At 47.4% G+C, this 144179-nt stretch overlaps 1 protein-coding gene across 2 annotated transcripts; it reads right to left on the bottom strand.

Moving 5' to 3' along the window:
- Nucleotides 1-29949: 29949 nt before the first annotated feature.
- BSG (basigin (Ok blood group)) lies at nt 29950-112257 on the bottom strand. 2 transcript variants are annotated; one of them, XM_063914477.1, is made up of 8 exons: nt 112080-112257; nt 72912-73065; nt 53781-53869; nt 35654-35790; nt 32971-33247; nt 32558-32582; nt 32158-32219; nt 29950-30502 (listed from the first exon to the last, which is right to left on the bottom strand). In XM_063914477.1, the coding sequence occupies exons 1-7, from the start codon at nt 112150-112152 to the stop codon at nt 32165-32167; spliced, it is 810 nt and encodes a 269-aa protein (XP_063770547.1). In that variant the 5' UTR covers nt 112153-112257; the 3' UTR covers nt 29950-30502; nt 32158-32164. The 2 variants fall into 2 exon arrangements, with proteins under 2 accessions (XP_063770547.1, XP_063770546.1); XM_063914476.1 differs by lacking the exon at nt 112080-112257 and adding an exon at nt 80124-80403.
- Between the last annotated feature and the right edge of the window lie 31922 nt (nt 112258-144179).

Raw genomic sequence — 144179 nt, 5'->3', positions numbered from 1 at the left:
GCCCAGAGTCCTGGAGCGGTGCCCGATGCCCAGAGTCCTGGAGCGGTGCCCGATGCCCAGAGTCCTGGAGCGGTGCCCGATGCCCAGAGTCCTGGAGCGGTACCCGATGCTCTAGGTTATATAGGGACATCGAATATTATAGCTCAGGTGTCAATACCAGAAGGGGTCTCAGAAGCTGTTACCCCAGGTAGGGACTTGAAAAGCGCAACCCCAGAAAGGGTATCTAAAACCATAGTTCTAGAAGAGAACTCGAGAAGCAAAACCCCAGAAGGGATCTTTGAAGTAATATCCCCAAGTGGGGTCTCGAGAGACGCAGCCCCAAAGAAGGGTCTAGAGGTCGCTTCCCCAGGAAAGAACTTAAGAGGCATAGCGTTAGTGGAGGTTCTGAAGGTTATAGCTTCAGCAAAAGTCCCGGAAGTCATAGTCCCAGGAGAAGTTTCGATAATTATCGACTCGGAGAGGGAGGCTGACGGCCCGGTCCCAGAGAGGGAGGCTGACGGCCCGGTCCCAGTAAAAGAATCCGAGGTGCTGACCCCAGCGGGGTTCCCGAAGGCCACTGCCCCAGCAGGGTTACCAAAGGCCACTGCCCCAGCAGGGTTACCAAAGGCCACTGCCCCAGCGGGGTTCCCGAAGGGCACTGCCCCAGCGGGGTTCCCGAAGGCCACTGCCCCAGCGGGGTTCCCGAAGGCCACTGCCCCAGCGGGGTTCCCGAAGGCCACTGCCCCAGCGGGGTTCCCGAAGGCCACTGCCCCAGCGGGGTTCCCGAAGGCCACTGCCCCAGCAGGGTTACCAAAGGCCACTGCCCCAGCAGGGTTACCAAAGGCCACTGCCCCAGCGGGGTTCCCGAAGGGCACTGCCCCAGCGGGGTTCCCGAAGGCCACTGCCCCAGCGGGGTTCCCGAAGGCCACTGCCCCAGCGGGGTTCCCGAAGGCCACTGCCCCAGCGGGGTTCCCGAAGGCCACTGCCCCAGCGGGGTTCCCGAAGGCCACTGCCCCAGCGGGGTTCCCGAAGGCCACTGCCCCAGGTGGGGTTCAGAAAGTCACTGCCCCGGGTGGGGTTCAGAAAGTCACTGCCCCAGGTGGGGTTCCGAGGGCCACTGCCCCAGGTGGGGTTCCGAGGGCCACTGCCCCAGGTGGGGTTCCGAGGGCCACTGCCCCAGGTGGGGTTCCGAGGGCCACTGCCCCAGGTGGGGTTCCGAGGGCCACTGCCCCAGGTGGGGTTCCGAGGGCCACTGCCCCAGGTGGGGTTCAGAAAGTCACTGCCCCAGGTGGGGTTCAGAAAGTCTCAGCCTCGAGTAAGGTCAATAGTGACCAGGTCCTAGCAAAGCACTCTAGTCAGTCAGATGGGAAGGAAGCAGATCCTGACTCTGTTGATATCTCAACATCTATAATCTTTGATGGGGACTTAGTCCAATATCTGTCGCTTAACAAACACTATTACACCATTTTGTTGTCTAGACCATTTCTGGGCATCACTTCAGAGAACCTTGTGCTCTATCTGATATTTTCCTTTAGAGGAGAGCCTTTTGAGTGGGCGACCAGCCTAATGAAAGCTGAAGATCCCATTCTTCAGGATCCCCCAGCATTCAGTGATGCAGTTATTAAAAGATATGGTTCCAAATAAATTGGTTCAGGTTCCTCTAGGTCACCCGTCTTATCTGCTGAGAGTTCACCGTATACTGTAAACTCGGCACAAGAGTCTCAGCCCATTGTTTATCCGGTGATGTTTAGATGTCACGCCCTTCCTTCCTAGCCTGCATTAGCGTAGGAATGACCTCATCCGGAATACCTTTTTCCGCTAGGATCCGGCGTTCAACCGCCATGCCGTCAAACGCAGTCGCGGTAAGTCTTGGAACAGACAGGGACCCTGTTGCAACAGGTCCTGTCTTAGAGGAAGAGGCCACGGATCTTCTGTGAGCATTTCCTCCAGATCCGGATACCAGGTCCTTCGTGGCCAATCCGGAACAATGAGTATTGTTCTCACTCCTCTTTTTCTTATTATTCTCAACACCTTGGGTATGAGAGGAAGAGGAGGAAATACATAGACCGACTGGAACACCTACGGTGTCACTAGGGCGTCCACAGCTACCGCCTGAGGATCTCTTGACCTGGCGCAATACCTTTGTAGCTTTTTGTTGAGACGGGACGCCATCATGTCTATTTGGGGCAATCCCCACCGACTTGCAATCTGTGCGAAGACTTCCTGATGAAGTCTCCTGGATGCAGGTCGTGTCGGCTGAGGAAGTCTGCTTCCCAGTTGTCCACTCCCGGAATGAACACTGCTGACAGTGCACTTACATGATTCTCCGCCCAGCGAAGAATTCTGGTGGCTTCCGCCATCGCCACTCTGCTCCTTGTGCCGCCTTGGCGGTTTACATGAGCTACTGCGGTGACGTTGTCCGACTGAATCAGCACCGGTCGGTCGCGAAGTAAGGTCTCTGCTTGACGTAGGGCGTTGAATATGGCCCTCAGTTCCAGGATGTTGATGTGAAGATAAGTCTCTTGACTTGACCAAAGGCCTTGGAAATTTCTTTCCTGTGTGACTGCTCCCCAACCGCGGAGGCTCGCGTCCGTGGTCACCAGGATCCAATCCTGAATGCCGAACCTGTGGCCCTTTAGAAGGTGAGCACTCTGCAGCCACCACAGGAGAGAAACCCTGGCCCTGGGGGACAGGGTGATCCGCTGATGCATGTGCAGATGTGACCTGGACCATTTGTCCAATAGGTCCCACTGGAAAGTCCTTGCATGGAACCTGCCGAAGGGAATGGCTTTGTATGTCGCCACCATTTTTCCCAGGACATGAGTGCAATGATGCACTGACACTTGTTTCGGCTTCAACAGGTTCTTGACTAGAGTCATGAGTTCCTGCGCTTTTTCTTCCGGAAGAAAAACCCTTTTCTGGTCTGTGTCCAGAATCATGCCCAAGAAGGACAGGCGCGTCGTAGGATCCAGCTGCGACTTTGGAATATTGAGAATCCTAACGTGTCGCTGTAACACCTTCAGTGAAAGGGACGCTGTTCTGCAACTTCTCCCGTGATCTCGCTTTTATGAGGAGATCGTCCAAGTACGGGATAATTGTGACACCCTGCTTTCGCAGGAGTACCATCATTTCCGCCATTACCTTGGTGAAAATTCTCGGGGCCGTGGAAAGCCCAAACGGCAACGTCTGAAATTGGTAATGACAATCCTGTATCGCAAATCTCAGGTACGCCTGATGAGGAGGATATATGGGAACATGCAGGTATGCATCCTTTATGTCCAGCGATACCATAAAATCCTCCCCTTCCAGGCTGGCGATGACCGCTTTGAGCGATTCCATCTTGAACTTGAACCGTTTTACGTAAAGGTTCAGGGATTTTAAATTAAAAATGGGTCTGACCGAACCGTCCAGTTTCGGGACCACAAACAGGGTTGAGTAGTACCCCTTCCCCCTCTGAAGCAGGGGAACCTCGGCCACCACTTGTTGAAGACACAATTTTTGAATCGCCTGTAACACTATCTCCCTTTCCAGGGGAGAAGTTGGTAGCGCCGATTTGAAAAACCGGCAAGGAGGCACCTCTTCGAATTCCAGCCTGTATCCCTGGGAAACAATTTCCATTGCCCAGGGATCCACCTGTGATTGAACCCAGATGTGGCTGAAAAGTCAAAGATGTGCCCCCTGAGGGAGCGGACTCCCTCAGGGGAGCCCCAGCGTCATGCGGTGGATTTTGCAGAGGCCGGGGAGGACTTCTGTTCCTGGGAACTAGCTGTGTTGTGCAGCTTTTTTCCTCTGCCCTTACCCCTGGCAAGAAAGAACGATCCACGTACTCTTTTGCTTTTATTTGAACGAAAGGACTGCATTTGATAATGAGGCGCTTTCTTAGATTGTGAGGGAACATAATGCAAAAAATTTGATTTACCTGCCGTAGCTGTGGAGACTAGGTCCGAGAGGCCCTCTCCAAACAATTCCTCCCCCTTGTACGGCAAAAACTCCATATGCCTCTTTGAGTCGGCATCCCCCGTCCACTGTCGGGTCCATAAGACTCGCCTAGCAGAAATGGACATAGCGTTTATTCTGGAACCCAGTAAACTAATGTCTCTTTGAGCATCCCTCATATAGAAGACAGCATCTTTTATTTGCCCTAGGGTCATTAAAATGGTATCCTTATCAAGGGTCTCAATATCCGCTGATAAAGAATCTGTCCATGCTGCTACAGCACTACAAACCCAGGCCGACGCAATTGCCGGCCTGAGCAACGTACCAGAATGAGTGTAAATGGACTTCAAGGTAACCTCCTGCTTGCGGTCAGCAGAATCTTTGAGGGTAGCCGTATCTTGGGACGGGAGCGCTATCTTTTTTGATAAGCGTGTCAAAGCTTTGTCTACCCTAGGGGAGGATTCCCACCGTATTCTGTCCTGTGACGGGAAAGGATACGCTGTTAGAATCCTTTTGGGAATCTGCAGTTTTTTGTCTGGAGTTTCCCACGCTTTTTCGCATAATTCGTTCAGCTCATGTGAGGGAAAGGTGACCTCAGGTTTCTTTCCCTTATACATGTGTACCCTCGTGTCAGGGACAGGGGATTCCTCAGTAATATGCAAAACATCTTTAATTGCGATAATCATATATCGAATACATTTAGCCACCCTTGGCTGCAATTTTGCATCATCGTAGTCGACACTGGAGTCTGAATCCGTGTCGGTATCTGTCTCAACTATTTGGGATAGTGGGCGCTTCTGATACCCCGTAGGTCCCGGCGATATAGGGACAGACATGGGTTGGCTCCCTGACTGTACCCTAGCTTCAGCTTTGTCTAATCTTTTGTGCAATAAATTAACATGAGCACTTAAAACATTCCACATATCCATCCAGACAGGTGTCGGCGCTGCTGACGGAGACCTAATATTCATACACTCCCCCTCCTCCTTAGGTGAGCCTTCAACCTCAGACATGTCGACACACGCGTACCGACACACCCCACACACACAGGGAAGCTCTTTTCTGAAGACAGGTTCCCCACCAGGCCCTTTGGAGAGACAGAGAGAGAGTATGCCAGCACACACCCCAGCGCTATATGACCTAGGAAAAAACACAGAATGTATATGCGCCAATTATGTGCCCCCCCCCCCCCCCCTCTCTCCTTTAAAACCCTCTTTCATCGTGTGTCAAGCAGGGGAGAGTCCGGGGAGTTTCCGCTCAGCGGTGCTGTGGAGAAAAAATGGCGCTGGTGAGTGCTGAGGGAGAAGCCCCGCCCCCTCAGCAGCCGGCTTCTGTCCCGCTCAAATTTACTAATAACATGGCGGGGGCTCTTTTTATACATGTACAGTGCCCAGCTGTACATGTATATATGTGTATTTGCCACCTGAGGTGTTTAATGCTGCCCAGTGCGCCCCCCCTGCGCCCTGCACCCTTACAGTGACCGAAGTGTGTGAGGTGAATGGGAGCAATGGCGCACCGCTTCACTGCTGTGCGTTACCTCTTATGAAGATCATGTCTTCTGCCGCATCTGAAGTCTTTTTCTCACATACTCACCCGGCTTCTTTCTTCAGTCTCTGCGAGGACGGCGGCGCGGCTCTGGGACGGACGGCGAGGGTGAGACCTGCGTACCGATCCCTCTGGAGCTAATGGTGTACAGCAGCCAAAGAAACAGAGCCCTGAAACTCAGAGAAGTGGGTCTGTTTCTCTCTCCTCAGTCCCTCGATGCAGGGAGTCTGTTGCCAGCAGGGTCCCTGAAAATAAAAAACCTAACTAAAATACTTTCTTTTACAGGAAACTCGGGAGAGCTCCCTGAAAGCACCCAGTCTCCACTGGGCACAGTATCGAACTGAGGTCTGGAGGAGGGGCATAGAGGGAGGAGCCAGTGCACACCCAGATCCAAAGTCTTTCTTAAAGTGCCCATGTCTCCTGCGGAGCCCGTCTATCCCCATGGTCCTTACGGAGTCCCAGCATCCTCTAGGACGTTAGAGAAAATGGCGCTGAACGCTGCTGGGTCCGCTCTGAGGAGAAGCTCCGCCCCCTTAATGGCACTGTCTTCCCGCTCTGTGAGATTATACTGGCCTGCGGATTTCTTTGCTGGCTGAGATCCGCAGACCCCGACAGGCTGGATTTGGTCAGTGTAGGGTTAGGCGCTGGCTCAGGGCGCTTCTCACATCACCGCACCTCAGTACCGCTGAGCCATCCGCACCACGATCCTACCCTTAAAGCTGCCCTCTTCACACTGACCCCCCGCTTGTAAGGGGGGACAGTGACTCACTCGCCACTCCTCAGCTCTGCAAGCGGGTGGCGGCTAGCTGCCGGGGTGAGCGTTCCCCTGGGGCGGGGCGCAATCTGTCCCCTCTGGAGCTCAATGTCCAGTCAGCGGATACAGTGGCTCAGACCCCGCAGGGCGGACACTGCTCCCTCCCTCAGTCCCTGTTGTCAGCAGCCTCCTATAAAAAAAAATAAACTCTAAGATAAACTTGTACCAGGAAAGCTCTGTAGAGTTCCCCTAGCTGTGACCGGCTCCTCTGGGCACATTTCTAAACTGAGTCTGGTAGGAGGGGCCAGCCCACACTCACCAACTCTTAAAGTACCAATGGCTACTGGTGGACCAGTCTATAGCCCATGGTACTAATGTGGACCCCAGCATCCTCTAAGATGTAAGAGAAATATGGCTACCTACCCTACACATTCGGGCTGTTCAAATCCGAATGACTATCCACGTGGTAAACGTACGGCAATGCTGATGTAGAGAAGGGTGTGATAAGGTTCCATTATTTGCTTACTGAGGTTTCTAATAAAACAATGCATATGTTTTGCTTCTCTGACCATAGAAGAATAATCTATTTGTTATCGTCTAAGCAACCTATGTTTTTGTCTCTTACCTCTCGCTTTCTCTTGTTTCATGTCTATTTCATAAAACTTGGAACTTTGTTCATATTGAGTTATTGGTGCAATCAGCCCATTTTATTTTTTTGGTTATATAGCTCGAGCAATTGGGGGACAAAAAAATCTAAGTGACGCTTATATAGCTCAGACGGTATGCCATCGAGCCCTGAAGCCTTCCCATTGGGGGCAGCATTGATCGCATCCACAATCTCCTCTGGTAAGATAGGTGCCTCGAGGAAGTCATGCGCCTCATCAGTCAGCAAGGGAAGTTGTATAGTCTGCAAATATTCGTCTAATTGCATCGGGGTACAGTCTAGTTTAGAGCTATATAAACGCCTATAGTACGATACGAATTCCGACGCAATCTGTGGGGTCTGCACTACAGTGGTACCGTCTGAGGCCTCTATCTCAACCACGGTATTAGCCTCCTTGGCACGAGGTGAGAGATCCGCTAAGTATGATCCTGGCCTATCCCCGGAGGCGTAAAAGGTGTGAGAGGAGAAGAGGAGTCTATGCTGAGTCTTTTCCATTAGACATTCCCTCCACTCCCCCTGAGCTGTCAACCATGCAGATTTGGAACTATCCGAGCAATCCTGTAAATATTGTGCCTCTGCAGCAGCACTTAGGGTCTCTAACTCAGACTCCCGGTGCCTGAAAAAGGTTTTTAAATTAGCCACTCGTTTAATTAGGGTTCCCCGCAAAAACGCCTTGAATGCATCCCATAAATTAGAGATAGGTTGCCCATCCTTATTTATCTCGAAGAATTCCCGCCACGCAGTCACCAAATCTGAGCCATCTCCCATATGTACTAGCCAAAACGGGTTAAACTTCCACACTGCCTGGCCTCTAGAGCAACCAAAGTCCAGGGTCAATGTTAAAGGGGAGTGATCCGATATACCCCTAGTCTCATATTTGCTATCCTGGACCCTAGGAATCAGATCGCTCGAGAGAAGGGCCAGGTCAATCCTAGAGAACGAGGAGTGAGAGTGTGAGAAGCATGAATATTGTTTAACAGTTGGGTGTCTCAGTCTCCAGGGATCAACCAGGCCCAGTCCCGACACAACCTAAGCAAAATCGTTTCTACCAGAATGTGGACCAGAGGGATTGGTGGAGTATCTATCTATCGCCTTATCCAATACATTGTTGAAATCCCCCACACAAACCACGGGTATACCCGGTGACAAGGCCAGAAACCCTGCAACCCTTTTCAGGACATCGGAGGAGTACGGGGGAGGCACATATACGGACAGCAAAAGCAGAGGGGTACAGTGGATTTTACACTTTAAAAACACATATCTTCCCCATGGGTCCGTCTGTACTGACTCCAGCACAAAGGGAACTGTCTTCTTTACAAGGATAGAGACCCCCCGAGAGGCAGAAGTGTGTGTGGAATGGAATGCCCACCCTACCCAAGGTCTCTTAAGGGCTAGGGTCTTGCTGCCCACCAGGTGGGTCTCCATAAGACATATCACATCAGCGGCATACTGCTTAATTTGTCTAAGCACAAGGGATCTCTTGATCTTGTCATTGAGCCCCCGCACATTCCATGACACCAACCTAAGTCCAATCATGAGAGGTCGTTTTGATAATGAGAGAGGCTACAGCCCGCAGCCAGCCAGATCCAACTTCTCTGCAAACAAGAACAAGGCACCACTGCTCACTGAATAGATTCGTACGCCACATACACTCAAATTTCGACCGTACATACCAAAAACAACCGTAGCCTGCAACTTCCCCCCTCCCCCCACCCTGTACACTACTCCCAACCTGCAGCATACTTGGATCCCTGAACCTAACACCGGCTCAAGCCCAGAGCACACAACTTGTTATACCCTGGGTGGAGCCAAAAAAATATAATGGCCCTAAGAAAGAGAAAACAAAAACACAAACAAAATACAACTTTTCCAGCCTGTAGGCTAAATCGCCCCCATAGGATAGAAAAAGGGGCGAGATATACAAAGTCACCCCCCGGGACTTAGAAACAAAATATAATCGGGTATGTTCGGACCACAGATATATCCCTCCTCTCCCTCAGCCCCCCACCTGACATACCCCAGCATTATTAATAAAGTATTTGCCTGTATGAGAAGGATAACATGACAAAAAAATCAGGTAAGTAATTAACCCCCCCCACCACCCTCACATCCTCAGGGGGCAGTATAGATAATTAAGCATTTTCCACATCCTGCATCTCTCCCGTAAATATGCAGATAACCTTATCCTGTACATAGAGTCTTTTGCCACCGCAGTCACAGGAATTAATCACGAATCAGCAAGGGCCCGTCTCGCCGGGAAGCGTCTATCCAGCCATATCATCGCTTCTCGCGGAGCTTCAAAGAACTTAGTCTCACCATCAGCTACCACTCGTAATCGTGAAGGAAAGAGCATGGCGTATGGCAATTCAAGTTCCCGGAGTCTCCTCTTAACAGGCAGAAATTGGGCTCTATCTTTCTGCACCTCCACCGCAAAGTCTGGGAAGACCGATATTGGCGACCCGTTCCATTTTAGGGGGCCTTTCGTGCGAGCAAGTTTCAGAACAATGTCCCGGTCGCGGAAGTGAAGGAACTTGGCGATGATAGTACGAGGCGGGGCCCCCGGAGGCAACGGGCGCATCGGAACTCTATGAGCCCGTTCTATAGTGAAATGAGGCGAAAATTCATCGGGTCCAAATGCCTTCCGAAGCCACGCCTCCAGAAATTCCTCAGGAGATGAGCCCTCCTCCTTCTCGGGCAGACCGATGAAACGGACATTGTTGCGACGTAGGCGTCCCTCCATATCTGTTAGTTTTCTGCGCACATCAGTCATTTGAGACTCCAAAGTGTCAGTACGCCGTCCCAGCGGGGTGACAGTATCCTCGACATTGGAGATACGGGTTTCGGCCTCACCCACCCTCTCTCTCACCCGTTGTAGGTCCTGATGTATAATCGAGAGATCAGACTGCACCTGCCCAATTTTATCAGCCAAGCGGGCCTCACTTGCTGTCACGGCATCCAACACTCTTTGTAGTGCAGCATCAGGTGGTTCTGCGGAGACAGAGCTGTATGCAGGAGAAGGGGGCGAGGACTCATCCTGTGCAGTTTCCCTCCGCTGTTGTTGGGGACCGGGGTTGCGGACAAACTTTTCCATTGCGCCTGCCGCCGCGTTTTGTTGACGGCCCTTCACCATTTTAGATAACAGGATGCCACCGTATTCGACTAATTATGTATCAAAGCAGTGCAGGCAAAGAGAGGGGGCGCAGGCACAACTCACTATGCGAGGGCCAAGAGACGCAGGCCGAATATATATATATATAAAAGGACCAGTGTTCCTGACAATGTGGCTGCGTGTCGGCTCTATAAATTGGAAGCTGTGGTCAGGTCTCAGGATCAGAGGATCAAGCACCCCCCACTTGCACACACAGCACCCTCCCGAGGCAGAGCAATGCAGGTCTTCTTCAGATTCATTCACCAGCCTCCAGTCAGATCTATCTGCCCAGACTGCAAATATTAGACGCTTCCAGCAGGAGAGGTGTGGACTGGAGCAGAGCTGAGCCTGTTGCCAATCACAAGATGGCGCCCAGAAAGCCCCACAGTTAGCCCAGCTTATGTTGTTGTAGCCCTCAGGGGACCAATGCTTCTGAAGCAGGCAGCGGGGGTATCCTCCGCCCGGCTCATATGCTTCTCCTGATTTAGTAGAGGGCTGACAGGGGCGGGTGGCGGAGCTCCGTATACGCGGCCCGCCAACAGCAAGATGGCGCCCGGCGGTCCCCCGCACTCCGCCCGGCCGCGACAAGCGCCCTGGTCGTCCGGCGGAGAAGTGGAGCAGATCGACGTGCTGTGCAGGTGGCGGGGCCCCCGCGGTATCCACCCGCCGGCCGTAGGGCTCGTTAGGAAAGCCGGGCAGGAGACGAGTGGCACGGCTCCCCCTCAACCCGATCCAAGATGGCGCCGGCCTCGTGCTAGTCAGGAGCAGCTCAGCCCTTCTAATGCTCCCGGTATGTACACTGGACACAGGGTTTTCTTGAAATGATGCCCAAATCGGGCAGCAGCTATTCAGAAGCCACACAGGGCCACTTGTGCAGTCACACAGGGGGTGTCAGGATATCTTTAGGATATTGTCGGCTGGGGAGCTAGGATAACACGTCCTACTCCATTACTCGTCAGGCCACGCCCCAGCCCATTTTATTTTTTATTTATATACTTTAGTAGTTTATTAGATTCCTTCTAACATTGAATCGCTATTACATGGCTGTATTTATGGTAAAACAATCTGTTTTCAGCAAGATGCCTTTGACAAAGCTGCAATATAGGGACAAGCAGCGAAACATGGAAGGAGGACCCCACCAGCACCTTACAAAGACTCCAAGGATTTTTACAAGAATCGTCCAAACCCGCACTGCATTTTATTCCAAATAGCTCCACTGTTTTCACAAACGGAAGGAGGATTGTGAAGCAATTTCCAGCAGGTTTGTATCCATCACCACGCCAAATTACAAGTGGACACCTATGCTAATGGTGGACTGGTAAATATCATTGCTCATTTTACAACAGCCTGCCTGAGAATAGAGCTAAAAATTTAAGGGCAAAGCCCTTTTATATTTGATCCTAGGAGCAGAGGTGCATAATACATGAATTTGTGTGTTTCAATTTTTATTAATTTTTTATATATTTCTATAATCATGGTATATCCAATAAAACCTATTTTTACAACTAAAGCAATCCATCCATATATACTTTTTAAATACTGCATAGCACTGCTAGATTGTATTTATATACGTTTATGTTCTAGGAGTGACTCTGCTTGTAGCAGCTGCTATTAGTGGATTACTCATCTCCAGCGCCAACAACTTGTTTCTTTTTTTTTTTTACCAGATTTCCTGGCCAAAGTAGTTACTACCGATAGAACAGGAATAAGATTGGTTAGTAAAAAAAAAAGAGAGAAAGACAAAAAAATATAAGAATTTACTTACCGATAATTCTATTTCTCGTAGTCCGTAGTGGATGCTGGGAACTCCGTAAGGACCATGGGGAATAGCGGCTCCGCGGGAGACTGGGCACATCTAAAGAAAGCTTTAGGACTATCTGGTGTGCACTGGCTCCTCCCCCTATGACCCTCCTCCAAGCCTCAGTTAGGATACTGTGCCCGGACGAGCGTACACAATAAGGAAGGATTTTGAATCCCGGGTAAGACTCATACCAGCCACACCAATCACACCGTACAACTTGTGATATGAAACCCAGTTAACAGCATGATAACAGAGGAGCCTCTGAATAGATGGCTCACAACAAGAACCCGATTAGTTAACAATAACTATGTACAAGTATTGCAGACAATCCGCACTTGGGATGGGCGCCCAGCATCCACTACAGACTACGAGAAATAGAATTATCTGTAAGTAAATTCTTATTTTCTCTGACGTCCTAGTGGATGCTGGGAACTCCGTAAGGACCATGGGGATTAGACCAAAGCTCCCAAACGGGCGGGAGAGTGCGGATGACTCTGCAGCACCGAATGAGAGAACTCCAGGTCCTCCTCAGCCAGGGTATCAATTCGTAGAATTTTGCAAACGTGTTTGCCCCTGACCAAGTAGCTGCTCGGCAAAGTTGTAAAGCCGAGACCCCTCGGGCAGCCGCCCAAGATGAGCCCACCGTCCTTGTGGAATGGGCTTTTATTGATTTAGGCTGCGGTAATCCTACCGCAGAATGCGCCAGCTGAATAGTGCTACAAAAACGAGCGCGCAATAGACTGCCTAGAAGCAGGAGCACCCAGCTTGTTGGGTGCCATCAGGATAAACAGCGAGTCAGTTTTCCTGACTCCAGCCGTCCTGGAAAAATAAAATTTACAGGGCTCTGACTACGTCCAGCAACTTGGAATCCTCCAAGTCCCCAGTAGCCGCAGGCACCACAATAGGTTGGTTCAAATGAAAACCTGAGACCACCTTCGGGAGAAACGGAGGACGAGTCCTCAACTCTGCCCTATCCATACAGAAAATCAGATAAGGCCTTTTACATGACAAAGCTGCCAATTCTGACACACGCCTGGCCAAGGCCAACAGCATGACCACTTTCCACGCGAGATACTTTAGCTCCATGGTTTTAAGTGGCTCAACCAATGCGACATTAGGAAATCCAACACCACGTTGAGATCCAAAAAGTGCCACAGGAGGCACAAAAGGAGGCTGAATATGTAGTACTCCTTTAACCAAAGTCTGAACTTCAGGCAGTGAAGCCAGTTTTTTCTGGAAGAAAATCGACAGAGCCGAAATCTGGACCTTGATGGACCCCAATTTGAGGCCCAAACGTCACCCCTGCTTGCAGGAAGTGCAGGAATCGACATAGTTGAAATTCCTCCGTCGCGGCCTTCATGGCCTCCCACCAAGCAATAAATTTTCGCCAAACGCGGCGATAATGTCTTGCGGTGACATCCTTCCTGGCTATGATCAGGGTAGGGATGACTTCCTTCGGAATACCCTTTTCCTTTAGGATCCGGTGTTCTACCGCCATGCCGTCAAACGCAGCCGCAGTAAGTCTTGGAACAGACAGGGTCCCTGCCGCAGCAGGTCTTGTCTGAGCGGCAGAGGCCAAGGGTCCTCTGCCAGCATCTCTTGAAGTTCCGGGTACCAAGCTCTTCATGGCCAATCCGGAACCCCGAGTATGGTTTTCACTCCTCGCCTTCTTATTATTCTCAGTACCTTGGGTATGAGAGGTAGAGGAGGAGACACATAAACCGACTGGTACACCCACGGTGTCACTAGAGCGTCCCCAGCGATCGCCTGAGGGTCCCTTGACCTGCCGCAATATCTTTTCAACTTCTTGTTGAGGCGGGACGCCATCATGTCCACCCGTGGTCATTCCCAACGGTTTACCCGCATTTGGAAAACTTCTGGATGAAGTCCCCATTCTCCTGGGTGTAGGTCGCCCATCGGAGAATCCTTGTGGCTTCTGCCATCGCCATCCTGCTTCTTGTGCCGCCCTGTCTGTGTACATGGGCGACCGCCGTGATGTCGTCTGATTGGATCAGTACCGGCTGGTTCTGAAGCAGGGGCCTTGCTTGTCTTAGGGCATTGTAAATGGCCCTTAGCTGCAGAATATTTATGTGAAGCGAAATCTCCTTGGAAATTTCTTCCCTGTGTGACTGCACCCCAGCCCCGAAGGCTGGCATCCGTGGTCACCAGGACCCAGTCCTGTATTCCGAATCTGCAGCCCACTAGTAGATGAGCCCTCTGCAGCCACCACAGCAGCGACACCCTGTTTCTTGCTGACAGGGTTATCCGCTGTTGTATCTGTACATGGGACCCGGACCATTAGTCCCACAGGTCCCACTGGAACGTCCTTGCGTGGAGTCTTCCGAATGGAATTATGCTTCGTACGAAGCTACCATTTTTCCCAGGACTCGTGTGCATTGATGTACCGACACCTGTCCTGGTTTTAGGATGTCTCTGACTAGAGATGACAACTCCTCGGCTTTTTCCACTGGAAGAAACACTCTTTTCTGGTCTGCGTTCAGAAACATTCCCAGGAACAGAAGACGTGTCGTCGGGACCAGCTGTGACTTTGGAATATTGAGAATCCAGTCGTGCTGTTGTAGCACTTCCCGAGAGAGTGCTACCCCCACTACCAACTGTTCTTTGGACCTCGCCTTTATCAGGAGATCGTCCAAGTACGGGATAATAAAAACTTCCTTCTTGTGAAGGAGTATCATCACTTCGGCCATTACCTAGGTAAAGACCTTCGGTGCCGTGGACAACTCCAACGGCCGCGTTTGGAACTGATAGTGACAGCCCTGTACCACATATCTGAGGTACTCCTGGTGAGGGGGGGGGGGGGAATGGGGACATGCAGGTACGCATCCTTGATGTCCAGGGAGACCCTGTAATCCCCCTCGTCCAGGCTCGTAATAAGCGCCCTGAGCGATTCCATCTTGAAATTGAATCTTCTGATATAAAAGTTCAAGTATTTTAATTTCAAGATGGGTCTCACCAAACCGTTGCGGTACCACAACCACTGTGGAATAGTAACCCCTTCCTTGCTGAAGGAGGGGCACCTTGACAATCACTTGTTGTGATTATAGTGTTGAATATCCACCAACACAGTCTCCCTGGCAGAGGGAGGTGCCGGTAAGGCAGATTTTAGGAAACGGCGGGGGGAAGAACGTCTCGAACTCCAGCCTGTACCCCTGAGATACTACTTGAAGGACCCAGGGATCTATGTGAGAGAGCCCACTGTCCGCTGAAATATCTGAGACGGGCCCCCACCGTACCCGGGTCCGCCTGAGCAGCCCCAGCACCATGCTGTGGACCTACCAGACGCAGGGAGGACTTCTGCTCTTGGGAACTAGCTGTGTGTTGCAGCTTTTTTCCTCTACCTTCGCCTCTCGGCAGAAAGGATGAGCCTCTAGCCCACTTGTTTTTCTGGGGCCGAAAGGACTGTACTTGATGATACGGTGCTTTCTTTTGTTGTGGGGTAGCCTGTGGCAAAAAAATTAATTTCCCAGCAGTAGCTGTGGAAACGAGGTCTGAAAAACTATCCCCAAACAGTTTTACCCCCTTATAGGGCAACTTCCATGTGCCGATTCGAGTCGGCATCGCCTGACCATTGCCAAGTCCATAACCCCCGTCTGGCGGCAATGGACCTAGCGCTTATTTTTGATGCCAGACGGCAAATATCCCTCTGTGCATCACGCATGTATAAGACCACGTCTTTTATATGCTCTTTTTTCAGCAAAATATTGTCCCTATCCATAGTTATTTTCCGACAGGGAATCTGACCACGCAGCGGGAGCACTGCCCATCCATGCCGAAGCAATGGCTGGTCGCAATATAATGCCCTAGTGTGTGACCATATCTTATAGGGTAACCTCCTGCTTTCTATCAGCAGGTTCCTTCAGGGCGGCCGTACCCGAAGACGGTAGTGCCACCTTTTCTGATAAGCGTGTAAGCGCTGTATCTACCCTATGGGGTGTTTCCCCGCGTGACCTATCCTCTGGCGGGAAAGGGTACGCTGCCAATAACCGTTGTAGAAATTATCAATTTCTTACCGGGGGAAGACCACTCTTCCTCACACACCTCATTTAATTTCTCAGATGCAGGAAAAACTACTAATAGTTTTCTCTCACCAAACACAATACCCTTTTATGTGGTACCTGGGGTATAATCATAAATGTGTAATACATTTTTCATTGTCTCAATCCTGTAACGGGTGGACCTATTTGGAGGGTACACCAGTCTCATCGATGTCGACACTGGAGTCAGTATCAGTGTCGACATCTGTGTCTGTTATCTGAGGTAGCGGGCGATTTTAGAGCCCCCCATGACATTTGAGACGCTGGAACAGGCACAAGCTGAGTAGCCGGCTGTTCCGTGTCGTCGGCCTTTTATGTAAGGAGTTGACACTTTCGCGTAATCCTTCCATAAGTTCAACCACACCGGTGTCGACCCCGCAGGGGGTGACATATTTACAGGCATTCGCTCCGCCTCCACCTCATTATCCTCCACATACCTGTCGACACAGCCGTACCGACACACAGCACACACACAGGGAATGCTCTGATAGAGGACAGGACCCCACAAAGCCCTTTGGGGAGACAGAGGGAGAGTATGCCAGCACACACCAGGGCGCTATATATCACAGGGATAGCACCTATAAAAAAAGTGTTTTCCCTTATAGCTGCCTATATGTTGTATACTGCGCCTAAATTGTGCCCCCCCCCTCTCTTTTTAACCCTTTCTGTAGTGTATTAACTGCAGGGGAGAGCCAGGGAGCTTCCCTCCAACGGAGCTGTGAGGGAAAAATGGCGCCAGTGTGCTGAGGAGATAGGCTCCGCCCCTTTTTCACAGACTTTTCTCCCGCATTTTTATGGAATCTGGCAGGGGTTAATATACATCCATATAGCCCTGGGGGTTATATGTGATGTATTTTTGCCAGCCAAGGTGTTTATATTGCTGCTCAGGAGGGCGCCCCCCGCCCCCCCCAGCGCCCTGCACCCTCAGTGACCGGAGTGTGTGGTGTGCATGAGGAGCAATGGCGCACAGCTGCAGTGCTGTGCGCTACCTTGGTGAAGACTGATGTCTTCTGCCGCCGATTTTCCGGACCTCTTCTTGCTTCTGGCTCTGTAAGGGGGCCGGCGGCGCGGCTCTGGGACCGGACTCCGAGGCTGGGCCTGTGTTCGGTCCCTCTGGAGCTAATGGTGTCCAGTAGCCTAAGAAGCCCAAGCTGGCTGCAAGCAGGCAGGTTCGCTTCTTCTCCCCTTAGTCCCTCGATGCAGTGAGCCTGTTGCCAGCAGGTCTCACTGAAAATAAAAAACCTAAAACTAACTTTTTCTAAGAAGCTCAGGAGAGCTCCTAGATTGCACCCTGCTCGGTCGGGCACAAAAATCTAACTGAGGCTTGGAGGAGGGTCATAGGGGGAGGAGCCAGTGCACACCAGATAGTCCTAAAGCTTTCTTTAGATGTGCCCAGTCTCCTGCGGAGCCGCTATTCCCCATGGTCCTTACGGAGTTCCCAGCATCCACTAGGACGTCAGAGAAAAAAAATAAAAATAATAGGTCAGAAGAAAATCTCCAGAACAAAACCAGTTATATTAAAAACATTTTATACAATAATTTTTATATTCTCAAACAGTGCAGATGTTGTGTATAAAGGTAAGGTTATCCCATTCCAGAAAAAGTACAATTCTGGGAATAAAAGTATGGTGGATATTATCTCCATGCAGTCATGTTGTGGAGATCCTGAATCCTAGAATTACAAAGCTAGAACAGTCTCTTTGTAGTAAATGAGAGTAGCCGCTCTGTTTTCGCCATGGAATATCTACTCCTACGTATTTCCTATTATGTATTTTTCAGTCCCTAATCCGCTTCACCCTATCTGGTTCTGAATTCTTGAAACCGTTACCTAGTAGAGGGGGAGTGGGAACAGCGATGTGACCTGGGTCATGTTAAGCAATGTAATCTTTTTATTATGTTGGGACTCGTATGAAATGATGTTCCCTCTAATAACCAATTTAGCCATCTGCCAATATAATAAAGTGTTTCCATACTGTTGGGAATTAGAATGCATAAAGATTCCAATATCTTGAAATTGGGGAGTGTAATTCTAGCCAAATGAATGGTAGATTTAGACGGCAAGGTACTAAGGAATTATACTAGAATATAACTATAGCCTGCTGTCTGTGTCCCATATTGTGCAGAATACAATTTCAATTATTTTACATTCTTGGCCTATGTGAGCCATCTGTAGACAGTTGCCTAACCATAAAGTGTGAAGCAATAACATTAAAGTCACCCCCAACACCAATGTATTGGCAAAAGGAGAGAGCAAAACTACTAGGGAGATAGATATCTAAAGATTTGCCATACACAACAAGTGCATAAATGTTGCAAAGAATATAGAAGTTCCAACGTTAAGTAATATATATCTGCCCCCCTGTGTCAGATATACGCTTCACAATATTAAAAACCAAACCTTTATGTAGAAGGATAGCAACACCTCTGGATTTGGAATTGTATGATGACAAAGAAACTTGTTGCTTTAACATAGCAAGATGAAGATATTAAGGGGTATACGCAATTGCGGTCGAATTCCCAAAATTGGCGAAAAACTGGACTTTTTTGCCCAAAAAAAAAAACGTCAATGCAATTCAGTACTTCCCGTCAAAAAAAAGGACTTTCAAAATTCGACTTTTGTCAAATTCGACTTTTCTGCAATGATACAAGTGCTGCATTTCGACCAAAGTATATTCAATTGAAGTTTGCAAATTCGACAACAGTGCTTTTAGACAGTAAATTCGTCATTTTCAATCCGCCACACTTGTGGGTGAAACTAATAAAAAAAAATTAAAAACATGTTTTTTTTTTATTGGTAATAGCATATCTATCTATATTAGAAGGGATTAGGTACTTGGTTTGTCTTTTTTGGAGGCACAAGTATTTTTTATATATTTTTAAAAATAATATTTTTATTTTTTTATTTTTTTTAGATGGAATGGTAAAATCCCGGGAAAAAATGGCGTGGGGTCCCCCCTCCAAAGCATAACCAGCCTCGGGCTCTTCGAGCCAGTCCTGGTTCTAAAAATCCGGGGGGAAAAATGACAGGGGATCCCCCGTATTTTTAAAACCAGCACCGGGCTCTGCGCCTGGTGCAAAAAATACAGGGGACAAAGAGTAGGGGTCCCCCGTATTTTATACACCAGCATCGGGCTCCACTAGCTGGACAGATAATGCCACAGCCGGGGGTCACTTTTATACAGTGCCCTGCGGCCGTGGTATTAAATATCCAACTAGTCACCCCTGGCCGGGGTACCCTGGGGGAGTGGGGACCCCTTCAATCAAGGGGTCCCCCCCCCCCCCAGCCACCCAAGGGCCAGGGGTGAAGCCCGAGGCTGTCCCCCCCCATCCAAGGGCTGCGGATGGGAGGCTGATAGCCTTGAGAAATGTGAAAGAATATTGTTTTTTCCAGTAGTACTATAAGTCCCAGCAAGCCTCCCCCGCAAGCTGGTACTTGGAGAACCACAAGTACCAGCATGAGGGAGATAAACGGGCCCGCTGGTACCTGTAGTTCTACTGAAAAAAAAATATCCAAATAGAAACAGGAGACACACGCCTTGATAGTAAAACTTTATTACACAACTGCCGACACACACATACTTACCTATGTTGACCCGCCGACTGCCACAGTCTCCGTTGATCCGGGGTACCTGTGAAAAAAATTAGACTCACCTGATCCAGGGTCCAGAGTATAATCCACGTACTTGGCAAAAAAATAAAACGACAAACCCGTGCCAGCGGACTGAAACGGGTCCCATGTTGACACATGGGACCCTTTTCCCCGAATGCAGAGAGACCCCTTCGTGACTGCTGTCACTGAAAGGTCTTAAGCCAATCAGCGAGCGCAACGTCCTTGCACTCTGCTGATTGGCTGCGCTTCTGAGCTGTCAGACAGCGCATCGCAAAGCCTCTCTATTATATTCAATGGTGGGAACTTTGCGGTTAGTGGTAAGGTCACCCGCGGTCAGCGGCTGACCGCAGGTAACCCCACCGCTGACGGCAAAGTTCCCACCATTGAAAGTAATGGAGGGAGCTGTGCGATGCGCTGTCTGACCTCAGACGCGCACAGCCAATCAGGTGAGCGCCACGGAAGTAGCGCTTCCTGATTGGCTGAAGGGACCTCAGTGACAGGAGTCACGTGGGGTCCCGGCACATTCGGGGAAAGGGGTCCCATGTGTCAACATGGGACCCCTTTCAGTCCGGCATGGTCGGGTATGCGTTTTCTTTTTTTACCAAGTACGTGGATTATCTCCCGGACACTGGATCAGGTGAGTCTAATTTTTTTCACAGGTACCCCGGATCGTCGGAGACTGTGGCAGTCGGCGGGTCAACATAGGTAAGTATGTGTGTGTCGGCAGTTGTGTAATAAAGTTTTACTATCAAGGTGTGTGTCTCCTGTTTTTATTTGGATATTTTTTTCCCAGTAGAACTACAGGTACCAGCGGGCCCGTTTTTCTCCCGCATGCTGGTACTTGTGGTTCTCCAAGTACCAGCTTGCGGGGGAGGCTTGCTGGGACTTATAGTACTACTGGAAAAAACAATATTCTTTCACATTTCTCAAGGCTATCAGCCTCCCATCCGCAGTCCTTGGGGGGGGGGGGGGGGGGGGGGGGGACAGCCTCGGGCTTCACCCCTGGCCCTTGGGTGGCTGGGGGGGACCCCTTGATTGAAGGGGTCCCCACTCCCCCAGGGTACCCCGGCCAGGGGTGACTAGTTGGATATTTAATGCCACGGCCGCAGGGCACTGTATAAAAGTGACCCCCGGCTGTGGCATTATCTGCCCAGCTAGTGGAGCCCGATGCTGGTGTATAAAATACGGGGGACCCCCTACTCTTTGTCCCCCGTATTTTTTGCACCAGGCGCAGAGCCCGGTGCTGGTTTTAAAAATACGGGGGATCCCCTGTCCGTTTTTCCCCCGGATTTTTAGAACCAGGACCAGCTCGAAGAGCCCGAGGCTGGTTATGCTTTGGAGGGGGGACCCCACGCCATTTTTCCCCCGGGTTTTTCCCGTTTTTAAAAAAACGGATCAAAATCCGTCAAATCGTCCGTTTTTCGGCCGCGGGACTGTCGAATCCGTTTTTGATTGAATATGGTCAATTTCGGCACCCACTTGCCGAAATTGGACGGTCGAATTGTGTCGAATTAAAAAACGGCCGATAATTTGCCGCTAATTGCATATACCCCTGTGTGTGTTTAATGCATTTCGTGCTGAAAGGCAATTTCAAAGGAGAAAAAAGATTGAGATAACAGAGAAAGAGCAGTTGCATTCTGGATCCACAAACTGTGGAATGAAAAGCAAAAAGCACAAAAAAAAATAAAAAAAATAATTCCTAACCATAAAATGTACAAGGGTGGTAAAAAAATAAAATAAAAAAAATAAAAAAAAGTGTAACAAAGTCTCACTTGTGTAATGTTCCTAATTTCACACCAGGCCAGAGCAGGTAGACCACTGCTTCCCCTCACAGCCATTAGACTTAACAGCTGAAATTCATAGCCAACTTGTCTAGGTGTACAGTAATAACGTCATCTAACTGAAACAGGTTTGCATTTGGTGCACTGCCTTTGATAACTGCAAAACAGATGTTCAAGATGAGCGGCGAATCGGACGGCCAAGCACGTCTATCACAGGCAATGCCCCAAACCTGTTTCAGTGACATCACCATACATCAACAAGTTGGCAATAATGTCCAGATGCTGATGTGCTCTTTTGATACAAATCTGACCACACTTCAATATTTTACCATGTTTACCATTTACATTTAACATTTACCAGCAATGTTGTTGGGACAGTATGAATGATACGAGGCTATCCTATTAGCCCCGATAAGCCGACACAAGTTGCAGCTTATCAGGGTTTTCGTGTTACTGCACCGGGTGCCGGTTCCTGCTGCAGACAGGGTAGCACTGCACCTCTATCTCCCCAGTCACATGACCGCACCTCTGTCATGTGACAGTCACCAGGGGAAGTGGTGTGGGATGCGGGTCACATCACTGAGTGCCGGCTCCAGGGTGACCTTACTGTAGCCACAGCAGGCTGGGACAGGTATGGGACACTGACGGGTCACCGTGGCTCAATGGGGATTTTTGTTTGAAACCAAAACCCCAGAAACAGCCTCGTGTTCCAGTGAAAACGGGGCTGTTTCTCACATGTTCGCAAGGAAAAAAAATTTTAATTTTTAAAATGGGCAATCCTAATTTGATAGCATTAATAAAAAAAAAAAAAAAAAAGAAACAGTGCAAAAAGCCCCCCAAAAAACTGTTTTCTCTCCTTTACTAGGATACTGCCCAAAGTATCGAAGTCAGAAAAAAAAAAAAAAAAAGTGTGAAAAAGTGCAAAATAGAAGGCAGCATATACACACAGAAGTTAAACCTGAATATGTGGCCAAAATATACAACAATGTCCAGAGGCCTCTTCCTACAGAAAAGCTTTAGTATCCTCAGCAGAGGTGAAGTTCTTGAAATGCTTCTCCTGAAATATGTGCAAGCTTGGCTACAAAAGAGCAAATATTTTCTGGGTCAGTACCAACTTAGCACATATCCGTGTCATTTGTTTTTCAGCATAAGTGACTAAGGAATAGTTTAGAAATAAAAGTGAACAGTGATTCAGCCATGTAATCCTACTTATTTTACAGGCTGCAGTCCAGAGTATCATTTTGTGGGCAGAATAGAGGAACCCCCCAAACAAAAAACAACAAACCAAAACAAATCACAACCATGGGAAGGCTAGCAGAATCTCCTATTAGGCTCTTTTCAAAGTTAGGGGATAGAATCTGTTATGGCCAAGATTTGCAGAACGTATACAAGGAGAGTATTCCATACCAGTGCCCTGTAACCTTTCAGCCAAGCCAACTATACACAATTCTGCAGGAGTGGTTCTCGAAATCATCCACTTCAAGTAGTTGATAATGAACCTTCTGCAGGGCTGCCACTTGCGGTTGTAGACCAAATATGGCTTATTTTGTGTTCTGTTGTCTCCTTCACCACAGCCTGCACATCTCTGGATGCTCTATGTGCCTTAACATCTTTTATGGTCAGTGAATTCAGCAGCCTGTTTCATAATGGGAGCCATTGTGTCCTTAATAGCATTGACAATATATGACATTAGAAGCAGGCAGCTCTAAAGTAGCCTGAGGTGTAGGCAAGGATGGTACCCCAGTCATGGCTGATAGGAAGGATGACTCTGTTGGCAAAGATGAAGCAGTGAGAGTGAGTTTGTCACCTCATTTGTTTTGTTTTAGGCTGTTGAGCAATTGCAGGAGAGTCATAACAAAATGCATCCATTCACTGACATATGCTGTAATGCCACTGGTAGCCTCCAAATCCCCAAGAATGTAGCTGGTAGTGTCATCAAGCGAGGTCCGGCCATCACTGGCACAAAGCCTGAAGCGTGAAGCGTACCTGGTCTGCTTCAAGGGGATCTTTGGACAGCAGGTCAGATGATTAACAGGAAGTAGCCACAGGACAGTAGTGCAGTAAGCAACACAGGTGCCGTTTGCGGGCTGTAGGCAGGCAATTGGAGATCAGCAGCTCTGGACACTCCTAAGCAACTCCAGAGTTGTTCTCCTGGGAGTCCCAATGGCTGGGTAAAGTAAAATGGTATTGTGTGCAGGCAGGAGTGGCGAGAAAAATGGTATGTGAAAAAATGCTTCTCAGACAAAGCTTAATTGCACCGCTTCTTCTCTGCTTGGGAGTCCAAGCTACAGCCCCTGCTTATTATTTATTTCCAACCAGTGAACATTTTATAAAGCAGCGCTCTGGTCTATTTTAGCCAGGCTACTCCCAGCACTAAAGTAAGCATGGTGATAAGAAAAAAAAAAAAAAAAAGTACCTTTAAGTTGTGTTATAGGCACCCTCATTCTAAAAATAAGAATTTACTCACCGGTAATTCTATTTCTCGTAGTCCGTAGTGGATGCTGGGAACTCCGTAAGGACCATGGGGATAGACGGGCTCCGCAGGAGACTGGGCACTCTAAAAGAAAGATTAGGTACTATCTGGTGTGCACTGGCTCCTCCCTCTATGCCCCTCCTCCAGACCTCAGTTAGGGAAACTGTGCCCGGAAGAGCTGACACAACAAGGAAAGGATTTGGAATCCAGGGTAAGACTCATACCAGCCACACCAATCACACTGTACAACTTGTGATAACCATACCCAGTTAACAGTATGAACAACAACTGAGCATCATTTAACGGATGGCTCATAACAATAACCCTTTAGTTAAGCAATAACTATATACATGTATTGCAGAGTGCGCACTTGGGACGGGCGCCCAGCATCCACTACGGACTACGAGAAATAGAATTACCGGTGAGTAAATTCTTATTTTCTCTGACGTCCTAGTGGATGCTGGGAACTTCGTAAGGACCATGGGGATTATACCAAAGCTCCCAAACGGGCGGGAGAGTGCGGATGACTCTGCAGCACCGCATGAGCAAACTCAAGGTCCTCCTCAGCCAGGGTATCAAACTTGTAGAACTTAGCAAACTTGTTTGACCCCGACCAAGTAGCAGCTCGGCAAAGCTGTAAAGCCGAGACCCCTCGGGCAGCCGCCCAAGAAGAGCCCACCTTCCTTGTGGAATGGGCTTTCACCATTTTGGATGCAGCAATCCAGCCGCAGAGTGAACCAGCTGAATCGTGCTATAGATCCAGCGAGCAATAGTCTGCTTCGAAGCAGGAGCGCCAACCTTGTTGGCTGCATACAGAATAAACAGCGAGTCAGACTTTCTGACTCCCGCCGTTCCGGAAACATAAATTTTCAAAGCCCGGACTACGTCCAGCAACTTAGAATCCTCCAAGTCCCTAGTAGCCGCAGGCACCACAATAGGCTGGTTCAAATGAAACGATGATACCACCCTAGGGAGAAATTGGGGACGAGTCCTCAATTCTGCCCTGTCCATATGGAAGATCAGATAAGGGCTTTTACATGACAAAACCGCCAATTCTGACACACGCCTAGCCGAAGCTAAGGCCAATAGCATGACCACTTTCCACGTGAGATATTTTAGCTCCACGGTCTTAAGTGGCTCAAACCAGTGGGATTTCAGGAAATCCAACACAACGTTAAAGATCCCAAGGTGCCACCGGTGGCCCAAAAGGAGGCTGAATATGCAGCACCCCCGGAACAACGTCTGAACTTCAGGCAGTGAAGCCAGTTCTTTTTGAGAGAAAATGGATAGGGCCGAATTCTTGACCTTTATGGATTTTAATTTTAGGCCCATAGTCACTCCTGACTGTAGGAAGTGCAGGAATCGACCCCGCTGGAATTCCTCTGTAGGGCCTTCCCTGCCTCACACCAAGCAACCTATTTTCGCTATATACAGTGAAAAAGTCTTGCTGTCACGTCTTTCCTAGCCTTTATCAGCGTAGGAATAACTGCATCCGGAATTCCCTTTTCCGCTATGATCCGGCATTCAACCGGCATGCCGTCAAATGCAGCCGCGGTTAGTCTTGGAACAGACAGGGCCCCTGTTGGAACATGTCCTGTCTGAGAGGCAGAAGCCCTGAGTCCTCTGAGAGCATTTCTTGCAGCTCCGGGTACAGAGTCCTTCTTGGCCAATTCGGAGCAAAGAATATTGTTCTCACTCCTCCTTTTATTACAATTCTCAGCCCTTGGGTATGAGAGGAAGAGGAGGGAATACATAGACCGACTGGAACACCCATGGTGTTACTAGTGCGACCACAGCTATCACCTGAGGGTCCCTTGACCCGGCGTAAAACCTTTTTTAGCTTTTTATTGAGGTGGGACGCCATCTAGTCCACCTGAGGCAGTTCCCATCAATTTGCAAACTGCGTGAAGACCTCCTGATGAAGTCCCCACTTTCCCGGGTGGAGGTCGTGCCTGCTGAGGAAGTCTGCTTCCCAGTTGTCCACTCCCGGAATGAACACTGCTGACAGTGCGCTTACTTGATTCTCCACCCAGCGAAGAATTCTGGTGGCTTTTACCCTCGCCACCCTGCTCCTTGTGCCGCCTTGGCGGTTTACATGAACCCCTGCGGTCTTACTGGATCAGAACCGGTTGGTCGCGAAGCAGGATCTCCGCTTGATTTAGGGCGTTGTATATGGCCCTTAGTTCCAGGATATTGATGTGGAGGCAAGTCTGTTGACTTGACCACAGACCTTGGAAATTTCTTCCCTGTGTAACTGCCCCCCCACCCTCGGAGGCTTGCATCCGTGGTCACCAGGATCCAGTCCTGAATGCCGAATCTGCGGCCCTCGAGAAGGTGAGCACTCTGCAGCCACCACAGGAGAGACACCCTGGCCCTGGGGGATAGGGTGATTAACCGATGCATCTGAAGAGGTGATCCGGACCACTTGTCCAGTAAGTCCCATTGGAAGGTCCTCGCATGTAACCTGCCTAAGGGGATGGCCTCGTATGATGCCACCATCCTTCCCAGGACTCGAGTGCAGTGATGCACTGACACCTGTTTTGGTTTTAATAGATTCCTGACCAGTGTCATGAGCTCCTGAGCTCTCTCTATCGGGAGATAAACCCTTTTCTGGTCTGTGTCTAGGATCGTGCCTAGGAGAGGCAGATGAGCTGTAGGAACCAACTGCGACTTTGGAATATATAGAATCCAGCCGTGTTGCCGTTACACTTCCAGAGAAAGTGATACACTGTTCAGCAACTGCTCTCTTGATCTCGCTTGTATGAGGAGATCGTCCAAGTACGTGATAATAGTGACACCTTGCTTCCGCAGGAGCACAATCATATCCGCCATACCTTGGAAATGACAATCCCGTACCGCAATTCTGAGGTACGCCTAATGAGGTGGATAAATGGGGACATGAAGGTATGCATCCCTTATGACCCGATTCACGATAAAGACTCCCTCTTTTTAGGCTTGCCCTGACCGCTCTTAGCGATTCCATCTTGAACTTGAACCTTCTCAGGTATATGTTCAGGGATTTTTAATTCAATATGGGTCTGACCGAACAGTCTGGTTTCGGGATTACAACATGGTCGAATAATAACACCCTCTTGTTGAAGGAGGGGAACCCTTGACCACCACCTGTTAAAGATACAATTTGTGAATTGCAGTTAACACTGGCTCCCTCTTTTGGGGGGAAGCCCGCAGGGCTGTCGGTGAGGGGGCATCTTCTCACAGTCCAGCTTGTATCCCTGAGACACAATATCTATTGCCCAGGGACCTAACAGGGAGTGAACCCACTTGTGGCTGAACTTATGAAGGCGTGTCCCCACCGGGCCTAGCTCTGCCTGTGGAGCCCCAAGCGGCATAGGTGGATTTTTGTAGGGGCCGGGGAGGACTTCTGTTCCTGGGAACTAGCTGTGTTGATCCCAGCTCTGACAAGGAAGGACGCACCTCAGACTTTGTTTCTTTATTCGAAAGGCTGCATTTAATAATGTTGTGCTTTCTTAGGCTGTGCAGGAATATAAGGCAAACTAGCAGAATTACCAGCTATAGCTGTGGAGACCAGGCCCGAGAACCCTTCTCCACACAATCCTCAGCCTTCCATATGCCTCTTAAGTCGGCATCATCTGTCCAATGCATATTCTACAGGACACGTCAAGCAGAGATCGACATAGCTTTGACTCTAGGACCCAGTATACTCATGTCTCTTTGGGCATGCTTTATAACTATATATCTATCACTTAAGACAGCATCTTTAATATATTTACTAGGGTCTCATCTCTGCTGATAAGGTACCTGTCCACGCTGCCACAGCGCTATAAACCCATGCCGACACAATCGCCGGTCTGGGTAGTATACTAGAATGTGTACACTATCTGCAGGATCCCTGAGAATAGCAAGTGCTACCGTCTGTGCAAACAGGACACCCTAGGGGAAGATTCTCAACACATCCTGGCCCTAGTGGGGAAAGGATACAGCCTGAGAATTCTCTTGTGGGAAGCTGCAGTCTCTTGTCTGGAGATTCCCGCTCTTTTTCCTCATGAGAGGAGGGAAAATTTACCTCAGCATTCTTCCCCTTAAACATGTGTACTCTCGTGTCAGGGACAGATGAGTCATCAGTGATATGCAAATCATCTTTTATTTCAATAATCATATATTGAATACCTTCTAGCCATCTTGGCTGTAACTTTGCATTATCGTAGTCGACAGTGGAGTTAAACTCCATGTCGATACCAGTGTTTGTTATTTTGGATAGTGAGCATTGTGAGACTCTGAAGGTCTCTGTGACATAGGGACAGACATGGGTAGATTTCCTGTCTGTTCCCTAACCATTTGTGCAATAAATTCACCTTAGCACTTACACATATCCAAACAGGTGTCGACGTAGACACCCTCTCACACACATATCCGCTCTATCACTTCCTTAGAGGAGCCTTTTACCTCAGACATGTCGACACACGCGTACCGACACCACACACACAGGGGATGCTCTATTTGAGGACAGTTCCCCCACAAAGCCCTTTGGGGAGAGAGAGAGAGAGAGAGAGAATGCCAGCACACACCCCAGCGCTATATAACCCAGGGATTACACTACAACTCAGTGTTTACCCAGTAGCTGCTGTATATACAATTTTTGCGCCTAAATTTATGTGCCCCCCCCCCCCTCTCTTTTCACCCTTTGTGTACCAGGATACTGCAGGGGAGAGCCTGGGGAGCTTCCTTCCAGCGCAGCTGTGAAGAGAAAATGGTGCTGGTGTGCTGAGGAAGAAGGCCCCGCCCCCTCAGCGGCGGGCTTCTGTCCTGTTTCTGACTAAAAATGGCAGGGGTTTTACACATATACAGTCACAGACTGTATTATGTGTATTTTTATGCCAAAGGTATTTTTATTGCTGCCCAGGGCGCCCCTCCCCAGCGCCCTGCACCCTACAGTGACCGGAGTGTGTGGTGTGCTGTGGGAGCAATGGCGCACAGCTGCGGTGCTGTGCGCTACCTTAATGAAGACAGGAGTCTTCTGCCGCCGATTTCATCGCTTCTCTTCTGTCTTCTGGCTCTGCAAGGGGGGCGACGGCGCGGCTCCGGGAACGGACGATCGAGGTCAGGCCCTGTGTTCGAGCCCTCTGGAGCTAATGGTGTCCAGTAGCCTAAGAAGCACAAGCTAGCTGCAAGCAGGTAGGTTTGCTTCTCTCCCCTCAGTCCCACGTAGCAGTGAGTCTGTTGCCAGCAGATCTCACTGAAAATAAAAAACCTAACAAATACTTTCTTTTCTAGCAAGCTCAGGAGAGCCCACTAGGAGCACCCAGCTCTGGCCGGGCACAGATTCTAACTGAGGTCTGGAGGAGGGGCATAGAGGGAGGAGCCAGTGCACACCAGATAGTACCTAATCTTTCTTTTAGAGTGCCCAGTCTCCTGCGGAGCCCGTCTATCCCCATGGTCCTTACGGAGTTCCCAGCATCCACTAGGACGTCAGAGAAAATAAAATAAAAATTTAGTATAGACTTAGCTGGAGTGTCACGTTAACTACCCCTGTAGTAGGATATAGCACTTTATGGGGTATCTTCCTCAATACAGTTCCACCATTTTCCCCATAACACTCCTATGGACAACAGCACAACACACTGACAATCATTCCCAAGTAATGTATGTGGTACCTACAATGCTGTTATCTGCCATAGGTAAAAGGATAATTAAACATTGCTGCAAAACAGAGGTGCCACAAAACATAGGGCGACAGGAGGGATTTACATTATCAGCATTCTATAACCTGTAGCTAAAAGGTCATGACAAAATGCTCATAAAGTTCATTCAACCGCCTCAAAAAAAAAAATAAAAAAAAAATTAAGCCATTTAGGAGGCCCTTGTTTCGAGCTTCTAAACTTCTCTAGTACAGCGGTTCCCAAACACTGTCCTCAGGGTATTCCAACAAACCAGGTTTTAGGGATATACGTGCTTATACACAGAAAGCACATTTTGATTATACCAATTAAAATCACTGGTGTCTAAGCATGGATAACCTTAAAATGGAATGTTGGGGCACTTTGAGGTCCGCGTTTAGGAGCCACTGCTCAGTGTTTGGTCCTAGGATTCTGCTTCTGGCCTCTATAAATCAAATATGATTACCTACAACTGATAAATATTCATAAATTGTCCCACACGATTTGTTTTTAGCACAATACCCCACAACATGGACTTTGAGTGCAGCTACCACTGAGATAATCAAATAAAAGTTGGAAAATCTTTATTGTGGTTTCTCTTCAGACGCAAATTAACAATCCAGTGTCAAACTTCCAAGGACAGACATTAGACAGTGTGAACCACAGGATAAGGAGTTCTGCAATCACTCAAGTTGAAAATATACACGACAGTTTTGTCCTGCATGCAGATTGCATTCTCTCTGCAATAGTCTAGAACACACATTTTTACACACAATGAAGTCACAGATCAAAGGGCAAAAAGGATCAAAGAATAATAAAATAGGAATTTATAAAGGCTGAACCTTCATGTGCCAGTAATTAAGATGTCTGACAACTGTTACACATACATCTAGTAACAAGTAGCCCCTCAGCAGAAGTGGAATCACATATACATCATCCAGCAGTTGATATCGTTTATGTAGCAAGCCGAAGACTAAGTTTCACACAACAGAGAAAAACAAAAAAAAAATATATAAGAGGAAATGTCAGATAATATTAAAAAAAAAATCACAGGACAGGGAACTTGTGTACTCTGAGTGTAAAACATCAGTGCTTGCTTAATGTGTAGCCTTCCATTCACCTGGAAAAGAAATACGTAAAGGTCAAACTTCAGTTCAGAACTGTAAATCATGATTACACCAGCAAGAACACCATCTCAGTTATTTGCACATAGAAAACAACTTTTAGAAACTGATACAGCAGTTTAATAACTTGGCATTTGTACATTACTCAGTACTTAAGTTTAGTTATTAATACGCTGGGTCCATAAGTCTGTGGTTTTCAGCACAGATATTTAAGTGCTTACAAAGAAAAACTATATGAACATACTTAAATGGGAATAAAAGAAAAAAGAAAAAAAAACACTAAATAGAAAGTAAAAATTGTCAATTCTTGTGCGATATTAACATAAATAATGCACATATAGATGTGCCCTCATACACCTTTACTCTAGGTGTCCAGGGTCATTGTAACTTAACCGCAAAAGTGGCCTTTTTTCACTCTCAAAATGAGTCTTATTTGCACGGCTAAATCAAGTGACAAAGCTACATTTCTAGCGTTCACTGACCACTGCGGCTTGCGCAAATATATGCAAAACAAAAAAGGTCCATATACGAGTAGTTATTAATCCCACCACATTGTTATACTGAATCTGCAACTATATACATAGGTTGTACCAATTCCTTTGCCATAAGTCAAAACCTAACATCTCTGGTACACTGAGTGGCTTTGTAGTGGTTAAAGCCGGCTACACATCTGCACAATTTTGGGACAATTTTCTATTTTAGGACGACAAGTTGTCTACATTGTGCAGGGTGTACATGATTGCGCGGTCCTGTGGGTCATTAGTGACTGCTGCAGGGCCAACAGAAGATGTTGCTAGCACAGCAGGGCAGTGTAAATAATACCCCTTTTACACTCGCAGAAAAATCCCGGGATATTGCACGTGAACGCGCATCATCCCGGGATTCTTCTCAGTGTAAATGGGTACAGGGACAATTTCCCGGGACGAGCATCCCGGGATTTCATCCCAGGTCAAAAGCAGGGTTGAACCCGGGACCGTCCCGGGAAGCTGCCAGTGTAAACGGGTATACCGGGTCAAGGCGACCCGGCACCCGTTCTCTTCATAGGAGGAGGCGGTGCTTGGAGAAGATTATCTCCAAGCACCGCCTCTGGGAGACTCGGCGGTGACGTCACTGACCCGGCAATATGCCGGGTCAGCCCGCTAATGTGAAAGGGTCATTCCCGGGAATGTGTCCCGGCAAATATACCGGGACACATTCCCGGGAATGAACTTTCCTGCGAGTGTAAAAGTGGTATAAAGGGCGGAACACACTCAGTCCTTCATAGGCGTAGACAATCTCCTCTGCTCCAGGCCAAATGGAATTGGCTGTCGCTCTAGTGTGTAACTGGCTTAAACAAACAACTAAGATGCAATATTTAGAAAAAGCTGGAAAAAAATTAGAGCATCTCAGTCACGCTGTATGGTGTAAAGACACGTCTGTAAATATTCACTATGCTATATTGCGACTGGACTCTCAAGTCATGCAAGTACTCCCTGTTGAAACCAGTCAACTATATCTCTATAACAAGCTCAGGCAACATGCAGTCACCCTCTTTAGAAAGAACATCTCATACTGCACCAAAAAGGAACGAGCCCTCGAGGCCATTTAGTTTGTAAAGTTGTGTCTCGGGAGTTCCTAACTGAAGCACCCCAACATTTACATTAGCTCTCACCTGTGACTCAGCTGGAGTTCCTCTGTCGCACAGTGTCATTGTTTGCCCCAGCATTGCTTTTCCTAAAGACACCATAAAGAAAGGTTATGAAAGAATGGACTTTTACTTACAACTATTTCCATTGCATAAGCCTCCCATCTGCAACTGCTTAAGGTTAACAATTGCATTCAACTGAAGTATGGATGACTAATTGATACATCCAACTACACAAAATGTTACTCATTGGGTTTACGTTAAGCGAGAACATACCCCTATAGCAATCATTACCATTTCCATTATGAAAAACATTTTGGATGAAACAAAAAAAAGTCATGCAGCACTTACAACCTAGAAAGCTACACAGTTACCATTAAATACACATGCTTTGCAAGGATAATATAATAGAAATGACAATACTTACAGAGGAGCAGATCCGCCATCTTCATCTGTGGGAAAGAACAATTACAAGTTAGAGCAATTTTTAGAGCCAGCAAGACTCCCAATGAGTAGGGCAGGAGTTCTAAGCAGGCACTGCTTGAGATGCCATATTGCACCCAGTGCTACATAGAAGCAAAGCAGGACAGGGGGTTTTGTTCCTTCTTACCAAAAGAATTCACCCTTCCTGGAGCTCATAAAGAAGGAAGAGGAGGGATACCAATAAATAAGATTAAAAAGTTGACTGTAGGCTACAAAAGGCGCAACAAAGTTGTAGTGTGAGAATATGCAGGATTCAATATTAAAGTGCATTGATAGGATTTCATCTAGTCTGTCTAGATACACTGATCAACACTTATAAAATAAGACTACAACAAAGAACGTCGATATGTGCCTTACCTTCAGGTAGCTCATCAGGCTTTCTCCTTTTTTCATAGATGAAGATGATGGTTACTAGAATCAGAACTTCCGCCACAATGCCAAGGAAGGGCCAGAGTGCAGCAAGACGGCTACGCACACGAAGGGAAACTGTGGTCCCGTTAATGCCCAGCACATTGGATCCATTGCAAATATAATCACCCTGATCCTTCTCAATATCCAGTTGGTGAATGCGAAGCTCTGTCTTATTTCCAGTGGATTTTATAATATAGCGTTCCTCTGATCCATTCACTATGGGCTGAAGAAAAATAAAATAAAAATAAAAATAAAATAAAAAGTTTAAATACAATTGAAGAATATGAAATAACAAAAATCACTTTAGAAACTATATGGGTGAACAAAATGTATAATCTTGGCAACTGGTTAAACAAGTAACAGTAAGTCAACATTTTATACAAATTAAGGAATATTTTCCTTTAAACCAGACAGTAAATTCATTAAAATAATTTCACGACAGATACAAGCTTGTCATGGTTTATGTTTTATGCTACAGCAGAGACTAGACCAGGGGTGGTCAACCAGTCAGAGGCAAAGAGCCAGAAAAGATCTGTAGTCAAGAGCAAGAGCCACTATCGTGCGCACAAATATGAGGGCGTGGCCTAGTTGTCACAAAGTTACACCCCATTTTTGTGTGCACACCTCTCGGTATGACGTTTGTAGAAGTACGACCTCATATCATAACCCCGTTTTTCATCATGTTATATAGTGCCAGATACATATAATGCCCCAGTACAGTGCCACATACATATAAAAACGGGTGCCTCTACAGTGCCAGATATATATGCCCCCAGTGCCAGATACACGTCTCCACAGTGCCTGCTATGGCCCCAGTGCAGATACACGTGTCTGCTATGCCCCACAGCGCCAGATACCCCCCCCATGTCCCCACAGCGCCAGATACCCATGTCCCCACAGCGCCAGATACCCATGTCCCCACAGCGCCAGATACCCATGTCCCCACAGCGCCAGATACCCATGTCCCCACAGCGCCAGATACCCATGTCCCCACAGCGCCAGATACCCATGTCCCCACAGCGCCAGATACCCATGTCCCCACAGCGCCAGATACCCATGTCCCCACAGCGCCAGATACCCATGTCCCCACAGCGCCAGATACCCATGTCCCCACAGCGCCAGATACCCATGTCCCCACAGCGCCAGATACCCATGTCCCCACAGCGCCAGATACCCATGTCCCCACAGTGCCAGATACCCATGTCCCCACAGTGCCAGATACCCATGTCCCCACAGTGCCTGCTACTGCCCCCAGTGCCAGATACACATCCCCACAGTGCTCACCAGACCCCGTTCCGCTCCCCACCGCGCTGCTGCTTCTCTCCGGTGGCGGCATCTCTCTTGAATTAGGCGCCGGTCCATGAGCCAATCAAAGCTCGCGGTCCGGCAGCCAATCAGGAACCTTAGCTGCCGGTCCGCGAGCACTGATTGGCTCATGGCCCGGCGCCGAATTGAAGCGAGACACTGCTGCTGGAGAGGCGTGCGTCTGGGGGCAGCGGTGGCCAGGAGCCGGCCGAGCCGCATGCGGCTCGAGAGCTGCGGGTTGGCCACCGCTGGACTACACAGTGCAGTTTGAAAGTGTGGTTTTGCAAAAGGAAGGCAGTGTTACATGTATTTAGCCATTCCTGGAAAGGATGGCAAGCCTACACTATTAAATATCTGGTGCAATGGGTATGTAGTCTACATGCAGGATGACAGCTCGCTTAGCAGTGGATTGGATAGCTCACAACTGGAGAAGTCAGTTTTACTGTGGAGCAAACCGTTTTACCGACAGTAAAAACAGAAATGCCAAACAAATGGGGCAGCAATTAAGTGTAGGAATTCATAATTTATGCCTCCTCTGGGATAGTCGCTCACAAGCGCAACATGTTGCGGTAATCTCCAAAGTAAAACTAGACTTCAATGTCTTTAGATCTTATGCAGATGTAAAAGCCATTGCTTCCAAGAGCACACTGTATATTTAGTTATAGGAAGCATTTATAAAAAACCGATGTGCAAAAAGCACCCCATTTTTCCAAAGGCACTGGGAATGTGGATCCTCTACACACTACTTTATACACATGAGCAGTTAGAAAGTAAAGTCTGCTAATCTATTTACAGACAGGCTTTAATATCCCCCATTACTTTGAGTATTGTAAAATATTCCATGACCAGTTTACCATTATCTACTTGGGGCATACAATATGACATCAAGAATAATCAAATAACTAAAATAGTAATAGGGTCAAGTGCAAGTAGGCAGGTGGGCCAATAGTGATTTTTTTGTTGTGGGTTTGGAACCATAGCTATACTATGTTACAAATACACATCTAAGCACCCATGAGAGGGAAACAGTCATTCAGTGTTGTATAAAAAGGTTAGGTTTGGCTCTAAACATGTAATAGAAAAACTGAAATCCAAATGCATTTTAGTTAATTATAAGTGGCTTGTTGCCCCAGCATAATTGAATCCCAATATATAGTATAGGAAAACAAAGGATGGGCAGTAAGTAGTAACAAATTGAGTTTAACCCGAGGAAAATAAAATTTTAGGAAACACTAAAAAAATGTTGTATGCGGCTGTCTACAGAAGCTTCCATTATTAAGTTTCAATCAAAAAAATCAAAAGGCCAATAAAGATAAGCACAAACCTTAATGCCGTCTTCAGATAATATGTACCATGTCCACTCTTCCACGTAAGGAAAGGAGCTACTTTTACACGTCAGGACTCCTGTGTCTCCCTCATTGCCATGTTCCATTTTCTTGTAAGCTACAACATGTGGAGCAACTGAAAGGAGAAAAGACTTAAACCGCTCACTGTACAACTCAACCTTTACTCATATATAAAGTCACCACAGAACATAGTAAAAGTGACTGACCTAGTACAAAGTGTATGTTATAATAAATGTACATATAAGAGTTAAAAAAAATGCCCCATTATATTAAATACAATTATTCCAAACCACTACCTGTTGAAATGAGTGTAATATGGCCACATTTTGACATCACCACTAGTTAATTAACCACTTGCCCAGTGTGGTCAATCAGATGCGACCAAGCCAGGCTGGATATCCCTGAAATGACCAGTTAGAAAAACCCGCTTGGCGACTCCTGAAAGACTATCTCCAATCTCAGAGGGACTACTGTATCAGTATCCGTACTCCAGGTCGACAACAAAAAGGTCGACACACCTAAGGTCGACAGGAACAAAAGGTCGACAGGAACAAAAGGTCGACAGGAGTTTCACTATTTTTTTCTTTTTTGGAACCTTTTCATACTTAACGATCCACGTGGACTACAATTGGAACGGTAATCTGTGCCGAGCGGAGCGAAGGCACCATGCCCGAAGCATGGCGAGCGAAGCGGTGCACTAATTGGGGTTCCCGGTCACTCTACGAAGAAAACTATACCCAAAAAAAACATTAAAAAAACTCCTGTCGACCTAGTTCCTGTCGACCTAGTTCCTGTCGACCTAGTTCCTGTCGACCTAAGGTGTGTCAACCAATTGGTGTCGACCTAAGGTGTGTCAACCTTTTTGTTGTCGACCTGGAGTCCCAGACCCACTGTATCCACCTTCATAGTTTCCCAATCACTGCTGGCCACAGTGATCAGGCAAACCTGCGGCACTGCGATGGAAACTGAGCAGCCACGGCTTCTCTCCCTCTATATCCCAATCACTGTGGCCAGCGATTGTGCAGCCCAGCAGCATCCAACAGACACTTGCTCAGCAGCCAAGACTGCAGTGGAAAGTGAAGACAGTAGTCGCTGCTGCTTCTATCTTACAGTGCAGCTAAGTCTGCACTAGACACTGCAGTCCTGGGATTTGCCTTCATAACATAGTAACAGTCTATGAGGTTGAAAAAATAAATAAAGATTTTAAACCTACAGGTAAATCTATTTCTCCTAGTCCGTAGAGGATGCTGGGGACTCCGTAAGGACCATGGGGTATAGACTGGCTCCGCAGGAGATAGGGCACCTAAAAAGAACTTTGACTATGGGTGTGCACTGGCTCCTCCCTCTATGCCCCTCCTCCAGACCTCAGTTAGAGAACTGTGCCCAGAGGAGATGGACAATACAAGGCAGGATTTAGAAATCCAAGGGCAAGATTCATACCAGCCCACACCAATCATACCATGTAACCTGCAACATACATAACCAGTTAACAGTATGAACAACAGTAACAGTCCAAGACCGATTTCAACTGTAACATAACCCTTATGTAAGCAACAACTATATACAAGTCTTGCAGAGTTTCCGCACTGGGACGGGCGCCCAGCATCCTCTACGGACTAGGAGAAATAGATTTACCGGTAGGTTTAAAATCTTATTTTCTCTTACGTCCTAGAGGATGCTGGGGACTCCGTAAGGGCCATGGGGTTTATAACAAAGCATCCAATCGGGCGGGAGAGTGCGTATGACTCTGCAGCACCAACTGAGCAAACGCTAGGTCCTCATCAGCCAGGGTATCAAACTTGTAGAATTTAGCAAAAGTGTTTGACCCCGACCAAGTCGCCGCTCGGCAAAGTTGTAATGCCGATACGCGTCGGGCAGCCGCCCAAGAAGAGCCCACCTTCCTAGTTGAATGGGCCTTAACCGAATTTGGTACCGACAATCCAGCCGTAGAGTGAGCCTGCTGAATCGTATTACAGATCCAGCGAGCAATAGTCTGCTTCGAAGCAGGTGCGCCAATCTTATTGGCCGCATACAGGACAAACAGAGCCTCTGTTTTCCTAATTCTAGCCGTCCTGGCTACATAAATTAAGGCCCTGACTACGTCCAGGGATCTGGAATCCTCCAGGTCACTTGTAGCCACAGGCACTACAATAGGTTGATTCACATGGAATGAAGAAACCACCTTAGGCAAAAATTGCGGACGTGTCCTCAATTCAGCTTGATCCACATGAAAAAATAAGAATTTACTCACCGGTAATTCTATTTCTCGTAGTCCGTAGTGGATGCTGGGAACTCCGTAAGGACCATGGGGAATAGCGGGCTCCGAAGGAGGCTGGGCACTCTAGAAAGATCTTAGACTACCTGGTGTGCACTGGCTCCTCCTACTATGACCCTCCTCCAAGCCTCAGTTAGGTACTGTGCCCGGACGAGCGTACACAATAAGGAAGGATTTTGAATCCTGGGTAAGACTCATACCAGCCACACCAATCACACCGTACAACTCGTGATATGAAACACAGTTAACAGTATGAAACAATAGAGCCTCTCAACAGATGGCTCAACAATAACCCGATTTAGTTAACCATAACTATGTACAAGTATTGCAGATAAACCGCACTTGGGATGGGCGCCCAGCATCCACTACGGACTACGAGAAATAGAATTACTGGTGAGTAAATTCTTATTTTCTCTAACGTCCTAGTGGATGCTGGGAACTCCGTAAGGACCATGGGGATTATACCAAAGCTCCCAAACGGGCGGGAGAGTGCGGATGACTCTGCAGCACTGAATGAGAGAACTCCAGGTCCTCCTCAGCCAGGGTATCAAATTTGTAGAATTTTTGCAAACGTGTTTGCCCCTGACCAAGTAGCTGCTCGGCAAAATTGTAAAGCCGAGACCTCTCGGGCAGCCGCCCAAGATGAGCCCACCTTCCTTGTGGAATGGGCATTGACAGATTTTGGCTGTGGCAGGCCTGCCACAGTATGTGCAAGCTGAATTGTACTACAAATCCAACGAGCAATAGTCTGCTTAGAAGCAGGAGCACCCAGCTTGTTAGGTGCATATAGGATAAACAGCGAGTCAGATTTTCTGACTCTAGCCGTTCTGGAAACATATATTTTCAGTGCCCTGACAACGTCTAGCAACTTGGAGTCCTCCAAGTCCCTAGTAGCCTAGGCACCACAATAGGCTGGTTCAGGTGAAACGCCGACACCACCTTTGGGAGAAACTGGGGACGAGTCCTCAATTCTGCCCTATTCATATCGAAAATCAAATAAGGGCTTTTACAAGACAAAGCCGCCAACCTTGATACTCGCCTGGCAGAAGCCAAGGCCAATAACATAACCACCTTCCACGTGAGATATTTCAGATCCACGGTTTTTAGTGGTTCAAACCAATGTGATTTTAAGAAACTCAACACCACGTTGAGATCCCAAGGTGCCACAGGAGGCACAAACGGGGACTGACTCTGCAGCACTCCTTTTATAAATGTCTGAACTTCAGGTACTGAAGCTAGTTCTTTTTGAAAGAAAATCGACAGAGCCGAGATCTGTACCTTAATGGAACCCAATTTAAGGCCCATAGTCACTCCTGCTTGCAGGAAATGCAGAAATCGACCTAGTTGAAATTCCTCTGTTGGGGCCCTTTCGGCCTCACACCATGCAACATATTTTCGCCATATGCGGTGATAATGAGTTGCTGTAACCTCTTTCCTGGCTTTAGTAAGCGTAGGAATGACTTCCTCCGGAATGCCCTTTTCCTTCAGGATCCGGCGTTCAACCGCCATGCCGACAAACGCAGCCGCGGTAAGTCTTGGAACAGACAGGGCCCCTGCTGCCGCAGGTCCTGTCTGAGTGGCAGAGGCCATGGGTCCTCTGATATAAATTCTTGAAGTTCTGGGTACCAAGCTCTTCTTGGCCATCCACGAGTATCGTTCTTACTCCTCGCCTTCTTATTATTCTCAGTACCTTTGGTATGAGAGGCAGAGGGGAGAACACATAAACCGACTGGTACACCCACGGTGTTACCAGAGCGTCCATAGCTATCGCCTGAGGGTCCCTTGACCCGGTGCAAAATCTTTTATAGCTTTTTGTTGAGGCGGGACGCCATCATGTCCACCTGTGGCCTTTCCCAATGGTGTACAATCCTATTGGAAGACTTCTGGAGGAAGTCCCCATTCTCCCGGGTGGAGGTCGTGTCTGTTGAGAAGATCTGCTTCCCAGTTGTCCACTCCGGGAATGAACACTGCTGACAGTGCTAACACATGATTTTCCGCCTATCGGAGAATCCTTGTGGCTTCTGCCATCGCCATCCTGCTTCTTGTGCCGCCCTGTTGGTTTACATGGGCGACTGCCGTGATGTTGTCTGATTGGATCAGTACCGGCTGGTTTTGAAGCAGAGGCCTTGCCGGCCTCAGGGCATTGTAAATGGCCCTCAGGTCCAGAATATTTATGTGTAGGGAAATAACCTGACTTGACCAAAGTCCCTGGAAATTTCTTCCCTGTGTGACTGCCTCCCAGCCTCAAAGGCTGGAATCCATGGTCACTAGGACCTAGTCCTGTATGCCGAACCTGCGGCCCTCTTGAAGATGGGCACTCTGCAGCCACCACAGTAGAGATACCCTGGTCCTTGGAGACAGGGTTATCAGCCTATGCATCGGAAGATGCGATCTGTATGGAACCTGCCTAATGGGATTGGTTCGTAGGAAGCTACCATTTTTCCCAGGACTCGCGTGCAATGATGCACCGCTACCTATTTTGGCTTCAGGAGGTCTCTGACTAGAGATGACAACTCCTTGGCTTTCTCCTCCGGGAGAAACCCTATTTCTGGTTTATGTCCAGAACCATCCCCAGGAACAATAGACGTGTCATAGGAACCAGCTGTGACTTTGGACTGTTTAGAATCCAACCATGCTGTTGTAGCACTTTCCAAAATAGTGCTACCCCGACTACCAACTGCTCCTTGGACCTCGCCCTTATAACGAGATTGTCCAAGTACGGGATAATTACAACTCCCTTTTTTTGAAGGAGTATCAACATTTCGGCCATTACCTTGATAAAACACCCTCGGTGCCATGTACAGTCCAAACGGCAGTGTCTGGACTTGGTAATGGTAATCCTGTACCACAAATCTGAGGTACTCCTGGCGAGGATGGTAAATGGGGACATGCAGGTAAGCATCCTTGATGTCCCAGGATACCATGTAATCCCCCTCGTCCAGGCTTGGAATAACCGCCCTGAGCGATTCCATCTTGAACTTGAATTTTTGTGTTCAAGGATTTTAAATATAAAATGGGTCACACCGAACCATGCGGTTTCGGTACCCCAACCCGTGTGGAATAGTAACCCCGTCCTTGTTGAAGTAGGGGCACCTTGAGTATTACCTGCTGGGAATACCGCTTATTAATTGCCTCTAGCACAGCCTCCCTGCCGGAGGGAGTTGTCAGCAAGGCATATTTTAGGAAACGGCTGGGGGGAGACATCTCGAATTCCAGCTTGTACCCCTGAAATACTACTTGAAAGAAACAGGGATCCACCTGTGAGCGAGCCCACTAATTGCTGAAATTTTTTGAGACTGCCCCCCACCGTACCTGGCTACACCTGTGGAGCACCCGCGTCATGGTGTGGCCTCACAGGAGGCGGGGGAAGAATCTTGATTCTGGGAACAGGCTGACTGGTGCAGCTTTTTTCCCTCTACCCTTGTCTCTGTACAGAAAGGAAGCGCCATTTGACCCGCTTGCTTTTCTGAAGCCGAAAGGATTGTACCTTTGTCTGTGAGGAAACCTGGAGGTAAAATTATTTCTTCCCAGCAGTTGCTGTGGATACGAGGTCCCAGAGACCATCCCCAAATAATTCCTCACCCTTATAAGGCTCTCTATGCGCTTTTTAAGTCAGCATCACCTGTCCAGTGACAGGTCTCTAATACCCTCCTGACAGAATGGACATTACATTTATTTTGGATGCCAGCCGGCAAAATATCCCTCTGTGCATCCCCCATATATAAGACGACGTCTTTAATATGTTTTTATGTTTGCCAACTAGTATCCCTGTTTGACAGGGTCACCGACCACGCTGCAGCAGCACTATCTGCAGGTCTCAGTCTAGTACCTGAGTGTGTAAATACAGACTTCAGGATAGCCTCCTGTTTTTTATCAACAGGCACCTATTAAAGTGGCCATATCCTAAGACGGCAGTGCCACCTTTTTTGACAAACGTGTGAGCGCCTTATCCACCCTAGGGGATATCTCCCAGCGTAACTTATCCACCTGGCGGGAAAGGGTACGCCATCAGTAACTTTTTATAAATTACCAGTTTCTTAACGGGGGAACCCACGCTTTCACACACTTAATTTATTCATCTGATGGGGGAACAAAACACTGCCTGTTTTTTCTCCCCAAACCTAAAACCCATTCTTAGAGGTGCTTGGGTTAAAGTCAGAAATGTATAACACATTTTTTATTGCCGGGATCACGTCACGGATGTTCCTAGTGGATTGTGTATATGTCTCCACCTTGTCGACACTGGAGTCAGACTCCGTGTCGACATCTGTGTCTGCCATCTGAGAGAGCGGGCGTTTTTGAGCCCCTGATGGCCTTTGAGACGCCTGGGTAAGCGCGGGCTGCGAAGCCGGCTGTCCCACAGCTGTTACGTCATCCACCCTTTTATGTAAGGAGTTGACACTGTCGGTTAATACCTTTCACCTATCCATCCACTCTGGTGTCGGCCCCACAGGGGGCGACATCACATATATCGGCCTCTGTTCTGTCACCATATAAGCCTCCTCATTCCACATGTCGACACAGCCGTACCGACACCGCAGACACACAGGGAATGCTCTAAACGAGGACAGGACCCACAAAAGCCCTTTGGGGGGGACAGAGTAAGAGTATGCCAGCACACACCAGAGCTAGATATATATATATATATATATATATATATATATATATATATATATATATATATATATATATATATACATACACAGGGACTAACTGAGTTATGTCCCTAATAGCTTTTATATAATATACTGTATACAGTGCCAATTTTAATGCCCCCCCTCTCTTTTCCCTCTTACTGTACTGTAGAATTGCAGGGAAGAGCCAGGGAGCTTCCCTCCAGCCGAGCTGTGAGGGAAAAATGGCGCCAGTGTGCTGAGGAGATAGGCTCCGCCCCTTTTTCGCGGCCTATTCTCCCGTTTTTTTATGGAATTCTGGCAGGGGTATTTACCTCATATATAGACCCTGGGGCCATATATTGAGGTATTTTAGCCAGCCAAGGTGTTTGTATTGCTGCCTCAGGGCGCCCCCCCCAGCGCCCTGCACCCTCAGTGACCGGAGTGTGAAGTGTGTGAGAGGAGCAATGGCGCACAGCTGCAGTGCTGTGCGCTACCTTGGTGAAGACAGAGTCTTCATGCCGCCGATTTTCCGGACCATCTTCTTGCTTCTGGCTCTGTAAGGGGGACGGCGGCGCGGCTCCGGGACCGAACATCAAGGCTGGGCCTGCGGTCGATCACTCTGGAGCTAATGGTGTCCAGTAGCCTAAGAAGCCCAATCCGGCTGCAAGCAGGCGAGTTCGCTTCTTCTCCCCTTAGTCCCTCGCTGCAGTGAGCCTGTTGCCAGCAGGTCTCACTGAAAATAACAAATTCTAAGACTATAACTTTCTAAGAGCTCAGGAGAGCCCCTAGTGTGCATCCAACCTCGGCCGGGCACGAAATCTAACTGAGGCTTGGAGGAGGGTCATAGTGGGAGGAGCCAGTGCACACCAGGTAGTCTAAGATCTTTCTAGAGTGCCCAGCCTCCTTCGGAGCCCGCTATTCCCCATGGTCCTTACGAAGTTCCCAGCATCCACTAGGACGTTCGAGAAATCAAGTAGGGGCTTTTGTGTGACAGCCGCCAATTCTGATACTCGCCTTGCTGATGCCAAGGCCAACAACATGACCACCTTCCAAGTAAGAAATTTCAACTCAACCTTGTTAAGGGGTTCAAACCAGTGTGATTTTAGGAACTGCAACACCACGTTGAGGTGCCACTGGACGGCACAAAAGGAGGCTGGATGTGTAGCACTCCCTTTACAAACGTCTGGACTTCTGGAAGAGAAGCCAATTCCTTCTGAAAGAAAATCGAGAGGGACGAAATCTGAACCTTAACAGCCTAATTTCAGGCCCATATCCACTCCTGTCTGTAGGAAGTGGAGAAAACGACCCAGATGAAAATCTACCGTAGGTGCATTCTTGGTCTCACACCAAGACACATACTTTCGCCAGATACGGTGATAATGCTTAACAGTCACCTCCTTCCTAGCTTTTATTAAAGTAGGGATGACCTCTTCTGGAAACCCCTTTTTCGCTAGGATTCGGTGTTCAACCGCCATGCCGTCAAACGTAACCGCGGTAAGTCCTGAAATACACAGGGCCCCTGTTGCAACAGGTCTTCCCTCAGAGGAAGAGGCCAGGGATCTCCTGTGAGCATCTCTTGTAGATCTGAGCACCAGGCCCTTCGAGGCCAGTCTGGGACGAGTATCGTCTGTACTCTTTGCCTTATGATCCTCAACACCTTTGTGATGAGAGGAAGAGGAGGAAACACGTAGACCGATTTGAACACCCACGGTGTTATCAGAGCGTCTACTGCCACTGCCTGAGGGTCCCGAGACCTGGCACAATACCTCCGAAGCTTTTTGTTGAGGTGTGACGCCATCATGTCTATTTGAGGAGTTCCCCAAAGACGTGTTATGTCTGCAAAGACTTCTTGATGAAGTCCCCACTCTCCTGGATGGAGATAGTGTCTGCGGAGGAAGTCCGCTTCCCAGTTGTCCACTCCCGGAATGAAGACAGCCGACAGAGCGCTTACATGATTTTCCGCCCAGCGAAGAATCCTGGTGGCTTCTGCCATCGTGACTCTGCTTCTTGTCCCGCCTTGGCGGTTCACATGAGCCACTGCTGTGACATTGTCTGACTGAATCAGAACCGGTAGGTTTCGAAGAAGACTCTCCGCTTGTCGAAGGCCGTTGTAAATGGCCCTGAGTTCCAACACATTGATGTGTAGACAGGACTCCTGGTCTGACCAAAGTCCCTGGAAATTTTTTCCCTGTGTGACCGCTCCCCATCCTCGGAGGCTCGCGTCCGTGGTAACCAGGATCCAGTCCTGAATTCCGAACCGGCAACCCTCCAGCATGTGAGCACTTTGCAACCACCACAGGAGAGACACTCTGGCCCCTGGGGACAGAGTTATTTTCCGATGTAAGTGCAGATGGGACCCGGACCACTTGTCCAGAAGGTCCCATTGAAAAGTCCTTGCATGGAACCTTCTGAAGGGAATGGCCTCGTAGGCCGCCACCATTTTTCCCAGAACTCGAGTGCATTGGTGAACTGACACCCTTTTCGGTTTTAGCAGGTCTCTGATCATGTTCTGGATGTCCTGGACTCTCTCTATTGGGAGGAAGACCTTCATTTGTTCCGTATCCAGTATCATACCTAGGAACGGTAGTCTAGTTGTCGGAATCAACTGTGACTTCGGTAGATTTAAAATCCAACCGTGTTGCTGGAGCGCTCTCAGAGAGAGCGCCACACTGCTCAGCAATTTCTCCCTTGATCTCGCTTTTATCAGGAGTATGGGATAACTGTGACTCCATGCTTGCGCAGGACCACCATCATTTCCGCCATTATCTTGGTGAAAATCCTCAGGGCCGTGGAAAGTCTAAACGGCAACGTCTGAAATTGGTACTGACAAACCTGTACAGCGAATCTCAGGTATTCCTGATGGGGGGCATATATGGGGACATGCAGGTACGCATCCTTTATGTCCAGTGACACCATAAACTCCCCCTCCTCCATGTTGGCTATTATCGCTCTGAATGATTCCATTTTGAATCTGAATCTTTTTATGTACAGGTTTAGGGATTTCAGATTCAAAATAGGTCTGACCGAACCGTCCGGTTTCGGGACCACAAATAGGGTTGAGTAGTAACCTTTTCCCTGCTGGTGCAGGGGAACCTTGATTATCACTTGCTGTACACACAGCATTTGAATTGCAGCTAACACTACATCCCTTTCCGATGTGGAAGCTGGTAGGGCCAATTTCAAAAATCGGCGCGGGGGCACCTCCTCGAATTCCAGTTTGTACCCCTGGGAAACTATTTCCAACACCCAGGGATTCAGGTCTGATCTGACCCAGGTCTGACTGAAAAGTCGAAGACGTGCCCCCACCTGTGCGGACTCCCTCAGGGGAGCCCCAGCGTCATGCTGTGGGTTTTGGAGCAGCCGGGAAGGACTTTTGGTCCTGGGCACCTGCCGAAGCAGGTGCTCTTTTGCCTCTGCCCTTACCTCTGGCGAGGAAAGAGGATCCCCAACCTCTTCTGGACTTGTGCGACCGAAAGGACTGCATCTGATAGGGTGTTACTTTCTTTTGCTGTTGGGGAATATATGGTAAAAAGTTTGATTTACCTGCTGTAGCTGTGGCAACCAGGTCCGTCAGCCCATCCCCAAACAATACATCTCCCTTATAGGGTAGTACTTCCATATGTTTTTTGGAATCCGCATCACCCGTCCATTGGCGAGTCCATTAGGATCTTCTCGCCGAGATAGACATGGCATTGGCCCTAGAAGCTAGCAGTCCAATGTCCCTTTGATCATCCCTCATAAATAAGACTGCGTCTTTAATATGGGCTAGAGTTAAGAATATAGTATCCTTATCCATATTATCCAATTGATCTGTCAGCTCATCTGTCCAAGCTGCAATTGCGCTACACACCCATGCCGACGCAATTGTCGGTCTTAGCACAGCACCCGTATGAGAATAAATACACTTTAAGGTAGTTTCTTGCCTGCGATCTGCAGGGTCCTTAAGGGCCGCTGTGTCAGGAGACTGTAGCGCCACTTTCTTGGACAAGCGCGTCAGGGCCTTGTCCACAGTGGGGGGTGATTCCCAAATCTCCCTGTCCTGCTTAGGGAAGGGGTATGCCATATAAATTCTTTTGGGGATCTGCGGTCTCTTTTCCAGAGTCTCCCAAGCTTTTCCAAAGAAATCATTTAATTCATGAGATGTGGGAAAATTAATAATCTGTTTCTTTTCCTTAAAAGTCGGGGACCGAGGGTTCATCCTCAATATGCAACACATCCCTTATTGCCACAATCATACACTGAATAGTTTTAGTCACTCTAGGGTGCAATTTTACTTAGTCATAGTCGACACTGGAATCAGAATCCGTGTCGGTAGTAGTGTCTTGTGTTAAGGGAAGCTTTTGAGACTGACGGGCCCTGTGAGTCGGTCCAATCCGAGGATTGACCCCCTGATGTCCCCCCTAAGTCAGCCTTATCAAGCCTTTTATGTAAAGATGCCACACTTGCATTAAACATATGCCACGTGTCCATCCATTCCGGAGCGGCACAACCGACGGGGACACACCACTCATTTGCTCCACCTCCTCCTTGGAGAAGCCTTCCGCTTCAGACATGTCGACACCACGAACCGACACCCCACACACACAGGGATTAACCTCAAGGGGACAAAACCCCAACCAGGTCCTTAGGAGAGACAGAGAGAGTATGCCAGCACACACCCAGCGCTTAATAACACTGTGGAAAAATATGACCATATTTTTTATATATGACCGCTTTTTTATATAATAATATTCCAATTCCCACTCACTGCGTCGCCAATGTGCCCCCCTCCTCTTTTTTCCAGCCTGTGAAGTTCAGCAGGGGAGAGACCAGGGAGCCAGCGTTCAGCATGCAGCCTCTGTGGAGAAAATGGCGCTGGTTAGTGCTGAGGATCAAGCCCCGCCCACCCGACGGCGGGCTTCGGTCCCAGTGCTTTTTTTTATTAAAATGGCGGGGGATTCTTGGATTTACTGCCTCCGCAGCCTAATCCATCTTAACATGCCCAGAAGTGAGTAATATTGCTGCCCAGGGCGCCCCCCCAGCGCCCTACACCCTTCAGTGCTGCTCTGTGTGTGTATAGTGGGAGCAATGGTGCGCAGCTTACCGCTGCTCGCCTTACCTCATGAAGATCTGATGTCTTCTGCCGCCTGATGTCTTCTGCCTTCTCATACTCACCCGGCTTCTATCTTCGGCATCTGTGAGGACGGCGGCACGGCTTCGGGACGAACCCCAGGTGAGACCTGTGTTCAGACACCCTCTGGAGCCAATGGTGTCCAGTAGCCTAGAAACAGAGCCCAACCGTAAAGCCAGCCCTGCTTCTCTCTCCTCAGTCCCACGATGCAGGGAGCCTGTTGCCAACAGGACTCCCTGAAAATAAAAAACCTAACAAAATTCTTTTAAAACAGAAAACTCTGGAGAGCTCTCTGCAGTGTACCCTTTCTCCCCTGGGCACAGAATCTAACTGAGGTCTGGAGGAGGGGCATAAAGGGCGGAGCCAGTGCACACCCATAGTCAAAGTTCTTTTTAGGTGCCCTATCTCCTGCAGAGCCTGTCTATACCCCATGGTCCTTACGGAGTCCCCAGCATCCTCTAGGACGTAAGAGAAAGACTAATAGTCCATCAAGTTCAACCTGAATTATATTGCATTCCCTAATCTATTTAGGGTAAAGGCTATATCCTCGTATATTTGTTTTCGGTTAGAAATTTGTCTAACCCATTTTAAATGCATTGGCTGAGACCGCCATTACAACCTTCTCTGGCAGTGTATTCCATATGCGTATTGCCCTTACAGTGAAGAATCCCTTCCTGCGCAGAGTACAATATATCTTCTCCTCAAGCCTTAGTGGGTGCCCTCGCGTTTTGTGTAGAGGTCCCTTAGTAAACAAATCACGATAGCTCCGCATATTGCCCCATTATATATTTGTAAATATTAATCATATATCCCTCTTAGTCTCATGTCTAATGTAGACATCTCACCTAGAAAGCCTCTCCTCATAGTCCAGCGTCTCCAACCACTTAATCAGTTTGGTAGCTCACCTCTGAGTCTTTCAAGTTCTGTGTCTCTTTTATAGTGTGGTGCCCAGAACTGTATTGTACTCTAGATGTCGCCGTATCAATGATTTGTACAGTGGCAGGCTTACACGCTCATTCCTTGTCTCAATTCCTCTTTTAATGCATGCTAACACCTTATTTGCCTTTGTTGCTGTAGACCGACATTGTGTGTGTTGCTGCTAAATCTACTATCAATGAACACCCCCAAATCCTTTTCTAATGCAGTTTTCCCTATTTCCCTATGTTCCCCCCCATTTAATTGGTAGGGTGCCTGTTTTAGTCCCTAAGTGTATAACTTTACATTTTTCCACATTAAACCTCATACACCATTTCATTGCCCAAACTTCCAGTTTAGATAAATCGCTCTGAAGAGACTCCACATCTGACTTTATTACCTACATATTTTAGTATCTACAAAAATTTACACTGTGCTTTCTAGTCTTACTCCTAAACCATAAATATATTAAATAGTCCCAGCACAGAACCCTGCGGTATTCCACTAATTACTTTAGCCCAGGTGGAAAACATCCCATTAAATCACCACTCGCTGTCCCTGTTATCAAGCCAATTACTCACCCATGTACAAATAGTGTTTCCTATACTGAGCTCCCTTAATTTGAAAATCAGCCTCCTGTGAGGTACTGTGTCGAAAGCTTTTTCAATATCCAGATAAACCACATCTATTGTGTTACCCTGGTCCATATGGTCGCTTACTATCTCATAAAAGCTAATCAAATTAGTTTGGCATGACCCATTTCTCACAAAACCATGTTGGTTCTTATTAATAGCATGGGAGTTCTCCAAGTAGTCCTGTATGCTGTCCCTTGGTATAGTCTCCAATAGTAGTGTTCACTCTAGGTGTCTTTCACAGGGCGCTGCGCCCTGCCCCTTTTTTAGACACCTAAATGCCGCCCTGCCCGTTTGTGTGCGCCCTCCCGCCCTGCACTTTGCTGCGGACCCATTAACACACCGTCTCCCTGCATGAGACAGACCTCCGCGGCCCGTCCCGCCCGCCTCGTCCCACCCATCCTTAGCTGTCAGCCGCCGCAGCTCCCCTCCTCTGCGAGCAGACTATAGGTCTGCTCATGATCTGTAGAGACAGGAGGGCTGGGTTTGCCTCTCCCGCCGAGGCAAACCTAGCACTCCCTCCTCTGTGTACATCATGGATCAGTGTGGTGGCCATTTCCAACCAGCTCCGCGGTGTGTGAGGGGGAACAAGCACGATAAACTCCCGCAGCATCAGCCCCCAGTAAGTAAACTTGGCAAAAAAAAGCGGAGATCAAAAATGTTCTCTACCTGGTGCACTGTTTCTCAGTGCTCTCTACCTGGTGCACTGTTTCTCAGTGCTCTCTACCTGGTGCACTGTTTCTCAGTGCTCTCTACCTGGTGCACTGTTTCTCAGTGCTCTCTACCTGGTGCACTGTTTCTCAGTGCTCTCTACCTGGTGCACTGTTTCTCAGTGCTCTCTACCTGGTGCACTGTTTCTCAGTGCTCTCTACCTGGTGCACTGTTTCTCAGTGCTCTCTACCTGGTGCACTGTTTCTCAGTGCTCTCTACCTGGTGCACTGTTTCTCAGTGCTCTCTACCTGGTGCACTGTTTCTCAGTGCTCTCTACCTGGTGCACTGTTTCTCAGTGCTCTCTACCTGGTGCACTGTTTCTCAGTGCTCTCTACCTGGTGCACTGTTTCTCAGTGCTCTCTACCTGGTGCACTGTTTCTCAGTGCTCTCTACCTGGTGCACTGTTTCTCAGTGCTCTCTACCTGGTGCACTGTTTCTCAGTGCTCTCTACCTGGTGCACTGTTTCTCAGTGCTCTCTACCTGGTGCACTGTTTCTCAGTGCTCTCTACCTGGTGCACTGTTTCTCAGTGCTCTCTACCTGGTGCAATGTTTCTCAGTGCTCTCTACCTGGTGCAATGTTTCTCAGTGCTCTCTACCTGGTGCAGTGCGCCTCAGTGCTCTCTACCTGGTGCAGTGCGCCTCCGTGCTCTCTACCTGGTGCAGTGCGCCTCAGTGCTCTCTACCTGGTGCAGTGCGCCTCAGTGCTCTCTACCTGGTGCAGTGCGCCTCAGTGCTCTCTACCTGGTGCAGTGCGCCTCAGTGCTCTCTACCTGGTGCAGTGCGCCTCAGTGCTCTCTACCTGGTGCAGTGCGCCTCAGTGCTCTCTACCTGGTGCAGTGCGCCTCAGTGCTCTCTACCTGGTGCAGTGCGCCTCAGTGCTCTCTACCTGGTGCAGTGCGCCTCCGTGCTCTCTACCTGGTGCAGTGCGCCTCCGTGCTCTCTACCTGGTGCAGTGCGCCTCAGTGCTCTCTACCTGGTGCAGTGCGCCTCAGTGCTCTCTACCTGGTGCAGTGCGCCTCAGTGCTCTCTACCTGGTGCAGTGCGCCTCAGTGCTCTCTACCTGGTGCAGTGCGCCTCAGTGCTCTCTACCTGGTGCAGTGTGTATACCGTGCTCTGAATGGCGCAAAGTGTGGAATATGCTCTGCCTGGCGCAATATGTATAACGTGCTTTACCTGTCGCAGTGTGTATAGGAGGTTCTACCGCAGGCATGTCCAAATTACAGCCCTCCAGCTGTTGAGAAACTACACACCCCAGCATGCCCTGACACAGCTTTAGCATTCTCTGACAGCAAAACTGTCAGGGCATGCTGGGATATGTAGTTTCACAACAGCTGGAGGGCCGCAGTTTGGACATGCCTGTTCTACCTGGTGCAGTATGTATTAGCTGCACTACTGTGTGGTGTAATGTGAATTGCCACTATTATGTGGCCATGCCCCTTTCCCACGAAAAACAACGCCCCTAAATTTTTGCTGCGCACTGTCCATTCTTTATCATGTGGGAGGACCAAGTATAGTATGTACCGAATTTTGCCCTTCTAACTGAAAAATGTGCCCTCCCGAATGAAAAATGTGCCCTACCCATGATCAGCACCCTGCCCTAAAAAAAATCCTAGAGTGAACACTACAATAGTTTCCCCACTATTGATGTCAGACTAACGGGTCTATACCCGGATGAAGTTTAATACCCTTTTTAAATATTGAGCCTACATCCGCTATACGCCAGTCCTTTGGTACCATGCCTGATCTAAGTGACTCAGCCTTCAACATGTCTTGATCACTGCTGGTCACAGTGATTGGACACCGACCACAGACCATACATAAGTGAACTTGTAAAACTATAGTATGTAAAATATTTTAAATATATACCTCATCGCTGCCTTACCAACATTAACCTATCATTTTTTATTATATAGATTTAAAATACACACTATAGTATATTGGACCCGCCCATACCATCTGTTCCAGCTACTCTATACCATCCACCTCACTCCATTCTGTGAGGGTGTAAATATATTAAAGCTAACAGTTTTATAGTTTAATTTTGGGAACCTTTTTGATTGTTTTTTTTAGATATTTTTTTTTAACACATTGTTAACATTCGCTAGTTACATTTTATTAAGCTTTCTTAAACATATTTGGGGGGGGGTCGGGGGAGATTAAAATCTTATAGCAACCCCAAACTTCCGTCTAAAGTGACGGTAGATCGAGGGGCGATGTTCAAATGCCCCCAGTTATTGCACCCATTACAGTCGGGTTTAGGCGTGCAGAGCACCTAAACCAGACTAAAGTAATGACTGAGTGTGAAAAGACTTCTCTTTACACGCATTCCAAGTGGCTACCCCCCTAGGGGTAGCGAGCTGAAAATAACTTGTCACACCTGCAGGCAGCAACATTAGCTGCAGGCAGGGCGTGATTGCAGAAGGGAGGGGGGGTTGGTCATTTGAATCCAGCCCATGGAACAAGATTTAAATAGCTATTTACATAATTTCATTAAAAACGACCATTTGAGACATTTCCGTTTAAAAAAAAAAAAAAAAAAAATTTTATATATATATATATATATATATATATATATATATATATATATATAAAAAATTTTTATACAGGTTGAGTATCCCTTATCCAAAATGCTTGGACCAGAAGCATTTTGGATATTGGATTATTCCGTATTTTGGAATAATTGCATACCATAATGAGATGATATGGCGATGGGACCCAAATCTAAGCACAGAATGCATTTATGTTTCATATATACCTTGTACACAGCCTGAAGGTCATTTAATACAATATTTTTAATAACTGTGTATTAAACAAAGTTTGTGTACACTGACCCATCAGAAAACAAAGGTTTCACTATCTCACTCCAAAAATTCCATATTTCGGAATAATTGGATATGGGATACTCAACCTGTAGCAAGTTAAGTGGTTAACTGTTGCACATGCATAGAAAAAAAGCTCTAAAAACTGATGAACACTTCCAATAAGGCATCCACAAAAACTATTAAGCAGCAGCAACAGGGGTATCAACAATGATGGATTCACTGCATGAGCTTTTCTGCTGTACCCATAATATACCTAAACCAACCCCACAGTACAAATGTTTTGTTTAATAATTCCATGTCTTACTAGGATTTGAATTAATCAGAACTCAGAGGAAATCTATAGAAGCAGCATTAGCTTGTACTACAGGCAGTTTGCACTGGAGCCATGCCAACACCCAAACCTTTATTGCCATATAAAGCTGACCATTTAAGACTCCCAGTTTAATATGGTGGAGACCGTTAGAGCCAGTTAAAAGCTGCAATCTAATTTCATTGAAGCTTCTGACTGGTCCTCTAGCACAGTCTGTCACAGCTTCAGTTTTGTACAGAGAGGAGAACTATATGGTGCAGCACCATTCATGGGTTGTACTGAAGCTTTAAAACCAGGAGTGAAATGTAATAGCCTGCGAGTTGCTGGCTGTGTGGGGCTTTGTGCAAGGCTGCCCATATTTTTAAAGCAGCAATCGTTTACACTGCAAAACCAACCTAGTGTCATTTTTGTCGCTTTAAAAATACAGGCAGCCTTGCACAAAGTCCTGCAACTCTGGCAACTCAGAGACTAACACATTTCACCTTAGAAGTGAGGGTGCTGTAGTCTCAGTAAAACAAGGTTTGGTCTGCCCAGTGTATTATGGCAAGCCTGTTTTAGCATTGGAACTATGATACACAGTAAAGTGTAGCTCGCCAATACACGTCAATTTTTCATCATAATTCCATCTACACTAGAATTCATATCAGCCACTCTGTTTTGGGTGCAAATCCACAAAGGTATATACTGACACTTTTGGAAGACTAAAGTATTTACCTGTTATGTTAATAATTTCCTGCACTTCAGGTGAAGTCAAGAACTTGCATATGTACTGTCCAGAGCTTGCTGCGTTAACATCGCTAATACTAGAAAAAGAAAACATTATAGCATGTGGCATTATTATAACAGAACAAGAGGCAGAAGAAACAGTCAAGTGGATTGTTTTACTTTGTACAGAGGACAGACAGGAATTTAGGTCACAGAAAAAGGAATTCTAAAGCTTCTAATCCCTCAAGAGGATGCAGCTTGTTTGATGGCACATCTCTCGATAGAGCGCAGTGCCACCACCTCCGCCTGACACTGATGTTAATGTGTGCAGCGGCTGACTGCACAGACACAAAACGTTTCTGCCTCTGACAGAGAATATTAGGAGTACAATGTATACACACAAATACACAGAAGACAAATCAATTAGGTCAAAAACTATTTTTTGTGGAAAGAATACACAAGATGTAATCAGGGATTAAAATGTATTCCCCACAGCTGCACAGAAAAGGGATGATTAAAAAGGTGTATATCAGCGAGTAGCTTACGTAAAAATAAGAATTTACTTACCGATAATTCTATTTCTCATAGTCCGTAGTGGATGCTGGGAACTCCGAAAGGACCATGGGGAATAGCGGCTCCGCAGGAGACTGGGCACAAAAGTAAAAGCTTTAGGACTATCTGGTGTGCACTGGCTCCTCCCCCTATGACCCTCCTCCAAGCCTCAGTTAGAATACTGTGCCCGGACGAGCGTACACAATAAGGAAGGATTTTGAATCCCGGGTAAGACTCATACCAGCCACACCAATCACACCGTACAACCTGTGATCTGAACCCAGTTAACAGCATGATAACAGAGGAGCCTCTGAAAGATGGCTCACAACAATAATAACCCGATTTTTGTAACTATGTACAAGTATTGCAGACAATCCGCACTTGGGATGGGCGCCCAGCATCCACTACGGACTATGAGAAATAGAATTATCGGTAAGTAAATTCTTATTTTCTCTGACGTCCTAGTGGATGCTGGGAACTCCGAAAGGACCATGGGGATTTCACCAAAGCTCCCAAACGGGCGGGAGAGTGCGGATGACTCTGCAGCACCAATTGAGAGAACTCCAGGTCCTCCTTAGCCAGGGTATCAAATTTGTAGAATTTTACAAACGTATTTGCCCCTGACCAAGTAGCTGCTCGGCAAAGTTGTAAAGCCGAGACCCCTCGGGCAGCCGCCCAAGATGAGCCCATCTTCCTTGTGGAGTGGGCATTTACAGATTTTTGGCTGTGGCAGGCCTGCCACAGAATGTGCAGGCTGAATTGTACTACAAATCCAACGAGCAATAGTCTGCTTAGAAGCAGGAGCACCCAGCTTGTTGGGTGCATACAGGATAAACAGCGAGTCAGATTTTCTGACTCCAGCCGTCCTGGAAACATATTTTCAGGGCCCTGACAACGTCTAGCAACTTGGAGTCCTCCAAGTCCCTAGTAGCCGCAGGCACCACAATAGGTTGGTTCAGGTGAAACGCTGAAAGCACCTTAGGGAGAAACTGAGGACGAGTCCTCAATTCCGCCCTGTCCGAATGGAAATTCAGATAAGGGCTTTTACAGGATAAAGCCGCCAATTCTGACACGCGCCTGGCCCAGGCCAGGCCCAACAGCATGACCACTTTCCATGTGAGATATTTTAACTCCACAGATTTAAGTGGTTCAAACCAATGTGACTTTTTGGAACCCAAAAACTACATTGAGATCCCAAGGTGCCACTGGAGGCACAAAAGGAGGCTGTATATGCAGTACCCCTTTTACAACGTCTGAACTTCAGGGACTGAAGCTAGTTCTTTTTGGAAGAAAATTGACAGGGCCGAAATTTGAACCTTAATGGACCCCAATTTCAGGCCCATAGACACTCCTGTTTGCAGGAAATGTAGGAATCGACCCAGTTGAATTTCCTCCGTCGGGCCTTACTGGCCTCGCACCACGCAACATATTTTCGCCAAATGCGGTGATAATGTTTTGCGGTTACATCCTTCCTGGCTTTGATCAGGATAGGGATGACCTCATCCGGAATGCCTTTTTTCCTTCAGGATCCGGCGTTCAACCGCCATGCCGTCAAACGCAGTCGCGGTAAGTCTTGGAACAGACAGGGTCCTTGCTGAGTACAAATAATATATATGCTAGTGCGCGACCAACAGCGGCTGGTAAGAGGAAGGTCAATTCCTCAGAACTAAACAATAGATAAAGAAAAATGTGTACCAGCGCTGGCTGTACAAATTAATAATAAATTTTTAAAAATACAATGACAATAAATTAAAATAATAATAATGATAATAATAATAAGGATGGTGTGTTCTTATGTAAAAAAGTAACAATTTATTTATATATCATATATGACATTACTAAAAAGAAGGAATTCCTTTTGCCAACACGATGGCAGTAAAATTAAGATATATCTTTATCTGGTAAAACTTTCATGGGTTTCACAATCTCCTATATTAGAATTTGTCCATTCCTAGGCTAGGACAGCCTCCCTTTATGCAGTTCACTGTGGATAGATAGTTACCGGGTCCCCACGTTGGTAGGCATCAGCTTTGGAGCAAGTCCATTTGTAGCTGTAGGGGTGCTGGTTAGACCGGTTTAAATGATTTGATTCAGTGATGGGAGCGAAGTCCAGAAGATGTGCCGAAGGATGACAAGGCTTTGGCGAGCCAATGGAGAGTGAAGTCCAGATTGTATAAATAAGCTCAACGCGTTTCACTGGTACAGTCCAGCTTCCTCAGGAGCATATGATCCATAGGTATGGGATCTCATATTTATACCCTGCTTAATGAACTCAATAAGCGCCATCTGTTTAGGTAATTATTAATACATAAGAACAACCATCCAAAACAATATAAAAATTCACACCCATAAGCATAATCTTAATATTAAACTCAAAATTATCTTTAATCATAAAAACGAGTATTGTAACTTCATTTAAAAGGAAAAGAATATAAGATAGTGCCGGTCACGTGACATGTCTCATCACGTGATCGGCCTGAGAGCAGTCCCATTGGTCCAAAATGGAGTGACAGCGGTCACATGGTCTCTCCCATGTGACCGTATACAAAGATCCCCTTCTTGCGAGGTACTTCCCTATCTCTAAATGAGACTCGGAACTCCGCCGTCTCATTGGTGATTCTATAACACCTGATATTGTGCCCACGTGACGCGCGTCATTGCCCGTCTTTACGTGAGCGCAGTAAGCATGCCGTGGATTCCCCTTCATACTAGAGACCCGGAAGTTTATAGGGTTTCCTCATTAAGGAGTTTAGGCCGCCCCAGGCTTCCCCTGTGTTCCACTAAGGATTTCCCAGGTAGTCATGGCAACCCGTTCAGCGTAACTGATCCATCCAGCTTAGATCGAATTGCTATGTCTCATTGGTGAAAGCTTCTTTTAGTGGTAAAGACAATGATACATAGAAAAAACATAGAAGATTTATAAAAGACTACTATCCTTCCCTTATAGCACATATGTACATATTCTTTATAATATCATAGATGTCATATTAAGGACTCACAAGGAATTACAGATTTTTGAATATTGTTGAAATTGAAAGAACAGACAAGATATTTATATACATTGAGATGTTAAATTTTTGATACACATATAATTCACTATGGTTAACACCCTAAACATTAAATCATATTAATTAATGAATTATAATCGTTCGTAGACCTAAATAACAGAATTCAGTTCTATAGCCTCGTTTAGTCCATCTGGATGTAGCGAATTGTATTTGAGCATCCAGAAGACTTCCCTACGGCATAGTTGATTAAACCTATCACCTCCTCTATCTGTTGGTATGATGTGTTCAAGGCTAATGATGGAAAGACAAGCAGGATTGCTTTCATGTTTATCAGAGTAGTGTCGTGAGACACTGTGGGTCTCTATTTTGCGTAATATGTTTCGGCGATGTTCCATAAAACGTGTGTGTAACGCTCTCGTGGTTCTGCCTACATAATTAAGGCCACAGCTACATGTTAGCACATAAATCACGAATTTTGAGTCACAATTCATGAAAGATTTGAGGCTATATTTCTCAGAAGAACCAGGTATAGAAATGTGTGTGGTTTTACGTTCCATGTGATGACACATGGTACATCTATTCTTTCCACACCTATGAAATCCTACTGGTTTGGTGGTTAACCATTCTGCACCACCGCCTCTTTCTTTCGTTACTGCTGATCTAAAATGACTGGGAGCTAAAATGGTTTTGAGGGCCCTATTTTTCTTATATATAATTTGTGGCTTATTAGGTAACAAACTCCCTAAAACATTATCCTGTTTAAGTATCCTGTAATTCTTATTAACAATGGTCTTAATCTCATTAGCACATCTATTGTATTTACATATAAAGGCGACTTCTCTGTCCTTAGATTCTTTTTCGGCATTTTTGTTCTTTGACGGGATAAGTAGGTCTTGTCTATCCATAGCTAAAACTTCCTTAAGGGCCTTATCTAGAATATGTTGTGGATATTCCCTGTTTATGAAAGAGTCTATAAGTTGATTGGCCTGTATTTTGAAGATGTCTATGTTGGAACAATTGCGTCTAAGTCGCATTAATTGCCCCTTGGGAATATTATTCTTCCAGGGGGCATGATGAGCACTTCTATAATGCAAATAGGAGTTAGTATTAACCGGTTTGATAAAATTGGATGTAATGATTATATTGTCTTTTATCTCGAGGGTCACATCCAGGAAGTTAACACGGTCCCTATTATAAGTGAAAGTGAAATTAAGATTGTGCACATTAGACTGTAGGTGCGAAACAAATGAATTAGCTGAGAGAAAATCCCCATCCCAAATAATAAAAAGATCATCTATGTACCGTCCATAGAAAACCAGGTTCGCCTCCCAGTCCGCGCCCCACACGCAGCTGCATAGAATCTTTTTATAAGGTAACCTTGGAGGACTTCAAACAACTGGTAGGACAGAATAATAATAATTCCAAATATTCTTCTAACCTTACCCGACAAGAGAGGAAAGCCATTAAAGAATTAACACAGGATACATCCATAATTATTAAAGAAGCCGACAAGGGCGGAGGCTTGGTAGTAATGAATAGGTCATATTACCTTAATGAGGCCTTAAACCAACTAGATAATACTGAATTCTACAAAGTACTCATTCGTGATCCCACCCCTAACTTCATTCAAGAATTGAAAACATTATTGGAGTCAGGGTTGGACAAGGGGGTCATATCCAGGGACGAATCACGGTTCCTATTACCACAATTCCCCACAATCCCCACATTTTATTTTCTTCCAAAGATTCACAAGTCCCTCACTGCACCACCAGGACGCCCAATTATTTCTGGTATCAATTCACTCACATCTAATCTTTCATTTTATATTGATGCATTTCTTCAACCACATGTACCACGTTTGAAATCACATTTAAAAGATACTAAAGACTTCTTAAACAAAATTCAACACATTCAGTGGAAGGAGACATATGCCTTCCTCACACTGGATGTTCAGGCTCTTTATACGAACATACCACATAATACTGGTCTCAAAGTTATTACAGATTTGTTACGTAAGACACAGGTTCTTGACGAACAGCATCAATCTTTTCTTATCCAATGTATTTCTTTCATTCTTACACACAATTATTTTATTTTTAATCACAAATATTATTTACAACTCACAGGTACCGCCATGGGAACCAGATTCGCCCCCAGTTACGCCAATCTCTACATGGGGGACTTTGATGACGCCCGCGTGTGGGGCGCGGACTGGGAGGCGAACCTGGTTTTCTATGGACGGTACATAGATGATTTTTATTATTTGGGATGGGGATTTTCTCTCAGCTAATTCATTTGTTTCGCACCTACAGTCTAATGTGCACAATCTTAATTTCACTTTCACTTATAATAGGGACCGTGTTAACTTCCTGGATGTGACCCTCGAGATAAAAGACAATATAATCATTACATCCAATTTTATCAAACCGGTTAATACTAACTCCTATTTGCATTATAGAAGTGCTCATCATGCCCCCTGGAAGAATAATATTCCCAAGGGGCAATTAATGCGACTTAGACGCAATTGTTCCAACATAGACATCTTCAAAATACAGGCCAATCAACTTATAGACTCTTTCATAAACAGGGAATATCCACAACATATTCTAGATAAGGCCCTTAAGGAAGTTTTAGCTATGGATAGACAAGACCTACTTATCCCGTCAAAGAACAAAAATGCCGAAAAAGAATCTAAGGACAGAGAAGTCGCCTTTATATGTAAATACAATAGATGTGCTAATGAGATTAAGACCATTGTTAATAAGAACTACAGGATACTTAAACAGGATAATGTTTTAGGGAGTTTGTTACCTAATAAGCCACAAATTATATATAAGAAAAATAGGGCCCTCAAAACCATTTTAGCTCCCAGTCATTTTAGATCAGCAGTAACGAAAGAAAGAGGCGGTGGTGCAGAATGGTTAACCACCAAACCAGTAGGATTTCATAGGTGTGGAAAGAATAGATGTACCATGTGTCATCACATGGAACGTAAAACCACACACATTTCTATACCTGGTTCTTCTGAGAAATATAGCCTCAAATCTTTCATGAATTGTGACTCAAAATTCGTGATTTATGTGCTAACATGTAGCTGTGGCCTTAATTATGTAGGCAGAACCACGAGAGCGTTACACACACGTTTTATGGAACATCGCCGAAACATATTACGCAAAATAGAGACCCACAGTGTCTCACGACACTACTCTGATAAACATGAAAGCAATCCTGCTTGTCTTTCCATCATTAGCCTTGAACACATCATACCAACAGATAGAGGAGGTGATAGGTTTAATCAACTATGCCGTAGGGAAGTCTTCTGGATGCTCAAATACAATTCGCTACATCCAGATGGACTAAACGAGGCTATAGAACTGAATTCTGTTATTTAGGTCTACGAACGATTATAATTCATTAATTAATATGATTTAATGTTTAGGGTGTTAACCATAGTGAATTATATGTGTATCAAAAATTTAACATCTCAATGTATATAAATATCTTGTCTGTTCTTTCAATTTCAACAATATTCAAAAATCTAATTCCTTGTGAGTCCTTAATATGACATCTATGATATTATAAAGAATATGTACATATGTGCTATAAGGGAAGGATAGTAGTCTTTTATAAATCTTCTATGTTTTTTCTATGTATCATTGTCTTTACCACTAAAAGAAGCTTTCACCAATGAGACATAGCAATTCGATCTAAGCTGGATGGATCAGTTACGCTGAACGGGTTGCCATGACTACCTGGGAAATCCTTAGTGGAACACAGGGGAAGCCTGGGGCGGCCTAAACTCCTTAATGAGGAAACCCTATAAACTTCCGGGTCTCTAGTATGAAGGGGAATCCACGGCATGCTTACTGCGCTCACGTAAAGACGGGCAATGACGCGCGTCACGTGGGCACAATATCAGGTGTTATAGAATCACCAATGAGACGGCGGAGTTCCGAGTCTCATTTAGAGATAGGGAAGTACCTCGCAAGAAGGGGATCTTTGTATACGGTCACATGGCAGAGACCATGTGACCGCTGTCACTCCATTTTGGACCAATGGGACTGCTCTCAGGCCGATCACGTGATGAGACATGTCACGTGACCGGCACTATCTTATATTCTTTTCCTTTTAAATGAAGTTACAATACTCGTTTTTATGATTAAAGATAATTGAGTTTAATATTAAGATTATGCTTATGGGTGTGAATTTTTATATTGTTTTGGATGGTTGTTGTTCTTATGTATTAATAATTACCTAAACAGATGGCGCTTATTGAGTTCATTAAGCAGGGTATAAATATGAGATCCCATACCTATGGATCATATGCTCCTGAGGAAGCTGGACTGTACCAGTGAAACGCGTTGAGCTTATTTATACAATCTGGACTTCACTCTCCATTGGCTCGCCAAAGCCTTGTCATCCTTCGGCACATCTTCTGGACTTCGCTCCCATCACTGAATCAAATCATTTAAACCGGTCTAACCAGCACCCCTACAGCTACAAATGGACTTGCTCCAAAGCTGATGCCTACCAACGTGGGGACCCGGTAACTATCTATCCACAGTGAACTGCATAAAGGGAGGCTGTCCTAGCCTAGGAATGGACAAATTCTAATATAGGAGATTGTGAAACCCATGAAAGTTTTACCAGATAAAGATATATCTTAATTTTACTGCCATCGTGTTGGCAAAAGGAATTCCTTCTTTTTAGTAATGTCATATATGATATATAAATAAATTGTTACTTTTTTACATAAGAACACACCATCCTTATTATTATTATCATTATTATTTTAATTTATTGTCATTGTATTTTTAAAAATTTATTATTAATTTGTACAGCCAGCGCTGGTACACATTTTTCTTTATCTATTGTTTAGGGTCCTTGCTGAAGCAGGTCCCTTCTTAGAGGTAGAGGCCACGGATCCTCCGTGAGCATCTTTTGTAGTTCCGGTTACCAAGTCCTTCTTGGCCAATCCGGAGCCACGAATATAGTGCTTACTTCTCTACATCTTATCAATCTCAGTACCTTGGGTATGAGAGGCGGATGAGGGAACACATACACTGACTGGTACACCCACGGTGTTACCAGATCGTCTACAGCTATTGCCTGAGGGTACCTTGACCTGGCGCAATACCTGTCGAGTTTTTCCCAACGGTTTATAATCATGTGGAAGACTTCTGGGTGAAGTCCCCACTCTCCCGGGTGGAGGTCGTGTCTGCTGAGGAAGTCTGCTTCCCAGTTGTCCACTCCCGGAATTGCTGACAGTGCTATCACATGATTTTCCGCCCAGCGAAGAATCCTTGCAGCTTCTGCCATTGCCCTCCTGCTTCTTGTGCCACCCTGTCTGTTTACGTGGGTGACTGCCGTGATGTTGTCCGACTGGATCAACACCGGCTGACCTTGAAGCAGAGGTCTTGCTAAGCTTAGAGCATTGTAAATGGCCCTTAGCTTCAGGATATTTATGTGAAGTGATGTCTCCAGGCTTGACCATAAGCCCTGGAAATTCCTTCCCTGTGTGACTGCTCCCCAGCCTCGCAGGCTGGCATCCGTGGTCACCAGGACCCAGTCCTGAATGCCGAATCTGCGGCCCTCTAGAAGATGAGCACTCTGCAACCACCACAGGAGGGACACCCTTGTTCTTGGTGACAGGGTTATCCGCTGATGCATCTGAAGATGCGACCCGGACCATTTGTCCAGCAGGTCCCACTGGAAAGTTCTTGCGTGGAATCTGCCGAATGGGATTGCTTCGTAGGAAGCCACCATTTTACCCAGAACCCTTGTGCATTGATGCACTGAGACTTGGCTCGGTTTTAGGAGGTTCCTGACTAGCTCCGATAACTTCCTGGCTTTCTCCTCCGGGAGAAACACCTTTTTCTGGACTGCGTCCAGGATCATCCCTAGGAACAGAAGACGAGTCGTCTGAACCAGCTGCGATTTTGGAATATTGAGAATCCAATCGTGCTGCCGCAACACTACCTGAGATAGTGCTACACCGACCTCCAACTGTTCCCTGGATCTTACCCTTATCAGGGAATCGTCCAAGTAAGGGATAACTAAAATTCCCTTCCTTCGAAGGATCATCATCATTTCGGCCATTACCTTGGTAAAGACCCGGGGTGCCGTGGACCATCCATACGGCAGCGTCTGAACTGATAGTGACAGTTCTGTACCATAAACCTGAGGTACCCTTGGTGAGAAGGGTAATTTTGGACATGAAGGTAAGCATCCTTGATGTCCCGAGACATCATGTAGTCCCCTTCTTCCAGGTTCGCAATCACTGCTCTGAGTGACTCAATCTTGAATTTGAACCTCTGTATGTAAGTGTTCAAAGATTTTAGATTTAGAATCGGTCTCACCGAGCCGTCCGGCTTCGGTACCACAACAGTGTGGAATAATACCCCGTTCCCTGTTGCAGGAGGGGTACCTTGATTATCACCTGCTGGGAATACAGCTTGTGAATGGCTTCCAAAACTGTCTCCCTGTCAGAAGGAGACATCGGTAAAGCAGACTTTAGGAAACGGCGAGGGGGAGACGTCTCGAATTCCAATTTGTACCCCTGAGATATCACCTGAAGGATCCAGGGGTCTACTTGCGAGTGAGCCCACTGCGCGCTGAAATTCATTGAGACGGGCCCCCCACCGTGCCCGATTCTGCTTGTAAACCCCCAGCGTCATACTGAGGGCTTGGCAGAGGCGGGAGAGGGTTTCTGTTCCTGGGAACTGGCTGATTTCTGCAGCCTCTTTCCTCTCCCTCGGTCACGGGGCAGAAATGAGGAACCTTTTGCCCGCTTGTCCACGAAAAGACTGCGCCTGATAATACGGCGTCTTCTCATGTTGAGAGGCGACCTGGGGTACAAACGTGGATTTCCCAGCTGTTGCCGTGGCCACCAGGTCTGAAAGACCGACCCCAAATAACTCCTCCCCTTAATAAGGCAATACTTCCAAATGCCGTTTGAAATCCGCATCACCTGACCACTGTCGTGTCCATAACCCTCTACTGGTAGAAATGGACAACGCGCTTAGACTTGATGCCAGTCGGCAAATATTCCGCTGTGCATCACGCATATATAGAAATGCATCTTTTAAATGCTCTATAGGCAAAAATATACTGTCCCTATCTAGGGTATCAATATTTTCAGTCAGGGAATCCGACCACGCCAACCCAGCACTGCACATCCAGGCTGAGGCGATTGCTGGTCGCAGTATAACACCAGTATGTGTGTAAATACATTTTAGGATACCCTCCTGCTTTCTATCAGCAGGATCCTTAAGGGCGGCCATCTCAGGAGAGGGTAGAGCCCTTACAAGCGTGTGAGCGCTTTATCCACCCTCGGGGGTGTTTCCCAACGCACCCTAACCTCTGGCGGGAAAGGATATAATGCCAATAACATTTTAGAAATTATCAGTTGTTATCGGGGGAAACCCACGCATCATCACACATCTCATTTAATTTCTCAGATTCAGGAAAACTACAGGTAGTTTTTCCTCACCGAACATAATACCCCTTTTTGGTGGTACTCTTATTATCAGAAATGTGTAAAAACATTTTTCATTGCCTCAATCATGTAACGTGTGGCCCTACTGGAAGTCACATTTGTCTCTTCACCGTCGACACTGGAGTCAGTATCCGTGTCGGCGTCTATATCTGCCATCTGAGGTAACGGGCGCTTTAGAGCCCCTGACGGCCTATGAGACGTCTGGACAGGCACAAGCTGAGTAGCCGGCTGTCTCATGTCAACCACTGTCTTTTATACAGAGCAGACACTGTCACGTAATTCCTTCCAACAGTTCATCCACTCAGGTGTCAACCCCCTAGGGGGTGACATCACTATTACAGGCAATCTGCTCCGTCTCCACATCATTTTTCTCCTCATACATGTCGACACAAACGTACCGACATACAGCACACACACAGGGAATGCTCTGATAGAGGACAGGACCCCACTAGCCCTTTGGGGAGACAGAGGGAGAGTTTGCCAGCACACACCAGAGCGCTAGCTATATATATACATACATACATACATACATACATACATACATACATACATACAGGGATAACCTTATATAAGTGTTTTTCCCCTTATAGCTGCTGTATCTTTAATACTGCGCGTAATTACTGCCCCCCCTCTCTTTTTTAACCCTTTCTGTAGTGTAGTGACTGCAGGGGAGAGCCAGGGAGCATCCCTCCAACGGAGCTGTGAGGGAAAATGGCGCCAGTGTGCTGAGATAGGCTCCGCCCCCTTATCGGCGGCCTTATCTCCCGTTTTTCTATGTATTCTGGCAGGGGTTAAATGCATCCATATAGCCCAGGAGCTATATGTGATGTATTTTTTGCCATCTAAGGTATTTTTATTGTGTCTCAGGGCGCCCCCCCCCAGCGCCCTGCACCCTCAGTGACCGGAGTGTGAAGTGTGCTGAGAGCAATGGCGCACAGCTGCGGTGCTGTGCGCTACCTTATTGAAGACAGGACGTCTTCTGCCGACGATTTTCCGGACCTCTTCTGCTCTTCTGGCTCTGTAAGGGGGACGGCGGCGCGGCTCTGGGACCCATCCATGGCTGGGCCTGTGATCGTCCCTCTGGAGCTAATGTCCAGTAGCCTAAGAAGCCCAATCCACTCTGCACGCAGGTGAGTTCGCTTCTTCTCCCCTTAGTCCCTCGATGCAGTGAGCCTGTTGCCAGCAGGACTCACTGAAAATAAAAAACCTAATTTAAACTTTTACTCTAAGCAGCTCAGGAGAGCCACCTAGATTGCACCCTTCTCGTTCGGGCACAAAAATCTAACTGAGGCTTGGAGGAGGGTCATAGGGGGAGGAGCCAGTGCACACCAGCTAGTCCTAAAGCTTTTACTTTTGTGCCCATGGAGCCGCTATTCCCCATGGTCCTTTCGGAGTTCCCAGCATCCACTAGGACGTCAGAGAAATAAGATTTTACTTACCGGTAAATCTATTTCTCGTAGTCCGTAGTGGATGCTGGGGACTCCGTAAGGACCATGGGGAATAGACGGGCTCCGCAGGAGACAGGGCACTTTAAGAAAGAATTTGGATACTGGTGTGCTCTGGCTCCTCCCTCTATGTCCCTCCTCCAGACCTCAGTTAGAGAAACTGTGCCCGGAAGAGCTGACAGTACAAGGAAAGGATTTTGGATTCCAGGGTAAGACTCATACCAGTCACACCATATAACTTGTGATAAACTTACCCAGTTAACAGTATGAAAAACGGAGCATCAGATCAACCCTGATGCAACCACAACATAACCCTTATTTAAGCAATAACTATATACAAGTATTGCAGAAGAAGTCCGCACTTGGGACGGGCGCCCAGCATCCACTACGAGAAATAGATTTACCGGTAAGTAAAATCTTATTTTCTCTAACGTCCTAGTGGATGCTGGGGACTCGGTAAGGACCATGGGGATTATACCAAAGCTCCCAAACGGGCGGGAGAGTGCGGATGACTCTGCAGCACCGAATGAGCAAACACAAGGTCCTCCTCAGCCAGGGTATCAAACTTGTAAAACTTTGCAAGTGTGTTTGAACCTGACCAAGTAGCTGCTCGGCAAAGCTGTAATGCCGAGACCCCTCGGGCAGCCGCCCAAGAAGAGCCCACCTTCCTTGTGGAGTGGGCTTTTACGGATTTTGGAAGCGGCAAACCAGCCGCAGAATGAGCCTGCTGAATCGTGTTACAGATCCAGCGAGCAATAGTTTGCTTTTGAAGCAGGAGCACCCAGCTTGTTGGATGCATACAGGATAAACAGCGACTCAGTTTTCCTGACTCTAGCCGTTCTGGCTACATAAACCTTCAAAGCCCTGACCACATCCAGCAACTCTGAATCCTTCAAGTCACGAGTAGACACAGGCACCACAATAGGTTGGTTTATATGAAAAGATGACACCACTTTTGGCAGAAATTGTGGACGGGTCTGCAATTGTGCCCTGTCCATATGGAAAACCAGATAGGGGCTTTTATGCGACAAAGCCGCTAATTCTGACACGCCTAGCTGAAGCCAAGGCTAATAGCATGACCACCTTCCACGTGAGAAATTTTAACTCCACGGTTTTGAGTGGCTAAAACCAGTGTGACTTCAGGAAACTCACCACCACGTTAAGATCCCAAGGTGCCACTGGAGGCACAAAAGGGGGCTGAATATGCAGCACTCCCTTTACAACGTCTGAACTTCAGGAAAAGAAGCCAGTTCTTTTTGAAAGAAAATGGATAGGGACGAAATCTGGACCTTAATGGAACCCAATTTCAGGCCCAAAGTCACTCCCGACTGTAGGAAGTGAAGGAAGTGAAGGAAAACGGCCCAGCTGGAATTCCTCCGTAGGGGCATTCCTGGCCTCACACCAAGCAACATATTTTCGCCATATACGGTGATATTGTTGAGCCGTCACATCCTTCCTAGCCTCTATCAGCGTAGGAATGACCTCATCCGGAATGCCTTTTTCTGCTAGGAACCGGCGTTCAACCGCCATGCCGTCAAACGCAGCCGCGGTAAGTCTAGGAACAGACAGGGCCCCTGTTGCACAAGTCCTGTCTTAGAGGCAGAGGCCACGGGTCCTCTGTGAGCATTTCTTGCAGATCTGGATACCAAGTCCTTCTATGCCAATCCGGAACAAATAGTATTGTGCTCACTCCTCTTTTCCTTATGATTCTCAGCACCTTGAGTATGAGAGGAAGAGGATGAAATACATAGACCGACGGGAACACCCACGTTGTCACCAGTGCGTCCACAGCTATCGCCTGAGGGTCTCTTGACCTGGCGCAATATCTCTGAAGCTTTTTGTTGAGGCGGGATGCCATCATGTCCACCTGTGGCAGTTCCGACCGACTTGCAATCTGCATGAAGACTTCTTGATGAAGTCCCCACTCTTCCGGGTGGAGGTCGTGCCTACTGAGGAAGTCTGCTTCCCAGTTGTCCACTCCCGGAATGAACACTGCTGACAGTGCGCTTACGTGATTCTCCGCCCAGCGAAGAATTCTGGTGGCTTTTACCATCGCCACCCTGCTCCTTGTGCCACCTTGGCGGTTTACATGAGCCACTGCGGTGATATTGTCTGACTGAATCAGAACCGGTTGGTCGCGAAGCAGGGTCTCCGCTTGACTTAGGGCGTTGTATATGGCCCTTAGTTCCAGGACATTGATATGAAGGCAAGTCTCCTGCCTTGACCACAGCCCTTGGAAATTTCTTCCCTGTGTGACTGCCCCCCACCCTCGGAGGCTTGCATCCGTGGTCACCAGGACCCAGTCCTGAATGCCGAATCTGCAACCTTCGATAAGGTGAGCACTCTGCAGCCACCACAGGAGAGACACCCTGGCCCTGGGGGATAGGGTGATTAATCTGAAGATGTGATCTGAACCACTTGTCCAGTAAGTCCCATTGGAAGGTCCTCGCATGGAACCTGCCGAAGGGAATGGCCTCGTATGATGCCACCCTCCTTCCCAGGACTCGAGTGCAGTGATGCACTGACACCTGTTTTGGTTTTAATAGATTCCTGACCAGTGTCACGAGCTCCTGAGCTCTCTCTATCGGGAGATAAACCCTTTTCTGGTCTGTGTCTAGGATCGTGCCTAGGAGAGGCAGATGAGCTGTAGGAACCAACTGCGACTTTGGAATATATAGAATCCAGCCGTGTTGCCGTTACACTTCCAGAGAAAGTGATACGCTGTTCAGCAACTGCTCTCTTGATCTCGCTTTTATGAGGAGATCGTTCAAGTACGTGATAATAGTGACACCTTGCTTCCGCAGGAGCACCATCATTTCCGCCATTACCTTGGTGAATATTCTCAAGGCCGTGGAGAGACCAAACGGCAACGTCTGAAATTGGTAATGACAATCCCGTACCGCAATTCTGAGGTACGCCTGATGAGATGGATAAATGGGGACATGAAGGTATGCATCCTTTATGTCCCGAGTCACCATAAAATCTCCCACTTTCAGGCTTGCAATGACCGCTCTTAGCGATTCCATCTTGAACTTGAACCTTTTCAGGTATATGTTCAGGGATTTTAAATTCAATATGGGTCTGACCGAACCGTCTGGTTTCGGGACTACAACATGGTCAAATAATAACCCCCTCCTTGTTGAAGGAGGGGAACCTTGATCACCACCTGTTGAAGATACAATTTGTGAATTGCAGTTAACACTGTTTCCTTCTCGTGGGGGGAAGCCGGCAGGGCCGTCGGTGAGAGGGCATCTTCTTAAAGTCCAGCTTGTATCCCTGAGACACTATCTATTGCCCAGGGATCTAACAGGGAGTGAACCCACTTGTGGCTGAACTTACGAAGGCGTGCCTCCACCAGGCCTAGCTCCGCCTGTGGAGCCCCAGCGACATGCGGTGGATTTTTGTAGAGGCCGGGGAGGACTTCTGTTCCTGGGAACTAGCAGTGTTGTGCAGCTTCTTTCCTCTGCCCCCGCCTCTGGCAAGAAAGGACGCAGCTCGGACTTTGTTTCTTTATTCGAAAGGCTGCATTTGATAATGTCATGCTTTTCTAGGCTGTGCAGGAATATAAGGCAAAATATCAGAATTACCAGCTATAGCTGTGGAGACCAGGTCCGAGAACCCTTCTCCACACAATCCTCAGCCTTCCATATGCCTCTTAAGTCGGCATCATCTGTCCATTGCATATTCCACAGGACACGTCAAGCAGAAATCGACATACCTTTGACTCTAGGAACCAGTATACTCATGTCTCTTTGGGATGGATACATACATACATACATACATACATAACCTACTGAGCCTCATTTGGACTTGTTTTAAGGACATTAAATCAAAGTTGGATCAGCCTGTAGTGTGTTTTTCCACTTACATTTTGAGGGTGACTGCAAATCCAGACCTCCATGGGTTAATAAATTTGATTTCCATTGATAATTTTTGTGTGATTTTGTTGTCAGCACATTCAACTATGTAAAGAACAAAGTATTTAATAAGAATATTTCATTCATTCAGATCTAGGATATGTTATTTTAGTGTTCCCTTTATTTTTTTGAGGTGTGTGTGTGTATATACACACACACATAGATAGATAGATAGATAGATATATATATATATATATATATATATATCTATCTATCATGCAGAGTTGGGCGGCACTCGCAGCGCAGGAAAAAACAGACAGGCAAGTCTGGATGTTGCAGTCAACGTTTCAATGTGTATTATAACATTTTCGTCAGGCACCGGCCATATCCTGTGGATTTTACAAGTATTTGGGAATTGGGAGTGCCGTGAATTTGGCAAATTATATATATATATATATATATATATATATATATATATATATATATATATATATATATATATATATATATATATATATATATATACACATATATACACACACACACACACACACATATACATATGTATATCTATTTACATACTAGGGTCTGAATCTCTGCTGATAAGGTACCTGTCCACGCTGCCACAGCGCTATAAACCCATGCCGACACAATCGCCGGTCTGAGTAGTGTACCAGAACGTGCACGCTATCTGCAGGATCCCTGAGAATAGCTGTTACGTCAGGGCTACCTTTTGGGCAAACGTGACACCCTAGGGGAAGATTCCCATCATATCCTTGCCCTAGTGGGGAAAGGATACTGCCTGAGAATTCTTTGTGGGAAACTGCAGTCTCTTGTCTGGAGATTCCCGCTCTTTTTCTTCATGAGAGGAGGGAAATTTACCTCAGCTTTCTTCCCCTTAAACATGTGTACCCTTGTGTCAGAGACAGATGAGTCATCAGTGATATGCAAATCATCTTTTATTACAATAATCATATATTGAATACTTTTCTGCCATTTTGGCTGTAACTTTGCATTATCGTAGTCGACACTGGAGTCAAACTCCGTGTCGATATCAGTGTCTATTATTTTGGATAGTGAGCATTGAGAGACTCTGAAGGTCTCTGCGACATAGGGACAGACATGGGTAGATTCCCTGTCTGTTCTCTAATCTTTTGTGCAATAAATTCACCTTAGCACTTAATTACACATATCCAAACAGGTGTCGGCGTTGTCGACAGACACCCTCTCACACATATTTGCTCCATCTCCTCCTTAGGGGAGCCTTTTACCTCAGACATGTCGACACACACGTACCGACACACCACACACTCAGGGAATGCTCATCTCAAGACAATTCCCCCATAAGGCCCTTTGGAGAGACAGAGAGAGTATGCCAGCACACACCCCAGCGCTATTAACCCAGGAATAACACAGTAACTTAATGTTAACCCAGTAGCTGCTGTTTATATTGATTTTTGCGCATAATTATGTGCCCCTCCTCTCTTCTTACCCTCTTCTACCGTGTAACTGCAGGGGAGAGACTGGGGAGCTTCCTCTCAGCGGTGCTGTGGAGAAAAAACATGGCGCTGGTGAGTGCTGAGGAAGAAGCCCCGCCCCCTCGACGGCGGGCTTCTGTCCCGCTTTCATGTACAATTTTGGCGGGGGCTCATACATATATACAGTGCCCAACTGTATATTATGCAAACTTTTGCCAAAGAGGTCTCTAATTGCTGCCCAGGGCGCCCCCCCCTGCGCCCTGCACCCTACAGTGACCGGAGTATGTGGGTTTAGTGTGGGAGCAATGGCGCACAGCTGCAGTGCTGTGCGCTACCTCATATGAAGACTGGAGTCTTCTGCCGCCGATTTCGAAGTCTTCTTGCTTCTGTCACCGGCTTCTGTCTTCTGGCTCTGCGAGGGGGACGGCGGCGCGGCTTCGGACGACCAAGGGTGCGATCCTGTGTACGATCCCTCTGGAGCTAATGGTGTCCAGTAGCCTAAGAAGCAGGACCTATCTTCAGTGAGTAGGGCTGCTTCTCTCCCCTCAGTCCCACGTAGCAGAGAGCCTGTTGCCAGCAGATCTCTCTGAAAATAAAAAACCTAACGAAAAAAATACTTTCTTTTTAGCAAGCTCAGGAGAGCTTACTAAGTAGCACCCAGCTCGTCTGGGCACAGATTCAAACTAACTGAGGTCTGGAGGAGGGACATAGAGGGAAGAGCCAGAGCACACCAGTATCCAAATTCTTTCTTAAAGTGCCCTGTCTCCTGCGGAGCCCGTCTATTCCCCATGGTCCTTACGGAGTCCCCAGCATCCACTAGGACGTTAGAGAAAACAGGATGCTATGGGTGCTGGAGGCATGCGATTTGTTAGTCGTGGCATTGTCAAATTTCCTATCTCCAACACCATAGATGTTGCGGAATAAATATCAGGCTGAATGCTGGGTGTATAATCCACAGGATTGGGAAACAGAAGCCGACATGTATTAACTTTAACCATACTTGCCTACCTGACCCTCCCCATGAGGGAGAAAACGCTCTGTTCCTGGACTTTCCTGGTAATGTATGATTGCCATCACCTGTGGTGAAACCTCTCTTATCAATTAACTAGCTCACCACAGATGATGGCAATCATACATTACCAGGCAAGTCCAGGAACAGAGCATTTTCTCCCTCATGTAAGAGGGTCAGGTAGGCAAGTATGACTTTAACGCCTGTTCTTTAAGTCCGTTTACTGCACTGGAATTTAAACAAGGTATTAATAAATCTTACCGACACAATCCCAATCACTTGCATATACTTACTTATAAGTCATAAAATGAGAGGATTCTGTATCTTCATGAAGCACTGCATCACCCTTAAGCCACTGGTGACCAGAAACTAAAAGTGTAGTGTCTGTTAAATTGCAGCTTAAGTCTCCTCCTGATGCATCTGGGGAATGCGTTATAATAAGTGGATCTGTGGAAAAGAAATATGATCACAAAAACATCACAGAAGAGTCTGCAGAACAACATCGTGACTTCATTCACACAATCAGTCTCGGGTGTTTCTGCCATGATTGGTGTGATGAACTATCAGTAACTATACGATATCTGCATCCACCAAACACTTCAAGAAACAGAAGCAGTCAGTATTCTTACACATCTAGCAGTCCTGGTAAAGAACCATAATCAGAAAAAAAAAAAAAAAAAAATTTAAGATATTAGAAATGCCCCTATAAACCGCTATAACTATTGTCATTTGAAGGCAGACTTAACACTGATTTATTTTGAAAAAATTATACCCATTAATTTGAAAAAAAAAATAAGAATTTACTTACCGATAATTCTATTTCTCATAGTCCGTAGTGGATGCTGGGGACTCCGTCAGGACCATGGGGAATAGCGGCTCCGCAGGAGACAGGGCACATCTAAAGAAAGCTTTTAGGATCACATGGTGTGTACTGGCTGCTCCCCCTATGACCCTCCTCCAAGCCTCAGTTAGGTACTGTGCCCGGACGAGCGTACACAATAAGGAAGGATCTTGAATCCCGGGTAAGACTCATACCAGCCACACCAATCACACCGTACAACTTGTGATCTGAACCCAGTTAACAGTATGATAACAAACGAAGTAGCCTCTGAAAAGATGGCTCACAACAATAATAATAACCCGATTTTTGTAACAATAACTATGTACAAGTATTGCAGACAATCCGCACTTGGGATGGGCGCCCAGCATCCACTACGGACTATGAGAAATAGAATTATCGGTAAGTAAATTCTTATTTTCTCTAACGTCCTAGTGGATGCTGGGGACTCCGTCAGGACCATGGGGATTATACCAAAGCTCCCAAACGGGCGGGAGAGTGCGGATGACTCTGCAGCACCGAATGAGAGAACTCCAGGTCCTCCTTAGCCAGAGTATCAAATTTGTAAAATTTTACAAACGTGTTCTCCCCTGACCACGTAGCTGCTCGGCAAAGTTGTAATGCCGAGACCCCTCGGGCAGCCGCCCAAGATGAGCCCACCTTCCTTGTGGAGTGGGCATTTACAGATTTAGGCTGTGGCAGGCCTGCCACAGAATGTGCAAGTTGGATTGTGCTACAGATCCAACGCGCAATCGTCTGCTTAGACGCAGGAGCACCCATCTTGTTGGGTGCATACAATATAAACAACGAGTCAGATTTTCTGACTCCAGCTGTCCTTGAAATATATATTTTTAATGCTCTGACAACGTCCAGTAACTTGGAGTCCTCCAAGTCGCTAGTAGCCGCAGGCACCACAATAGGCTGGTTCAAGTGAAAAGCCGAAACCACCTTAGGGAGAAAATGAGGACGTGTCCGCAGTTCTGCCCTGTCCGAATGGAAAATCAGATATGGGCTTTTGTACGATAAAGCCGCCAACTCTGAAACTCTCCTGGCTGAAGCCAGGGCCAGTAGCATGGTTACTTTCCATGTAAGATACTTCAAATCTACAGATTTGAGAGGCTCAAACCAATGAGATTTGAGAAAATCCAAAACTACGTTTAGATCCCACGGTGCCACTGGGGGCACAATCGGGGGCTGTATATGTAGTACACCCTTGACAAAAGTTTGTACTTCAGGCACTGAAGCCAATTCCTTCTGGAAGAAGATTGATAAGGCCGAAATTTGAACTTTAATAGACCCCAATTTGAGGCCCATAGACAATCCTGCCTGCAGGAAATGTAAGAATCGACCCAATTGAAATTCTTCCGTTGGGGCCTTCTTGGCTTCACACCACGCAACATATTTTCTCCAAATGCGGTGATAATGTTGTGCGGTCACTTCCTTCCTAGCCTTAATCAAGGTAGGAATAACTTCCTCTGGAATGCCCTTTTCTTTTAGAATCCGGCGTTCAACCGCCATGCCGTCAAACGCAGTCGCGGTAAGTCTTGGAACATACAAGGTCCCTGCTGAAGCAGATCCCTTCTTAGAGGTAGAGGCCACGGATCCTCCGTGAGCATCTCTTGAAGTTCCGGATACCAAGTTCTTCTTGGCCAATCCGGAGCCACTAGTATTGTTCTTACTCCCCTTTTCCGAATAATTCTCAGTACCTTTGGTATGAGAGGCAGAGGAGGAAACACATACACTGACTGGTACACCCATGGTGTTACCAGAGCGTCCACAGCTATTGCCTGAGGGTCTCTTGACCTGGCGCAATATCTGTCCAGTTTTTTGTTGAGGCGAGACGCCATCATATCCACCTTTGGTTTTTCCCAACGGTTCACAATCATGTGGAAAACTTCCGGATGAAGTCCCCACTCTCCCGGGTGAAGGTCGTGTCTGCTGAGGAAGTCTGCTTCCCAGTTGTCCACTCCCGGTATGAACACTGCTGACAGTGCTAGGACATGATTTTCCGCCCAGCGAAGAATCCTTGCAGCTTCTGTCATTGCTCTTCTGCTTCTCGTGCCGCCTTGTCTGTTTACGTGGGCGACTGCCGTGATGTTGTCCGACTGGATCAACACCGGCTGACCCTGAAGCAGCGGTTTTGCCAAGCTTAGAGCATTGTATATCGCTCTTAGCTCCAGTATATTTATGTGAAGAGACGTCTCCAGGTCTGACCATACACCCTGGAAGTTTCTTCCCTGTGTGACTGCTCCCCAGCCCCGTAGGCTGGCATCCGTAGTCACCAGGACCCAGTCCTGTATGCCAAACCTGCGGCCCTCTAACAGATGGGCACTCTGCAACCACCACAGGAGAGACAACCTTGTTCTTGGTGACAGTGTTATCCGCTGATGCATGTGCAGATGCGATCCGGACCATTTGTCCAGCAGATCCCACTGAAATGTTCGTGCATGGAATCTGCCGAATGGAATTGCTTCGTAAGAAGCCACCATCTTTCCCAGGACTCTTGTGCATTGATGTACTGACACAGTTCCTGGTTTTAGGAGGTTCCTGACCGGTTCGGATAACTCCCTTGCTTTCTCCTCCGGGAGAAACACCTTTTTCTGAACCGTGTCCAGAATCATTCCCAGGAACAGCAGACGTGTTGTTGGGGTCAATTGAGATTTTGGAAGATTCAGAATCCACCCGTGTTGCTGAAGCACTACTTGGGTTAGTGCTACACCGACTTCCAGCTGTTCTCTGGACTTTGCCCTTATCAGGAGATCGTCCAAGTAAGGGATAATTAATACGCCTTTTCTTCGTAGAAGAACCATCATTTCGGTCATTACCTTGGTAAAGACCCGAGGGGCCGTGGACAAACCAAACGGCAGCGTTTGAAACTGATAATGACAGTCTTGTATCACGAACCTGAGATACCCTTGGTGTGAGGGGTAAATTGGGACATGCAGATAAGCATCTTTTATGTCCAGGGACACCATGAAGTCCCCTTCTTCCAGATTCGCTATCACTGCTCTGAGTGACTCCATCTTGAACTTGAATTTCTGTATGTACAGGTTCAAGGATTTCAGATTTAGAATAGGTCTTACCGAACCGTCCGGCTTCGGTACCACAAATAGTGTGGAATAATACCCCTTTCCCTGTTGTAGGAGGGGTACCTTGACTATCACCTGCTGAGAATACAGCTTGTGAATGGCTTCCAATACCGTCGTCCTTTCTGAGGGAGACTTTGGTAAAGCAGACTTTAGGAACCGGCGAGGGGGAGACCTTTCGAACTCCAACATGTAACCCTGAGATACTATCTGCAGGATCCACGGGTCCACCTGTGAGCGAGCCCACTGATTGCTGAAAATCTTTAGTCGACCCCCCACCGCTCCTGAGTCCGCTTGTAAAGCCCCAGCGTCATGCTGATGGCTTTGTAGAACCCGGGGCGGGCTTCTGGTCCTGGGCAGGGGCTGCTTGCTGCCCTCTCTTACCCTTTCCTCTGCCTCGCGGCAGATAAGACTGTCCTTTTGCTCGCTTGTTTTTATAGGAGCGAAAGGACTGCGGCTGAAAAGACTGTCTTTTTTTTTTTTTGTTGGGAGGGGGTCTGAGGTAAAAAAGTGGATTTGCCGGCAGTTGCCGTGGCCACCAGATCCGATAGACCGACCCCAAATAATTCCTCTCCTTTATATGGCAATACTTCCATATGCCTTTTGGAATCCGCATCACCTGACCACTGTCGCGTCCATAAACTTCTTCTGGCAGATATGGACATCGCACTTACTCTTGATGCTAGAGTACAAATATCCCTCTGAGCATCTCGCATATAAAGAAACGCATCCTTTAATTGCTCTAGAGTCAATAAAATACTGTCCCTATCCAGGGTATCAATATTTTCAGTCAGGGAATCCAACCACACTACCCCAGCACTGAACATCCAGGCTGAGGCTATTGCCGGTCGCAGTATAACACCAGTATGTGTATATACTTTTCAGGGTAGTTTCCAGCCTCCTATCCGCTGGATCCTTGAGGGCGGCCGTATCAGGAGACGGCAACGCCACTTGCTTTGATAAAACGTGTGAGCGCCTTATCCACCCTAGGGGGTGTTTCCCAGCGCGTCCTAACCTCTGGTGGGAAAGGGTATAATGCCAATAACTTCTTAGAAATTAGCAGTTTTCTATCTGGGTTAACCCACGCTTCATCACACACGTCATTCAATTCCTCTGATTCTGGAAAAGCTACAGGTAGTTTTTTCACCCCCCACATAATACCCCTTTTTGAGGTACCAGCAGTATCAATGATCTGCAAAGCCTCCTTCATTGCCGTGATCATATAACGTGTGGCCCTGTTGGAAAATACGTTTGTTTCTTCACCGTCGACACTAGATTCATCTGTGTCGGTACCCGTGTCGACTGACTGAGGTAAGGGACGTTTTACAGCCACTGACGGTGTCTGAGACGCCTGAGCCGGTACTGACTGGTTTTCCGGCCGTCTCATTTCGTCTACTGACTTTTGTAATGTACTAACATTATCACGTAATTCCATAACTAAAGCCATCCATTCCGGTGTCGACTCCCTAGGGGGTGACATCACCATTACCGGCAATTGCTCTGCCTCCACACCAACATCGTCCTCATACATGTCGACACACGTACCGACACACAGCAGCCACACAGGGAATGCTCTAATCGAAGACAGGACCCCCTTAGCCCTTTGGGGAGACAGAGGGAGAGTTTGCCAGCACACACCAAAAGCGCTATAAATGTATATAAACAACCCTAAAAGGTGTTGTTTTTGTTATAAGCGCTTTTAATATATAAATATCGCCAATTTATGCCCCCCTTCTCTTTGTTACCCTGTTTCTGTAGTGCAGTGCAGGGGAGAGTCCTGGGAGCCTTCCTCACAGCGGAGCTGAGCAGGAAAATGGCGCTGAGTGCTGAGGAGAATAAGCTCCGCCCCCTTTTCGGCGGGCTTTTCTCCCGGGTTTTGAGAAATCTGGCCTGGGTTAAATACATACATATAGCCTTAATGGCTATATGTGATGTATTCTTTGCCACTAAAGGTATTTAATATTGCTGCCCAGGGCGCCCCCAGCAGCGCCCTGCACCCTCCGTGACTGGTCAGTGAGAAGTGTGTAGCAACAATGGCGCACAGCTGCCGTGCTGTGCGCTACCTTCATGAAGACTGAAGAGTCTTCTGCCGCCTGTTTCCGGACCTCCGATCTTCAGCATCTGTAAGGGGGGTCGGCGGCGCGGCTCCGGGACGAACCCCAGGATGACCTGTGTTCCGACTCCCTCTGAAGCTATGTCCAGTAGCCTAAGACTCCAATCCATCCTGCACGCAGGTGAGTTGAAAATCTCTCCCCTAAGTCCCTCGATGCAGTGAGCCTGTTGCCAGCAGGACTCACTGAGATTTAAAACCTAAAAAAAAACTTTTTCTAAGCAGCTCTTTAGGAGAGCCACCTAGATTGCACCCTGCTCGGACGGGCACAAAAACCTAACTGAGGCTTGGAGGAGGGTCATAGGGGGAGGAGCCAGTACACACCATGTGATCCTAAAAGCTTTCTTTAGATGTGCCCTGTCTCCTGCGGAGCCGCTATTCCCCATGGTCCTGACGGAGTCCCCAGCATCCACTAGGACGTTAGAGAGAAAAAGAAAAAAAAAAAAAAAAAAAAAAAGGACACCATTTCCTTAAGCGACCAACATCTAGTTCATTTTAAACACTACATTGCAATCCAAGGGCAATCTGTTAATCAGGATACAGAACAGCTGGAACACCTGTAACACACTGTAAACAAAATGTACTCTTGAAACGCATGTTGACAATAATCCCTGCGGTGTGCTCCTAAATTATTAAACATAACACCATTCTAGTACTGTGCTAATCTGACAACATCAAAAACACAGCTTTGGAGCAGATGGGACACAATTGGAGGAAGCGTGGTGAGGTTTTCGCTCAGTGGCAGGACAAAGCAGGGAAGGAATGAAGTCTGGAAGAGAGGCAGTATACATGGGACATTCTTCTAAGACAACTACTAAGGTTTTACGCATTGCACAGCAGGAGGTTCGGGGTATGAAATGGTGGGTTTTTTTTCTTTAGAACAGTTCAATAGATAGGAACAGCAGGTAAGTTTGATAATGCAGCACAAGGAAACAGGAGGATCTAATAGGCTGCAGATGGTAATCAATAGGAATCTGTTTTGAAGGCAGAAGTCATTCAAGTTCACAGCATACAGTTCCACATTGGAGCCTTGTACTCACAACAGGTCCATATTTAGAAGGTTGGGTGGAAGGTCAAACTGCTTTAAATATAGAAGTGTTATGTATTTGTGCTCTGCATTACATTTAGCAATGTACATGTTGAACACATTCACCCACACTAGCTTTTATTTTTAGATCTAATTTTAGCTTTTTCTTAACTGCACAAATGGGTTACCTGGAGGAACACCCAACACACAGAAAAGGAAAAGTAGATAAGAGGGAAAGTAGTGAGAGGTCCAGCAGAGAAAGCCCAACTAAAACGCAGTACTAAGTATGAGGAAGAGGAAGGGAAGAACACATCAAGTGAACAGTGCTCTGAGGCCAGGGATCAATGAGCCAACATTAGGGAAGGCAAGAATTTAAGGTATGGTCTAACTAAGAGGAGGCATTTGGAAAAAGTGGGAATGGGTCTCCTTTGATATCTAACTCACGGTCTATGACAAGAACATTGGCCTGGGAACGAATCCACTTGATGCGGGGAATCTTTGTCAAATGGTTACGATCCGGATCATTGCTGGCACGGCATTCATAGGTCCCAGAATCTTCTGGGCTGAGGTCGAAAAGATAGAGAGTACTTGTAGCGTGGAAGATATAGGTTGCGTTCATCTGCACATGGTCTTCGCGTGCTCCATCCCAAAGCTGAGAAAAGCTCTCATTGTTATCGTCCACCTGAAACCACCACTGAATTTCAGGCATGGGGTGGCCGATTGCCTCACAGTGTAGCTCCACTGATTCTCCAGTCAGTCTGACCTCTGAGAGTGGGGATTTGATGAACCCAGCTGTGAGGCATGGGTGAAAGGTTAACAGAAAGAATAGAAGTGGCTACACCATTGCCATACATTTTAGACCTAGAAAAACTTTATTTCATTCAAAAACTTGCCTGACCATTTGGATTTACATTTTTATAAAAAGGTATAAAGTACAACATACTGTAAAGAACAAGTCACTGGTGCTCTAGGAACATAGTGCACAGGCAAAGGACTTTAATATGGAAGTAAAGTCAGAGGTTACTTCTAGGACCCATAACTTAAATGTTAATGCACATTAAATGCTAAAGCAAAGACTTTAGAAGCCACTAGTTATGGAGATTATTCAGAGGTGTTTATTAGCATCACTTGTGTTACATGAACATACATGCAAGAATCTCCAATACTGTGTACCAATTAAACATCTAATTCCATTTGTAAACAGAGTTGTTACCTCCTATAGTGGGGTAGATGTAAGACTATTAGTTGCCGATATCCAGTGACTTCCAGAAATCAGCATGATTCCATGAGAGTCTGGCCAATGTTTTAAAGGGGCAGATAATTGAAAAGGCAAAACAAAGTTGTTTTTGCCTTTTCAAAGACTCACTGAGAAATCACCGATTTCTGCAAGTATCAGGATAGTACACCCTGTGCCAGCGATACCCAACCTGTAGCTCGCGAGCTACCGGTAGCTCGCCGTAGTATTTTCAGTAGCTCACAGATTACACGGGCTTGGGCAGTCACTGGCACTCCTCCTCCCTTCATTTTTAATATGGTGCCGGCCATCAGCCAATCAGAGCTTGTGGACCGGCAGTGGCGGCACCTGATTGGCTCACTTACCGGCACCATATTTTAAATGCCCGCCACCGGAGACTGTCACCCTCACCGCAGCTGCTCACCAGACTTCACAGGAGAGGCACGCGCTGCGCTCTCCTCCCCCTTCCGTCCCTCATACAGGAGCAGTAGCACCGGCGGCAGTAGAAGAAGCCAGCAAGGGTTAGCACTGTGTGGGGCACTGTATCGGGCATTATTTGTGTATCGGGCACTACGCAAGGGGGGGGGGGCGCGCATTATTTGTGTATCTGGCACTATGCAGGGGGGCATTACTTGTAGTTGTGAGGCAACAAGCACTTTGTGAGGCCACACCCACTTTTGCAGGAACGCACGCGCATTGGGGGGAGGGAGTAGCTCATTCAGAGGTTTTATTTTCCGAAAGTATCCCACACCCCAATTAAAGTTGGAGACCACTGCCCTAGGCTGTATTATAAAAATGAACAATTAACAGACTTCAATGCATGGAGGAACAATACATTACAACTATAGAACGTTAACATTACCAGAACCATTCTAGGTATATTAGCCTTAAATTAATAGGAGAGCTTTTTGGGGCCAACCTGCTAATAAGCAATGTACTCTTCCATGAGCCAAGTAAATAGGACAAGCTAGAATTAAAAGATTACATCACAAACAAGAAGTGGCATAAGACTGCAAATAAACCCAAGTTTACTTAATTACTGCTCTTTTTCAATAGACCCTTCTGTCTGGGCCACCGGTCGCCACCCTACCCTTTCTTGGTGCTATTCCACCTCCACTGCCTATTCCTAAAGTAAAGATTCTGTACACAATTGTTTAACTATTGATACTTTGTGTTACATCCAAATTTAGATCTGTCAGTTCTAATTTTCTGGTACTTTGGTGCTCGTTTACGCTCATAACTGGATGTACCAACTTTACATTTCTTGTTTTCTTCTTTGTGTCAGTTCCTTCTAATAAATACATTTTTTAAAGAAAAAAAAAATTGCAAATAAAACTTATTCATTCAGTGTTACTACACCAGTAAAAACAGATTAATCTCAAACTACTTGGCTATTTCCTTAAGGTCTGTTAGCCTTTTCTCAATGACTCAGCATTTCCAATATGAAATTGGGCAAGTTTCCATTAAAGGAGATGCATCATAATCTGCAAGGTACAACATGTACATCATACTCAATGACCAATACAGTAACAGATTACAAACAGATTTCTACAGCGAGTTCATTGCAAGAGATCGTTATAGTGGTATAAACTGGTTACAGCTCAGGCCGTTTGCAGGAAGTTGCTATAACTAATGTACTGTTGATACTGTTCCTTAGGTAGGAGTCTATTCATGAAACAGTAAAAAGAGTGAAATGAGTGCATGGAGAAGTTGCCCATGGAAACTAATCAGCTGATCAGTACAGTTGTATAGTATGCACATTCTAAATGTTACCTCAATGCTGATTGGTTGCCATGGGCAACTTCTCCACCTGACTCACTTCTGTACACTTTTCATTGCTTCATAAATAGACCCTGTAATCACAGCAGAGAATGAACTCAATAGATCTATTCTAGATCTTTAGCACATCTTCCATGACACAGGCCGTTTGAAAAATGACAGTTAGGAGCTGGTTGGCAGGTACTTTATCACAACTCCACTTTCACTTTAAGGCTTAGGGGTGTATCCAATTAGACGCGGTTAATTACTGCTGCTAGTAGTCTTGCTAGGGGTTATTCAGTTAGTCCCATAAAGCTGCAGCTCACACCAGCTTTATGTGGATTTTGTGTCACCTGCCTCTGCAGGAGCCGTTTCTACGAAAAACACACAGATTTCACTAAATAGTGTTTTTGGGGGATAATGTATTTTTTTTTTTATTTTTTTTTTATTTTGTAGGTGACCAAATTGGATAGCCTGTAAAAGGAGATTTATGGTAGACTTACTATGGTTAAATCTTTCTGCGAGGTACACTGGGTTCCACAGGGAATACATTGAGGATGTCCTAAAGCAGTTCCTCATGGGAGGGGACGCACCGTTGCGGGAACAAGAACTCAGCGTCCAAAGGAAGCATCCTCGGAGGCTGAAGTATCAAAAGGTATAGACCCTGATGAACGTTTTCACTGAGGACTACGTAGCCGCCTTCCACAATTGTTCAGCGGACGCGCCTCGGCGGGCCACCCAAGAAGATCCAGACAGAGTAGACTGGGCTTTAATAGCATCAGGAGCTGGAAGGCCAGCCTGTGCAATCACCATTCTAATCGATCTGGCCAAGGTTTGCTTATTCGCATGCGAGTCACATTTGTTAAAACCCAAAAGTACAAAAAGGGCATCTGACCACCTGAGGGAAGCAGTCCTTTCTACATAGAAAACGAGAGACCATAGCACATCCAAAGACCGCTCTTTGGAGGACAAACCAGAAGAGATAAAGGCGGGAACCACAATCTCTTGGTTAAGAAGAAAAGATGATACCACCTTAGGTAGATAACCAGGGAGAGTTCGAAGAACTGCCCAGTCCCGGTCAAAAAAAAAAAAAAATTAGAAAGGGTGGACGACAGGACAACGCGCCTAATTCCGACACCCTCCTAGCAGAGGCAATAGCCAGTAAAATCACAACGTTAAGTGTAAGACATTTAAATTCCACAGACGCAAGAGGTTCAAATGTAGACTCTTGTAGGGCACCTAAGACAACAGACAATTCCCATGGAGCCACAGGAGGGACATAGGGAGGCTGAATCCGTAAAATACCGAGTGAATGTATGAACGTCAGGAATAGACGCAATTTTCCTCTGAAACCACACCAACAGGGCAGATATATGAACCTTGAGGGAGGCCAGACGAAGGCCTAAATCTAGGCCTTGTTGCAGAAGAGCCAAAAGCCTAGAAGTTCTAAACGAATAGGCATCATAATTCTAAGCAGCACACCATGTGAAGTAGGAGTTCCAGTCAATGTAATAAATCCGTGCAGAAGCCGGTTTGCAGGCCTTCAACATAGTTTGAACAACAGCCTCAGAGAATCCCTTGGCTCTCAGGAATGAAGCTTCAAGAGCCACGCCGTCAAAGCCAGCCTGGCCAGGTCCGGATAGACACAAGGGCCCTGAACGAGGAGATGTGTGTGTCGAAGTAGAAGAGAAGAGGACGCTCTATCGATAAACCCTGCAGGTCTGAAAACCGCCACGCTGGAGCGACTAGAAGTAGTATTCTTTCTTGCTTGAACATCCGTAGTACCCTGGGAAGGAGAGACACTGGTGGGAACAGCCGAAAGTTCCACGGAATTGCCAGTGCGTCCACGAAAGCTGCTTGAGGATCCCTTGTCCTTGATCCGAAGACCGGAAACTTGTGATTGTGTCGAGACGCCATCAGGTCTACATCTGGTAGGCCTCACTTGTCCACTAGGAGTTGAAAGACTTCCGTATGAAGACTCCACTTTCTGGCGTGAATGTCCTGACTGAGAAATCCGCTTTCCAGTTGAGGACTCCAGGAATGAACATCGCCGATATTGCCAGCAAATAGCGTTCCGCCCAACGGAGGATTTGTGATACTTCCAGAATTGCCATGCGGCTTAGAGTGCTGCCTTGATATATGTACGCCAGTGGCGTTGTCCGATTGTACTTGAACAGGCCTGATCCGTACTAGAGGCAGGGCCAGTGTCAACGCATTGAACACTGCCCGCAATTCCAGAATGTTCATCGGGAGGAGATTCCTCACTGGTCCACCAACCCTGGAGCCAACCCAACCCTGCAGACTGGCATCGGTCAGGAGGACTCAGTTGGAGATCCAGAAGGGACGGTCCCTGCCGTAGGTCCTGTAGCCACCAGCTCAGTGACAGACGAACCTCCGGAGTCAAGGAGATCATTTGAGACCTGATCCGATGAGGTAGGCCGTCTCACTTGGAAAGTATTAACCTCTGTAGAGGTTGGGAATAAAATTGAGCATATTCTACCATGTTGAAAACAGACACCATGAGGCCTAGTACTTGCATCGCCGAGTGTATTGACACTCTTGGGTGAGAGAGGAAATATCTTGTCCTGTAGTTTCAGGACTTTCTCTGGAGACAAAAACAATCGTTGGTTGTGTGCGTGTCCAGTAGTGCCCCCAAGAGCACCATGCTCCGAGCAGGGAGCAGCAAGGACTTTTTCCAGTTGATGAGCCACCTGTGGGCTTGTAGGAATTGGACCGTCAGTTCCAGATGGCTGAGGAGAACTTCTTGGGAGCTCGCCAGGATCAGCAAATCGTCCAGATACGTCAGGATCCTGATTCCCTGACGGAAGAGATGAGCCGTCATCACGGCCATGACCTTGGTGAAGATCTGAGGGGCCGTGGCCAATCCAAAAGGCAGTGCCTGGAATTGATAATGTAGTTTGCCAATAGCAAACCGCAGATTTTGCTGATGCGACATGGCAATAGGTATGTGCAGGTAAGCATCCTGTATGTCCAGGGATACCACATAGTCTTCGGGTTCCATGGCCAGCACTACAGAGCGCAGAGTTTCCATACAGGATATGGATACTCTCACAAACTTCTTCAATGATTTGAGGTTGAGTATAGGCCGGAAGGACCCATTTGGCTTCGGAATTAGAAACAGGGTCGAATAGTATCCCTTGCCTCTCTGAGACAGAGGTACCGGCACTACTACTCCTGTATCCAGGAGGGATTGTACAACCAAGTGTAGAGCTTGCGCTTTTAACGGATCCGCAGGGATAACCATTGTGCAAAACTGGCGAGGGGGACGTCTCTTAAAAGATTGCGTACCCGTGAGAGACAACCTCCCGCACCCAGGCATCCAAAGTGGTCTTTAAACAGGCCTGGGCGAACTGCAGAAGTCAGCCTCCCACCCTGGGGTCCCCCCAGCGGGGAGGCCCGCTCCGTCATGCGGCAGGCTTTTCTTGTTTGGAAGCAGGCTGACAGGCGCCCCATGATTATTTACATTTAGGCTTAGTGGTTTTGGAAGCATTAGCCTGTCTCGAATACGCCTGACACTTTGCTTTCCCTTGGAGGTCGAAAGGAACGAAAGGTGGTACGCAGCCTTCGGAGCAGAAGGATTAGTATTTGGGAGACGCGCAGTCTTGGCAGTAGCCAAGTCAGTTACAATCTTGTTCAGTTCCTCCCCAAATAGGATGTCTCCCTTAAAAGGGAGCACCGCCAAGGTCTTTTTGGAGTCCAGGTCCACCTTCCAGGACCTCAACCACAGAATTCGACGATCCAGGATAGACGTAGTAGATGCCTTGGCCGTCATTACACCTGCATCCATGAATATAGTGGAGGCTGTGGTAGTATAAGACAAATATTGTCTGGCAGTGTCAGAAAAATCCTGAGGCAGCTCATCCTCAATTGCCTGAACCCAGGCTTCAATTCCTTTCGTAGCCCAGGAGGCTGCCATAGTGGGTCTATATACTGCACCAGTAAGAGAGTAAATAGACTTCAGGCATCCCTCCACACGCTTATCCATGGGTTCCTTCAGTGAGGTGACAGGCAGAGTAGATGACACCACAAGACAGGCGACATGAGAATCCACCGGCGGCTGTTTCCCACTTGTTACTCAACTCCGCAGGGATAGGATAACGACCTAGCATCTTTTTAGACAGGGAAAATCTTTCCTGGCAACGACTAGGATTCCTGACGTATGTCAATTAAATGGTCAGAATATGATAAGACTACCTTAGCAACCTTCTAACGTTTGAACTTATCAGGTTTCTTAGATGCAGTAGTAGGCTCAATGTCATCATCTATTTGAAGAATTAACTTAATAGCCTCCCCTAGGTCAGGATCATCAACCTGGCTTGTAGGATTCCTCATCAGAAGCAACTGGATCAGTGTCTGACGGATCAGTCTATTCCCCATCAGAAGAATTATCCAAAATATTAGTGGATTGAGGAAGAAATGGCCCGTTTAGATGACCCCTTGGCCCCAGAGGGGCGTGGGGTAGACTTTTGTCTAACCAAGGATTGATTTAATTGTTGTAACTGGATAGACAGTATCTGCCCAGGACGGATTAACTACAGGGGCAATGTGTGGCTGCAATGGCACAGGAGGTCCCACATGGGGCATAAGACGTGTCACAAGTGTATTCAGCATACTTGAGAACGCTGCCCAAGGTGGGTCCCGATTGGCCACAGGTGCTGCAGGTTGACTGGGAGTATAGCACTCAGCACCTGAACCAGCATCTAAAACTTCCCCCTCCGGTAAATACGTGGTGCTAGTACTGCAGGATGCAGAAGCAATTGCAGATTTCCCGCCCTGTGTGGTGGACATTATAAGGAATGTAGCCTTAGGGCGTTAAAGTACAATATAGCCAGGCAAACACAATACCTGCAAAAAAAACCTATGTTAAGTGACCGTAAACACAGGACACAAATCAGAGGATTTAAGCGGTATGAGGCGACTAAAAAACACAGTAAAAATACCAAATTGTATATTCAGCGTAACACAAATTTAGCCCCCTCAGGGTACAGAATTTAGTGATAGCAATATGGGATACAGGAGAATGGAATCCCACACAGCAGCTACAGGCACACTCAGTCACACGTACAATGCAGAAGTTATTACATATAAACAATAAAAGTGCACTGGACTAGTAACTCACATAAATATGCATGAGTATAGATATAACAATGCACAGTAGATACTGGATGTATATCACAGAATACTTGTACCAAATATTCAGATAGCAGTACACTTGTTCTTAACCAACACTGTCTAAAGTGACATGTAGAATACTTAAGTGCCTGTAAATGCACAGCGCTGATGAGACAGGCAGCTTTACAGAGGAGACCGTGCCCTGCAGTCCCGGAGATCAGCCCAGCTAGTAGTGAAAATGGCACCAAAATTTGTCAGGGAGTGAGGGAAAGTGAAATGCAGCTCCAGGGCGGGAACACCAGCAGTAGATGACGCCCGGAGCTGGCGGAGGGGCTACAGGTCAGTGCCTTTTCTCCTATGCTGGTCCTCACCACCGGGTACCGTGGAGCCTATATCAAACGGATTTTAGTAAATCTGACCTATGCTCCCTTGCCCTGGTGGATATAGTGGGTCCCTGTGCAGTACAGTGTCCACGTCAGCGGCGCGGTCCGTCTCCTGGGACCGCAATTTACAGGTGGGTCCCACCTGGAGGACCCTCTTACCTCCTCCCTGAGGTGCAGCCACGCGATCCTTGAAAGCATCAGTGGTGGTGTGCCTAATGACCGGTGCACCTCCACTGCAAGTACCAGGGAACCCAGCCACGGGAGTATGCAGCGATGCTGGGGAGGTGATGGAACCACAGCACAGAATGTCAGACGGACAAGTAATGCTGCAGCCCTTGAAGTCTTCTTAAAATGCTCTTTTCAGGGCTGCCTAGCACAGCCCCACCTGTTAGTGACCTGCACTGCAGGCACCAACTTACAAACTGAGCTCCAGTGCCTGGAAGTGGGGTTATATAGGAGGCGGTGCAATGCATCCTGGGAACAGTCAAAGCTGTAGCTTGTTGGTGCCTCGGATCATGATCAACTCTACACCCCGATGTATTCCCTGTGGAATCCCAGTGTACCCTGCTGCAGAATAAATATGGGTTAAACATTGAAAAAAAAAAATTCAAATTGTGAAAAACTGACTGACTTTACACCCAATGTTTCTCCACCTGTAATTTGATACCCCCCTTAGTACAGCTTCCCCTGTGTATGTTAACCCAAAGTTTCCCAAACAGTGCTATTAAGATCATAGTTTTAAGGCTATCTGCACTTGAGTTTACATCAGAGGTTCCCAAACGCAGTCCTCAAGGAACCCCAACAGTTCAGGTTTTAGGTATATCCATGGCTCAGCACAGATGGTTAAATCAAATTTGACTAAGGTGCTAATGAAGTCACCTGTGGCCAAGCATGGATACATTTAAAACAAGGACCGTTGGGGTGCCTTAAGGACCGCATTTGGGAACATCTGGTCTACATTGTTAACTTGACTGAGGTACTAATTAAGTCACTTTTGTCCAAGATACATGTGAACCTTGATAGCGCATTGTTCGTACTAGATCAGTGCTTCTCCATCTTTGCTTTTCAATGTTTCCTTGCAGGATCACAGGTGTATTCATTACTGACCGACATGTTAAAAGATGGACAGGTGGTTCTAATTTAATTTGTGATTCTGTGAGGAAACCTGGAAAACATGCACTATTAGTGTGTCACAAGGACTGGATTTGAGAGTCTCTGTACTAGACTCAATGGGCATAATTCAATTGTTATATCGTGTAGTGTTCACTCTAGGCTGTTTTAGCAGGGCGCCGCGCCCTGCCCGTGTTTTAGCAGGCAAAACCCACCCTGCCCCTTTTGCTGCGCCCTGCTAGAACAGCCGCCCGCTTCCTGCCCTCCCGGCGTGTATAGATGCAGTGCGCGCGGCATCCATTCACGCATTGGGAGAGGGCTGGGGGAAGCCCAGCACCGACAGAGGTGCTGGGCACGCCCCCAACAGTGACGTCGCTGGCCACAGACGCTCTCTATAGTAGCGTCTGTGGGCCGCACCGCCCCCTAAAATGACGTAGGTGTGGCCACGCCCCCTAATTTGCGTGGCCGCGCGCACATGTGCCCCCGGAGTCCGGCACCCTGCCCCTTTTCACTCCTAGAGTGAACACTAATCGTGACCGATATTCAGTTATTCTTTATTACGCACCTCACACCCAGAGGTCAGGTTTAGCCGCGTAAAGCAGCTAAAACGGACCAAAGTATTGGTCACAACACAAAAAGTTCAGTTTGGAAGACCAAACGGGTCACTTTTCGTACATTTCAGCTCGCCACCTCAGCGAGTAGAAGGCAGAAATGACGGCAGCGACAGCTGACTGCGCCCAAACACAGAAACAATTGAATAGCTTCACTGGGCACCATCTACTAGCTGCCGACACCGAACACAATTGAATTCCGCCCAATCAATACACAACTGAGAATAGAATATTGGACTGCTGAAAGTAAACAGTCTTGTTTGTTGAACATATGAGCAATGTACAGTTCTAATGTAAGCCTTACAGAGCTATTAACACTAATATACAGCCGACAGGAGGTTACTATGGAACCATCACCAGCAATGGCTGCCGCACATGCGTAGACGGCCTGGCACTAAAGTGACCACATCGAAGAGACAGGCCCTGCGTGTGCAGTTTCATCATACATGTCCGCGTGTCATCGCATTCTGCAATACAATTTTGACAGCCTACATCATGACCAAATTGCATTGCAAATGCCATGATACATGGGTACGGGTTGGGGCTGGGATACCAGCGCTCGGGATCCTGGTGGTTAGCATACCGACACCAGGATCCCAGCAGCAGAATGCCGGCGGGGGTGGGAAGCTAGCACAGCATGGCCCCTTGCAGGCTCTCTGCATTCACTGCAGGTTCTATTCTCACTCTATGAGTGTACACCCACGAGTGGTAGTCCCTGTGGGATGGCATTCTGTCTGCCGACATCCCAGCAAGTGCATGGTAACTGCCAGGATCCCAAGTGCTGTTCACATGACCGCATTCCCTGGGCACCATGGTATTTTACGATTGTAACCCTTATAAAACCCACTATAGGGACAAATGACTGAAGAACATTTATATGTTGGACAAGATAGGTTAGTTGTAATGCGTGGTGCATAAATGCACACTTTCAACAAATAGCCATGTAAATATAGACATTCCTTACTTCTATTAGCATGGTAAAGGTAGAAGTGTTAGTGGGGTAGAGAAATTGCATTACTGCAACAATTTTTAGTTTATGATCCAGATCTGTATTTCTACAGCAGTAGTTACTAATACCACATTCCGACAGAGCTGGGAAATTACTGGGTCTAGAAAGCCAGCAAAGTTCCCGAGCCTCAGACAGACCCCGGTAAGGAGCAGGGTCATTTCCTTTCAGGCATACAGAAATCCTAGGTTGATGTGCGTTTAAGTACAGGATTTTGAAGTGAGCCCGAAAGAGGTAAGGGTATAATATAGTCTGGGTAGACCACCCCCAAGCTTGAATGCAAATGGTAAAGTTTTGTCGGTTGTCCCTTATTGGTGTTTGGAAACCCAATATTTTAGGTATAGAGCACCCTTAGTACAGACATAACTGTCAGATACGCTGGACTGTGACAATGCGTGATATGTAATTGTGACAGACCATTTATTTATCTTTGCAGGAGGCTGAAAAATGATTTCATATTTCACTCAAATCTCAGCAACACACTTAAAAACCATCCATTTGAACACAGCGAGACATGGGATTTAGGAGTGGCTGCAGTGAGCTACTAAATCAGTGTCTCATGGCTTGCATTTAATAATCACTTTGGGAGCACTTATCCAGCAAGATTCATAGTAGACATAATAAAGGGTGCTTTTGTCTCCAGCTCTTCCCTAGCAGAGTTTACAATTACATTCTGCACCTTTAAAATGGGAGTGCTGTTTGTAGCATGTACTGTCCAATTGCAGAGGAACATTTTTGTCATAGGACTGCCTAGAATAACCTCCTCAATGTCACCTTCACCCTGCTTTGAGCAGCCACTGCTCTGCAAGCTAATCTGCATCACGCAGAAGTGTACAGTTACAGAGAAGCACAACTCGTCCTGCCGCAATAAAGGCCTTATAGGCACCCACCAAAACATTTACAATCCAAACCTATTGTAGCCTACAGATAGCAAGCAGGCAGTTGAAAATAATCTATAAAATCAATGTTGTGTACACAGTACTAAACCAGAAATAGCAGGTCATTCATTTTATAGATACTATTCATATGGGAAGAATAAACCAGTTTTAGAGGTTATAAGTGGTCATACAATTATGCAGCCTACAAAGGCATCCTGCGCACAAACACAGCAGGCAGAACACACAGCTAGAAGGCTGCTTGCCAAGTGCTGCCTTTCCTGGCCAATACCATTAGCTGTAGCATACAAATCAAATCCCCCAGCACACGCAGCACTTTTGTTTACCGCTTGTATGCAAGCAAAGGAACATGCTAACCTATATAAAAGGTTAAATATAGGGACAGGTAGGCCTTTTTACTATAGAATGTATAATGTTAGCTTTAAAGCTAATGCTTGTTCTACTTGTTATTTAAATAGCTGTATAACTACAGATGTGTCCTGCTACAGTGTTGTTACGTATAGTAGCCTATTGTAGCAGGAACAAGATTCACTTCAATGGGGCGGCAGGCACATGTGTGTATGGCTCCCATTAAAGTGAATGCGTAGCATACACTACAGTACGCTATGCCACAGTTTACACATTCCGGCAACAAACCAAAATGACATGTTTGTACCATGTCCCTCAGAAATACACCTGCATACATAGAAAGCAAAAAGTCTGTTGTGGAATAAAACCCTGAACTATGGGAAGCAAATAATCGTAACGTCTGTTGTATGGATCACCTGCAAAATATTTATTTTCAAGCAGTATGTTATTTATTAACTCACATTTATAAGCCAGACCATAGGGAGCAATACACTCCAGCCCCCCCCCAACGTGGCTAACACTAGAGGTCGCAAAACTGAGCCATTCAATTGTTGCTCCATTTAGGCACCTGTTAGTTACTAGGCCTGCTGAGGTGTGAGAAGAAATGTGTACAGTCCATCGTTTGGGCACCCTAACCACTTCTTTAGACGTGATCAGTCGGTTTGTGTGGCTACACCCAGTGGTTTTAGGCATGCCAATACAATTGAATTGCTCTACCAGGCACTTACTCGTATAGGCACAAAACAATGGATGACCTCCCAAAACATACTAGCAGTGTTCATTCTAGGCTGTTTCAGCAGGGTGCTGCACCCTGCCCATTTTTGAAATGTGAAAAAGCACCCTGCCCTTTTTCAGTGCACCCTGCAGGACCATAAATCACCCCCTTGTATACAGAATGCAACAGTCTGAGTGCATATTACAATGTTATTGTCTATTCCTTGCACATCTTTGAAATTGGAGCACAATTTCTATCCTTAGCGAACTGGATGACAGGTGAGGGATTGTAAATGGCATCACTTTTGTGGCTGCCTGCAAAGCACAGCACCCTGATAAAGAGGGAAAGAACAGGGTAAGCAGTGAGCATGTACTGCTTACAGTATTTCCCTAGTAGAACAGACTTTTTTTTACCTATATATTTTAACCCTCTGCTTAACTTTTCTGTTTTATAATACATACGTATTATAACCACTTCAGCACTGGAGGAGACATTTATAATTATCTACTAATGCACAGGTTCTCAAACTCAGTCCTCAGGACCCCACACAGTGCATGTTTTGCAGGTCTCCTCACAGAATCACAAGTGAAATAATTAGCTCCACCTGTGGACCTTTTAAAATGGGTCAGTGAGTAATTAATACACCTGTGCACTTGCTGGGTTACCTGCAAAACATGCACTGTGTGGGGTCCTGAGGACAGAGTTTGAGAACCCCTGTACTAATGTATATGCGACAGCCAATCTTTCACGAAGACTGGATATATACAGTATGTTGCTCAGTACAGATGTTGGGTGTTACATTGGTGTCCTATTTGTATGTATGGGTATATGATATACTAAGAGGAAAATATATGTACAAAAACTATAAACATTTGTGCTATGCTTTGTGCGCAAAGCGTCACATAAAAAATGTGCCCTCCTCAATGATCAGCACCCTGCCCTAAAATAATCCTAGAGTGAACACTATACTGGTGTGTTAATTTGCTTCCAATACTGCCTACCCCCCCCCCCCCCCTTCCCAAAAAAAATAATAATTGTAAGCTCCACTGGGGCAGAGTCCGATGTGAATGACGACAAATACTCTCTGCAAATCACCGGGTAACTTAAAAAAAAATAAGAAAAAAATAAATATATTTTTATATTTGTGATGAGCGGGTTCGGTTCCTCGGAAACCGAACTTAACCCATTTTACACGGGTCCGAGGCATACTCGGATTCTCCCGTATGGCTCGGTTAACCCGAGCGCGCCCGAACGTCATCATCCCGCTGTCAGATTCTCGCGAGATTCTGATTCTATATAAGCAGCCGCGCGTCGCCGCCACTTTCACTCGTGCATTGGAAATGTTAGGGAGAGGACGTGGCTGGCGTCCTCTACGTTTATTCATTGTTGATGCAAATATTTGTGCTTGCTTATATCTTAATTGTGGGGACTGGGGAGCAGCTGTATTATTAATATAGGAGGAGTACAGTGCAGAGTTTTGCTGATCAGTGACCACCAGTTTTATCCGTTCTCTGCCTGAAAAAAACGCTCCTTATCAGTTATCTGTACTCAGTGTGTTGCATATATCTGTGATCACACTGCTTAATTGTGGGGACTGGGGAGCAGCAGTATTATATAGGAGGAGTACAGTGCAGAGTTTTGCTGACAGAGACCACCAGTATACGTCGTCTGCCTGAAAAACACTCCATATCTGTGCTGCATTGTAGTATATAGTAGGCGTGCAGTGCATAATTTTGCTGACCACCAGTATATAATATATAGGAGTACGGTACAATAGGCCACTGCTGTACCTACCTCTGTGTCGTCAAGTATACTATCCATCCATACCTGCGGTGCATTTCAGTTTTGCACAGTTTGCTGACCACCAGTATATAATATATAGCATTACGGTACAGTAGGCCACTGCTGTACCTACCTCTGTGTCGTCAAGTACACTATCCATCTGATAACGTCAATTATTATCTTTAAACATAAAGCTATACACTATTACCGTGGAGCCGCTATGGCCGCTAGACCACGTGCACGTGCTACGCACTTTGTACGCTATTTGCGTACAGAGTCCCACACGTGGTACGCACTTGGCGTACACACGCTGCGCTGAGTGTACGGATTACACACAGCGGGCGCACACAGTTGATAACCTTGTTAATAAAACACAGTAAGAATATACTTATACTCCAAACCTTAGTAGTCAGATACTACAATGATGTAACGCTTAAAAACCTTAACAATGTGTATGCTGTTTGAGCGATTGAGACACTAATAAAAGCCCTTTGCAGTAAACAGTGAAAAGTTTGGATTTTTAAAAACCACAGCAGCTCTAACACCGCCGTGGATGGTTTAGAGAAAAAGGGAAACACAATACAAGTTATACACTACAAACTAACATGGAAATCTAAACAGAATAACAGAGAATAATACATACAATAGCGAACAATCGCAAACAAGAGCGAACAGAATGAGAATATAAATGGCGAACAAAATGGCAAACAAAATGGCTACAGAGAATAATACATACGTGGGGATGATTCGCATGCACGACCTGGATCCAGTCCTCAGCATTCAGGGAGAAAGCTTTCAGAGAGAGTGAGCCTGGCCAGGCAATGGTGGTCTTTATATAGCACAACATACATTCACAATACAATGGTACCTTGTATCTCATTGTTCATTGGACACAGGGATGTGTCTCTACATTATAGCAAAGGTCATAGGTGGATTTGAACAGGTGGGCTGTGTCTTTCCCCAACTGCTCTGGTGGGAGGTATCCTCAGGATTCCCGCCACATGTGTAATTTACAGCAAATACAGTTAATGTTTATAAACTACATTTGTACATAACTATACACAGGAGCGAGCGATCCTTTCCTAACTAGCACCGAAATGTTACTCTTAAAATACCCTACAGCTGGATACTAGACACCACCTTTCAACCTTTGTCTGACCCTTCCTATCATGTAAAGAGGAATCTCTCTGTCCAGGAACAGTTTAAACTAAACATACTTGCTGACATTCTCTAGGGGAATATTAAATACAAAACACACTATATGGGTTAAATATGCTACGATCTAGACGCTTACAAACTCTACCGTAAATGCGCATACCACGCGCGTGATCGCCGGAGCATTCTTTACGCAAATTGAGGATATGTGCACGCACGGCAGAGCGTGTGCACGCGTAGCGGGCATGTGCATGAGGGGTTAGTACAAGGCATATGCATCATGATATTTTTCGACTTTGACACATCCATACCTGTGGTGCATTTTAGTTGTGCGCAGTATATATAGTAGTAGGCCATTGCTATTGATACTGGCATATAATTCCACACATTAAAAAATGGAGAACAAAAATGTGGAGGTTAAAATAGGGAAAGATCAAGATCCACTTCCACCTCGTGCTGAAGCTGCTGCCACTAGTCATGGCCGAGACGATGAAATGCCATCAACGTCGTCTGCCAAGGCCGATGCCCAATGTCATAGTAGAGAGCATGTAAAATAAAAAAAACAAAAGTTCAGTAAAATGACCCAAAAATCAAAATTGAAAGCGTCCGATGAGAAGCGTAAACTTGACAATATGCCATTTACGACACGGAGTGGCAAGGAACGGCTGAGGCCCTGGCCTATGTTCATGGCTAGTGGTTCAGCTTCACGAGGATGGAAGCACTCATCCTCTCGCTAGAAAACTGCAGTGCCACTCCTAGATGGGCCAGGTGTTTGTGTCGGCCACTTGGGTCGCTTAGCTTAGTCACACAGCGACCTTAGTGCGCCTCTTTTTCTTTGCATCATGTGCTGTTTGGGGACAATTTTTTTGAAGTGCCATCCTGCCTGACACTGCAGTGCCACTCCTAGGTGGGCCAGGTGTTTGTGTCAGCCACTTGGGTCGCTTAGCTTAGCCATCCAGCGACCTCCTTGCAAATTTTAAGACTAAAAATAATATTGTGAGGTGTTCAGAATAGACCGAAAATGAGTGTAAATTATGGTTATTGAGGTTAATAATACTATGGGATCAAAATGACCCCCAAATTCTATGATTTAAGCTGTTTGAGGGTTTTGTAAAAAAACACCCAAATCCCCCAAAAAATTCAGGGAGGTTTTGCCAAAACGCGTCCAAATCCAAAACACGGCCGCGGAACCGAATCCAAAACCCGAAAAAATAAGAATTTACTCACCGGTAATTCTATTTCTTGTAGTCCGTAGTGGATGCTGGGGACTCCGTAAGGACCATGGGGAATAGCGGGCTCCGCAGGATTGGGCACTCTAAAGAAAGATTTAGTACTATCTGGTGTGCACTGGCTCCTCCCTCTATGCCCCGCCTCCAGACCTCAGTTAACGAAACTGTGCCCGGAAGAGCTGACATTACAAGGAAAGGATTTTGGAATCCAGGGTAAGACTCATACCAGCCACACCAATCACACCGTATAACTTGTGATAACATACCCAGTTAACAGTATGAACAAACAACAGAGCATCAACCAATGGATGCCAACATAACATAACCCTTTATTAAGCAATAACTATATACACGTATTGCAGAAAGTCCGCACTTGGGACGGGCGCCCAGCATCCGCTACGGACTACGAGAAATAGAATTACCGGTGAGTAAATTCTTATTTTCTGTAACGTCCTAGTGGATGCTGGGGATTCCGTAAGGACCATGGGGATTATACCAAAGCTCCCAAACGGGCGGGAGAGTGCGGATGACTCTGCAGCACCGAATGGGCAAACACCAGGTCCTCCTCAGCCAGGGTATCAAACTTGTAGAACTTTGCAAATGTGTTTGAACCCGACCAAGTAGCAGCTCTGCAAAGCTGTAATGCCGAGACCCCTCAGAATGAGCCTGCTGAATCGTGTAACAGATCCAGCGAGCAATGGTTTGCTTTGAAGCAGGAGCACCCAGCTTGTTGGATGCATACAGGAGAAACAGCGAGTCAGTCTTCCTGACTCCAGCCGTCCTGGCAACATAGATCTTCAAAGCCCTGACTACATCAAGCAACCTGGAATCCTCCAAGTCACGAGTAGCCGCAGGCTGTGGTAATGGGTTGGTTCAGATGAAAAGATGACACCACCTTTGGCAGAAACTGCGGACGAGTTCGCAATTCTGCCCTGGCCATATGGAAAACCAGATAGGGACTTTTACATGACAAAGCCGCCAATTCTGACACACGCCTAGCTTAGGCTAGGGCCAACAGCATGACCACTTTCCACGTGAGATACTTTAGCTCCACCGTCTTAAGTGGCTCAAACCAGTGGGATTTCAGGAAAGCCAATACCACGTTAAGATCCCAAGGTGCCACTGGTGGCACAAAAGGAGGCTGAATATGCAGCACTCCCTTAACAAAACGTCTGAACCTCAGGCAGTGAAGCCAGTTCTTTTTGAAAGAAAATGGATAGGGCCGAAATCTGGACCTTTATGGACCCTAATTTTAGGCCCATAGTCACACCCAACTGTAGGAAGTGCAGGAATCGACCCAGTTGGAATTCCTCTGTAGGGGCCTTCCTGGCCTCACACCAAGCAACATATTTTCGCCATATACGGTGATAATGTTTTGCTGTCACGTCCTTCCTAGCCTTTATCAGCGTAGGAATAACTGCTTCCGGAATGCCCTTTTCTACTAGGATCCGGTGTTCAACCGCCATGCCGTCAAACGCAGCCGCGGTAATTCTTGGAACAGACAGGGCCCTTGTTGTAACAGGTCCTGTCTGAGAGGCAGAGGCCATGGGTCCTCTGTGAACATTTCTTGCAATTCCGGGTACCAAGTCCTTCTTGGCCAATCCGGAACAATGAGTATTGTTCTCACTCCTCTTTTTCTTACAATTCTCAGCACCTTTGGTATGAGAGGAAGAGGAGGAAACACATAGGCCGACTGGAACACCCACGGTTACTAGTGCGTCCACAGCTATCGCCTGAGGGTCCCTTGACCTGGCGCAATATCTTTTTAGCTTTTTGTTGAGACGGGACGCCATCATGTCCACCTGTGGCAGTTCCCATCGATTTGCAATCTGCGTGAAGACTTCTTGATGAAGTCCCCGCTCTCCCGGGTGGAGGTCGGGTCTGCTGAGGAAGTCTGCTTCCCAGTTGTCCACTCCCGGAATGAACACTGCTGACAGTGCTAGTACGTGATTCTCCGCCCACCGAAGAATCCTGGTGGCTTCTGCCATTGCCACCCTGCTTCTTGTGCCGCCCTGGCGGTTTACATGGGCCACTGCCGTGATGTTGTCTGACTGAATCAGCACTGGTTGGTTTCGAAGCAGAGGCTCCGCTTGACTCAGGGCGTTGTATATGGCCCTTAGTTCCAGGATATTGATGTGTAGACAAGTCTCCTGACTTGACCACAACCCTTGGAAGTTTTTTCCTTGAGTGACTGCCCCCCACCCTCGGAGGCTTGCACCCGTGGTCACCAGGACCCAGTCCTGTATGCCGAATCTGCGGCCCTCGAGGAGGTGAGCACCTTTTAGCCACCACAGAAGAGACACCCTGGCCCTGGGGGACAGGGTGATCATCCGATGCATCTGAAGATGCGATCCGGACCACTTGTCCAGCAGATCCCACTGAAAGATCCTCGCATGGAACCTGCCGAAGGGAATGGCTTCGTATGACGCCACCATCTTTCCCAGGACTCGCATGCAGCGATGCACCGACACCTGTTTTGGCTTTAGGAGGTCTCTGACCAGAGTCACGAGCTCCTGAGCCTTCTCCTCCGGGAGAAACACCTTCTTCTGGTCTGTGTCCAGAATCATGCCCAGGAAGGGCAGACGCGTCGCAGGAGTAATGACAGTCCCGTACCACAAACCTGAGGTACTCCTGATGAGGCGGATAAATGGGGACATGCAAGTAAGCATCCTTGATGTCCAGAGACACCATAAAATCCCCTTCCTCCAGGCTTGCAATGACCGCTCTGAGCGATTCCATTTTGAACTTGAATTTCTTCAGATAAATGTTCAGGGATTTTAAATTTAAAATGGGTCTGACCGAACCGTCCGGTTTTGGTACCACAAACATAGTGGAATAGTAGCCCCTTCCCCGTTAAAGGGGGGGGACCTCTACCACCACTTTCTGGAGAAAAAGTTTGTGAATTGCCTCCACCACTATCTCCCTTTCCATGGGGGAAGTTGGTAAGGCCGATTTTAGGTAACGGTGAGGGGGCATCACCTCGAATTCCAGCTTGTATCCCTGAGACACAATTTGTATAGCCCAAGGATCCACCTGTGAGCGAACCCACTGGTGGCTGAAATGTCGGAGATGCGCCCCCACAGCTCCTGGCTCCGCCTGTGGAGCCCCAGGGTCATGCGGTGGATTTAGTGGAAGCCGGGGAAGACTTTTGTTCCTGGGAACTAGCTGCATGGTGCAGCTTTTTTCCTCTACCCCTGCCTCTGGCAAGAAAGGACGCGCCTCTGACCTTGCTCCTCTGAGAACGAAAGGACTGCATTTGGTAATACGGTGCTCTCTTAGGTTGTGGAGGGACATAAGGCAAGAAATTTGACTTCCCAGCCGTAGCTGTGGAAACTCGGTCCGAGAGACCGTCCCCAAACAATTCCTCACCCTTATAAGGTAAAACCTCCATGTGTTTTTTAGAGTCGGTATCCCCTGTCCATTGCTGAGTCCATAAGACCCTTCTGGCAGAAATGGACATTGCGTTAACTCTAGAGCCCAGCAGGCAAATGTCCCTCTGGGCATCCCGCATATATAGGACCGCGTCCTTGATATGTGCCAGGGTCAGTAGAACAGTGTCCCTGTCCAGGGTATCTAACTCCTCAGACAGAGAATCCGTCCATGCAGCTACCGCACTACACATCCAGGCCGAAGCAATTGCTGGCCTCAGCAGTGTGCCAGAATGTGTATAAACAGACTTCAGGATAGCTTCCTGCTTTCTATCCGCAGGATCCTTTAGGGCGGCCGTATCCGGAGACGGCAGGGCCACCTTCTTAGACAAGCGTGTCAACGCCTTGTCTACCCTAGGGGAGGATTCCCAGCGTAACCTGTCCGTTGGCGGGAAAGGATACGCCATAAGTAATCTCTTGGAAACTATCACCTTCCTGTCAGGGGAATCCCACGCTTTTTCACATAATTCATTTAATTCATGTGAAGGGGGAAAAGTCACTTCATGCTTTTTCTCCCCATACATATAAATCCTCTTGTCAGGGACAGGATTTTCCTCAGAAATGTGTAATACATCCTTCATAGCTACAATCATGTAGCGGATGGCTTTAGTCATTTTAGGCTGCAACTTTGCCTCATCGACACTGGAGTCAGATTCCGTGTCGACATCTGTGTCAACTATCTGGGATAGTGTGCGCTTTTGAGACCCTGACGGCCTCTGCGCTGTAGGATCAGGCATGGGTTGAGACCCTGACTGTCCCCCGGTTACAGTTTTATCCAATCTGTTATGCAAGGAGTTTACATTATCATTTAACACCTTCCACATATCCATCCAATCAGGTGTCGGCCCCGTCACCACACTCAACTGCACTTGTTCTGCCTCCACGTATCCTTAGTCATCAAACATGTCGACACAGGCGTACCGACACAGCACACACACAGGGAATGCTCTGACTGAGGACAGGACCCCACAAAGGCTTTTGGGGGGAGAGAGAGTATGCCAGCACACACCCCAGCGCTATATAACCCAGGGATTACACTGTACCTTAGTGTTTACCCTGTAGCTGCTGTCAATATATATACTGCGCCTAAATTTATGTGCCCCCCCCTCTCTTTTTTTACCCTTTAATGCACCTGTATACTGCAGGGGAGAGCCTGGGGAGCGTCCTTCCAGCGGAGCTGTGAAGAGAAAATGGCGCTGGTGTGCTGAGGAAGAAGGCCCCGCCCCCTCAGCGGCGGGCTTCTGTCCCGCTTTAATGTGTAAAAAAATGGCGGGGGCTCGGGCATATATACAGTCCCAGACTGTGTATATATGTCTCTTTTTGCCAAAAAGGTACTTAATTGCTGCCCAGGGCGCCCCCCCCTGCACCCTACAGTGACCGGAGTGTGCGGTGTGCTGTGGGAGCAATGGCGCACAGCTGCAGTGCTGTGCGCTACCTTAAGTGAAGACAGGAGTCTTCAGCCGCCGATTTCGATGTCTTCATGCTTCTGCTGCTTCTGTTCTTCTGGCTCTGCGAGGGGGACGGCGGCGCGGCTCCGGGGACGGCGGCGCGGCTCCGGGAACGGACGATCAAGGTTAGGTACCTGTGTTCGATCCCTCTGGAGCTATTGGTGTCCAGTAGCCTAAGAAGCGCTACCTAGCTGCCGTGAGTAGGTTTGCTTCTCTCCCCTCAGTCCCTCGTAGCAGAGAGTCTGTTGCCAGCAGAAGCTCTCTGAAAACAAAAAACCTAACAAAATACTTTCTTTTCTAGCAAGCTCAGGAGAGCCCACTAGGAGCACCCAGCTCTGGCCGGGCACAGATTCTAACTGAGGTCTGGAGGAGAGGCATAGAGGGAGGAGCCAGTGTACACCAGATAGTACTAAATCTTTCTTTAGAGTGCCCAGTCTCCTGCGGAGCCCGCTATTCCCCATGGTCCTTACGGAGTCCCCAGCATCCACTAGGACGTTAGAGATATGTCCGGTGCACATCACAGACAGACACAGAGACAGAGACAGAGACAGAGACAGAGACAGAGACAGAGACAGAGACAGAGACAGAGACAGAGACAGAGACAGAGACAGAGACAGAGACAGAGACAGAGACAGAGACAGAGACAGAGACAGAGACAGAGACAGAGACAGAGACAGAGACAGAGACAGAGACAGAGACAGAGATCCACACCTGTATTATGGATGAGAGCACAGAGAAACCTCCAAGCATACTCACAGTTCCTAATACCTCTTTCACACCAGCACCTCTGAACACAGGTTATTGGCACATGGACGCGCATAACCCGTCTTCATGTGCAGTATGAAAGGGTACCAGACTGAAATACCTGGTCCAGTGACCCAGGAATTTCAACCCTGCTCTTGACCAGGGTTGAACCCACGTTCAACCCGGCTCACTGTGCGGTGAGCAAGGGAGCCGGGACAACGCGCCACAGCTCTTGTTCAATCTCTATGTACAGGCGGCGCTTGGAGATCATGTGATCTCTAGCGCCGCCCCCGCTGCGTCACCAACCCGGCAATATGCCGGGCTGCTGACTGCGGTATGCAGGGCATCTTACCCGGGAATGTCCCTTCATGATCCGGGGGACCGTATTCCCGGGTAAGACCCTGCATTTTTGGTGTGAAAGGGGTATAATAGTTTATTGAAGTAGGCCTACCAAAATGCACAAGCAGCTTAAAACACAATGTTATAGCCAAGACCATACTAGCACAAGTCCTGTTCCTTTAGTCTGTGGGGAACTCACATTGAGGCTTGATGCCATTACTCGCACTAAAGGGCCCTACACACTGGCAGATTTGCCGCAGCGATGCCCTACAGCCAAACCACCGACGGCAGGCATGGAGTTTCTTCAATCCCTGACATCACCCGACCCCATAGCCCCGCATGCTAATATGGATGATATTGTCCATACTGGCTTGCAGGTATAAACAAGGTTGTTCATATCGGCCGCACACATTGGCCAGTGTGTAGGGCCCTTTACAGTACCTCTGAACTTGTTGGAGGTAGAGCTGCGTGAAAAAAACAAAAAAAAAAAAACTCCAGGGCAAACTCGGCCCGCAAGCTCTTGTGCCACTGCCAGCAATTCTATGACAATGCAATTGCAAGGCACCCTTTTGGCACCTAGAAGGATCAACCCTTAACAGTGACTAATGCAATTCAGCTTAGTCAAGTGACTTCGCAAATTCATTGTTTCAAATAAAACATATCTAAACCAATATTTCAAGCGATTAGCATTCTCATGGAGATAACATATCTAGGCAATATTTAATGCCTGGCATGGATTACAATATGTCATTCACACATTAAGGCAAACATTACGTATCACAAATTAAACTCATCTGCTCCTAGGGAGAAGTATCTCAGACTGACTCGTGAAACAAGAGCCTAGTAAAGTCTCAACACACCTCAGGAAGGCATAGATGAGTATTAGAAGACAAATTCTCATTGAAAAAGTAGGTCATTTTACAGATTTACTAAAGCCCATCATATACACTTACAGCATGACATACTATGGGAGGTGGGAGAAATGAAAAGTAATGGTGCATACACACTAGGCAATATCGTATGTAATATTGTTCCCATCTAGTGTGTAAGCACTATATTGTGTACGATGCGCATTCCTGCAGGATGTATGCAGCATCACCTGTCGGACCACAGGCGATGACGCTAATGAGGGCCACGCTGTACAATGCAGCATAGCTGCCCCTGTTGCTCCAAACATCAGCAAATATGTATGCACTTGCTGACAGAGTCCTGTCGCTAGCGACGTCACATCGTCCTAGTGTGTACATAGCCTTAGATGTGCAGAGATCTGGATTCGGGAGGTGCTTGCCCAAACTAAAATCTAAATTACAGTGTAAGTATAGAGCTTGCCAGCATTTCTGGGCTATAAGCAAACGCAGACGTTTACCTTGCAAAAAATAAATATATTTGCACCCCTTGCATTGCAATATGGTATGTTCAGGTGCAGTTACCCTTTCCATTGTTATTAACTTTAGCGCCCAACGCTGAACCTGTCCCTATGTACTTTGCAGTCCTTGGATAGTAGTTCCCTTGGAACTAACATTTTAGCAATTGGTAACATTTATAAATGCTGCTGTGAATGCTCATGGTGATAAGCACTGCGATACGCTCCATGAGAGATACCGCACAGCGTTCCTCCGCCAACATAGCACATACACATCGTGCGATACCGCAAGCAATATCACACAGTGTCGTAATGCCTCGGCCGGCCCGAACATGCCACTTCTGATGATACCGTCAGGTTGAGCTGCATGTACGGCCAACACAGTGGGTCAGGCATTGCTCATAGCATACACACGGGATGATATTGTAAACCATATCGCCGAGGAGGGTAAAAATGTGCGTGCGTGCACCTTTAAATGAATGCAAAGTAAAGGCTATTCAGCCTCTACAGGTCAATTTATAGACTAAAGCAGGGGTGGGGAACCTCCGGCCCGCGGGCCGTATACGGCCCGCGAAGCAGTTTGGTCCGGCCCACCAGCTTGTGTCAGTGAGACGCTGCCGCTCAGTCCGGCGGCAGCGTGTCTCAGCTGTCAGAAGTTGAACAGGGAGGAGAGCGCGGCTGTCGGGTGAGAGCGGCAGCGTGTAGTACTTCAAACCAGCCGCCGGTCCGTGAGCCAATCAGAGCTCGCGGACCGGCAGCCAATCAGGAGCTGCGGCTGCCGATCCGCGAGCTCTGATTGGCTCTCGAACCGGCGGCTGTTTTGAAGTACTACACGCCGCCGCTTTCACCCGACAGCCGCGCTCTCCTCCGTGTCCCACGGTAAGCAGCACGGAGGGGAGGGCATCTGTATACCTGGCACTGTGAGGGGCATCTGTATACCTGGCACTGTGAGGGGCATCTGTATACCTGGCACTGTGAGGGGCATCTGTATACCTGGCACTGTGAGGGGAGGGGCATTTGTATACCTGGCACTGTGAGGGGAGGGGCATTTGTATACCTGGCACTGTGGGGGCAATTGTGGATCTGGCACTGCACTATTGGGGGCATATGTGTATCACGTCCCATTTTAACTGGCCACACCCATTTTTTGGGCGCGTGCACGCCTCCGGCGCGCACACACAGTACCTCTAAGGGGCAGACCTACTGGGGGGCAGGGTAATTTTTTAAGTTGAGAATTTTTGTATGGCCCCCGAAGGATTTTATAAATATCCAAATGGCCCTCGGTAGAAAAAAGGTTCCCCACCCCTGGACTAAAGATACCTGCTGATAGAGATTAGGTCATCACGTTGTACACAGGGGCCTGGCTTGGCTGCCATTGTAACCTTGACATATCTCCTGGCTGGTCGACCACACTTAGGCCGACACGGTCTAGGTCGACCACTATAGGTTGACAGTAAGTAGGTCGACATGAGATTCACATTTTTTTAACTTTCATACCTAACGATCCACATGGGCTACAATTGGGAACTGTAACCTGTACTGTAAAATTAGTTACACTGACTGAATTACTGATAAAGCATGTATACCCTGCAAAAGCCTAACAAATAAAAAAGCTGCAAATAAAAGCGCTCACATGCTTTATAGGCTGAAAGATGGGAAGACCATTACATTGTGGTAATTTAGGTCAAAGTCACATGGTCCTTAGAGGAATGTCGTTTGACCGAAAGCGCGCTAAAGCTTAAGGTACTGACCTGCTGGACTCCGTTTCAGAGACGTGGGAACGCTAGCTCTGCTATCAATTGGACTGCCAGCTCTACTTTACATCCTATGGGTGATATATGCTTTTAATATGTTGTTTATGTGAGTGTGCATTTGTCTTATTAAAAAATGTTTAACATATGAAGCGGTGCTGCACTATGTAGTTATCCTTCTAAGTTTCCAGCCTACTGACATACACATGTGGATCTGGATCTTATGCCATCTGAGCACTATTTTAACCTACTTATATTGTCATATTCTGTAAAAGAGAATATTACTTCTATTCGTTGTTAAATTACTGGAAGAAAGCCTTGATTTCTCTGTACTCTGTTATTTATGGTAGCGCCACGTGTGGTCACTTTTGTATTTGGGGTCTTGGTGAAGGCTCTTTCTGACTTGCACAGGCTGCCACTTTATTTATGAGCACAGTTTGAATTACCTATTCCAGTGGTTCCCAAACTGTGTGCTGTGGCTCCCTGGGGTGCCTCGGGACACTTGCAGGGGTGCCCTGGGTTGGTGGTCCAGGACCAATTCAAATTATTCATGGTCAATATAATAGGCAAACAGGTGCTGGTGGCTGCCAGTCATAATATATGTGGCCAAACAGAAGCAAATCTTGTCCTTCACCACACAACTGAGCCTAAGGATGACATATAAACACAATCTACTTACCGTAACGTAATATTTCTTTCTAAATTTCTCAGTAAGAAATTTTTGGCCTAGGAGTGCCGTGAAAAAAAGTCTGATACTCTAGGGCGCCGTGATTCAAAAAAGTATGGAAACCACTGACCTATTCTGTTTTATCCTTAGAGAAAAGAGCTGAGAAACACAACTGGTCGGTGATAACATTAAAGTCTCCATGGTACTAAACTAAATAAAACAGGAAACCTTTATATTTAGAAACGGCAACCAGGACTATGGTGCACCCATGACTAGGGTATGACCACTGACCAGCATGCTTAAACCCTGGATGCAATGGTTGGGGGCATGTTTTAATACTGAAAACTGTGGCAGACAGGATCATTTTTATAGCAGATTATAAAAGAAAGAAGAGAAAGCTGTTCATTAACTGGAAGGTGCAGCTATGCTTTAATCCACCCTCATTTACCTGGTCAGAAGTGTTACGACCATGGAACAGCAAGTAAGGTTTTCTAAGGTTTGTTTGTTTTTCATTTATTGGCATTAGTCCTGGATTTTAGGCTCACCCATACATACCACGTCATTATGTGAAATATTAGCTCTTTTCTATTGCTTGTGTAATTTTCATCCCTCTATTTTTTTTTTGTGTAACCAGTACTACCTTAATGCCTCCTTCCTATACAATGTAATTTAAAAACAAAACAAAACATGAAACGTGCTGAAATGCTAGGCAAGAGAATATGCAGCAAGATAAGTGTTTACCCTTCCCAAAACTAGCCTGAGACACAAAGGGATAGTTATTAGAATTGTCCGGCAGCTCCAGTCGATCAATCATCCACACATGAACAAGGAATAGGGGGTAAATTCAATTAGGAGCAAAGATGGCTAGTTCCAACCGATGCAATGTCGTCAACTATTTCCCTTGTCTTCAGTTTGCCGGCTATCGGGATCCCAGCACACAGTATACCGGTGCCGGAATCCCGACAGCCGGCATACCGACACTATCTCCCTCTTGGGGGTCCACGACCCCCCTGGAGGGAGAATAAATAGCGTGAAGCGCGCCACCGTGCCCACAGCGTGGCGAGCGCAGCGAGACCACAAGGGGCTCATTTGCGCTCGCCACGTGCTCGGGATGCCAGCCGCCGGCATACAATACTACACCCACTGCGCACACACTGTGCAATCTTACAAAAGATTATCAGTGGCTGTTAACGATATGTACACATCTTCCTACATGTTCAAAAGATCAGGAGAAGAAACCACCGAGAAGCAGGAGCGCACATTGGAATACTGCGTAAACACTGGACAATAAAAACAATTTGCATTCTGATCGAACGGAAACGGTCAAATCGTTCATAAATATCGTCTCGTGTGTACGAAATAATTTCAATTTACTTAATAAAATAGGACTGAACATTAAAGTAAAAATAAATAGCACTAATTTCACGCTTCATATATTATTGCATTTTTTTGACCTTTAAGCTCACCTCTGGAAATCATTACCGCTATCCAGTTAAAGAGGTAATAGCTCACTTGATCTCATGGGCCAACATTTAATTGAAGTTACCATGTCTTCATAAGCACTGCTTCACCCTGGAACAGCAGGTTGCTCAAACCTGGAAAATGATGCTACAGCAGGCATTAGATGCCAGTTAGCATTAATAAGCCATTGCTCATTTTTAATTAAGCAAGGACCTGGTTATAAAACAAAAAAGCAGGGTGGCATTGGGGTTTCGTTACTGCCTTGCAGTGCTGTGTCATAGGTTCAATTCCAAGCAGAGCCCTATCTGTGCCGAATTTGTATGTTCACGTGGATTTCCTCTGGGTAATCCTGCCTCCGCCCTACAAATATCCACATGTAGGTTAATGGTCTTCTTGAGAAATTAGGCCTAGCGTGTGTGTGTGGTAGGGATGGATGGATGGATGTGATTAATTAACAACTCTCAGTAAAGTGCTTCATATTATGTTAGTGATAAACAAACCTTGCACATCACTGCTAAATAAAACACTGCTTGTCATAAGTATTGCTGGCATTTATGAGAAAAGTGTTGTTAAAAAGTTAGCGTGATTGACTGTAGCCCTTCAGTATATAAGAGGCCACACAGAACCACCAGATAGTATCAATTTCTCAGCATATATGGAGAGCTCATTACCAATGAAATATGTAAAGTTATGGCATTGATTCTTAAGGGCCCTACACACCTAGCGACCCGCAGCCAAGCTGCCCGAATGCCGATACAGCAAGTTTCTTCACTCCCCCCGTCACCATAGCACTGCATGCTAATATGGACGAGATTGTACATATTGGCTTGCATGTTTAAAGGAGTCGGCACCAGCGATGAACAAGCGCGGGGCCACGCATTGTTGGTGCCTACACACTGAACGATATGTGGTTCGTTAATGAACGAGATCGTTCATATCTTTCACTGGTATCGACCAGTGTGTAGGACCCATTAGAAACATATGGGTTGATTCAATTAAACATGTTGTGAAGAGCACTGGGAAGGAGCTCCCAGAGCTATTTCATTCAGTGCTCTGCTAAGCCCTACCAAAAGATTTCAACTAACACTCCTCCTGGTGTGCGAGCAGAAAACAGACTAAACTACTGCCACAATGCTGTTTTCTGCCATTAGCGCGGTGAAAACAGCATCGCGACAGGAACTTAAGTCGGATAACACCCAGTCTTCTGATTAAACACCCGGTGTGATTACCAGAATTCTCCGACCTAACCGCGCACTGAATTGAATAGCTCCGGGACCTCCTTCCAGGCGCTATTCACACTGCGTTTAACTGAATCATCCACAATGAATTTGATGGCATATCAGATCCACTTGGCACATCTAGTCTTACCCCTTTCATGCCCAGACTCACTCTTACTACTATCAAATTCCACATAAACTGGATTAATAGAAAAAGCTCTATTAAATCGTGTTAACACCAGATCCTTTTGGTCTGGAAAGGAGTGAGCTAATAAAAATAAATCTGGGAGGGGAAAAAAAAAAAAAAAAACAGTCATGTCTACAGCTAACATGATTTAAAGTTTAAAACAAAACTTAAGTCGTTTCTAATTTTTCAGATTTCCCCTATTGTATATAAACACTAGATATATTGTTACCTGCACAATGCTTTTTTTTTTAACCACTCTCCTGGCATGGTTGCATCAGTTGCGACCATGCAGATACACTGTTAGCAGCGGCAGGGAAACTTCCCTCCACTGCTGCTGTCAGAGGGAGCGGAAGGTCCCCCTGCCTCCCTGCACCCAGGCCCCAGTGTTGCCGTGATCGGTCAGCAAGGCAGGATCACCCACCCCCAGCGGCTGCAGACAATAGCAGCTGCTGGTAAGTAAGTCATCGCCCCCCAGCCCCCCCCCCCAACCCTGTGTACCTGGCAGCAGTCCGGGCTCTAAAAACTGAAGTCATGATGGTCACAATGTAAAGGGGGGTACACACGGAGAGAGCCATTCTTAAAATCTAAGCAATCTGACTAGATTGCTTACATTTTAAGCATGGATCTCTCATGTGTATGTCCCACAGCGACAGCGATGTGCAGCCCCGCGTGTCACTATCGCCAGTGCTAGTTTGGCCTAGCACATCACTCATTTCACCTGCTGGGTGAAATGAGCAGCCCCCCCCCCCCCCCCCCCCCGAGTGGGGGAGAGATGTGTGCTGAGCGGTCTGTGACAGATCACTCAGCACACATCTCTCCCCGTGTCTACTGCTCTTTACCAATATTCCAATGGTCGCAATGTTCTCAATTGATGTTTACAAATTTTGGATTGAGTTAAATTCATGTTTTTCACCCAATTCACTATTTAATATTTTTATTTTAGTTACAGTTTACTTAGTTACTTTCAACAAAATCCTAATCTTATTGGTTTCATCAAGAAAACCTAGGTGCTAATTAGTAAATGCCCTACAGATTGTACATTTTCTAACAGGGCCTTCCTACCTCTATTGGTGTGTGTACACGGTGAGATTTTTTTCTTACAATTTTGACTATATAGTCAAAATCGTAAGAAAAGTTAGTGCAGATCGCAAGGTCAAAGTCACCTCGCGATCCCGATTCGAAGTCGGCATCACAAGAATAGATAGTCAAAATTGACTTGGCTGCACAGCCTCTCTATACAAGAGATAGTCAAAACTGACACTTAGGGGGGCATTTACTAAGCAGTGATAAGAGCGGAGGAGTGAGCCAGTGGAGAAGTACTGAATCAGCCAGTACAAACAATCAGCACTGAAGTAACATCTGTAATTTGCATACTATAAAACTATACGGAGCTGCTGATTGGTTGATGGGTCAACTTCTCCACTGGCTCACTTCTCCGCTCTGATCACTGCTTAGTAAATGCCCCCTTAGCCAAAATCGTGCATAGTCAGTATCACAAGCATATACTGAGTGTGCTTGTGATACTGACTATGTGCCGACATAGCCCCTGTCGCATAGTGAGAATCGGGCATAGCCCGAATTTCACCGTGTGTATGGGCCACATGACGGACTTATCACCCCGCTTTTTATTGCTTTTCCAATTGTAAAGTGCAACGGAATTTTCTGCGCTATATAAGAACACATTACAATTCGCCTAACAGTGGTTACTAAACATAAGCCCTAATGTAAATTCCTTTAAAATTCCTGAAGGCTTTTGGATGAAACGGTTCTTTCACCCAATTCACTTAGTTAATTTTATAGTACTTCATGCCAGCATGGTCTCATCTAGACATACATACAGTATCAACATACCATAGAGTACGGTCAGCTACATTGATAATGAATGGTGCACCATAGCCAATGCAGAACATCATAAATCTTCTGTAAATACCCTGAATTGGAAACCTCTGAGCATCACATGCTATGTGAGAGCAGGGAGGCATGCTAAAGTGGATTATTAACAGGCCAAAAGGAGCACGGCTTAATCCCAGACATAATTACACTGCCACTAGGTTAGGGTTTAAAAAAAGAAAAAACACAACAGGCAGCTCTGGATTTGCACGGTAGATGCGCTGCGGGGCCATCACACGGCACTGAGCTAGCACGTACGGCAGCCAGGATGAATAGACCGGGTTTATGAAGGCTCGGTGCATCTCCCCCACTGACCACAGACACCGGCCTGAGCGGCCGCACCACACACTGTACGCAGCCAGCACTGCGGGAGACCGCTCTACGTCCCCTTCCTAATGCACCAACAGCGGCCCCGAACACCGATGCAGCACCCCCCGGTACTACTCTCCCCAGTCACCGCTAACGCCGACCGGGGCCAGACTTGTGTGTGCTTGCCCCCGGCCTGCTGCCTCCCACCCCCGTGTCCTCTCCGTGTCGTCGTTTACCTGAGCTCTCCGCCCCTCGGCCGCATAGAAGGAGCAGCACGGCTGGCACCGTAATCAGCCCGAGCCCCGTCATTCTGCGGCCTGCACCGGTCACACAGGCTCTGCTCACCAGCGACTGCTCTACGCACCGGTTGGCAACAACTGAGGCCAGGGCCGCCCCGGGTCACCTGCTACCCTCCGTCCGGGGGCGGGGCCGGGGGATGTACTTCCGCCAGCGCTGCGGGAATGGGATCCTCATCGTTCCATCCGTCCGCTCCTGAGGTCTGATTGATACCGTGCGCCTGTAGTGTACTAGCGGCATTTTCTCACGTTCCGAGTGCCAGCTGCCCTGTGCTTACTGCCGCCCACTGCCTCTGTACGCCGCGGTGGCGGCGTGTGCTTGTGTCTACCAGAGCACGATTCTGAAGTTTTCTGAAGTTAGCTTCTTATTCGAGCTCTAGATTCTTATTCAGAAAATTTAGTTTTGCATTTAGTCTTGGCCCACAAATTTGACACCTGAAATCAACAGTAAACAGAGAGTGGTCACCAGGGACGGATTGGGAACAAAAAGCGGCCTGGAAACATGTACTAGTGGCCCCACATGGGCAGCACCAGAGGTGTAAGATCTAGCCATGGGCCATGGCAGCAGCACCCTCCCCCCAAGACTTTCCAGATAGTGGGCATGTCCAGCATCAAGGGGGAAGTTAAAAAGAAATACAATTAAATATTATGAGCACATTATATGATACACCTTTAGAATTTAGGAAACTATATCATTCTTTAGAAAGATATATTTTCTTGCTTATTACACCAACCGTATCCCAACCACTATTCACTCAATCTTATATGTCAGCCAAGCAGGCAGACAGAGCATACACTAGATCAGGGCTGGCCAAACCGGTCCTCGAGATCTACCAACAGTACATGTTTTCCAGGCCTCCTGGAGATCTGTAGAATTGTCAGTTAGGAATGAATGCAGCACATCTTAATTAGTAATGACTACACCTGTGTACTAGCTAGGAGGTCTGGAAAATGTGAACTGTTGGTAGATCTCGAGGACTGGTTTGGCCAGCCCTGCACTAGATCATCTGCAATCACAGGCTAAGTGGCAAAGTCATTTTCATATATGCAAATTATTTTGCATCTTATTCATTATATCTATAAAAAGGACCCCATGTCCTCAAACAAAACTGGTGCGTCGGCCCACCGGGAATCTTCCCTGTAAACCCTATGGCCAATCCGCCTCTGGTGGTCACTTACATATGACCCACTTGTATTTTGCCTGGCCCAACGCTGTTTTGGGCATGAAATACACTGGCAAAGTGGGCACAAACACCATTTTATAAATTGCTATTTTGAATAAGTAGCTGTAGTTTTGCAAGGGTAAACTAGTCTTGGGCCACAAATTTGACACCTGAAATGAATTGCGTGTGGTATAAACTGCATTCATCTTTGCTCCTCCAATAATACCCCTTGGGCATTAAAAATAATAACTTTCCTTCAGAATTATGAGTAAAATGTGATGCTTCTGAGATCCATATTTAATGCCATTGAGTCACTCAGAATTGAAAGAACTATTATTTAATATATGAATGGTGCATAACAAAAATGAAAAATTAAATAGTATAAAAGTTTTGTGCAAAACAGGAAGATCTATTCACAAATATCTAAAATAACTACCAAAAGATTAACAAAACAGAATAATTTACTACAGTCTAAGTGATCACCCAGGACTATTCAAATAGCTCCGATAGCAGCCCACTGCAGTTAACGTAGATCAATAGCCTGTTTGTGGGTTGTCTTCACTATGTTAACACATAGGTACGGTATCTTATCTCAGGTAATTGAATAGCACCCTTTTCTCTGACGTCCTAGTGGATGCTGGGAACTCCGTAAGGACCATGGGGAATAGACGGGCTCCGCAGGAGACTGGGCACTCTAAAAGAAAGATTAGGTACTATCTGGTGTGCACTGGCTCCTCCCTCTATGCCCCTCCTCCAGACCTCAGTTAGAATCTGTGCCCGGCCAGAGCTGGGTGCTCCTAGTGGGCTCTCCTGAGCTTGCTAGAAAGAAAGTATTTGTTAGGTTTTTTATTTTCAGTGAGATCTGCTGGCAACAGACTCACTGCTACGTGGGACTGAGGGGAGAGAAGCAAACCTACCTGCGTGCAGCTAGCTTGTGCTTCTTAGGCTACTGGACACCATTAGCTCCAGAGGGTTCGAACACAGGGCCTGACCTCGATCGTCCGTTCCCGGAGCCGCGCCGCCGTCCCCCTTGCAGAGCCAGAAGACAGAAGAGAAGGAGATTAAATCGGCGGCAGAAGACTCCGGTCTTCATTAAGGTAGCGCACAGCACTGCAGCTGTGCGCCATTGCTCCCACTGCACACCACACACTCCGGTCACTGTAGGGTGCAGGGCGCTGGGGGGGGGCGCCCTGGGCAGCAATAAGGATACCTTTTGGCACAGTATGCACATAATACAGTCTGGAAAATTGTATATGTGCAAAAAAAAACCGCCATTGAGATATACAAAACGCGGGAGAAGCCCGCCGCTGAGGGGGCGGGGCCTTCTTCCTCAGCACACCAGCGCCATTTTCTCTTCACAGCTCCGCTGGAAGGATGCTCCCCAGGCTCTCCCCTGAAGTATCCTGTACAAGAAGGATAAAAAAGAGAGGGGGGGCACATAAATTTAGGCGCAGATAAGATAATAAGCAGCTATTGGGAAAAATCACTCATTATAGTGTAAATCCCTGTGTTATATAGCGCTGTGGTGTGTGCTGGCATACTCTCTCTCTGTCTCCCCAAAGGACTTTGTGGGGTCCTGTCCTCAGTCAGAGCATTCCCTGTGTGTGTGCGGTGTGTCGGTACGGCTGTGTCGACATGTTTGATGAGGAGGGTTACGTGGAGGCGGAGCAAGGGCAGATAAGTGTGGTGTCGCCTCCGACGGGGCCGACACCGGATTGGATGGATATGTGGAAGGTCTTAACAGACAGTGTCAACTCCTTACATAAAAGGTTCGATGACGCAGCGGCCTTGGGACAGCCAGGATCTCAACCCGCGCCTGCCCAGGCGTCTCAGAGGCCGTCAGGGGCTCATAAACGCCTGCTAGCTCAGATGGTAGACACAGATGTCGACACAGAGTCTGACTCCAGTGTAGATGAGGATGAGACAAATGCACAGTCTACAAAAGCCATCCGGTGCATGATTACTGCAATGAAAAATGTATTGCACATTTCTGATATTAACCCGGTTACTACCAAGAAGGGTATTATGTTTGGGGAGAAAAAGCAGCCAGTGACTTTACCCCCATCTGATGAATTAATTGAATTGTGTGAGGAAGCGTGGAGTTTCCCCGATAAGAAACTAGTGATTTCTAAGAGGTTACTGATGGCGTACCCTTTCCCGCCAACGGACAGGTTACGTTGGGAAACATCCCCTAGGGTGGACAAGGCGCTCACACGCTTATCAAAAAAGGTGGCACTGCCGTCTCAGGATACGGCCGCCTTAAAGGAGCCTGCGGATAGAAAGCAGGAAGCTATCCTGAAGTCTGTGTATACACACTCAGGTACTATACTGAGACCTGCTATTGCTTCAGCATGGATGTGTAGTGCTGCAGCCGCATGGTCTGATACCCTGTCAGACAACATTGATTCCCTCGACAGGGATACTATTTTGCTAACCATAGAACATATAAAAGACGTCGTCTTATATATGCGGGATGCACAGAGGGACATTTGCCTGCTGGCATCTAGAATTAATGCAATGTCCATTTCTGCCAGGAGAGTATTATGGACTCGGCAGTGGACAGGTGATGCTGATTCTAAAAGACACATGGAGGTTTTGCCTTATAAGGGTGAGGAATTGTTTGGGAACGGTCTCTCGGACCTCGTATCCACGGCAACAGCCGGGAAGTCAACTTTTTTACCTCAGGTTCCCTCACAGCCTAAGAAAGCACCGTATTATCATGTACAGTCCTTTCGGCCTCAGAAAGGCAAGCGGATCAGAGGCGCATCCTTTCTGCCCAGAGGCAGGGGTAGAGGAAAGAAGCTGCACCAGGCAGCCAGTTCCCAGGAACAAAAATCCTCCCCCGCTTCCTCTAAGTCCACCGCATGACGCTGGGGCTCCACAGGCGGAGCCGGGTGCGGTGGGGGCGCGTCTCCGAAACTTCAGCAACCAGTGGGTTCGCTCACAAGTGGATCTCTGGGCTGTACAAATTGTATCTCAGGGATACAAGCTGGAGTTCGAGGCGACTCCCCCTCGCCGTTACCTCAAATCAGCCTTGCCAGCTGCTCCCAGGGAAAGGGAGGTAGTACTGGCGGCAATTCACAAGCTGTACCTCCAGCAGGTGATAATCAAGGTTCCCCTCCTTCAACAGGGACGGGGTTACTATTCCACAATGTTTGTGGTACCGAAACCAGACGGTTCGGTGAGACCCATTCTGAATTTAAAATCCTTGAACACTTATATAAGGAAGTTCAAGTTCAAAATGGAATCGCTCAGGGCGGTTATTGCAAGCCTGGAAGAGTGGGATTTTATGGTGTCGCTGGACATCAAGGATGCTTACTTGCATGTCCCCGTTTACCCACCTCACCAGGAGTACCTCAGGTTTGTGGTACAGGATTGTCATTACCAATTCCAGACGTTGCCGTTTGGTCTGTCCACGACACCAAGAGTATTTACCAAGGTAATGGCCGAAATGATGATACTCCTTCGGAAGAAGGGAGTTATAATTATCCCGTACTTGGACGATCTCCTTATAAAGGCGAGGTCCAGAGAGCAGTTGTTAGTCAGCGTAGCACTTTCTCGGGAAGTGTTGCAACAGCACGGCTGGATGCTGAATATCCCAAAGTCGCAGCTGATTCCTGCGATGCGTCTGCTCTTCCTGGGCATGATTCTGGACACAGAACAGAAGAAGGTGTTTCTCCCGGTGGAGAAGGCCCAGGAATTGTCATCTCTGGTCAGGGACCTCCTGAAACCAAAACAGGTGTCGGTGCATCACTGCACGCGAATCCTGGGAAAGATGGTGGCTTCTTACGAAGCAATTCCCTTCAGCAGGTTCCATGCAAGGACCTTTCAGTGGGATCTGTTAGACAAATGGTCCGGATCGCATCTTCAGATGCATCGGTTGATCACCCTGTCCCCAAGGGCCAGGGTGTCTCTGCTGTGGTGGCTGCAGAGTGCTCATCTTCTCGAGGGCCGCAGATTCGGCATACAGGACTGGGTCCTGGTGACCACGGACGCAAGCCTCCGAGGATGGGGGGCAGTCACTCAGGGAAGGAACTTCCAAGGACAGTGGTCAAGTCAGGAGACTTCACTACACATAAATATACTGGAACTAAGGGCCATTTACAACGCCCTGAGTCAAGCAGAGCCCCTGCTTCGAAACCAACCAGTGCTGATTCAATCAGACAACATCACGGCGGTCGCCCATGTAAACCGCCAGGGCGGCACAAGAAGCAGGATGGCGATGGCAGAAGCCACAAGGATTCTCCGAGGGGCGGAAAATCACGTGCTAGCACTGTCAGCAGTGTTCATTCCGGGAGTGGACAACTGGGAAGCAGACTTCCTCAGCAGGCACGACCTCCACCCGGGAGAGTGGGGACTTCATCCAGAAGTCTTCCAGCTGATTGTAAATCGTTGGGAACGGCCACAGGTGGACATGATGGCGTCCCGTCTCAACAAAAAGCTAAAAAAATATCGCGCCAGGTCAAGAGACCCTCAGGCGATAGCTGTGGACGCACTAGTGACACCGTGGGTGTACCAGTCCGTTTATGTGTTCCCTCCTCTCATACCCAAGGTGCTGAGGATAGTAAGAAAGAGAGGAGTAAGAACTATTCTCATCGTTCCGGATTGGCCAAGAAGAACTTGGTACCCAGAACTACAAGAAATGATCTCAGAGGAACCATGGCCTCTGCCTCTCAGACAGGACCTGTTACAGCAGGGGCCCTGTCTGTTCCAAGACTTACCGCGGCTGCGTTTGACGGCATGGCGGTTGAACGCCGGATCCTAACGGAAAAGGGCATTCCAGATGAAGTGATTCCTACGCTGATAAAGGCTAGGAAAGACGTGACAGCACAACATTATCACCGTATATGGCGAAAATATGTTGCTTGGTGTGAGGCCAGGAAGGCCCCTACAGAGGAATTCCAGCTGGGTCGATTCCTGCACTTCCTACAGTCAGGAGTGACTATGGGCCTAAAATTAGGATCCATCAAGGTCCAGATTTCGGCCCTATCTATTTTCTTTCAAAAAGAACTGGCTTCACTGCCTGAAGTTCAGACGTTTGTTAAGGGAGTGCTGCATATTCAGCCCCCTTTTGTGCCTCCAGTGGCACCTTGGGATCTTAACGTTGTGTTGGGTTTCCGGAAATCCCACTGGTTTGAGCCACATAAGACCGTGGAGCTAAAATATCTCACGTGGAAAGTGGTCATGCTATTGGCCTTAGCTTCGGCTAGGCGTGTGTCAGAATTGGCGGCTTTGTCTTGTAAAAGCCCTTATCTGATCTTCCATATGGACAGGGCAGAATTGAGGACTCGTGCCCAATTTCTCCCTAAGGTGGTATCAGCGTTTCATTTGAACCAACCTATTGTGGTGCCTGCGGCTACTAGGGACTTGGAGGACTCCAAGTTGATGTAGTCAGGGCTTTGAAAATCTATGTAGCCAGGACGGCTGGAGTCAGGAAAACTGACTCGCTGTTTATCCTATATGCCCCCAACAAGCTGGGTGCTCCTGCTTCGAAGCAAACTATTGCGCGCTGGATCTGTAACACGATTCAGCAAGCTCATTCTGCGGCAGGATTGCCGCATCCTAAATCAGTAAAAGCCCATTCCACAAGGAAGGTGGGCTCTTCTTGGGCGGCTGCCCGAGGGGTCTCGGCTTTACAGCTTTGCCGAGCTGCTACTTGGTCGGGTTCAAACACATTTGCTAAGTTCTACAAGTTTGATACCCTGGCTGAGGAGGACCTTGCCTTTGCTCATTCGGTGCTGCAGAGTCATCCGCACTCTCCCGCCCGTTTGGGAGCTTTGGTATAATCCCCATGGTCCTTACGGAGTTCCCAGCATCCACTAGGACGTCAGAGAAAATAAGAATTTACTCACCGGTAATTCTATTTCTCATAGTCCGTAGTGGATGCTGGTCGCCCGTCCCAAGTGCGGACTCTCTGCAATACATGTATATAGTTATTGCTTAACTAAAGGGTTATTGTTATGAGCCATCTGTTACTGAGGCTCAGTTGTCGTTCATACTGTTAACTGGGTATGGTTATCACGAGTTGTACGGTGTAATTGGTGTGGCTGGTATGAGTCTTACCCTGGATTCCAAATCCTTTCCTTGTTGTGTCAGCTCTTCCGGGCACAGTTTCCTTAACTGAGGTCTGGAGGAGGGGCATAGAGGGAGGAGCCAGTGCACACCAGATAGTACCTAATCTTTCTTTTAGAGTGCCCAGTCTCCTGCGGAGCCCGTCTATTCCCCATGGTCCTTACGGAGTTCCCAGCATCCACTACGGACTACGAGAAATAGAATTACCGGTGAGTAAATTCTTATTTTTCATGATGGTAAATTAACAGTGCAAATTGAATTACTCCCTTAATGTGGAATGTACAAGCAGTTGTTTGCCTCTTGTCTCGCTAAGAAATTCTTCCATGTCATCTTTCTCTGTAAAAGTTCATATAAAATGCCTCTGCCTCATTATCCAAATTCTGGTCATTTTGTTAATTTTTAATGCAATCTTCTGCATCGTTTTTGGTCATTGCCAGTAGTGATGGTATAAAAACTTGACCTGCAAATGTATGTTTATGGTCTTCCACCCATTTCTGTGCAGCAATCATGTCTTTTAATATTGCAGGTTCCTACAAAATAAAAAATATTTAAACAGTAAAAATGAACATTCTAAATATTTTATACCTGTGTACCATAACAATGTGTTTGAATGTACAAAACATAACAATTTTTTGTTTTTAACTGTTATACAGTTATTCAAATATGAGCATGTTGATTTTTAAATTATTGCATATTTATAGAATTAATAAATGGTTTATTTTTTTTATATTTCTCATACGTCCTAGAGGATGCTGGGGACTGCAATAGGACCATGGGGTATAGATGGGATCCGCAGGAGACATGGGCACACTATAAGACTTTGAATGGATGTGAACTGGCTCCTCCCTCTATGCCCCTCCTCCAGACCTCAGTTAGATTCTGTGCCCAGAGAGACTGGACACACACTAGGGGAGCTCTCCTGAGTTTCTCTGAAAAGACTTTATGTTAGGTTTATTATTTTCAGGGAGACCTGCTGGCTACAGGCTCCCTGCTTCGTGGGAGTGAGGGGAGAGAAGCAGACCTACATCTGAGTTCAAGGGCTCTGCTTCTTAGGCTACTGGACACCATTAGCTCCAGAGGGTTCGATCACTTGGTGCGCCTAGCTGCTTGTTCCCAGAGCCGCACCGTCAACCCCCTCACAGAGCCAGAAGAAAGAAGCCGGGTGAGTAAAGGAAGAACAGAAGACTTCAGTGACGGCAGAAGACTTCAGAGTTATGAGGTACCGCGCAACGGTCGAGCTGCGCGCCATTGCTCCCACAAACAAGCGGCACTACAAGGGTGCAGGGCGCTGGGGGGGCACCCTGGGCAGCAATATACTTCATGTTTAGAGCCTGGCAAAAGTGGTATACAGTGCATAGGCACTGCATACGGACCCCCGCCAGTATAATAATGTAAATATCTAGCGGGACTGAAGCGCCCCGATAAGGGGGCGTGGCTTAGCCCTCACCACTCTATCCAGCGCCATTTTCTCCTCAGGGATGCTGGCCCCGCCAAAACTTTGTTGCACAGCTCCCTGTGTAAAACGGGGGGGGGGGGGGGGGGGGGGCACAGTTGTTTAGTGTAAAATAAAGCACTATATATATATATATATATATATATATATAAAATGAGCGTGTGGTAGATGTGTTGGTAAACGTTTTATGTGTTTTCCCTGTCAGATACTGGGATCTACCCATTAGAGTCAATGTAATGTCGGTGGGTGTTTAGTACACGTGTGTCGGCATGTGTGAGTGCTCTACCACAAACGGCTATGGGAATCCCTCTGTCGGGACTCCTGATGGTGCTTGATTCATGAGATTAAGTGTCAGCATGTCAGTAGTTGTAAGCTTTTCCAAAAGAAAAAAACTATATGGGAGACACAGACGTATGTGGGTGACCCTGTCGGCACCAACTAATATGACTGGGTATAAATTATTATGATAATGTGATGCAATTTGAGAAAAAAAGGCTATACCTGTATATATTTGTATATATGTATATGTATGATACGGTTGCATTGATCTGTAGCTCGAGCGCAGACGTGGTCAGTGGGGGCGTAATATTAAAATTATGTATATTTCTCTAACGTCCTAGTGGATGCTGGGACTCCGTCAGGACCATGGGGAATAGCGGGCTCCGCAGGAGACAGGGCACATCTAAATAAAGCTTTTAGGATCACATGGTGCGTACTGGCTCCTCCCCCTATGACCCTCCTCCAAGCCTCAGTTAGGTTTTTGTGCCCGTCCGAGAAGGGTGCAATCTAGGTGGCTCTCCTAAAGAGCTGCTTAGAAAAAGTTTTTTTAGGTTTAAATCTCAGTGAATCCTGCTGGCAACAGGATCACTGCATCGAGGGACTTAGGGGAGAGATTTCCAACTCACCTGCGTGCAGGATGGATTGGAGCCTTAGGCTACTGGACACTTAGCTCCAGAGGGAGTCGGAACACAGGTCCTCCTGGGGTTCGTCCCGGAGCCGCGCCGCCGATCCCCCTTACAGACGCTGAAGACGGAGGTCCGGAAAGCAGGCGGCAGAAGACTCCTCAGTCTTCATGAAGGTAGCGCACAGCACTGCAGCTGTGCGCCATTGTTGCTACACGTCTCACTGATTCAGTCACGGAGGGTGCAGGGCGCTGCTGGGGGCGCCCTGGGCAGCAATATTAAATACCTTTAGTGGCAAAATAAATACATCACATATAGCCATTAAGGCTATATGTATGTATTTAACCCAGGCCAGTTTTCTTAAAACCCGGGAGAAAAGCCCGCCGAAAAAGGGGCGGAGCTTATTCTCCTCAGCACTCAGCGCCATTTTCCTGCTCAGCTCCGCTGGTGAGGAAGGCTCCCAGGACTCTCCCCTGCACTGCACTACAGAAACAGGGTAACAAAGAGAAGGGGGGCATAATTTGGCGATATTGATATATTAAAAGCGCTTATATCAAAAACAACACCTTCTAGGGTTGTTTATATACATTTATAGCGTTTTTGGTGTGTGCTGGCAAACTCTCCCTCTGTCTCCCCAAAGGGCTAAGAGGGTCCTGTCTTCGATTAGAGCATTCCCTGTGTGGCTGCTGTGTGTCGGTACGTGTGTGTCGACATGTATGAGGACGATGTTGGTGTGGAGGCAGAGCAATTGCCGGTAATGGTGATGTCACCCCCTAGGGAGTCGACACCGGAATGGATGGCTTTAGTTATGGAATTACGTGATAATGTTAGCACATTACAAAAGTCAGTTGACGAAATGAGACGGCCGGAAAACCAGTTAGTACCGGCTCAGGCGTCTCAGACACCGTCAGGGGCTGTAAAACGTCCCTTACCTCAGTCAGTCGACACGGGTACCGACACAGATGAATCTAGTGTCGACGGTGAAGAAACAAACGTATTTTCCAATAGGGCCACACGTTATATGATCACGGCAATGAAGGAGGCTTTGCAGATCTCTGATACTGCTGGTACCTCAAAAAGGGGTATTATGTGGGGGGTGAAAAAACTACCTGTAGCTTTTCCAGAATCAGAGGAATTGAATGACGTGTGTGACGAAGCGTGGGTTAACCCAGATAGAAAACTGCTAATTTCCAAGAAGTTATTGGCATTATACCCTTTCCCACCAGAGGTTAGGGCGCGCTGGGAAACACCCCCTAGGGTGGATAAGGCGCTCACACGTTTATCAAAGCAAGTGGCGTTGCCGTCTCCTGATACGGCCGCCCTCAAGGATCCAGCAGATAGGAGGCTGGAAACTACACTGAAGAGTATATACACACATACTGGTGTTAAACTGCGACCGGCAGTAGCCTCAGCCTGGATGTGCAGTGCTGGGGTAGTGTGGTTGGATTCTCTGACTGAAAATATTGATACCCTGGATAGGGACGGTATTTTATTGACTCTAGAGCAATTAAAGGATGCTTTTCTTTATATGCGAGATGCTCAGAGGGATATTTGTACTCTAGCATCAAGAGTAAGCGCGATGTCCATATCTGCCAGAAGAAGTTTATGGACGCGACAGTGGTCAGGTGATGCGGATTCCAAAAGGCATATGGAAGTATTGCCATATAAAGGAATTATTTGGGGTCGGTCTTTCGGACCTGGTGGCCACGGCAACTGCCGGCAAATCCACTTTTTTACCTCAGACCCCCTCCCAACAGAAAAAGACACCGTCTTTTCAGCCGCAGTCCTTTCGCTCCTATAAAAACAAGCGACCAAAAGGACAGTCTTATCTGCCGCGAGGCAGAGGAAAGGGTAAGAGAGGGCAGCAAGCAGCCCCTGCCCAGGACCAGAAGCCCGCCCCGGGTTCTACAAAGCCATCAGCATGACGCTGGGGCTTTACAAGCGGACTCAGGAGCGGTGGGGGGTCGACTCAAGATTTTCAGCAATCAGTGGGCTCGCTCACAAGTGGACCCGTGGATCCTGCAGATAATATCTCAGGGTTACATGTTGGAGTTCGAAAGGTCTCCCCCTCGCCGGTTCCTAAAGTCTGCTTTACCAACGTCTCCCTCAGAAAGGACGTCGGTTTTGGAAGCCATTCACAAGCTGTATTCTCAGCAGGTGATAGTCAAGGCACCCCTCCTACAACAGGGAAAGGGGTATTATTCCACACTATTTGTGGTACCGAAGCCGGACGGTTCGGTAAGACCTATTCTAAACCTGAAATCCTTGAACCTGTACATACAGAAATTCAAGTTCAAGATGGAGTCACTCAGAGCAGTGATAGCGAATCTGGAAGAAGGGGACTTCATGGTGTCCCTGGACATAAAAGATGCTTATCTGCATGTCCCAATTTACCCCTCACACCAAGGGTATCTCAGGTTCGTGATACAAGACTGTCATTATCAGTTTCAAACGCTGCCGTTTGGTTTGTCCACGGCCCCTCGGGTCTTTACCAAGGTAATGACCGAAATGATGGTTCTTCTACGAAGAAAAGGCGTATTAATTATCCCTTACTTGGACGATCTCCTGATAAGGGCAAAGTCCAGAGAACAGCTGGAAGTCGGTGTAGCACTAACCCAGGTAGTGCTTCAGCAACACGGGTGGATTCTGAATCTTCCAAAATCTCAATTGACCCCGACAACTCGTCTGCTGTTCCTGGGAATGATTCTGGACACGGTTCAGAAAAAGGTGTTTCTCCCGGAGGAGAAAGCAAGGGAGTTATCCGAACTTGTCAGGAACCTCCTAAAACCAGGAACTGTGTCAGTACATCAATGCACAAGAGTCCTGGGAAAGATGGTGGCTTCTTACGAAGCGATTCCATTCGGCAGATTCCATGCACGGACATTTCAGTGGGATCTGCTGGACAAATGGTCCGGATCGCATCTGCACATGCATCAGCGGATAACACTGTCACCAAGAACAAGGTTGTCTCTCCTGTGGTGGTTGCAGAGTGCCCATCTGTTAGAGGGCCGCAGATTCGGCATACAGGACTGGGTCCTGGTGACTACGGATGCCAGCCTACGAGGCTGGGGAGCAGTCACACAGGGAAGAAACTTCCAGGGCGTGTGGTCAAACCTGGAGACGTCCCTTCACATAAATATACTGGAGCTAAGAGCGATCTACAATGCTCTAAGCCTGGCAAAATCGCTGCTTCAGGGTCAGCCGGTGTTGATCCAGTCGGACAACATCACGGCAGTCGCCCACGTAAACCGACAAGGCGGCACGAGAAGCAGAAGAGCAATGACAGAAGCTGCAAGGATTCTGCGCTGGGCGGAGAATCATGTCATAGCACTGTCAGCAGTGTTCATCCCGGGAGTGGACAACTGGGAAGCAGACTTCCTCAGCAGACACGACCTTCACCCGGGAGAGTGGGGACTTCATCCAGAAGTCTTCCACATGATTGTGAACCGTTGGGAAAGACCAAAGGTGGACATGATGGCGTCTCGCCTCAACAAAAAATTGGACAGATATTGCGCCAGGTCAAGAGACCCTCAGGCAATAGCTGTGGACGCTCTGGTAACACCGTGGGTGTACCAGTCAGTGTATGTGTTCCCTCCTCTGCCTCTCATACCAAAGGTACTGAGAATTATACGGAAAAGAGGAGTAAGAACAATACTGGTGGCTCCGGACTGGCCAAGAAGAACTTGGTATCCGGAACTTCAAGATATGCTCACGGAGGATCCATGGCCTCTACCTCTAAGAAGGGATCTGCTTCAGCAGGGACCTTGTATGTTCCAAGACTTACCGCGTCTGCGTTTGACGGCATGGCGGTTGAACGCCGGATTCTAAAAGAAAAGGGCATTCCAGAGGAAGTTATTCCTACCTTGATTAAGGCTAGAAAGGAAGTGACTGTACAACATTATCACCGCATTTGGCGAAAATATGTTGCGTGGTGTGAGGCCAAGAAGGCTCCAACGGAAGAATTTCAATTGGGTCGATTCTTACATTTCCTGCAAGCAGGATTGTCTATGGGCCTAAAATTGGGGTCCATTAAAGTTCAAATTTCGGCCTTATCAATCTTCTTCCAGAAGGAATTGGCATCAGTGCCTGAAGTACAAACTTTTGTCAAAGGTGTACTACATATACAACCCCCAATAGTGCCTCCAGTGGCACCGTGGGATTTGAACGTAGTTTTGAATTTTCTCAAATCTCATTGGTTTGAGCCTCTAAAATCGGTAGATTTAAAATACCTTACATGGAAGGTAACCATGCTATTGGCCCTGGCTTCAGCCAGGAGAGTTTCAGAGTTGGCGGCTTTATCATACAAAAGCCCATATCTGATTTTCCATTCGGACAGGGCAGAACTGCGGACACGTCCTCATTTTCTCCCTAAGGTGGTTTCGGCTTTTCACTTGAACCAGCCTATTGTGGTGCCTGCGGCTACTAGCGACTTGGAGGACTCCAAGTTACTGGACGTTGTCAGAGCATTAAAAATATATATTTCAAGGACAGCTGGAGTCAGAAAATCTGACTCGTTGTTTATATTGTATGCACCCAACAAGATGGGTGCTCCTGCGTCTAAACAGACGATTGCACGTTGGATCTGTAGCACAATCCAACTTGCACATTCTGTGGCAGGCCTGCCACAGCCTAAATCTGTAAAGGCCCACTCCACAAGGAAAGTGGGCTCATCTTGGGCGGCTGCCCGAGGGGTCTCGGCATTACAACTTTGCCGAGCAGCTACGTGGTCAGGGGAGAACACGTTTGTAAAATTTTACAAATTTGATACTCTGGCTAAGGAGGACCTGGAGTTCTCTCATTCGGTGCTGCAGAGTCATCCGCACTCTCCCGCCCGTTTGGGAGCTTTGGTATAATCCCCATGGTCCTGACGGAGTCCCAGCATCCACTAGGACGTTAGAGAAAATAAGAATTTACTTACCGATAATTCTATTTCTCATAGTCCGTAGTGGATGCTGGGCGCCCATCCCAAGTGCGGATTGTCTGCAATACTTGTACATAGTTATTGTTACAAAGATCGGGTTATTACTATTGTTGTGAGCCATCTTTTCAGAGGCTACTTCGTTTTTTGTTATCATACTGTTAACTGGATTCAGATCACAAGTTGTACGGTGTGATTGGTGTGGCTGGTATGAGTCTTACCCGGGATTCAAGATCCTTCCTTATTGTGTACGCTCGTCCGGGCACAGTACCTAACTGAGGCTTGGAGGAGGGTCATAGGGGGAGGAGCCAGTACGCACCATGTGATCCTAAAAGCTTTATTTAGATGTGCCCTGTCTCCTGCGGAGCCCGCTATTCCCCATGGTCCTGACGGAGTCCCAGCATCCACTACGGACTATGAGAAATAGAATTATCGGTAAGTAAATTCTTATTATTTCCCTCAGACCCCTCGGGGTCGCAAAATATGTTATTTTGCCCAGTTACTACTCCCTGTTGTCGACACGGCTACTATGTCTTATGTCGACCATAATGTTTCCTGATTAGATCCACAACATCGGCATTCAGTACATGCTCATACACATTAAGAACGCATTAATATCACTAGGGACCCTGCTGTTCCTGACAAATATATATATATATATATATATGAGTTATGTATATGTGGATATACGTGTGTATATGTGTATTTAAATGTGTATATTTATACAATTTTTTTTATAATGAATGCTGAAGTAAACTTTTCCTTCTCATGTGCTGGTCGCTCTGTTCGATAACTCTAGGTCAGCCGTGACAAGATGGTTTCAAATCACCACAAGGATTCTGAGTGTTTATTCTTTTCCCGCCATAGATAGAATAAAGTGAGAGTCAACCCCTGTTCTACACGGGGCCCTGTCACAAAGGATCGTTTACAGGAAGCTAAGTGATATTTTAATTATATGCTTTGATTATACTTGCATTGCATGCGCAGGGGGGAATGATTGTATTCAGGAATGGTCGGTTACTTGATCATCCGATATAATTACCCTGAGGAGAGATGTGTTACTCCTTGAGTTGGGTCATCTCTAGAACATTGCAACATACTACCGTGCGACTACAAGGGATGGTACTCTTGGGTGCGCGGGCCACTTCCATGGCGGTTTCGGCTAGGAGGGCGTTGTGGATTCACCAAAGAGATGCAAATGTTGAATCCGAAAAGAAGTGGAGTCTCTTCCCCATGAAGGGAAGCCTGGTTGGTGATGGCCTTGTTAATATGCTCTCGGCAGGTGACACGGGTAAGTTTACATTTCTTGCCCTATGTTCCCTCGTAACGGTTGGTGACGCATTGTTATAGGATGCAGTCCTTTTGACCGAATGGATAAGGATTCCCCTTTCTTTGCAGGTAAAGGAAGGTAAACAAGGTAAGAGGTCAGCTGCCTTTTCAGGTTCACAGGTGCAGAAATCATCCATTCTTTCTGCCACGTCCATAGTGGGACATTGGGTCTATCTTGCGGGGGCCCACACAGGTGGGACCTCGTCTAAAACTCTTCAGTCAGTCCTGGAAAGGACATGGACCAGTGAGTTAAAGATAGAGTCCCTAGGGGAACATACGGGAGTTCCAGACGTTCCCCTCACTGATTTTTTCAAATCAACCTTACAACCTTACTGATCCTCATGACAGGGAGGTAGTATGTGACGCAATACAAGAGTCGTGTCTGGATCAGATCACTGTCCTGCTGTTCCAGTCATAAAAGAAGAAGCTGTTGTTCAAGTTTTTTCGTGCTCCCGAGGCCGGACGACTCGGTCAGATAAATCCCAATTTTTTCCTACTTAAACTTCATGAGGAAATCTCTCATGGCAGGGTTCTCCACTCTGAAAGTGGAGTAAGGAGGTCTAATTACGGTTTCTTCCGCTTTAGGCTTACCTGAGGTTTGCGATTCAGGATTGTTGTTACCATTTCACCAGGGTGATGGCTGTATGATGGGTTTCATTCGTTAGTAAGGAGTCATATGTATTCTGTACTGGATCGCTCTCCGAATTATGGAGAGATCGAGAAGCCAAATGGTGCGAAACGTTGCTTTCTCCTTGACAGTTCTTCAACAACAGGACTTGCCAGAATCCCTGTTGGTCCCAACGACGCAGTGATCGGCTTGGGCAATATTATTAGAGGCAATACTGAGAAGAGTTTATTTGCTTCTAAAAAAAAAAAAAAGGGGGAAGCTCTGAGAATTCAGTCTGGCAGACCTGCAACGGTGTCAATCCGTCGATACAGTCAGTTGCTGAAAAAAGATGGTTGGGGCCTACGAGGCCATTCAGTGGGCAGGTTCCAGGCCTGAGTGTTTAGCGGGACCTGTTGGACAAGTGGTCCTGTTCCCACCTGGGATAATCATGGTTTCAAGACCAGTATGTTGCTCCTGTGGTAGCGGCGCAATTCTCACTGAGGACAAGTGTCATGTTAGGATACTTGTCGCCCCATTAACGGTCTACAGTTAAGGGCCATTTATAACGGTTTTCTATAGACAAGAACCGGAGAAGATATGGCAGAAGCCAGAAAGATTTTCTGCTGGGCGACGAAACCATTTACACGCTCTATCAGCATTGTTCGTTCCAAGAGTGGACAACTGGGAAGCAGACTTCCTCGGCGGACACGTTCTCCGTTCAGGAGGGTTGAGTCTTCATCAAGCGTTTTTTTTCACAGAAGTGATGTCTTTGGAGAATTCCGAAAATAGACAAGATGGCATCTCGGGTCAGGGGTCCCCTCAAGCATTAGCGGTGGATACCCTGGTAACACCGTGGGTGTTTCGGTCAGTCTATGTGTTCCCTCCACTTCCATTTTTTCCAAAAATTTTAAAGTATTATAAGAGGAACAAGAGTTCAGATGATCCTCCTTGTTCCAGACTGGTCAAGGAGGGCTGGTATCCGGATCTTCAACAAATTACTCATAGGAGATCCCTGTCCTCTTCCTCTGCGAGAGGATCTGTTATGACAGGGGCCGTGTGTGTTCCTAGACTTACCGTAGTTTCCATTGACAACTTGGAGATTAAACGTCGGATTCCAGCCCGGAAGGGTATTTCCAGTGAGGTCCTCCCTACTCTTTTTCAGTCAGAAAAGAAATAACGTCAAAGACATTACCACTATATTAGGGGGGGAAAAATTGTGTCTTGGTGTGAATCCAAGAAGGTTCCTAGGAAAGAATTCCAGTTGGATCGTTTTCTCCCTTCTTTTCTTACAAGATCGTGTGGAGGCGATCTTTGGTTGGGCTCGTTTAAGGTCAGATTTCAGCCTTATCGGTTGTATTCCAAGAAACAATTGTCCTCCTTTCCAGGGTTTAATACTTTCGTAAAAGGAGTCTAACACATCCATCCTCCCTTTGTGCCTCTATGACACCATGGGATCTTTACGTGGTGTTGCAGTTCCTGCAATTTCTTTGGTTGAACTTTTCAGTATGGTTAAGTTGAAATTCCTCACTTGGAAAGTGGTCATGCGCTTGACCTTGGCATCTGCAAGGCGGGTGTCTGAGTTGGCGGTTTGGTCTCAAAAGAGCCCTGTTTAATCTTCCATGAAGATAGAGCGGAGTTGAGAACTCTGCAACAGTTTCTGCCAAAAGTGGTTTCATCGTTTTCACTTGAGCCAACCTATTGTAGTGCAGGTGGCTACTGACGCCTGGGTGACATCGGAGTATCTCCATGTGGTCGGAATTTTGAAAATTTGTGTTGCCAGATTGGCTCAGATCAGGAAAACGGAGGATCTGTTATCCTATATGATCCCAACAAGATTGGGGTTCCTGCTTCTAAGCAGACAATTGCACGCGGGATCTGAATTACATATAAGCTTGCTTGTTTTACGGCTGGTTTGCCGTTACCGAAATCGGTGAAGGCCCATTCTACCAAGAAGGTGGGCTCATCCTGGGTGGCTACCTGAGGGGTCTCGCTTTATAGCCTTGCAGTGCAGCTGCTTCGTCGGGTTCAAACAATTTTGCAAATATATTCTACAAGTTTGATACCCTGGCTGTTGAGGCCCTCTTGTTTGGGCAATCAGTGCTGCAGAGTCATCCGCACTCTCCCGCCCGTTCTAGAGCTTTGGTATTGACCCCATGGTCCTTTTGGAGTCCCCAGCATCCTCTAGGACGTATGAGAAAATAGGATTTTAATACCTACCGGTAAATCCTTTTCTCTAACGTCCTAGTGGATGCTGGGGACTCCGTAAGGACCATGGGAATAGACGGGCTCCGCAGGAGACTGGGCAGTCTAAAGAAAGATTTAGTACTACCTGGTGTGCACTGGCTCCTCCCTCTATGCCCCTCCTCCAGACCTCAGTTAGAATCTGTGCCCGGCCAGAGCTGGGTGCTTTTAGTGAGCTCTCCTGAGCTTGCTAATAAGAAAGTATTTTAGTTAGGTTTTTTATTTTCAGAGAGCTTCTGCTGGCAACAGACTCTCTGCGACGAGGGACTGAGGGGAGAGAAGCAAACCTACTAACTGCGGCTAGGTTGCGCTTCTTAGGCTACTGGACACCATTAGCTCCAGAGGGTTCGAACACAGGATCTTAACCTTGGTCGTCCGTTCCCGGAGCCACGCCGCCGTCCCCCTCGCAGAGCCAGAAGACAGAAGCCGGCGGAAGCAAGAAGACATCGAAATCGGCGGCAGAAGACTCCTGTCTTCACATGAGGTAGCGCACAGCACTGCAGCTGTGCGCCATTGCGCCCACACTACCCAAACACTCCGGTCACTGTAGGGCGCAGGGGGGGGGGGGGGCGCCCTGGGCAGCAATTAGGATACCTCTTGGCAAAAAGACACATATATACAGCTGGGCACTGTATATATGTACGAGCCCCCGCCATTTTATTTACACAGACCCGGGACAGAAGCCCGCCGCTGAGGGGGCGGGGCCTTCTTCCTCAGCACTAACCGGCGCCATTTTCTCTCCACAGCTCCGCTGAGAGGAAGCTCCCCAGGCTCTCCCCTGCAGTATCAAGGTAGAAAAAGGGTTAAAATAAAAAGTGGGGGCCACATAAATTTAGGCGCAAATTATCATAAACAGCAGCTACTGGGTAAACACTAAGTTACTGTGTAATCCCTGGGTTATATAGCGCTGCGGTGTGTGCTGGCATACTCTCTCTTTGTCTCCCCAAAAGGCCTTGTGGGGTCCTGTCCTCAATTAGAGCATTCCCTGTGTGTGTGTGGTGTGTCGGTACGTTTGTGTCGACATGTTTGATGAGGACGGTTACGTGGAGGCAGAACAAGTGCAAGTGAATGTGGTGACGGCGCAGACACCTGATTGGACGGATATGTGGAAGGTGTTAAATGATAACGTAAGCTCCTTGCATAAAAGGTTGGATAATCAGTCAGGGTCTCAACCCATGTCTGATTCTACAGCTCAGGGGCCGTCAGGGTCTCAAAAGCGCCCACTATCCCAGTTGGTTGACACAGATGTCGACACGGATTCTGACTCCAGTGTCGATGACGATGATGCAAAGTTGCAGCCTAAAATGACTAAAGCCATCCGATACATGATTATAGCAATGAAGGAGGTATTGCACATATCGGAGGAAAACCCTGTCCCTGACAAGAGGGTTTATATGTTTGGGGAGAAAAAGCAAGAAGTGACTTTTCCCCCTTCACATGAATTAAATGAGTTATGTGAAAAAGCGTGGGATTCCCCTGATCGGAAAGTACTGGTTTCCAAAAGATTACTTATGGCGTATCCTTTCCCGCCAACGGATAGGTTACGCTGGGAATCCTCCCCTAGGGTAGACAAAGCGTTGACACGCTTATCTAAGAAGGTGGCCCTGCCGTCACAGGATACGGCTGCCCTTAAGGATCCTGCGGATAGGAAGCAGGAAGGTATCCTGAAGTCTGTTTATACACATTCTGGTACTCTTCTGAGGCCAGCAATTGCTTCGGCCTGGATGTGTAGTGCTGTAGCAGCATGGACAGATACTCTGTCTGAGGAGATAGATACCCTGGACAGGGAGACTATGTTATTGACCCTAGGGCATATCAAAGACGCTGTCCTATATATGCGGGATGCCCAGAGGGACATTTGCCTGCTGGGCTCTAGAATAAACGCAATGTCGATTTCTGCCAGAAGGGTCCTATGGACTCGGCAATGGACAGGTGATGCTGACTCTAAAAAACACATGGAGGTGTTACCTTATAAGGGTGATGAATTGTTAGGGGACGGTCTCTCGGACCTAGTTTCCACAGCTACGGCTGGGAAGTCAAATTTCTTGCCATATATTCCCTCACAGCCAAAGAAAGCACCGTATTACCAAATGCAGTCCTTTCGTTCACAAAAAAGCAAGAAAGTCAGAGGTGCATCCTTTCTTGCCAGAGGCAGGGGTAGAGGAAAAAAGCTGCACCATGCAGCTAGTTCCCAGGAACAAAAGTCCTCCCCGGCTTCCACTAAATCCACCGCATGACGCTGGGGCTCCACAGCCGGAGCCAGGAGCGGTGGGGGCGCGTCTCCGAAATTTCAGCCACCAGTGGGTTCGCTCACGGGTGGATCCTTGGCTATACAAATTGTGTCTCAGGGATACAAGCTGGAATTCGAGGTGACGCCCCCTCACCGTTACCTAAAATCGGCCTTGCCAGCTTCCCCCATGGAAAGGGAGGTAGTGTTGGCAGCAATTCACAAGCTATATCTCCAGCAGGTGGTAGTGAAGGTTCCCCTCCTTCAACAGGGAAGGGGTTACTATTCCACTATGTTTGTGGTACCGAAACCGGACGGTTCAGTCAGACCCATTTTGAATTTAAAATCCCTGAACATTTATCTGAAGAAATTCAAGTTCAAGATGGAATCGCTCAGAGCGGTCATTGCAAGCCTGGAGGAAGGGGATTTTATGGTGTCTCTGGACATCAAGGATGCGTACTTGCATGTCCCCATTTATCCACCTCATCAGGAGTACCTCAGGTTTGTGGTACAGGACTGTCATTACCAATTCCAGACGTTGCCGTTTGGCCTGTCCACGGCACCGAGAATATTTACCAAGGTGATGGCGGAAATGATGGTGCTCCTTCGGAAGCAAGGGGTTACAATTATCCGCTAACATAGCATGGTGACACTGGAAGTGATAATTACACTGCTGTCTTTTTTGGCATTGCACCCCTCTATTACACCCCTACACTGCCAGCTTCTAACACGGGTTATTGCATATGAGCGCGCATAACCTGTGTTGCTGTGCGGTGTGAAAGGGCCCAGTTGGAATAAATCAGGTCGACCCACCAGGTATTCCCATACTCCCCCAACTTTTAATCTGTGTGGATCGACAGTCGCGCGCCATAGCCGCTAACGTCCCAAAAAGGGGCGTGGTCTCTGGTGGGAGAGACGTGACCATGACCAAGTGGGCGTGACCACGTGCCGGGGACCCATTTTGGGGGCGTGCCCAGTGCTCCACTCCCTGCACTAAATACATGCCGTGCACGTGCGCACAGCATGTATTCAGTGATCACCGGCTGCTTTGCCGAGCAGGGCAGCGGGTGATTAAAGCCTCCCCCAATCCCCCCCGCCCCCTACCCCCCCCCGCCCGTGGGACTATGTGAGCCACGTGAGGGACAGTATCCAAATGGAATCAGGACAGTTTGAAGGTATGTATTCCAACTCGGGTAGCTTGCAGGGTTGATCACTGGTTTAACCTGGCTCACTGTGCAGTGTACCCGGGTCGATGCGACCTGTTTCCGTTCACTGTGTGTGGACTGGCGGCGTTTGGAGATCATGTGATCGCCAAGCGCTGCCCCTATGTTGGCCAATCCCGGGATCGACGGGATCATGGGATTTTGGCCAAAATTTAGCCAGGATTAAATCTTGGGATTGGGGCTTCCACCCTCCCCCTCATCTGGATGAGGGTAAATTATGTGGACTGGGGAGGGGGAGTACACTGAAAAGGAACCAATCCCAGGATTGATCATTTTTCAATCCTGATTCCCGGGATTGATCATTTTTCAATACCGATTCCTGGGATTGAATAAAAATGGCCCGGGATTGGCCACCCTAGCCGCCCCCACCGCATCACCACTGACATCACCAACCAGGCAATATGCTGGGTTGGAAACAGCAGCGGCGAGGGGCCTGATGCGGGTCGCAGCCGGGAAGCACCCGCCTCATTAGAAGCAAGAAAATAGTACCTTACCATTATGCATAGACAGTAGAGATAAGGAGCCTTATTCAGATTTGGATGCAGCCACTCCATTCTCATGCAGTGGCCACATCCATAGGGTCTGCGCACGCGCACCAGCCATAGTGCGCAACCCTTCATGCGATCGCATTGTGGAAGGATGCAATCACATGATGATTGACGGGTGCACGGGAGCGACGTTGGGCGGAAATCGGGAAATTCAGGCATATCGTGGCCATTTTCAGGGCCAGCCTATGACGTCGCCTGCGTTTTCTGCATATGGAAACATGGCGGCAGAGCCCCTACCTATGCAGCCAGGCTGTGCAGGCAGGGGTCGACCTTTATTCATTGCATTTGCAAACGCATTGCGGTGCAGCGCCACACATACTGGGCGGCCCCCAGCAGGTGAGTATATGGTCACAGATTTTGCTACGAAAGCAAAATCTGCGTCCATCTGTGAATATCCGCCAATGGGCCTGATTCAGAGTTGTACGCTATTGCACAACCACAAGGAAGCAGCTGTGCAATACTGTACACTAATATGCAAATGCAGCAGGAGGTGTATGGTGTAAATAGATTCATCCTGCCTGCTTACATAATCCGCTGCTGCATCTCAAGACGTACCATATAATCACTCTACGTGACCATCGGTTATCTGAGTAACCTTCAGGTTACTCAGCTTTCCATCTCAAGTCCAGAGCTGAGGTAAGTAAATCTGCGTCGCCAGACACTGATCTCGTCCCTCCCACAAAATGGTGACGTCTCCATTTTGAGGATCAAACCCATTTCTCTTACGTCCTAGAGGATACTGAGGTCCACATTAGTACCATGGAGTATAGACGGGTCCACTAGGAGCCACTGGCACTTTAAGAGTTTGAAAGTGTGGGCTGGCTCCTCCCTCTATGCCCCTTCTTCCAGACTCAGTCTAGAAACTGTGGAGGAGCCGGTCACAGCTAGGGGAGCTCTCCAGATTTTCTCTAGTAACAGTTACTAAGGGGGGGAGTAGTGTCCGCCCTGCAGGGTCTGAGCCACTATCTCCGCTGACAGGACACTGAGCTCCTGAGGGGATCAAATGTTCGCCGCCACAGGGGATCGCTCACCCCAGGAGCATGCCGCCACCCCCTTACAGAGCCAGAAGACTTCAGTGGCGAGTTAGTCACCGGCCCCCTTGGCAAGCGGGGAGCCAGTGTGAAGATGGCGGCAACAGGGTAGGGAGCGCAGTACTAACTGCGCTCCGGGGCTCAGCAGTACATGATGTGGCACTGTGAGGGGCGCCTACACCCTACACTGTCCAACAAGCCTATCAGGGTCCCAGGATCGCTGCCAGCACAATTCCTCAGGTCAGTATAAACTACAGGAGAGCGGGAAGCAGCGCCATGAAAGGGGGCGGCGCTTCTCCTCAGAGTAGACCCAGCAGCATCTTCCTGCCTGCAGAAGCGCTGACAGGGAGAGCTGTCCCTCAAAATAAACTCCAGCTATCTTTTACGGTACCAGGGGGTTGTAGAAGGGAGGGGGAGGCTGTGTAAAGTCTGTGTAGCCTATTAAGGTACACAGACAGCGCTGGTAGTGTCATTAGTTCTACCTTAAAAAGTGCTGTGTGTGGGTTGGCTCCAATCTCTGTATCTCTGTGGCATACTTGTGGGGGGGGGAACTGTGTCTGACATTTCCCTGTGTGTGGGTGTTTACTATCTCATATAGCCATGTCTAGGGACTCTATGTCATATGCTGCAGTAGATGTTTCCTCTCAGGAGGGATCCATTCCATGTACACAGGATTGTAATGCTTTGTCTCAGATCCCTGTTGTTGAAGCTAATACTGAGACTGAAACTCAGGTGTTGATGTTCCCACAGAAACGTGCACTTGCCCAAATCATGCAAGATGACACGGATACCGATTCTGATACTGCAGACGGTGATGGGGAGGTGCTGAGGGGGGCGGCATCCCTTGCTAAGGGGGTGCAGCTCATGATTGAGGCCATTAGAGATGTATTAAATATTAATGACACCACACCTGAGCAGGTTGAGGAGGCTTACTTCACTGACAATAAGAAAGCCTCGCTAACCTTCTCTGCGTCTAAAGAATTAAACGCTATATTTGAAAAATCCTGGGAAAACCCGGAGAAAAAATTCCAGATCCCAAAAAGGCTTCTGGCTGCTTTTCCTTTCCCTGAGGAAGATAGGAAAAAATGGGAAAACCCACCCATTGTGGACGCATCTGTCTCCACACTGTCTAAAAATGTGGTTTTACCTGTCCCTGGATCTACCGCGTTAAAAGAACCGGCTGATCGTAAAATTGACACTACGCTCAGATCCATTTACACTGCTTCAGGAGTGGCGTTAAGGCCCACTATTGCCTGTGCATGTATTTCTAAAGCCATAGTAAAGTGGTCAGGCACATTACTAGAGGATTTGAATACAATAGATAGAAGTGACATTGAATTGTTTTTACGTAACATAAAGGATTCTGCGGGGTTCATGGTGGAATCCATGAAGGACCTGGGGACGCTGACTGCACGGATATCTTCCATGTCGGTCTCAGCCCGCATGGGACTCTGGCTACGCCAATGGTCTGCAGACGCGAAATCCAGAAGAAAACAGGTCAGGCTCTATTTGGGGAAGCAGTGGATTCGTGGATTTCCACGGCAACTGCGGGTAAGTCACCGTTCCTTCCCTCTGCTACACCTTCTATGAAGAAACCATTTTCTTCAGCTGTGCCGCAGTCCTTTCGGACCGCTAAGGCAAAAAAGTCCAAGCCTCCTACCACTTTCTTTAAAGGTAGTCGGGTAAAATCCAAAAAAGCCTTCTCCCGCAGGCTCCCAGGACCAGAGATCTGCTTCTGGTTCCTCAAAATCTCCAGCATGACGGTGGACATCAAAGCCTGGAGGACGAGCTGGTGGGTATGAGATTCAGACGTTTCAGATACGTCTGGGTGTCGTCTGGCCTGGATCCCTAGGTATAGGATATTGTGTCCCAGGGGTACAGACTGGAGTTTCGAGAACTCCAGCCTCACCGATTCTTCAAATCAGGCTTGCCAGCTTTGATGACAGACAGGGCTATCCTACAGGAAGCCATCCTAGAATTGGAAAAGTCACTGGTCATTGTCCCAATTCCACCTCATATGCAAAACAAGGGTTATTATTCAGACCTTTTGGTGGTACCGAAACCAGATGGTTCGGTCAGACCAATTTGAACTTGAAATCATTGAACCCTTACCTGAGGGTATTCAAATTCAAAATGGAGTCTCTCAGAGCAGTGATTGCAGGTCTGGAGAATGGAGAGTTTCTGGTATCCCTGGATATCAAAGATGCGTACCTCCACATTCTGATTTGGCCGTCTCAACAGGCTTATCTCAGGTTTGCACTGTTAGACAGTCACTATCAATTTCAGGCACTGCCATTCGGCCTCTCCACAGCACCGAGGGTGTTCACCAAGGTGATGGCAGAGATGATGGTTCTTGTCTACAGACAGGGGGTGAACATAATCCCATATCTGGATGATCTGCTGCTAAAGGCATCATCCAAGGAGAAGTTGTTGCAGTCCATTGTTCTCACGACTCATCTGCTCAGGGAACACGGTTGGATCCTGAATCTTCCAAAATCACATTTGGAGCCGACCAGGAGGTTGTCTTTTCTGATTCTCCCGGAGAAGAAAGCATTGGTGTTATGAACAATGGTCCAGGATGTCCTGAAGCCAGCCCGGGTTTCAGTTCATCTGTGCATTCGCCTTCTGGGGAAGATGGTGGCCTCTTACGAGGCTCTACAGTACAGAAGGTTTCATGCTCGGCCCTTCCAACTGGATCTCCCGGACAAGTGGTCGGGATCTCATCTACACATGCACCAGAGAATACGTCTGTTGCAGAAAGCCAGAATTTCCCTCCTCTAGTGGCTGCAACTACCTCACATTCTGGAGGGGACGCAGGTTCGGGATTCCGGACTGGGTCCTTCTAACCACGGATGCAAGTCTCCGGGGCTGGGGCGCAGTCACTCAGGGGGAAACCTTCCAAGGACGGTGGTCAAGCCTGGAATCCAGCCTTCCAATAAACATTCTGGAACTAAGAGCCGTCTACAACGGTCTTCTCCAAGCGGCCCATCTTCTGCAAGATCGAGCCATTCAAGTGCAGTCGTACAATGTTACGACATTGGCTTTCATGAACCGACAGGGCAAAACAAAGAGCAGAGCTGCAATGTCAGAGGAAACAAGAATCATCCTCTGGGCAGAAAAACACGCATTGGCGCTGTCAGCAATCTTCATTCCGGGAGTAGACAACAGGGAAACGGACTTCCTCAGCAGACACGATCTCCATCCAGGAGAGTGGGGACTCCATCCGGAGGTGTTCACGGAGGTAACATATCTTTGGGGTGTACCTCAAATAGACATGATGGCCTCTCGTCTCAACAAGAAGCTTCGGCGGTATTGTTCCAGGTCGAGGGATCCGCAAGCCGTGGCGGTTGATGCCCTAGTGACTCCGTGGATGTTTCAGTCGGTGTACGTGTTTCCTCCACTTCCACTCATTCCAAGAGTTCTAAAACTCATAAGGAGAATAAGAGTTCAGGCAATCCTCATTGCTCCGAACTGGCCAAGAAGGGCTTGGTGCACGTATCTTCTGAATCTACTGCTAGAAGAGCCGAGGCCTCTTCCTCTTTGGGAGGACCTGCTGCAGCAGGGGCCGATCGCCTATTAAGACTTACCGCGGCTACGTTTGACGGCATGGAGGTTGAACGCCAGATATTAGCTCGGAAGGGCATTCCGAACTAGGTTATTCCTACCCTGATACATGCTAAGAAAGGAGTAACGTCTAAACATTACCATCGTATTTAGAAAAAATATATATCTTGGAGTCCAAGAAGTTTCCTAGGGTGGAGTTTCAACTGGGACGGTTTCTCCTCTTCCTGCAAGCAAGTGTGGATATGGGCCTGAGGTTGGGATCCGTAAAGGTCCTGATTTCGGCCCTATCCATTTTCTTCCAGAAATAGTTGGCTTCCCTCCCTGAGGTTCAGATGTTTCTGAAAGGGGTTCTGCACATCCAGCCTCCCTTTGTGCCCTGGGATCTTAACGTGGTGTTACAGTTCCTCCAATCGGATTGGTTCGAGCCTCTACAGGAGGTTGAGGTAAAATTTCTCAAGTGAAGGCTGTCACTCTGTTGGCCTTAGCTTCTGCTAGACGTGTGTCAGAGTTGGGGGCTTTGTCTTGTAAGAGCCCCTACTTGATCTTCCATGAAGATAGAGCAGAACTCCGGACACGTCAGCAGTTCCTTCCGAAGTTTGTGTTGGCATTTCATATCAACCAACCTATTGTGGGGCCAGTTGCTACTGACTCCTCAATTTCATCAAAGTCCTTGAATGTTGTAAGCGCTCTGAAAATCTATGTGAAGAGGACTGCTCGTCACATAAAATCGGACTCTCTGTTCGTCCTGTATGATCCCAAGAAACTTGGGTGTCCTGCTTCTAAGCAGATGATCTCTCGCTGGATCAGTTTCACTATCCAGCATGCATATTCTACGGCAGGATTGCCGTGTCCTACGTCTATTAAGGCCCAATCTACTCGTATGGTGGGTTCTTCCTGGGCGGCTGCCCGGGGTGTCTCGGCTTTACAGCTTTACTGAGCGGCTACTTGGTCTGGGTCGAACACGTTTGCAAGGTTCTACAAGTACGATACTTTGGCCGCTGAGGACTGGAAGTTTGGTCAATCAGTTTTGCAGGAGCCTCCGCGCTTTCCCTCCCATTCTGGGAGCTTTTGTACATCCCCATGGTACTAATGTGGAAACCAGCATCCTCTAGGACGTAAGAGAAAATAGGATTTTAATTACCTACCAGTAAATCCTTTTCTCGTAGTCCGTAGAGGATGCTGGGCGCCCGCCCAGTGCTTTGTGATCCTGCAGTGGTTACTTAGTTCAGTACTGCTTAGTTCTTGGTTAAGTGCTGTTGTTACTTGGTTAAGTAATATTGTTCAGCCGTTGCTGATGTTCCAAGCTAGTTAGCTTGGTTTGCCTTGTGTGTGAGCTGGTGTGAATCTCACCACTATCTGTGTAATCCTCTCGAAGTTGTCTGTCTCCTTGGGCACAGTTTCTAGACTGAGTTTGGTAGTAGGGGCACAGAGGGAGGAGCCAGCCCGACTCTCAAACTCCTAAAGTGCCCGTGGCTCCCAGTGGACCGGTCTATATACGCCATGGTACTAATGTGGACCCCAGCATCCTCTACGGACTACGAGAAAAGGATTTACTGGTAGGTAATTAAAATCCTATTTTCCTGCCCCCATATGCCCTCAGCTTGTCAATCAGGCTGGGGCTTAGAGGGCACTACGTGCGAGGACGTAGGACCCATTCTGTACATGGTTAGTGTCCCCAGTGTAGTTCCCCTCTGCTGCTGCCTTATTAAAGTAACAGTGTTGAGGGGGTGGGTTCCTAGGAACGGGGGCATTTTGTCCGTTTTCTGGGATATTCAAGGGTCTGCGTGTCACCACGCAGACTTCCTGGCATCACAGCCACTGCTTCCATTGGCCATCTGCGTATCTGTGGCCGCGATGCTGGGTTCTAGCTTGCAACGTCAGTCGCAATGCTAGGTTCGCAGTTACATGCAGGAGGTGTCTCATCTACTGAGATGTCTCCTACATGCCCTTCCTAGAGATCGGACAGAAAATCAATGCTGCTTGCATGCGGCTTTGAACTTCTAGGCATCTCTGAATCAGACCCCTAGCCCACGTTGCTCTTCCTTACTTTATTACCAAATCAGAATCAGGCCCTGAGTTAGCGCACATATTGCTCAAGCACCCACAGAGCTTCTTGGTTTGTCCATACCAGATCCCTGTTATGCATAAATCAGATCCTAATAAAGGCCCATACACACAGTGAGATTCGGGCTATGCCCGATTCTCACTATGCGACAGGGGCTAAATCGGGACATAGTCAGTATCGCAAGCACACTCAGTATGTGCTTGTGATACTGACTACTGTATGTGCGACTTTGGCTAAGTGTCAATTTTTACTATCTTTTCTACGAGATAGTCAACATTGACTTGCCTGCACAGTCTATTCTTGCGATGCCGACCGCGCGGGGCCGTGCATCGGCATCGAATCTGGATCGCAAGGTGACTTTCACCTTGCGATCTGCACTAACTTTTCTTACGATTTTGACTATATAGTCAACACATTATTAATAATTATTAATTAATTATTAATAATTTGGCTAGTCGTACGATGGAACCCAGCAGCTTCAAGCATCTTTACCATGTTTTTGTAGCTTACTGCATTCTTCACTGTCCCAGTGATTCTAGCAATTTCTTCATCCCCTCGCATCCTAAGCAGCTCCCTAACCTCCTCATCACTCCAATTTGCCATTTTAAACTGTATTCTGTATAATAAAATGCTTCTTCACTCTCATGTGTTTCCTCCAGTTTATTTCCTGCTTCTGCCTGGTGACATCACGCATGGAGACAGCCTATCACCTTCTGCGGTTTGGAAATACCGTTTCTGAGCCTTTCACATTGCACAATGAAACGGGTCTGAACCGTGTAGGCAGGGCCGGCAACAGAAATCTTGAGGCCCGGTACACTGATTTATTTTGGGCCTCCTCTCCCACACCACGCCCAAGCCCACTACCCTCGATTTTCGCACCCACACATCCTTCCCCTGTGTGTGTCAAATACACATAACACCTAAGTACCAAATATTATTGCACCACAGACTGGGTAGGAGTAGGAGAAATAACAGTTTATGGCAGATTCAATTAGACATGGGTATAGCATGGCTGCAGCTCCCGGATTTAATGTCTGAAGCTATTCAATTTCCATGTGCTGTAAACCTGCAGCTAACGCATGTTAACTCATGGCTCCTGGGTTAATTGCCCAGAGCTATAGAGTTATCCTGTGTCTGGGGCTTACTGCACAGGGTAGCTTCAGTAACTGACTAGCTCATTGCAGAGCTGCAGCCATGCATGAAGTCCTATGGCTAATAGAATCTGACCCTCTTTTTAACCATATCCCTGGGGCAGTAACACTGAATATAAAGCAGCAAAATTCTCTGCCTAATGGATAAAGTAAGGGGAGGGGGGGGGGGGGGGGAGAAAGGGAGTGTGAGAGTGCGGAAAGTGAGGGAAGAGAGAGGGGAAAGAGTACAGAGAGTAGAGAAAAAGGCATGAGGAAAGAGAGGAAGGGGAGGGAAAGGAAGACAGAGTGAGGGAGAGAAGGGAGGGAGGAGAGAGAGAGGGGGGGGGAGATAGAGAGAGAGGGGGAAGAAAGAGAGGGAAGGGAGTGGAGAGGGGAGTGAGAAAGACGGAAAGAGGAGGAGAGAGATGAGTGTCAAGGTTTGACATAGCAATTAAACTAAAAATACACTTACTACACTGATCATCTTCATGATGATGATGGCAGGTAACAGTTAGTGTGTACTTTTTGTAGTATGTGTACATGGAGCTGCTGTGGTCTCTGGGATGGGGTTAGCCCCTGCACTGCAGTAGATGATGGAGTGCTTTCAGCTAAACTCCTGCCCGACCCTGGTGTTGATCCCTCCCGGCTCATCTCGCTTGTTCCTGCTCCTCTTAGATGGTGGCTAAAGAGGGAGGTAGGCTCTGGGACAGCGTCGCAAGGTAGGCTCTGGCGTGGTGCAGTGCCGCGAGTAATGACGCCGCCACTGCGACATCATTGATTTCTGCTACTGGCGCAAGCTATAGTTCAAAATCAGGTGGCTGTCATCGGGCCCCTCTGAACCTTGGGGCCCGGCACAGGTGTACCCTTTGTACCCCCCTGTCGCCGGGCCGGCGTGTAGGACCCTGCTTTTTAACCATTTTAAAATACCAGTAATCTGTAACCAGTAAATTCAAAGTGGCCCTTTCACACCGCAGCTAGAACCGTTTTGGAAGACTTAAAAAACGGCAATTTACCGGGTTATAGCTGCGGTGTGAAAGGGGTATTAGTGTGTGCATTTATTTGTTTACGATTAATTATTTACAGCTACAGTAATTATTTACAAGTACAGTAACCATATATACTGTGACAAAAACTCTCAGAGTACATTGGCTATGCCACTAATGATTGGTGCTGGGTAACCTGGGCCAGGGGCGTAAGTTCATACCAGACAACCTAGACGATGATGTGCCCCCATATATCTCCCGCTTTCTTAAGGCTAGTGGTTAACCATCCCAATACAGTACATTGCACCATAACTGTCACCTGAGATGTTCCTAAATGACACTAAAGGGGTAATTCAGACCTGATCGCTGCTGTGCATTTTCACACGGGTACAAAGCGGATCGCCGCGATGGATCCATTCGCACGGGCAATCACAAGGAGATTGACAGAAAGAGGGCGTTTGTGGGTGTCAACTGACCATTTTCAGGGAAAAACGCAGACGTGTCCATTCGTTTGCAGGGAGGGTTCCTGACGTCAATTCTGGTCCCGGACAGGCTGATGTGATCGCAGCGGCTGAGTGAGTCCT

This window comes from Pseudophryne corroboree, chromosome 1 (assembly GCF_028390025.1).
Source record: "Pseudophryne corroboree isolate aPseCor3 chromosome 1, aPseCor3.hap2, whole genome shotgun sequence".
NCBI classification, from domain to species: Eukaryota; Metazoa; Chordata; class Amphibia; order Anura; family Myobatrachidae; genus Pseudophryne; species Pseudophryne corroboree.
The sequence above is the reverse complement of the archived record's forward strand: the minus strand, read 5'-3'. Positions and strand labels throughout refer to the sequence as shown.

What these genes read in the sequence shown, in the direction of transcription:
- BSG (XM_063914476.1), bottom strand. Translation starts at nt 80,388, where the DNA reads ATGCCTGAAATTCAGTGGTGGTTTCAGGTGGACGATAACAATGAGAGC. An exon ending in GGAAATTATTAACATAACAG is followed by an intron (nt 35,791 to 53,780) that starts GTAAATACTTTA and finishes TTCTCCTTTCAG; the next exon opens with TTGCTCCACATGTTGTAGCT. An exon ending in GATGGCGGATCTGCTCCTCT is followed by an intron (nt 32,220 to 32,557) that starts GTAAGTATTGTC and finishes TGGTGTCTTTAG; the next exon opens with GAAAAGCAATGCTGGGGCAA.